Source organism: Chroicocephalus ridibundus, chromosome 18, assembly GCF_963924245.1.
Source record: "Chroicocephalus ridibundus chromosome 18, bChrRid1.1, whole genome shotgun sequence".
Taxonomy (NCBI): domain Eukaryota; kingdom Metazoa; phylum Chordata; class Aves; order Charadriiformes; family Laridae; genus Chroicocephalus; species Chroicocephalus ridibundus.
In genome coordinates, this window is record NC_086301.1 from 8,855,069 (window position 1) to 8,996,233 (window position 141,165).

A 141,165-nucleotide genomic window follows, 5' to 3' on the forward strand; every position below is an offset into this window, starting at 1 on the left:
CGGCAGCTCCATCACCCACTTCCTCCTGCTGGCATTCGCAGACACGCGGGAGCTGCAGCTCTTGCACTTCTGGCTCTTCCTGGCCATCTACCTGGCTGCCCTCCTGGGCAATGGCCTCATCATCACTGCCGTAGCCTGTGACCACCGCCTCCACACCCCCATGTACTTCTTCCTCCTCAACCTCGCCCTCCTCGACCTGGGCTGCATCTCCACCACTCTGCCCAAAGCCATGGCCAATTCCCTCTGGGACACCAGGGCCATTTCTTTCTTGGGTTGTGTTTCCCAGGTCTTTTTCTTTGCCTCCTTCATCTCAGCAGAGTTTTACCTTCTCACCATCATGGCCTACGACCGCTACGTTGCCATCTGCAAACCCCTGCACTATGGGTCCCTCCTGGGCAGCAGAGCTTGTGTCCACATGGCAGCAGCTGCCTGGGGCAGTGGCTTTCTCAATGCTCTCCTGCACACTGCCAATACATTTTCAATACCCCTCTGCCAAGGCAATGCCCTAGACCAGTTCTTCTGTGAAATCCCCCAGATCCTCAAGCTCTCCTGCTCAGACTCAGACTACCTCAGGGAAATTGGGCTGGTTCTGGTTAGTGCCTTTTTTTCCTGTTTTTGTTTTGTTTTCATTGTGGTGTCCTATGTGCAGATCTTCAGGGCTGTGCTGAGGATCCCCTCGCAGCAAAGACGACACAAAGCCTTTTCCACGTGCCTCCCTCACCTGGCCGTGGTCTCCCTCTTTATCAGCACTGCAGTATTTGCCTACCTGAAGCCCCCCTCCATCTCCTCCCCATCCTTAGATCTGGTGCTGTCAGTTCTGTACTCGGTGGTGCCTCCGGCAGTGAACCCCCTCATCTACAGCATGAGGAACCAGGAGCTCAAGGATGCCCTGAGGAAACTGATTGGACGTTTTTTCATCAGCCATAGATTGTGTACCTTCCTCTGCAAATGATTCCCTGTATCTGTTGTGATGGGTCGAGTCTATCATTATTCATCCCCCCCTCCTTAACTATCCACCTGTCTTGTGTGACACAAAAGATTTGTGTAAATGAAGAGTCAGGCGCTCTGTGTGTTTAAATAAAATAAATGAACCATTGGCAACTACTTTTTCTGAGACCCATCAGCAGCAGCGCCGAATGGATGGGAAATGAGAAGACCTCTGTGGCTGCAGCAGCCTGGGGCAGGCTGTCCCAGTGCCACTCTGTCACTGGGGCGGCAGGAGCTGCCTGAGGGTCCCCAGGGCCAGGGCTCTTGTACCGGGCTGGGGAGAGGGGATGGCACAGAGGGGCTGCAGACCCCTCAGAATATCCTGGGGAGGAGGACACGGGGGCCCACTGACTGCCTTTTCCTTGTGCCCAAATGCCCCCCGTCTCTGGGGCTGACCCTCCTCTGCCCCCCAGCAGCTGCGGTGCCCTTCAGAGGGGCTGTGGCTGTGGAGTGAGTGCCCAGAGCTCTGCAGCACCCTGGGGCGGGCTCTGCTGTTGGGCCAGCGCAGACTGGGCTGGGATGGAGAGAGGGCAGGGGAGGTGGGAGAGCTTGGAGGGAGCTGGGCTGGGCTGGAAAGCGCCCAGGAGGAAAAATCCTAGGAGTGCAGCTTGTACCGTGTGACCATGCGGGGTGAGGACTCTCACCAGAGTGTTTGTGGTGCAGAGCCAGGGCTTGTGGAAAGGGTTAAAGCCAGGCAGGTGCAGGAGAGAGGAGGCTGCTCTGTGGGGGTACCTGTTAGGGTAGGTAGGCTGTTAGGGGGTATCTGTGGGGCAGCCCTGCATGTGAGCAACACTGCCTGCAGCAGGAGAAGGAAGCGGCCGTTGATCTGACTGTACTGGCTTCTCATTCACTTCCATGGTCACAGGGAACCCAAGCGCTTCCCCCACCATCATCAAGGGGAGAGAGAGGGGAAGAAATCAGCATTAGTCAGCATTTAGGCACCTCAGGAGGTCTCTGCTTGTAGCTGCTGCTCCCAACAGGATGAGCTATGGGATCAGACCAAGTTGCTAAGGAATTTATCCAGTAAGGAATTAACAATACTAAAGGATGAAGACAGTGCAGCCCCTCTGGGCAACCTGCTCCCATGTTTGTCTCTCCTGATGAGGAAGAAGGTTTTCCTTATCTCTAGCTGTCCTGGTTCTGGTGGGGATAGGGTTAATTCTCCCTGCTCTTCCATGCCATGTGAGCCATGCCCACCCTGAGCTGCCGGGGGAGGGGGCAGGACTTCTCCGCTTGGAGGGGGCTGGGGTGTCCAGGGTCCAGGGAGTGGCGGGGAGCGGCGGTTCCCTAATCATCTTTGTATGTTCCTCTGTCCATGTGATTGTTGTTCTTTGTTTTCTTGTTCCCTTTGCTGTTCTGTTAAACTGCCTTTGTCTCAACCCAAGAGTTTGGCCTTTTTCTTATGATTCTTCCCGTACTGGGAAGGCCCGAGCGAGCGGCACGGGGTTCTTTGTTGCCATCTGAGGCCAAACCACGACAGTCCTTTTTGGCACCCAACGTGGGGCTCGAAGGGTTGAGATAACAACAGAATTCAACTAGAGCTGGGAAAAACGATTTTGTCGTATGCGTTTATTTTATTAGGTAAATTGTTGCTTGGTTTGTTCTCGTGGCTGTGTTATGTAAATTCCTATATGGCTCATGTACTCCCTGCGATGATGGTTGCTACTTCTGGGAGAGGGATCAGGATTATTATTTTACTGTCCTGTGCGATATCAGCTTATGATATGATAACATCACTGTTCAGACAGTTACTTTGGGGTGTCTATGTGGTATTGCTGTCCCTCCCGTACATTGGGCACCGTCTCTCACAATTTATTAATAATTACACCCCGTCTGGGGGGGAAACGGAGGGGGAACACTTTCCCCAGCTCTTTTGCCTCCCTTTTCTCCCTCAGGTCAGGTATGACAGCTTTTGAGAATGTTGAATATCCTTGGGATGCTCAAACCAGCCTGGTCCTATCGTTATGTCTCCCGAACGTGTTCCAGGTCTTGGTTAGGGTTAAACGACTATTTAAGACTACCACGCAGAGATCTGCTCCGAGGCTGGACAGTCAGGGGTGGCATGGCATGTGGGACAACGTGGGCAGGTATCTAGAGAACTTCTCGCCTCCAGTGGTCTGGGACTTCACCCCTGAACAATTACAGGACCCTGACAGAGTGGTAGAATATCTGAAGGGAAAATGCTGTGGCTATTCTGGAGAGGCACAACTCACCGCACTGTGCTGGGCCCTGGCCAGTATCTACCAGGCACTGCTCAGTGGTACGCAGCACCCTCGGGGGAAAGAGATGGAGACCAGGCCGACAGACAGTGTGGCTACTGCAACCTCTGCGACAGACACTGCGGCTACTGCAACCCCTGTGACAGACACTACGGCTACTCCAACCCCCTCTGTGGAAGCCGCTGCCGCTGAACCAGGGAACCAAGGAAGTGGACTACCATGGAAAGAGGTATCCAGTGCCTGAGAGAATTAGCCGTGCGGGACATGGTTTATTATGACTCGGATGATGCAGACTTACCCACAGACCCTGATGAGGTGCGATGCACAAGGCCCACGTGGCAGAAGTTTGTACGGAGCGCACCATCGTCATATGCCGACTCACTGGCAGTAGTGGAATGGAAAGGTGAAGAGGAACCAAGGGTGGATGAGGTGGCTGGCCGGCTCTGGCCATATGAAGAAAGTCTCTCTTCCCCCCTTGTCTCAGCTGTGGAGAAACTGTCGCGGAAGGTCCAGCAACTTGAAGAGAATATGTCCTACTCCCCACCTGTACGGGCCAGCATCTCAGCTATTAGGAGCACGCGTTTCCCCACTCAAGAGAGAGAGTACAGAGGGTACACACCACGAGGCACCCTGTGGTTCTACCTGCGTGACCACGGGGAGGACATGAGGAAGTGGGATGGACAACCTACTTCGATGCTGCGGACATGGGTACAGGAGTTGCAAGGAAGGACAACCACAAAGGGTGATCCCTCCAGGAAAAGTGCCGCCCCGGTCTCCAGGGGGCAGTTGCCCAGACAGAGCAGAAGGCCTGATCTTGCTTCTGATCCTCTTGAGGGAACTTCCAAGTCATTTCTGCTAGAAGTGAGTACCAGATAGTATGACCAGGATTAGAGGGGCCCTGCCTCCGGCCAGGTGGAGGAAAGGGACAACCGGGTTTATTGGACAGCGTGGATCCGATGGCCTGGCACATCAGACCCACAGGAGTATAAGGCTCTAGTGGACACGGGTGCACAGTGCACCCTAATACCATCAAGCTACAGAGGGGCAGAACCCATCTGTATTTCTGGGGTGACAGGGGGGTCCCAAGAGCTGACTGTACTGGATGGAGGCTGAAGTGAGCCTAACTGGGAATGAGTGGCAAATGCATCCCATTGTGCCTGGCCCAGAGGCTCCATGCATCCTTGGTATAGATTACCTCCCGAGAGGGTATTTTTATGTGGGTATTTAACGGTTGTGATCAACAACATAGCAGCTATGTCTCCACCAACTAGTAAAAAGGAAACACAAGCTCTCTTAGGCATTGTGGGGTTTTGGAGAATGCATATCCCACATCACAATCTAATTGTAAGCCCTCTGTATCAAGTAACCCGGAAGAAGAACGATTTCAAATGGGGTCCTGAGCAACGACAAGCTTTTGAACAAATCAACCAGGAAATAGTCCATGCAGTGGCCCTGGGGACAGTCCGGGCAGGACAAGACATTGAAAACGTGCTCTACAGCGCAGCCGGGGAGAACGGCCCTACCTGGAGTCTCTGGCAGAAAGCACCAGGGGAGACCTGAGGTCGACCCCTGGGGCTTTGGAGTTGGGGATCCAGAGGATCCGAAGCCCGCTACACTCCAACAGAAAAAGAGATCTTGGCAGCATATGAAGGGGTTCGAGCTGCTTCGGAAGTGGTTGGTACAGAAGCACAGCTCCTCTCAGCACCTCGACTGCCGGTGCTGGGCTGGATGGTCAAAGAAAGGGTCCCCACCACACATCATGCATCTGGTGCCACAGGGAGTAAGTGTATTGCATTGATCACACAGCAAACTCGAATGGGAAAACCCAGTCACCCAGGAATTCTGGGAGTGATCATGGACTGGCCAGAAGGCAAGGATTTTGGAATGTCACCAGGGGAGGAGGTGGCGCGTGTGGAAGAGGCCCCATATAATAAACTGCCAAAAAATGGGAAGAAATATGCCCTGTTCACTGCTGGGTCCTGCCGGATTGTGGGAAAGCATGGAAAGTGGAAGGCTGCTGTGTGGAGTCCTACACGACAAGTTGCAGAAGCCAGTGAAGGACAGGGTGAATCGAGCCAGTTTGCAGAGGTGAAAGCCATTCAGCTGGCTTTGGACATTGCCGAGCGAGAAAAATGTCCAGTACTTGATCTCGACACTGACTCATGGATGGTGGCAAATACTCTGTGGGGGTGGCTACAGCAGCGGAAGCAGGGCAAGTGGCAGCGCAGAGGCAAACCCATCTGGGCTGCTGAACTATGGCAAGATATTGCTGCCTGGATAGAGAATCTGGTTGTGAAAGTACGCCACGTAGATGCCCATGTACCGAAGAATCGGGCCACGGAGGAACATCAGAACAAGCAGCAGGTGGATCGGGCTGCTAGGATTGAAGTGGCTCAGCTGGATCTGGACTGGCAACATAGGGGTGAACTCTTCATAGCTCGGTGGGCCCATGACACCTCAGGCCATGAAGTAAGAGATGCGACATATAGATGGGCTCGTGACCGAGGGGTGGCCTTGACCATGGACACTATTGCACAGGTCATCCATGAATGTGAGACATGCGCTGCAATCAAACAAGCCAAGCGTTTGAAGCCTCTTTGGTGTGGAGGACAATGGCTGAAATATAAATCTGGGGAGGCCTGGCAGATTGATTATATCACACTGCCACAAACCCGTCAAAGCAAGCGCTGTGTGCTCACAATGGTGGAAGCAACCACTGGATGGCTGGAAACATACCCTGTGCCCCATGCCACTGCCCGGAACACTCTCCTGGGCCTTGAAAAGCAAGTCCTGTGGAAACATGGTACCCCAGAGAGAATTGAGTCGGACAACGGGACTCATTTCCAAAACAGCCTCATAGACACCTGAGCATGGCATTGAGTGGGTGTATCACATCCCCCGTCACGCACCAGCCTCTGGGAAGATAGAACGATACAATGGACTGTCAAAAACTACACTGAGAGCAATGGGTGGTGGGACTTTAAAACATTGGGATGCACATTTAGCAAAGGCTACCTGGCTAGTTAACCCCATGGGATCTACCAATCGGGCTGGCCCTGCCAGGCCCTGCCAGAACATAAGTTCTATGTTCATTAACCCCAACAGCTCAGAAGGCATTACAGCACGTTGCAGGTAAGATATAGTCTACTACTGCTGCAAGACACGTTGAACACCTTCCTACAAGAATTTCAACCTTACGCCCTGATAGGACAGTGGGATGGTGCACTCGCAAAGAGCCCGACTGCATTAGAGTGGGTAGTTTTGCCACGTACCTTTTCCAAAACAGTAACTATGATGACTGAAATGTTACCACGATTGTTTTCCCAGGGTCGTTTGTGCTGTCAGCAGCTTTCTGGAATGGATCCAAGCCACATACATGTCCCTGTCAAAAAGGACGACCTTGACCCTTGGTTATCACAAAGTCTTAACCTACAGATTGCCTCAGTAGATTCTACTGGGCAAATAAATTATTCTCTCCCCTGCCTTTAGAGCCACAGGAGGTTGGTATTCTAGGCTAAATTCAGATGGATGCTCGTAAGTGTTTTAACTTTGCCAAATGCTCTCGAAACGCAACATATCTCCAAAAGGTCACCCCTCTTGATTACCGGGTACACTTTTGGCAGCCACCTGTGGTTGCCATTTCTTCTTTCTCTGCTCCCGGTGTGGCTTCTGCAAAAGCGCTAACGCTCTTAAAAAAAGCTAGGTTGTTGGCTTGTGGAACAAAGTAAGGCTTCTTCAGTAGCTCTTCCTGGCCTTTTATTAGATGTAGATTCAGTACGCCATGCAACTCTAAAATAGAGCAGCTGTCAATTTTCTGTTATTAGTGCATGGCCATGGATGTGAAGATTTTGATGGCACGTGCTGTATGAATTTATCAGACCACTCTGAATCAATCCATAAAAGTATACAACAGTTAGAGCAAAATGTGCAGAAATTACGAATGGGGGGAGTTGGGGATGGCTGGATAACCTTTTTAACAGTTGGGGCTTAACTGGATGGTTGCAATCAGCTCTCAAATTCTTGCTTTTTTGTATAAGCATATTCTTGTGCATTATGCTTTGTATTCCCTGTGTGCTACGGTGTGCGCAGCGTCTTACAGATAAAACCTTGGCCACTGTTTTTGTAGTAAATGAAGAAGGGGGAATTGTGGATGCCAAAGGATGTGCGGACGCAGCATCTGGAATGAGCCCTGGAGTTCTCATCGCTCTCCCTGGCGGCAAAGCGTGGGATAAGTAAACAATCCCTAGCTACACAGCACCTGGGCCATAGAATCATAGAGTCATTTAGGTTGGAAAAGACCCTTGGGATCATCGAGTCCGAGCATCAGCTCCACTCTACGAAGTTCTCCCTTACACCATATCTCCTAACACCACATCCCTTAACACCACATCTAAACGAGTCTTAAACACATTCAGGGATGGTGACTCCACCACCTCCCCGGGCAGCCTATTCCAGTGTCTGACCACTCTTTCTGGGAAGAATTTTTTCCTAATGTCCAGCCTAACCCTCCCCTGCTGCAGCTTGAACCCATTCCCTCTTGTTCTATCACTAATGACCTGTGAGAAGAGACCAGCACCAACCTCTCTACAATGGCCTTTCAAGTAGTTGTAGAGAGCGATGAGGTCTCCCCTCAGCCTCCTCTTCCTCAAACTAAACAGTCCCAGCTCCTTCACTCGCTCCTCATCAGATTTATTCTCCAGGCCCTTCACCAGCTTCGTTGCCCTCCTCTGCACTCGCTCCAGCACCTCAAGATCTCTCTCGTATTGAGGTGCCCAGAACTGGACACAATACTCAAGGGGTGGCCTCCCCAGTGCTGAGTACAGGGGCACAATCACCTCCCTCCTTCTGCTGGTCACACTATTTCTAATACAAGCCAGGATGGCATTGGCCCTCTTGCCCACCTGGGCACGCTGCTGGCTCACTTTCAGCCGCTTGTCAATTAGAACCGCCAGGTCGTTTTCTGCCAGGCAGCTCTCCAGCCACACTTCCCCAAGCCTGTAGCGATGCATGGGGTTGTTGTGGCCTAAGTGCAGGAGCCGGCACTTGGCCTTGTTGAAGCTCATTCCATTAGCATTGGCCCATCGGTCCAATCTATCCAAGTCTCTCCGTAGAGCCTCCCTATCCTCATGCAGATCAACACTCCCACTTAGCTTCATGTCATCTGCAAACTTGCTGATGATACACTCTATGTCCTTGTCAAAGTCATCAATAAAGATGTTAAACAGAAGTGGTCCCAACACTGAGCCCTGAGGGACACCACCTGTGACCACCCACCAGCTGGATTTAACTCCATTGACCACCACTCTTTGGGACCGCCCATCCAGCCAGTGTTTGATCCAGCAGATCGTATGCTCACCCAGGCCATGAGCCGCCAGTTTTTCCATGGAAGTTCTATGGGGGACAGTGTCAAATGATTTTCAACAGTCCAGGTAGACAATGTCCACAGCCTTTCCCTCATCCAATAATTGGGTCATCTTGTCATAGAAGGAGATCGGGTTTGTCAGGCAGGACGTGCCTTTCCTAAACCCATGCTGACTGGGCCTGATCCCCTGCTTGTCCATTATATGACTTGTAATGGCACTCAAGAAGTTCTGCTCCATCACCTTCCCTGCTACCGAGGTCAGACTGACAGGCCTATAGTTTCCTGCTTTCTGCCTTTTTTGTAGATGGGCGCTACATTTGCTACCCTCCAGTCCATTGGGACCTCCCCAGTTAGCCATGACTTCAGGTAGATCATGGAAAGTGGCTTGGCGAGCACGTCTGCCGACTCTTTCAGCACTCTTGGATGTAACCCATCCAGTCCCATAGACTCGTGCGCATTCATGATACGAAGGAGAAAAGGAGAGAGCACTGAAGGCCGGCCGGGTTGCTAAAGATGAATAGCTTGTCTTGGTTACAGCATGTATGGGCTGTGATATGTGTGGTATGTGCTGTGTAATCTCATGATAAGGAGGTAGCAGTGGGAAATTGCTAGCTCTGTAGCAGAGGGTATTTAAAGAGGCTGCTGCCTAAAATAAAGGGATTTCGTTTGTGCATGGAACGGAGTCCATGCCTAATTGCCACACCGTTCCATGACAGCGCTTGAAACCTGCATCGTGGCTCTCAATGGCAGAAAGCTGCGTCACCATCCCAGGGAAGCCCAGAGCAGAACTCCCGCGCAGAGGCGACAGGAGCCCACAAGCCCACTGCCTGCTGTATTTCCCACTGGGCTCTGAGGGGGGAGAGTGGAACTGGGGGCTGTGATTTCTTTAGGTGATGTCCCCTCTGTCCCTGTGACCGCCATTCATGGCCCAAAACAAAGGGGAAAAAAAACAACAAAAAATAAGGTGAAAGGCTTTTTATTAGTCAAATAAGAAGTCACTTTCTGGAGAGCAGCTGTCCCTGCCCAGCTGCCCGGCTCCTGGGTCTGTCCCGCGGGGGCCTTGGTGCGTGAGGGAGGTGGCAGTCGGACGAGTCGCTCTTGCTCTCCGCTGCCTTGTGCGGCCCGGGCTGGTGCTGTGCTGGCCCTGTCAGGCAGCAGGGGTGGCAGGAGAGAGCAGCGTGAGCTGGGGTGGGGGCAGTGGGGGGGACACGGGTGGGGAAAACCCAGCACCTCGTGGGTGCCCTGCCCTCCCCGCTGTCCCCTTCACACCCATGGGATCCTCTCCCCAAGCCAGCCCCGGCCGTACCCTCTTTGTCTGTGAGCACGGGACTGCCCAGCTGCTCCCTGGACATGCAGCCGTCCTTTGCCAACAGGTCCCCCACGTTGCACTGGGAATGAGAGAGCGGGCTGGCTGAGCCACGGGGCCGAACTCGGCATCCCTCGGCAACCCTCCCACGGCCAGCTCTCCCTGGGGAAAGTGAGGCACAGATGCCCCCCCCGCCCCCGCAGAGGCTCAGCCTCAGTCGCCCCCGCCATATCCCTACCTTTGTCATCCCTACCTTGTTGGGGAGCAGGAGCGGCCGGAGGCGCCGGGGGAGCTGGAGGTCCTGGCGGCGCTGCAGCGGGGTGGTGACAGTGTGCCGGCCCCCGCAGCTCCGCGGCACGGTGGGGTACTTGACCTCGGGGGGCGGCTGCCTGTGGGACAGGGTACGCGGATGCTCAGTGCCCGGCACCGTGGCAGCCCGTGCTTCAGCCTGCTACGCCAGGGAGGGGGCAGTGGCAGGTCCCTGCACCCCACGCCGAGGACAGCAGGAGGCAGGAGCTGGGCTGTCCCAGCTGCAGCGCTTGATTTCAGCAACTTGTTTCAGAGAAGGAACCTGACCTCCCTAAGCCCGAGGTCAGGCTGAGACCAGACACAACTCATCCCATGTGGCTTCAGCGCCCTTGAGACAGAGGCTTGGGCCAGACGGGCAGCGAGGGGGGGCTGTAAAGCCCCACAGAGGCGGGGTAAGCACAGCTGACCCTCTGCAGCACAGCTCTGCTCCCCTGCCCTGCCCAGGTCCGCCCGGACCCCTGCGCCCCCACCTGGGGAAGAGCTCTCCCTCGCCGGGGCCAGGCCACCCTGCACCCCAGTGGGACGGGGATGGGTCCCTGTGTCCCCTACCTGTGGTCGTGCTGCTGTTCCTGCTCTGTCTTGAGAATGGGACGGGGGTGCTCGGCGAGGCGGGGGGACAGCGGTGGCAGGGATGGGATGGTCACGATGTGCCTGGGGAGGGCAGGAGCCGTAGATGGGTGACGGGGCAGTGCCCTGAAACCCATGGGCTTGTAGCCCACGGCAACCCCTGCTCCCCGGGGAGGGCTCTGTGTCCCCCTGCTCCCAGGCAGGGCCGCGAGGGGGCTGGGCAGGGTCAGACCCCCCAGGCAGAGCCCCGAACCCCTGTGCCTGGCACGGCGGGGCACTGCCAGCACCCATCGCCCCCCCGTCCCGCCCACAGTGCCAGGTGCTACTCACGGGCCAGGCACCGACATGTCGAGGGGCCGGTCGCAGGAGAGGCAGTGGAAATGGGTCAGCAGCGGGCTGGAGTGGGGAGAAAAGGGCTGGGTGAGCTCCTGGGGGGGACACAGGCAGGCAGCTCGCAGGCAGCAGCGAGGTGTCCCTGAAGGCGCCGCTCTCCCCATTGCACTCACTTCTTAATCCCAGCTGCATCATCAGCCCCTGCCTGTGAGCCCTTCTGGAGCTGCTTCAGGTTGCTCTCCCAGTGCCCCTCCAGCTGCTTCTGCAGAGCCCCCAGCTCCTGGCGGTCCAGCTGTGGACAGGTGCCCCCCCTCAGCCAGCTGCCCCGGGATGGGACATGGTGGTCCCCGGCTGGGACAGCTGGCAGAGGGATCCTCGGAGGGATGCCAAGCCCTCAAGAAGCAAGTTTTGCGCGGCAGAGACGAGACACCCCTCACCTTGGAGGCCACCTCTTCACGAAGCTGTTGCTGGACCTTCTCCTGGCCCGTCTGCCGGCTCAGCATCTCCTCGAGCATCTCAGTCAGCCGCTCCATCCTTGCGTCGAACTCGCTGCGGTTGACTTTGCCAGCCAGGCTGGTTTTGTCTGCTTTCTAGCAAGAGGGAAGGGCAGGAGAGCGGTGGGGAAAGGACGAAGGTAGCCTAGGCAGGGCCAGCTCGTGCTGGGAGGAGAGGGAGAAGTGGCTACGTGGCCCTGCTTGCCCCATCACCCCCATGGGGCTGGTGCCAGCAGCCAAAGGGTCCCGTGGGGAGACAGAGGGACCTGGCGAGGGAGCCGCGGCCAGTCTGGAAATCTTCCCTCCCCCCGGCAGGTTCTGCCACCAAGCAGCCAAGGGACAAGGGGTGATTGTCACCCTGCCTGGGACCCCCTTGGCTGGTGCTGGGGACCCTCGAGGCCATACCACATCGAGTGCCAGCATCAGGTCATTCTTGTCCGCTTTGCCCTTCACCAGCTTCTCCAGGGACTGGAACAGAGCCTTCCAACACAGAAAGCACCCCATGATGCCACGGCAGCGTCGGAGCTGCCTCCCGGCCAGCTCAGCACCCCCCATCTCCCACCCCCCTTAAAAACCTGCGGGAAAGGGACAAATCCCTGGTGGTGCCCAGGCTCTGCCTGGAGGATGCTCTGACCCCGTGGGGCTTTCAGCCACCCACCTTGGTATCTTGCTGCTGCCGCTGACTGTCACGCAGGAGGTTCCCCACGACGGAGCTGAGCTTTTCGTAGCTCCCTTGCACCTGCACAAGGGTGGCCTGGACGCGCTTCGGCACCTCCTCATCCTGCTGCAGGGAGGAAGATGACAAGGCGGTGCTGTGCAAGGGGGGACTGGCTGCCCCGTGGGGACAGAGCCAGGTTACTTGGCCGCTGGCCAAAGGCTCTCGGTGCCAGCAGGACATTTGCACCAAGGCTTTCATTTCCTTCCGTGCTGCTGACGTGTACAAGCCAATGTGGGGAGCAGCGAGGGGCTCCCCCATGTTACAGCACAGCACGACCAGCCAGGGGAGTCCCGGCAGCCCCCTCCCAAGCCCCCCATGCCGCCACCTCCCTACCTGGCTCTGCCTCGGCAGCTGCCTCAGCACCTTGCCCACCGCCCGCCGGGACATTAGGGAGTCCACCACCTCCTGGAGCTTCTCGTAGCGCTGCAGGAGCTGCCCCACCTGCGCTCCGGTGTCCCCACAGCAGGCAGGGCATGCTGCCTGCGCCTCTGCCTGCTCCTGCCCTGCGCTCTGCGTCGCCTTCAGCTTGTCCTGCTGCAGGAAGGGGAGAAGGAACCGGCTCTCAGATGGAACGCATGTAGCCAACAAGCCAAGGTGCTGTGGAGGCTTGATGGCTGCAGCCGGCCAGGGGCCGTGGCCGGGAACCCTGCCAGGACCCCCCCACCCAGCCGGCGGGCAGTGGGAGCACTCCCCCTAGACCTCACCTGAGCCTGCATCTGCTCGGCCACCTGTGTCACCAGCTGCTTCAGCGTGGCCTCGGTCATGTCCTGCTGCTCTCCCAGCTCCTTCAGCTCACGCTTTATCTTCTCTAATTCCAGCTCCTTCAGCCCCAACACCTCTCGCTTTAACTCCTGCAGTCCCAGCTCCTTCAGCCCCAACACCTCTCGCTTTAACTCCTGCAGCATGGACCTGGCCAGCAAGATGGGCGCACCGGCAGGCTTAGCCTCATCAGGGCCACTCAGGGGGCTGTCCCTCGCCCCCCAAACTGGGCTGGTCCCAGCCACTGGGCTCCCTTGCAGCCCCATGGGGTAGCAAACCCTCTCCCGTCCTTTTACCCCAGTTGCAGGGCGATCCGGTCGCTGCCATCTGCTCTCCAGTCTGCTCCGGCCACCCACAATATTCCAAGGGCATCCTCCAGCTGCCTGATCTGGGAACGGCGGTGGTGGCAGAGTCAGGGCATGGCACCCCGTGCTGTCCCTTTGCGGGGGGGCCCTTTGGCTGCCCCTCCCTCTCCCAATCCCCCCTGGCATCCCTGCAGCCCCCTCGGGGACTGCCACCGGCTCACCTTCTCCTTCACTTCCTGCAGCTCGCTGGCGAGGCTCTGCAGGGAGGACACCTGACCCCGGAGGGCGATGCTGTTGTCATCTAGAGGGACATGGTCCAAGGGGACATGCTGTCAGTGAGGGGGTCTCGCCCTCGGGGCCAGGCTCTGAGCACGATGAGCCCCCAGCCCAGGGTGTTCCCACGCCAAACACCCCCCACCAGCCCCCTCAGGGTTCCTACCTCCCTCCGGGAAGAGCAGGTGCGTCTGCTCACGCACGGCGTGGTCTGACTTGGTGGCTTCCAGGTGGGCCACCTGCTTCTTCGGGTGGCCAAGCTGCCCAGACTGGCCGAGAGCCTCCACCATCTCCATGCCATGGCCAGAGGCACTGCTGAAGGCTGAGGACCCCCAGGGCATTGCTGGCTCTTGCAAATGGGAAATGCCGGGGGACTGTAGCTGCACCCCTGGGGTGGCTGTCCAGGTGCCAGGGAACCATGGCTGTTCCTCTGGGCTCGTGGTCTTGATGCCTGGGAATGCTGCCTGCATCCCTGGGGTGGTGATTTGGGTGCTGGAGGGTCCTGGCTGCATCCCTGGGGTGGTGCTCGGAGTGCCAGGGGACCCTGGCTGCTTTCCTGGGCTGGTGGTCTTGATGCCAGGCAATGCTGGCTGCATGCCCGGGGTGGTGATTTGGGTGCCGGGGTATCCTGGCTCCATCCCCTGTGTGGTGCTCTGGGCGCCAGGGGACCCTGGCTGCATGCTGGGGGTTGTGGCGCTGGCATCAGAAATGCTCTTCCCATCTGAAGGAGCGCCTGCCGCCTTCTCAGGGCTCACTGGTGCTCTGTGTGTCCCTGCTTGCGTCTCCTCGGAGCCAGGCTGTGTCCCGGGAGCCCCCTTGCTTGTGCTGGGCTCAGGTTGTGCCCCTGGTTCCTCCGTCCCCGGCACGGAGCTTGCCCCGTGCTGGGTGTCCACGTCCACCACGTCCGACTCGGTGGGGGAAGAAAGGCTCCCCCTGCCCTCCTGGGAAGAGGAGGCCAAGGGGAGCAGGGTTACGGGCAGCCATGCAGCGGCAAGGACAGAGCCCAGGGCCCCCCGCCATGTCCCCACTGCCTGTCTCCAAGGCACCGCCTCCCGGGGCCAAACTCAAGGACACCACGAGAGCCCCAAGGCAAAGGCTGCCCCCCCCGCACAGAGCCCCGTGTCCCACGGCTACAGCCTCCTGCAACCTCCCCAGCCCCCTTAGTGCTTTGCTGGCCTCTGGGCCGGCAGCGTCTGAGCAGTCGAGCCTGGGGAGCGGCAAACCCTCCCTGACTCCCCGGGCCACGGCAGCGAGGCCTTTTGCTCTCCAGCAAGGGCATTCGGTGCTCCAGGCCTGCTGCCCAGACCCGCTTCCCAGCCCAAGGGGCTGCGCTGGTGTTTCAGGAGCAGCAGCCCCCGGCGGGATTTGGAAACCATCTCACAGTGCCAAATGCTGGGATCTGCCCCCTCCTCCTCCCGCTTCTGCTTCGCTGCCCGCCAGGCGAGCCACCCCCCAGCACCTCCCAGCCCACCATGCTGCGCACCTCCTCCGGGACTGGGCTGAGTCTCCGCATTTCCTTCAGGCTTTTCTGGGGAAGGAAGGGATCAAGGGCTCAGCCCGGCCACGTAGCTGGCAGGGACGGCACCCTCGGGGACAGGACCCCCCAGCATCACTGCCCAGCACCCACCACCCATGGACCATGCCCCAGCACAGGAGGGACGGTCCCCCCAGGGGAGCTGGGGACACAGCTACCTCCTGTCTCAGTGCAGGATCCAGGACCCCCCGCGGCCATACTTCACCACGACACTTCTTGTGAGGGGGGCCTGGCAGCTGGCTGGCGGTGTCCTGGAGTTTCCCCTGGAGCAGGGAGAGGACAGGGACACCAGTCTGGCTGTGGGAGCGGATGTCAAAGGAGCATCCACACCTTGCCTTGGGCACAAGGGAGAGGGGCGCTGGGAAGGGCTGTGCCCGGGGGCTGTGGCTGTGTTGTCCGGGGCAGAGCTTTATCTCCCTCCTTCCCAGCTCCCACGTGTCGTGTCGTGCCTTTTTTGATGGCTCTTTGGTTGCAAAGTGCCTGAGCATCCCTTTGGGTGATGCCCACAGTTCCTTCTAGCCCCAGCCTGAGCTGCAGGCAGCGGTGCCCGTTTCTGCCCTCCCTGGGGCCGTGCTGGCGGGCAGAGGGTGGGGAGCTCTGGGTGGGGGTGGCTGAGCTGCCCTGCTGCCCTCCTTGGGACATCCTTCCCACTCTGCCCTCCTGGTGCCCTTCCTGCTGGGGGACAGGGAGGGCTGATGGCCGCGGGGCAGGGGCTGGGGTGGTGATGGGGAGAGGGGCAGGGAGGGGGCGAGGGCCCAGCTCCCTCTCGGGGCACTGGCGGCAGCTCACCAAGCCGAGTGCCTCCTGCATCGCCCGCAGCTCCTCTTCCAGGTGGGACTGCGCCTCCTTCATCGCGCCCATCTCCTGGAGGAGCTCCTCGGAGAGAGCTGTGGCCTGGCAGAAAGGGGTGGTGGGGGTGAGCCCCAGGAGAGGGTCCCTGGGGACCAGGACCATTGCCGCTGCTGTGGCCTGCCCAGAGCCGGGGGGCAGTGCCAGGCTGGCAGGGCAGCGCGGGCAGCACATCCCATCCATCACATCTTCAAGAGCTGAGATGGGGCAGCAGCTCCCCAGAGACCCCCACCCCAGCCCCGGGGGGGCAGCACAACGGCGGCATGGGCCCCGGAGGACGGGGTGTCGTGCAGGGGAGCACCCAGGGGATGGGCAAGAGCCTCTACCTTGGAGATGCCGCTCTCGTTGGCTTTGATCTTGTCCTTCATCCAGCCCACGTCGGTGGCCACGGAGGCCAGCTGGGGGCTGCTCGTGCTCTCCTGGAGCAAGTCCTTCCCAGGCAGCCGCTCCCCCGGTTCCTGGGGCTGCTGCCCCCTGTCCTGGGCCCTGTCCCCCTCCTTCTCCAGCACAGGGGGTGCCTCTGCAGGCTGGTCCCCCTCCCAGAGCAGGGTCAGGCTGTCCCCCTGCTTCTGGGCGGGCAGGTCCTGCAGGCCCAGGTGCCCGAGCATGGCGAGCAGCAGGCTGCGCAACGCCACGAAGTTGACTGCCCCGAGCTCGGGCGTCCCGATGGCCTCGTCCAGCAGCTGGTACAGGCTGAGCTGGGCCATGGCTGCTGCCCTGCCCAAAGCCATGGAGGCACCTGAGGGGGATGGGAACCTTTCTGCCTGAGGGGGGCCCGGGATGGCTGGAAGGGATGGGCAGTTGAGCCCTTCCTCTTCCTCTTCCTCTTCCTCCTCTTCTTCCTCCTCCTCCTCTGCTGGCTCCTCGCAGCAGAGTGGTCGCACCAGCGGGACGGGTGACAAGGGACAATGCAGCGTCCCCTGTTGCTAGGCGACGCCCCGCCCCCCGCAGCCACCTATCAACGGGGACGCTGCATTGTCCATTGTCACCCGTCCCACCGCGGAGTGGACGCCCTAATGGCGAAGGTGGAAGCAGACAAGAACAACCTGATGCTGGGACTCGATGTGGTGGGACCGGCCCCATGGGGGCGATGGGGCGAGCAGGGCCACGTAGCCACTTCTCCCTCTCCTCCCAACGCGAGAATGTTTCTTCATCTCTGTGCCACGCTGACAGCTGCTCTTTGGCACCTAGCCATTCTGCACACCAGGAATGCTCCCTTCTTCCTAATTTGTCCCTTTTTCCAGTAAGTTCATGAGGAAATAATTTCATGTGTCCTGGGGAGAATTAACCCTGTCCCCGCCAGAACCAGGACATTATCCACATAAATAAGGACATTCCATACCATCTATGCCATGCCCAGATCTTACAGATTCCAAAGAATTGCCACCACTTTCCCCTGTCATGTATATATCTACATATATATTCATGCAGACATAATGCCCTTAGTTTATGGCCCATCCCTCCAAAGTGTCCATTGAGTTCATTTCATCCATGGCTCTGGGCTCCGTTAGAACAGTCTCTTGGGCTGTTTGATTGCAGCGCATGTCTCACATTCATGGATGACCTGTGCAATAGTGTCCATGGTCAAGGCCACCCCTCGGTCACGAGCCCATCTACATGTCGCATCTCTTACTTGATGGCCTGAGGTGTCATGGGCCCACCGAGCTATAAAGAGTTCACCCCTATGTTGCCAGTCCAGATCCAGCTGAGCCACTTCAATCCTAGCAGCCCGATCCACCTGCTGCTTGTTCTGATGTTCCTCCGTGGCCCGATTCTTCGGTACATGGGCATCTACGTGGCGTACTTTCACAACCAGATTCTCTATCCAGGCAGCAATATCTTACCATAGTTCAGCAGCCCAGATGGGTTTGCCTCTGCGCTGCCACTTGCCCTGCTTCCGCTGCTGTAGCCACCCCCACAGAGTATTTGCCACCATCCATGAGTCAGTGTCGAGATCAAGTACTGGCCATTTTTCTCGCTCGGCAATGTCCAAAGCCAGCTGAATAGCTTTCACCTCTGCAAACTGGCTCGATTCACCCTGCCCTTCACTGGCCTCTGCAACTTGTCGTGTAGGACTCCACACAGCAGCCTTCCACTTTCCATGCTTTCCCACCATCCGGCAGGACCCGTCAGTGAACAGGGCATATTTCTTCTCATTTTCTGGCAGTTTATTATATGGTGGGGCCTCTTCTGCACGCGTCACCTCCTCCCCTGGTGACATTCCGAAATCCTTGCCTTCTGGCCAGTCCACGATCACTTCCAGAATTCCTGGGTGACTGGGGTTTCCCATTCGAGTTCGCTGTGTGATCCATGCAATCCACGTACTCCATAGAATCATAGAATCTTCATAGTTGGAAAGGACCTTTGAGACCATCGAGTCCAACCGTACACATGTGGCATCAGTTGCATTATGTGTGGTGGGGACCCTTTCTTTGACCATCCAGCCCAGCACCGGCAGTCGAGGTGCTGAGAGGAGCTGTGCTTCTGTACCAACCACTTCCGAAGCAGCTCGACCCCCTTCATATGCTGCCAAGATCTCTTTTTCTGTTGGAGTGTAGCGGGCTTCTGCCGCGATTGAGAGACGGGACGCTGCTTGATGCAAGCAAGATGTCAGTTTATTAGACACGTTGGAAAGCTTTTTATACAGCTACTTAACAGTTACATAAATTACACAAATTCTATCATTTCTAATTGGCTTAGCTTTAAGTGTTTCATTACAATAATCCCTCCTACCTGCGGTTTCGCTACATGCTAGAAGCTACAGTTTTGGAATGTGCTAAAAGCTACAGTGATAACTTGTTGTCTACTCCCTACTTCTTCAAGGTTATTTATCTCAGACCTGCAAGGCCAGTTGTTCCCTGGCTCCTCAGATTTATTTGTCTCAGGTCTGCAAGGTCGGCATACCCTCGAATTTCTTGCATACTTGTGCTTTTCTGCTAGCCGCCCCCAACATCTCCCCCTTTTTTGTTTCTTTAAAGGCAGAACTGAGGCGCGGGTTTAAAGGTCATCATACTCAGTGAGCTGGACAGAACTAACACTAGCGTAAATCTTCGGAATATCGCCGTTTTGAATAAACCATGTATGTCGAACAATTTTAGTCACCATAGACCTAACACAGGAAAGAGCACAGCTTAGAATCAAAAGGCCTACCAATATAATAACTAATATGAGTACAGCAGATTGTACCAGGCTCCTAAGCCAGCCCTTTAGCCCAAACCAATCACCCAAAGTACCCAATCCGAAGAAGTCCGTATCAGATTGCACCTTTTGTGAATGTGCGAGGAGTTGTGTAATTTGCTTATGTATCGAAGAAGAGTGGTCCTCTAAGTCCATGCAGCACATTCCGTCAAAATCCTCACAGCCATGTCCATGGGCCAGTAGCAAGAAGTCGATAGCGGCTCTGTTTTGCAGGACTGCATGTTGTACCGTAGAGAAGTCTTCAGCCATCTCAGATAGTATGCGGCTGGTAGCATTTGCTTGCTTAACAACCCAACAGGCAATTGCATCTAAGTTTCTGTGGGCTCTCACTGCTGCCACCCCAGGGGTAAATAGCGAGGTGAAAAAAACCTCCCAGCGATTCCATAGCTTAACATTATCGTCACAGGTATTATCTAATGCTTGTATTGTGTCACGAGTAAAACGTAACCGCTGTTTTGGGCTTGGATGATAGTGAGGAGTGCCAAGACTAAGCTGTCCAATAGTACACGGGCCTCCTCTAGGGTTAGAAGGGATCCCAGACCAAGCTCTATTTCCGCAAATAAAAAAGAACCCCAAGGGGAGCCGCCTAGGGAGCATGGTACCGGGGGCTGAGTGAGTGGCGTCTCGAGCAATGCTCAAACACCATTGTTGTTGCCAGAGGGTAGCATTACCAATAGGTGAGATGACGGTCGGTGGAGAATCCTTTACTAAGCGCCCCTCTTTTCGGGCCCCCGACCATGACCTAAGGCCAATAAACAAACAGTGAGAAGCATTAAGAGAATCTACTAAGTCAATTTCCTGCGGCTCGGGCCCTATTGGTAATTTATCATCCCAATTATCGTAATTTTCAAAAAGGTCCTTAAGATTTTTCCATGAAAAAGGAAGCCTTCCAGAAATATTGTACTGCCTCCGTAAGGTTGTCATAGAGTTATTAAACAGTAAAAAGGTCGAGTTATTCAGTGGTATCCCTACTAAGCAGGTGGTGAAGGGCGAGCTGGGCGTAGCAAGACTGGCACAAAAGCTAGTTGTATTGAGCGACCTGGACAGAGTAACCCAGACATTTTGACGGGGGTCAAAAAGGTGAGGATGGTACCCTGGCAAAGGATTGGCATGTGTCCAGGCTGCACATATACAAAAAAGTGTTAACAGGATCATAATGTTTGACGGACTCTTCCCCCACCCCTTTTTTTTTTTTTTTTTTTTTTTTTTTTTGCAATGCTAAATTCTTACAATGCTAACTTCATATATTAGGCAACTGTCACACCATCTATTGGCCAATGTTAACCATCACTACCATCTCTTACCACAGCGATAGCAGTCACATAAAACCCAAGGGTCACAATTACCACAGGCGACGCAATGAATATGTTCTACTGGAGTCTCTGCTCTATTGTCCATAAAAGCACTGCATCAGTCCTCCGAATGTTCTTCGGTATGCCGTTCAGGGGAATGATCTAGCTGTGGATTGGTGTTGTGGCCGTCCGACTGTGGTAGGGGTTCACGGAAAGGTCGCACGCTCTTCACTGGGATCCACCTGGGGCCTCGTTCTGTGGAAACACAAGCATAGCCTCTGCCCCATGTGACAAGGGGGTATGGCCCCAAGACCTTACCTGTCTCAGGGTCGCGGATCAGGACTGGAGCTTTTACGCTGGCTTCGAAAGAAGTGTTTGTGTTAAAGTGGCGAACGATCGGAGGGTTGTTATCTATTAAAGAACAATTTAAAAAGTTAAAAACATACAGGGCTTTCTGTAGAGGTTCTTCAGGGGTGGCTGTCCCTACTCCCCCTTTCTGTTGTTGTAACAAGCGCTTTAAAGACTGATGAGAGCGTTCAATCAGGGACTGGCCCGTAGGGGAATGCGGGATCCCAGTGATGTGAGTGATCCCCCAAGAGATAAAAAAGGTTTTAAGTGCAGCCGAGATATAAGCAGGGCCATTGTCTGTTTTGATTTGTGCAGGGATGCCTAAGGTAGCAAAAGCACGCAGCAGATGCCTGCGAACATCTTTCGCCGCCTCCCCCACATGGCAGGAGGCAAATAGAGCGCCTGAAAAGGTGTCAATAGAGGAATGGACGTATTTTAATCTCCCAAATTCTGGATAGTGTGTGACATCCGTCTGCCATAATTGCAGGCTTTGTAAGCCTCTGGGATTAACCCCACCTGGTGCCGTAGGAAAAGAATGTTTTTGACAATCAGGGCAGACAGTGATAATGTTCGCCGCTTGCTGAGAAGTGAGGCCAAACTGACGTTTGAGGCCCCCTGCATTCTGATGGAAAAAGGAATGACTAAGCTTAGCTTGTGCAATACGGTCAGGTAAAACTTGTACCGGCAGAGTGAGCATATCGGCCTGTCGATTGCCTTCTGCAATAAACCCAGGTAAAGAGGTGTGCGATCTAACATGTAAAATAAAATAGGGATGTGTTCGAGAGGTTAAAAGGAAAACAAGTTCCTGCAACAAAGCAAACAAATCAGCATGCGAAGTATGACGCAGCACCGAGGCCTCTGCCCGTTCGACAACGCCTGCAACATAAGCAGAATCAGTAATAAGATTCAGTGGTTTAGACCACTTACGAAAAGCTCGAACAACAGCGGCAAGCTCTACGATTTGAGGGGACCCGGAGACTGTCTCAACGTCCGACTCCCATTGTTGAGAGCGGTCATCCCACCAGACAATCACCGACTTGTGTGTTTTTCCAGACCCATCGGTGAACACAGTAAGGCCTCGGAGGGGCTGGTGACATCTCTTTGGTATGGGTATTAAGTTAAAATGAGCATGTAGAAGCTTGTGGGACGGAGGATGTGAGGTTAGTTGACCCGAATAATCTGTTAAGGCAAACACGAAAGCATCAGACTGTTGGAATAACCATTGTAGGTACATATTAGTTACAGGTAAACAGATAGAAGCAAAGTCCATCCCTGACAGGGCAAGCAAGCGCTGCCGTGCTTTAATTATCAAGGAAGCAAACATTTCATGTTGTGTCCAAATTGTTTTAGTGGGCTGGTTGGGTAAAAAGACCCACTCAATGATTAATAAGGGATCAGGATTGTTAGGGTCCCATTGAAAAATCAAAGCATATGGCTGACGTGCAGGGTTCAAAATAATTAAATTGAAGGGCAATTCAGGCGCACAGCGGTGTGCTTGCCGTAAGGCGATGGCTTCCACTACTTTTTGTAATGAGGCAGTGGCTTCAGGACCAAGTCGACGAGGGGAGCGTAAATCGGAATCTCCCTTGAGGAGTTCAAACAAAGGGCTTAAGTCTGAATTGGAGATTCCTAGCAAGGGTCGGACCCAAGTAATGGTCCCTAATAATTTTTGAACATCGTGCAAATTTTTAATGTCCGCCTGTATATGCACACGTTGGGGAACTATCGTCTGGGTCCTGATGCGCCAACCCAAGTAGGTCCAAGGGGGCATTTTCTGGACTTTTTCAGGCGCAATACAGAGGCCTGCCGAATTGACAGCGGCCGTGACAAGGGCTACGGCCTGTTCCATGAGCTCAAGGTGAGGCGCAGCCATCAAGATATCATCCATATAATGATATAACAGAACTTGAGGCAACGCAACCCTGACAGGGCTAAGTACCTTAGCGACATACCATTGACAAATTGTCGGGCTATTTTTCATTCCCTGTGGCAGTACAACCCACTGATATCGTTGCACAGGGGCTTGCATATTGACACTTGGGACTGAAAAAGCAAATTTGGCAGCATCATCAGGGTGTAGTGGAATGTTAAAAAAGCAATCCTTAAGGTCAATAACGGTGAGATGCCAATTGCGGGGGATCATAGTTGGAGAAGGGAGCCCTGGCTGCAGAGCTCCCATATCTACCATAGCATCATTGATTTTTCTGAGATCATGGAGCAGGCACCACTTGCCAGATTGCTTCTTAATAACAAAGACAGGTGAATTCCAAGGACTAGTAGTAGGTACTATATGTCCTTTTGCTAATTGTTCCGTAACCAGTTCTTGGAGAACGCGAAGCTTTTCGAGTGGTAGGGGCCATTGATCTACCCAAATGGGTGTCTGAGTTTTCCAAGTCAGTTTCAGGGTGTCGCGCACCTCAATGGCCCCCCCTAAAAATGCGACTGAATGGAAGTTCCCCATTGTGATAGCACATCACGTCCCCATAAGACCATAGGAACAGGCAGCACAAAAGGCTTGACGGAAGCCACTCGTCCTTCTGGGCCTTTGATTTGGATCAATTCCGAGGATTGGTGGCTTCTACCAACTCCTCCGATTCTGGCTAGTGCCTGAGGCACAGCTGCCAAAGGCCATTGTGGAGGCCACTTCGCCTGTGAAATTACGGTAACATCGGCCCCTGTGTCAATAATCCCATTCAGGATTACTTGCTGAGTGCCGTGAATAAGAGTACATTGACAAAGTGGTCGCTTCTGGGAAATGGACTGTACCCAGAGAATCTGTGGATCCCCAGTAGATCCAAAACCTCCTTGTCTTTGCTGCGGAGGTGGGTGAAGCGAAAGAGAGCTTGCGTTCTGCGGGATCAGTAGTAATTGTGCAATGCGGCTTCCTTTGGGTACTGTGCAAGGGGGAAATGGGGTCCAGGCCATGATTTTAATTTCCCCAACGGTATCCGCATCAATTACTCCAGGCAATACAAAAAGTCCGGCTAAGGTAACTGATGATCTCCCTAATAGTAGCCCTTGTGTTTTCGGGGGTAAAGGACCTGAAACATTAGTTGCTAATAAATGAACAGAGGAATCAAGCAACGTTACTGCGTGTGAGGTTGCCAGGTCCAATCCGGCGCTACCGGCTGTTGCTGGGCGAAGACTTGTGGCGAGGTCACACCCATCTGCATGGCTCGATCCACCGGTGACGATACTTGTGTCTGTGCGCGTCGCTGCCCCGCGCTCCGCAAGCGGTTTCCCTGTATCGGCTGCCCTTGAAAATTATACTTAGAACGACATTGATTAGCATAATGATGCCCCTTCCTGCATCGGGGACAGATCCCAGGGGCTTGGGCTTTAGCCCCCCCATTAGAAGCGAGACAATTTTGTTTGATATGGCCTGGTTTACCACAACCGTAGCAATTTCCTCCCCCAGACATGCCTCTCATAGCTGCGAAAGCAGCTGCCATCGCTTCAAATTTATGGTCCACAGTACCGATACGATTACAAGCCTCTACCATTTCAACCAAAGTCAGAGCTGGGTTAGGGAGAGATTTAAGTAATTTTTTACAGTCGGCGTTAGCATTTTCAACTGCTAATTTTAATAGCAAAATTTCTCGAGCTTCGGTATTATCTATTTGGCGTTCTAAAGCTTGCTTAAGTCTATCAATGAATTGCATGTACGGCTCCCGAGGTTCCTGCGTAATAGAGGTGAATGCCTTTTGAGGTTTACTGGAATCGGGTATTTTAAGTAAAGCCTTTTTCGCTTCTTCGCGGATCGCTTCCAGGGCCTCTCGTGGACAATCTCGAGCCTGTGCCGCTGGATTAGAGTGCTGACCCGTACCCATAAGGTGCTCCATGGTCAGTGCGGCAAGAGCAGCATTATTATGACCCACGTAGCTGGTGAGGAGAGTTTGAAGGCCCCCCCTCCAATGCGACTCCCACAGGGAATACTGGGAAGGGGTTAATAACAATTGCGCTAGCGATTTTAAATCATGGGGAGTCATAACATACGTATCAAAGACAGAAGACAGCAGGCTCGCAAAATATGGGGAAGAGAGCCCGTGTTCTGTGACGGTACGGCGCAGCTCTTTAATCACCGGGAAGGACAAAGCCTCCCACTGCACTCCCCGGCCTTGATAAATAACAGGGGCGACTATCGTTCGCGCTATTTCCAAGTCACCTTCTTTTAAAGCTTGACGTCTAATATTCGCCCACGTATCATGAGGGTCAGGGGGGTACAAGTCAGGCTCTTTATCAGGATCAACGGGCCCTGGGTCAAGCGGATCTTCCTCAGGAGGGTAGCCTGCGGCACAGACCTTTAAGGGTCCGGGCGACTTAGCACGTCGCGGAGGTAGCGGAGGGGGAAGCAAAGGCTGAGCTGATGAAGGTTCCCCCTTAGTGTCTGGAGAGTCTTTATGGCCCTTTTTCTGTGCCTTAATAGCCTCAAAGATATTTCTCCACCACGGAAGCAAACGCTGAGCCTCGGCGTTCCCTGACGTCGCTAAGTCCCACAACTTTACCCCCACATCGTCCCAAAGTTCCCGGGTAAAAATACTGGAGGCCGTAACAGTGGGGATCTTCATTTGTACCCACTTAAGCATAATCTTTAAGTCCTGCCCGGAAATATCTTTTTTATGTTTCCGGAGGAGCGTTTTCATAACTTCATATACGTCTCTCTCTGCGGGGGACATCTGATTCCCCATGGTTCCCACAGCTCACCTCTTAAATCCAGAGGGATTCCTGGCCAGTTCCTGCTTCCTTTCAGCAGCTCATTCAAAGTTCCGTGGGACTCGCAGCAAGCCGCTCAGCTAGGCGGTTCACCACCCCATCACATCGGGGTCACCAATTTGCCGCGATTGAGAGACGGGACGCTGCTTGATGCAAGCAAGATGTCAGTTTATTAGACACGTTGGAAAGCTTTTTATACAGCTACTTAACAGTTACATAAATTACACAAATTCTATCATTTCTAATTGGCTTAGCTCTAAATGTTTCATTACAATAATCCCTCCTACCTGCGGTTTCGCTACATGCTAGAAGCTACAGTTTTGGAATGTGCTAAAAGCTACAGTGATAACTTGTTGTCTACTCCCTACTTCTTCAAGGTTATTTATCTCAGACCTGCAAGGCCAGTTGTTCCCTGGCTCCTCAGATTTATTTGTCTCAGGTCTGCAAGGTCGGCATACCCTCGAATTTCTTGCATACTTGTGCTTTTCTGCTAGCCGCCCCCAACAGGCTTCGGATCCTCTGGATCCCCGACACCAAAACCCCAGGGGTCGACCTCGGGTCTCCCCTGGTGCTTTCTGCCAGAGGCTCCAGGTAGGGCCGTTCTCCCCGGCTGCGCTGTAGAGCACCTTTTCAATGTCTTGTCCTGCCCGGACTGTCCCCAGGGCCACTGCATGGACTATTTCCTGGTTGATTTGTTCAAAAGCTTGTCGTTGCTCAGGACCCCATTTGAAATCGTTCTTCTTCCGGGTTACTTGATACAGAGGGCTTACAATTAGATTGTGATGTGGGATATGCATTCTCCAAAACCCCACAATGCCTAAGAGAGCTTGTGTTTCCTTTTTACTAGTTGGTGGAGACATAGCTGCTATGTTGTTGATCACATCCGTTAAATAACCACGTAAAAATACCCTCTCGGGAGGTAATCTATACCAAGGATGCATGGAGCCTCTGGGCCAGTCACAATGGGATGCATTTGCCACTCATTCCCAGTTAGGCTCACTTCAGCCTCCATCCAGTACAGTCAGCTCTTGGGACCCCCCTGTCACCCCAGAAATACAGATGGGTTCTGCCCCTCTGTAGCTTGATGGTATTAGGGTGCACTGTGCACCCGTGTCCACTAGAGCCTTATACTCCTGTGGGTCTGATGTGCCAGGCCATCGGATCCACGCTGTCCAATAAACCCGGTTGTCCCTTTCCTCCACCTGGCCGGAGGCAGGGCCCCTCTAATCCTGGTCATACTATCTGGTACTCACTTCTTGCAGAAATGACTTGGAAGTTCCCTCAAGAGGATCAGAAGCAAGATCAGGCCTTCTGCTCTGTCTGGGCAACTGCCCCCTGGAGACCGGGGCGGCACTTTTCCTGGAGGGATCCCCTTTTGTGGTTGTCCTTCCTTGTGACTCCTGTACCCATGTCCGCAGCATCGAAGTAGGTTGTCCATCCCACTTCCTCATGTCCTCCCCGTGGTCACGCAGGTAGAACCACAGGGTGCCTCGTGGTGTGTACCCTCTGTACTCTCTCTCTTGAGTGGGGAAACGCCTGCTCCTAAGAGCTGAGACGCTGGCCCGTACAGGTGGGGAGTAGGAGATATTCTCTTCAAGTTGCTGGACCTTCCGCGACAGTTTCTCCACAGCTGAGACAAGGGGGGAAGAGAGACTTTCTTCATATGGCCGGAGCCGGCCAGCCACCTCATCCACCCTTGGTCCCTCTTCGCCTTTCCATTCCATTACTGCCAGTGAGTCGGCATATGACGATGGTGCGCTCCGTACAAACTTCTGCCACGTGGGCCTTGTGCATTGCACCTCATCAGGGTCTGTGGGTAAGTCTGCATCATCCGAGTCATAATAAACCATCTCCCGCACGGCTAATTCTCTCAGGCACTGGATACCTCTTTCCATGGTAGTCCACTTCCTTGGTTCCCTGGTTCAGCGGCAGTGGCTTCCACAGAGGGGGTTGGAGTAGCCGTAGCGTCTGTCACAGGGGTTGCAGTAGCCGCAGTGTCTGTCGCAGGGGTTGCAGTAGCCACACTGTCTGTCGGCCTGGTCTCCATCTCTTTCCCCCGAGGGTGCTGCGTACCACTGAGCAGTGCCTGGCAGATACTGGCCAGGGCCCAGCACAGTGCGGTGAGTTGTGCCTCTCCAGAATAGCCACAGCATTTTCCCTTCAGATATTCTACCACTCTGTCAGGGTCCTGTAATTGTTCAGGGGTGAAGTCCCAGACCACTGGAGGTGAGAAGTTCTCTAGATACCTGCCCACGTTGTCCCACATGCCATGCCACCCCTGACTGTCCAGCCTCGGAGCAGATCTCTGCGTGGTAGTCTTAAATAGTCGTTTAACCCTAACCAAGACCTGGAACACGTTCGGGAGACATAACGATAGGACCAGGCTGGTTTGAGCATCCCAAGGATATTCAACATTCTCAAAAGCTGTCATACCTGACCCAAAGGAGAAAGGGAGGCAAAAGAGTTGGGGAAAGTGTCCCCCCGTTTCCCCCCCAGACGGGGTGTAAGTATTAATAAATTGTGAGAGACGGTGCCCAATGTACGGGAGGGACAGCAATACCACATAGACACCCCAAAGTAACTGTCTGAACAGTGACGTTATCATATCATAAGCTGATATCGCACAGGACAGTAAAATAATAATCCTGATCCCTCTCCCAGAAGTAGCAACCATCATCGCAGGGAGTACATGAGCCATATGGGAATTTACATAACACAGCCACGAGAACAAACCAAGCAACAATTTACCTAATAAAATAAACGCATACGACAAAATTGTTTTTCCCAGCTCTAGTTGAATTCTGTTGTTATCTCAAGCCTTCGAGCCCCACGTTAGGTGCCAAAAAGGACTGTCGTGGTTTGGCCTCAGACGGCAACAAAGAACCCCGTGCCGCTCGCTCGGGCCTTCCCAGTACGGGAAGAATCATAAGAAAAAGGCAAAACTCTTGGGTTGAGACAAAGGCAGTTTAACAGAACAGCAAAGGGAACAAGAAAACAAACAACAATCACACGGACAGAGGAACATACAAAGATGATTATGGAACCGCTGCTCCCCGCTGCTTACGGACAGGACCCTGGACGCCCCAGCCGCCTCCAAGCAAGATGTCCTGCCCCCTCCCCATGCAGCTCAGGGTGGGCATGGCTCACATGGCATGGAAGAGCAGGGAGAATTAACCCTATCCCCACCAGAACCAGGACAGCTAGAGATAAGGAAAACCTTCTTCCTCATCAGGAGAGACAAACATGGGAGCAGGTTGCCCAGAGGGGCTGCACTGTCTTCATCCTTTAGTATTTTCAGTTCCTTACTGGATAAATTCCTTAGCAACCTGGTCTGATCCCATAGCTCATCCTGTTGGGAGCAGCAGCTACAAGCAGAGACCTCCTGAGGTGCCTAAATGCTGAGTAATGCTGATTTCTTCCCCTCTCTCTCTCCCCTTGATGATGGTGGGGGAAGTGCTTGGGTTCCCTGTGACCATGGAAGTGAATGAGATGCCAGTACAGTCAGATCAACTGCCACTTCCTTCTCCTGCTGCAGGCAGTGTTGCTCACATGCAGGGCTGCCCCACAGGTACCCCCTAACAGCCCTCATCGTATCCATTGCTTCACCTTTCATTCCCTTTTCCACTCTTTTCCCCCTCTCAAGTTCTTCACTTGGACCATCCTCATCCCCTCCAATACAAACAGGCAAGTCCTTTTCACTGCTTCCTTTCTTTGTCCTTCCCTTGGTGTTTCTGAGATGGCGACAGTGGCACTTTCCACCTTTGACATGACTTGATTACACTAGGAACCCCTTTTCTTACCTCTGCTGTCCTAAAGCTACTCAAGTTGGGAGAGGAACCAGGACTCAGGATGAGCCATAAATAATGAACCTTAAATACTGACGTGCTGGAGCTTCAGTACACAGGGACCTTGAGACACCTGGGGACGTGGCCAACAGAAACCTCCTCAAGTTTTTCAAGGAGAAGGGGCAAAGTGGGAGAGGACCAGGTGAGGAGTGAGTCTGAGGAGAGGGACCTGGGCATTTTGAGGGATGCCATATGAGGCTCTGGTAAAGGCTCAGCACCATTAAGGCCAGCTGCATATGGGGTGATGTTAGAAGGACCGTGGACACCCAGACAAGGGGAGGTATTGTCCCCCTCAACTCAGCACTGGTGTGGCCACATCTGCTCTCCTAGTGTCCCAGAATGGTTTGGGTTTGAAGGGACATTTAAAGATCATCTAGTCCAACCCCTTCTTTTCAGGGAAATCTTTAGTGAGATCAGGTTGTTCAAAGCTCCATCCAACCTGTCCTTTGTCACTTCCAGTGATGGGTCATCCACAGCTTCATGGAGCAACCCTTTCCAGTGCCTCACCTCCCTCACTGTGAAACATTTGTTCCTTATATCCAATACAAATCTTCCCTCATTCAGTTTAAAACCATTGTCCCTTGTCCTGGCATTACTGTCTCTGGTAAAATGTCTCTCTCTCTTCCTTTTAAGCCTTCTTTAGGTATTGAAAGGCCACAGGAAGCTTTCCTCTGAGCTTTTTGTTTCCAGGCTGAATAACCCCAACCAGCCTTTCTTCCTAAGTGATTTTTGGTGATCCTTCTCTTGACCCTCTTTTACAGGTCCATGTCTTTCTTGTGCTGCGGAAGAACTGGACGTCGTCTTCCAGGTGAACTAGCATGGGATCACCGTAGAGAGGGAGAATCCCCTTCCTCTACGCTTCTATTGATGCAGCCCAGGGTATGATTGGCTTTTCAAGCACATATTGACAGCTCATGTCCATTTTCTCACCCACCAGTATCCCCAAATCCTTCTTCACAGGGCTGCTCTCATTCCATTCATCCCTCAGTTCATCTTGATACTGGGGATTGCCCCGACCCAGGTGCAGATCTTTGCACTTGGCCTTGATGAAATTCCAGAGGTTCACATGTGTCCCGTTTACCAGTTACTAAAAATCCTGAAGGTTTCCTCCCCAAGCTTTCGATTTTTGACTCTACTTTTCACCTGGCATATATCCTTTCAGGTCATGAATTCCACCAGGCCATGAACACTGCAGCCCAGGCTGCCACCAGTCTTGGTCTTGCCATAAGTTGCTTTGAGTTGGTGAGCAACAGGTCTCATAATGCTTCTTTCTCTGGTCTTTCTTTTCTTTCACATGACCTGTGTGGAGAGGCCGAGGGACATGGACTTCTCTAGTCTGGTGATGGCAGTTCACGACAGTAAAAGAGTAGCCAGAAAGTAGCAGTTTCATGTGGTTTCCAGGTGGTTTCAGAGATGACAGAGCTTTCCTTGGTATTGGGAAACCACCTGAGAAAGGAAAGCCATCACAAAGTGCAGCTTGGGAAGTCGAGATTGACCATAAGGAGAAGGAAATGTCCCTTGAAGGGCAGTGCTGTGGTAGAACAGGTCACCCTGAGGAGCCAGGATCAGCACAATGCCGGGTGTTTCAAGGCAACAGCAGGGAAAAAGAAGAGCTACCAGTAAAGGCAGAGAGATGTCATGGTGGGAGCAAGGTGGAGAAGTAGGTCGTGTGTCCCCAGCCTGCAGGGAAAAGGTGGCAGGTGTAGGACAGCGTAGGGCAGCCTGCGATGGACACAGGCAAGGGCAGTGGCAGGGCAGGAAGGCCCCAGCAGAAGTGAGGTCTTTGTCCCCTTAGCCGTACCAGTTGTCACTGCCACCAAAGGCTGAAAGGAGGCACGTTAATCTCATGGAACTGGGGCATTGGTGCTTCCTTGCACCCCCGCAGGGCGGCTGGGAGGTGTGGTACTACACTCTGCATCGCACACCCCACGTGACACTGCCCCAGGAAGAGCCCCAGGTCATTTGCCTCTGAGAGAGAAGATCCTTGGGAAGGATTCAACTCTCCCAGCTCTACCGTTACTCTGTCTGGCAGGGATGGAGTTCGTTTTCTTCATATCGGCCTGGACGCTGCTGTGTTTTGGATGTGTGAGTGAAACATGGCTGATAACTCACTGAAGTTTTAGCTGCTTCTCAACCGGGCTTTGCACAGCATCAAGGCCACCTTCCTGTTTCTCAGTTTGCCTTGGACTGCCGTGCGCCATTAGGGAGCAAGCAGACCAAAGGGAGAAGTCATGCCCTATAATGTCATGCCCAGTAATGAAGTTGGGAGGTAGTCTTTGCAAGGTTGCTGTTGCTCCAAGATTGGCTGGGCATTGGGCTGCTTGTGGCAGGTGGTGACTGATTGCCTTTGCATCGTTTGTGTTAGGTTTTTCCTTTCTTTTTCCCTCTTCTTCCTTCATTTATTGAACTCTTTATCTCAACCCATGAGTTTGTCTTGCTTTGACTCTCAGGATTCTCTCCTCTGTCCTTCTGTGCTGGGGCTGGAGTGAGCGAGTGGCTGGTGTGTGCTTAGTTTCTAGCCAGGGTCACCCACCACAACCCTCTTGAACAATAAAGTCTGTGGCTGAAGCTCTTGTCACTCAGACAAGATCAGTCTGCTGATCACCTTACACCTGTAGTGATGGTAACAGGAGCAGCCAGGGGGTGGGGTTGTGAGGGGCAATGGGATTATCAGTACACCACCTCCTGCACCCATCAGGTGGAAAGGTTCTTCAGCATCTTCCCACCATGCTTTCTCCTGGGCTAGAGAAGAGGAGCTCAGTGATACAGGGTGAGTCCCCTGCAGGGGCAGAAACTGGCACTGGCCCTTCCTGGCTTTCCTGAGGTTCTTGCCGACACACGCTCTCCTCCTCCTTGAACCCCTTCCCTGATCACAAAGGACTGGAGACCTTCTCAGTGAAGACTCAGGCAAAGAAGCCTTTGAGTCCCTCAGCCGCACCTGTGTCTGCTCTTATGAAATCCCCCTCCCCATTCTGCAGCCGCCCTGCATTTTCCATGTTCAGCCTTGGTCTCTCATGAACGACCAAAGCTCCTCTTCTTGCTCTTCACTTTTCTTACAGCCACCAACTCCAGGCGAGCTTTGCTGTTCCCTAAAGCATACCTCCACAACAAAGGCAATTTGTAAATTCCTTCTGTGTAACCTGTCCTTGCTGTCACCTCTGGGCAGCTGCTTCATGGTCCCTCTCAATGACCTGTCCCTGCACCGGGAGCCACACACATGGCCCCAACAGCCCTGCTGTGAAGGCACACCACACAGTAGTGTGCATTCAGGGGTGGGTAAAAGCCCCCCAGCACCATCACCTGGGCAGTCATCTTTGTCCCAGCTCCTCATGAGCATCATATTTTGGAAGCTCCCCCAGCAACCGATCCCTCCCCAGTACCAGCCGTGTCCCACATGGGGATGTGCAGACAGCCCTGCTCCAGGTCTGGGCCAGGAGAGAGCCCGGGCAGGGCTGGATGTTCCCCTGATCCAGGTCCTGAGCCCAGCAGGAGGATGGAGATGGCCTCGCAGTCGCACTCACCCATAAGCCTGGGGTGAGCAACCAGTGCTGGAAACGGTCGGTGAGACAGACCGGTGGGTAAGAAAGGCTGTCCATGCCACCAAGGGCACAGACCAGCCTCCTCTCTCCTGCACCTGCCTGGCTTTAATCCTTTCCACAAGCCCTGGCTCTGCACCACAAACACTCTGGTGAGAGTCCTCACCCCGCATGGTCACACGGTACAAGCTGCACTCCGAGGATTTTTACTCGTGGGCGCTTTCCAGCCCAGCCCAGCTCCCTCCAAGCTCTCCCACCTCCCCTGCCCTCTCTCCATCCCAGCCCAGTCTGCGCTGGCCCAACAGCAGAGCCCGCCCCAGGGTGCTGCAGAGCTCTGGGCACTCACTCCACAGCCACAGCCCCTCTGAAGGGCACCGCAGTTGCTGGGGGGCAGAGGAGGGTCAGCCCCAGAGACAGGGGGCATTTGGGCACAAGGAAAAGGCAGTCAGTGGGCCCCCGTGTCCTCCTCCCCAGGATATTCTGAGGGGTCTGCAGCCCCTCTGTGCCATCCCCTCTCCCCAGCCCGGTACAAGAGCCCTGGCCCTGGGGACCCTCAGGCAGCTCCTGCCGCCCCAGTGACAGAGTGGCACTGGGACAGCCTGCCCCAGGCTGCTGCAGCCACAAAGGTCTTCTCATTTCCCATCCATTCGGCGCTGCTGCTGATGGGTCTCAGAAAAAGTAGTTGCCGCTGGTTCATTTATTTTATTTAAACACACAGAGCACCTGACTCTTCATTTACACAAATCTTTTGTGTCACACAAGACAGGTGGATATTTAAGGAGGGGGGGATGAATAATGATAGGCTCGACCCATCACAACAGATACAGGGAATCATTTGCAGAGGAAGGTACACAATCTATGGCTGATGAAAAAACGTCCAATCAGTTTCCTCAGGGCATCCTTGAGCTCCTGGTTCCTCATGCTGTAGATGAGGGGGTTCACTGCCGGAGGCACCACCGAATACAGAACTGACAGCACCAGATCTAAGGATGGGGAGGAGATGGAGGGGGGCTTCAGGTAGGCAAATACTGCAGTGCTGATAAAGAGGGAGACCACGGCCAGGTGAGGGAGGCACGTTGAAAAGGCTTTGTGTCGTCTTTGCTGCGAGGGGATCCCCAGCACAGCCCTGAAGATCTGCACATAGGACACCACAATGAAAACAAAACACGCAAAGAATAAACAGGCACCAAACCCAAGAAGCCCGCCTTCCCTGAGGTAGTCTGAGTCTGAGCAGGAGAGCTTGAGGATCTGGGGGATTTCACAGAAGAACTGGTCGAGGGCATTGCCTTGGCAGAGGGGTATTGAAAATGTATTGGCAGTGTGCAGGAGAGCATTGAGAAAGCCACTGCCCCAGGCAGCTGCTGCCATGTGGACACAAGCTCTGCTGCCCAGCAGGGACCCATAGTGCAGGGGTTTGCAGATGGCAACGTAGCGGTCGTAGGCCATGATGGTGAGAAGGTAAAACTCTGCTGAGATGAAGGAGGCAAAGAAAAAGACCTGTGCAACACATCCCAAGAAAGAGATGGCCCTGGTGTCCCAGAAGGAGTTGGCCATGGCGTTGGGGAGAGTGTTGGAGATGCAGCCCAGGTCGAGGAGGGCGAGGTTGAGGAGGAAGAAGTACATGGGGGTGTGGAGGCGGTGGTCACAGGCTACGGCAGTGATGATGAGGCCATTGCCCAGGAGGGCAGCCAGGTAGATGGCCAAGAAGGGCCAGAAGTGCAAGAGCTGCAGCTCCCGTGTGTCTGCGAATGCCAGCAGGAGGAAGTGGGTGATGGAGCTGCCATTGGACATTTGTTCCCTCTGCACATGGTGGCCTGTCCAAGGAGGAAAAGACAGTGAAGAGTTAGGACAGATGCGTCCGAGTAGAACCTGTTGCATTGGTCACAGCAGGGCCCCCCAAATGACCTCCGTCCCTCCAGGAAGGCGTTTGTGCGGATCCTGGTGTGATGCTTGGTTTGTGCTGGCTGAGGGTGCAATGGGGAGCAGGGGACTCTGCTGTGGGCTCCAGAGGACTCAGTCATGCTGTGCAGCAAGAGGCAGAGAGGAGCCAGGAGTGATCGCAGGTTAACTCTACCCCCGATATAAAAGAGCTTTTGACCACCGTCACTCCCAGTTCCCCTGGCTGCAGAACAGAGCTGGGGGGGGTGGTTTTGTTTATTTTGCTCCTGTTACCCCTGTCCCACCTGAGGAGTCATGTTTGAAGGTAGAAATCCCTGGCATTTTTGCTACCCTATGAGTGCTATTGTGAGAGTCCTGGGAGGGAGTAGGACAGACCCTTAGTGCAGAAGGAGGAGAGCTGGTCTCTCCATCTGTCCTGCTCTCAGCTGCTTTTTGCCAGCACCGCTTTTGTCTGGAGGATGATCCCATGGAGAGCAGAGGAGTCCAGCTCCAAAGTGCAGATATCCATACTCCCCTCCCCAGGGAAGAGCTGTCAGCTTTTGGATGCCCAGAAGATGGGGTGCCCTTTGTGGAGAGTTAACGTTATCCCCACCCCATGGACTGCATTGCCTAGAGACCCAGAGGTTAGAAGAGGCCTTGGGCACCAGGGACACATCTGCATGGCAGGACCTGCAGGGTCAGTTGCTGAGCGGCTGCTGAAGCCCCCACCCCAGAGAGACTGAAAACAAGAGCAACAGCAGCAGCAGGGATGGGTGGAGAAGCAAGGAGAAATGCCCCGATGCTTCTGCCAAAGGGAGACAAGGCCTGGGAGGGACAGAGGGTGCTCAGGAGAGTCCCTTCTGCTGCAGCTCTGGCCACGGATGAGGCAGCTGCTGCCCTGGATCCCACCTCCTTGAGGGCAGAAGCTCACTGGGCAGGGTTAGAGTTGGCACTGGCAGGAGGCAGAGTTCCTCTGAAGCACAGGGACCCTGCTCTGAAGGACAGCCCTGGGCACCCCTGGCTGCACACCCGCCTTCATGCCCCTGCAACCATCCCCAGGAGAAGGCAGCCATCGTGTCCTGTCCCTCTGACGGTGCTGCAGGGAAGCCCTGCTCTGCAGCACACCCTTCTCCTCCTCTACACCAGAGAAAGATCCCACAGGCTGTGGGCTACGACAGCTTTATGAGAACCCTTCAGGATCGGCACTGGCATTGCCCTGCAGCCTCACACTTACCGTGCAGAGGGCTGGGAATCCTTCTCCCACAGTGAGCTCTCAGCTCTCCTCCCAGTCACAACTGCCTTCACGCTCCCTCTGCATTGATGGTCTCATCCTTGGTGCCTGCAGGCAGTGCCCCCAGCCCTGCTGCCCGCTTCACATCACCCACCTTTGTCCCAAGAGCCTGGCCCAGCTCAGCAGCAGAGGAGCAGCCCAAGGACTTTTAACGACCCCTCGGGTGGGTCTGGGGTGGAGTCCATGAACCTCAGACACTGAGAAGAAGTTGAAGAAGCCTCTCAAGATGACAAACTCAGATGTAAACTCCAAAGTTTCTTGGAGTGTTAATGGGTCCCACTGAGGACCATTACCAACAAAGCCTCCCTAGGGGCTCGTTAGAGCAGAAAACTGGAGGCAATAATGACAGGTAGGGAAAGGGAAATTAAAGGTGACTCTGATGCTGAGCAAACCTGTAGGTGTTAATCCTTCAGTGTCCCATACCTGCACCTCTTTCTTTGAAGGCACCCAATTGTCTTTTAATTTTCACCCCAATAGCTCACTACCCTTACTGATATCTCTCCATCCTCCCTGGCTGTTCTGGGAAAGACAAAGCCATGGGCTGGTCCAGCCTCCCCCTGGGTGTCCTCTTGTACCCAAGCACTGCCCTCAGGGTGACATTTCCCTCTCTCCATTTCCGGTCCCAACATCCCAAGCCACACTTTGGGGCATTCTTCCTTTCTCCTGCTTTTTTTCCACCATGTCTGCCCCACAAAAACCTCCCCATGGCAGGGCGCTGTGCACGTGCCTCTCCATGGTTTTGGTGCTAATCCCCAATGATCCGACAAAGGTGGCATTGGTGCTGTTTGTAGACGGAGCGGTGGCTGAAGGGACTTTATGAGGTTCCTCACAGACCTACGGAATTCTTGATGTAACACTCTAGGGAAGTCAGGCTCCTGTCCAAGTGGGACATCTGCCTTAACATTTCTCTCCCTGCCAACAGCGGGAAACTGAAAACAAAAACGGAAGTAAGATCTTTCTCTTTAAGGAAAATCCCTGCCTGTGTTTGCAGGGACTGTGAACACCAGGCTGCTGCTGTCTGTCTGTTGAGGGCGTGATCCACGTGGTCTTCCCGGTCAGGTCAGACACCCACTGTAACATCACCTTTACCTGTCCTCTCTTGAATCCTCTCCCAAAAGCTCTCATTTGGCTCCCCACCCATCCCCAGGCAGAGCTCCACACACTCCAGCTGCTCTCTCACGTACAGGGAAGCTCCCCATCCTCCTCTTCCCAGGCTGTCCTTCCTAAAGAGCCTGTGTGCCTCCATCGCAGCAGTCCAGTCATGGGAGCCATTCCAGCATGTCTCCATGGTCCCAGCAAGTTTGTAGCCCTCAGCTACACACAGATCTCTAACTCATCGTGTTTCTTCCTCCTGCTGCATCCGTCAATGTCCATGCACTTGAGAGAGCCTCCCCTTCCTGGAGCCTCCCCTTCCTGTAGCGTCCTTGGATGTAGCCAGGATGGACCTTGCCTCTGTGCCCTGCTATGGGTGTTCAGATGCTGCTACACAGGCACCAGACCCCTTTGGAAGGCCCTGGGCTCTCTGCCCTGCACCCACGGGAGGAGGGCATGGCTTTCCTGATGGCCCTGTGCTGCATTTGCCAGCTCCATGTGAGGACGCTCTGCACCCTAGAGCCTGGCATCAGGTAACTGGGGTGTCGAGCAACTGAGGTGTGCCTGAGAAGCTGAGGAATTGTTTTCCACGTTTAAAAAAATACGAGCACGTTTTCACCAGCAGAGATGATTGAACACTTTTCATGAAATGAAGATGTTTTCCCATGATGCCAAAAAGGGCATTTTCAGGAAGTGTATTAACCTCGGGACAAGAAATTAGCATTCTCTGGAACACTGTGTTATATGTTCTATCAGGCTGCATCGCTTTGTACTTTTGTTTGTGCATAATTAAGAAAAACCCTTCTGTGCCTGTCTGCGGCCAGTTCTCTAAGAAAAGCAGGTGGGAACTGGAGCCCAGGAGCTGTAACGTTCAACTACAGACTTCAGTGGGAAAAGGTTAGATTTTAACATTGAGATGTTAAAATCATGGCCAGGTGGCCACGGAGAGAAATGGCGGGGTTGGGGCGGTGAGGAGGAACTGTCTATACGGTGTTTGCCATCAAGGAGACTGCTTTTCCTACATATCCAGAGCTCCTTAGGAGGCACCCTGGATGAATATCAGCTGAAGATTGTTGGGAACACTTATTCTGTCAGCTGGGAAAAAAAACTGACAAAAGAAACCAAAAATCTCAAAAAGGCCTTTCCCTTTAGGTGCTCATTGAAATCTCCCTCTTTAAAGTCCTGAAACCTCTCCAACCGGCTGTACAAGACTTGAAGACTTGAAGAATCTTATGGGGAAAGGCATGGCTCATCAGAGCTTTTTGCATTTTAACAACCCTGTGATGTATTTGGTGCTGACTCCCATGGACCTCAGTTACCGTGAGGAGAGTGATCAAACCACTTGAGAAGTTAAAGTCAGAAGTTAAAGTCAGATGGCTCTGATGCTGAGTCAACCTCTGATGTGTTCTGTCAAGAAAAGGTCCATTTTAATGACATCAGAAGCACCCACACAAACCATACACCGGCTCCTTGCCTAAAAGTTATACAGGCAGTGGGGAAATCACAGGCCATGTTCCTGCTCCTGCCCTACCAGGTACGCGGGCAGCAGTGACTTCACCAGCACCTACACAACCCATGGGCCTCTTGCTGGCCTGTCAGCGGAACGGTCACAGGTGACCTTGCAAACACCTACACAAGATGGGTGCCCAGTCCTGGCCTCCCAGATTCTCAGGCACCTGGGACCTCAAAATACCCAACACAAGACATGTTTCTCCTGGGCTCCTCAGGCACCAGTGCCATCGCAAAGACATCCACAAGCCAGGTGACAGCTCCTGGCCTGTCATCTGCGCAGGGACCAGTGACCTCACAAGCACCTACATGAGCTGTGCACCTGGTCCTGCCTTATCAGCTACTCAGCCAAGAGTGACATCACAAGTACAAACCTGAGCCACGTGTCTCCTATCAGCTACAGCAGCACCAGTGACCTCCCCAGCCCCTACAGGAGCCCTGGCCTTGCTCCTGGTCTATCCGCTACTCAGGCACCAGAGACCTGACCACCCCGTCTCCCCGTGCTTGCTGTCTGCTCACCTCTGAGATACGACTCCTCACAAGCTCCTACACACACCAGAAGCCTCCTCTTGGCCTGTTGGCTACTCAGGCAGCAGCTCCTCACAAGCACATACCAACCTATTTGCTGCGTGCTCGTCTTTTGGGGGGACCCAAGCCAGTACTGACCCCCCTCTCCGTCACTTGCTCGCCCCTCCTAGAAGGGGGCCGTAGCCCCTGGGCACGTTCCAGCGTGTCCGTGCCCCACCACCTTTCGGGCACCCCTCCGCCCTCTTGAATTCCCCCCAGCCCACCCTGTCAGGGCTTGTTCTGCAGCCTGGTAAAGTGGGGGACCCCCACCCGGCCTTTTCCTTCTGCTTCCGTTCACATTTAAACTGTAATTCTTCACTACACTAAATCTCATTGAAGGGGGATTTACTCAATTCAAAACTATAGCTCCAATTCAAATTTATAGTTATTTAAACTTTGGAAACAAAAATTATTAATTTAATTTCTATATGTTTATTAATGTTTACCATTGTAGAAATCTATACACATACACATAAGTATATATATAAAAATAGTGTGTGTAGTATTAAAAAAAATAAATTCATTAGTAGAATGATACACTTCCTTTCATAGATATATACAATATATGATTATATTGTCTAGAAATATTCTATTTTTATATCCAAACGAGGCAGGCAGCCCATCCCAGGGGCTGCCTGAGAACACGCGGGTGTGACGGTGTCAAGAACTGGCCGTTAGCCAATCACGGAGCTGTGTGATCTTTAACCAAACGGCAGCTCCCTGCCAGGGAATGGCGGCATCTCGGCAGAAAATGGTGGACAAACCAAACTGGCGCCCCCGTGCATGGAGGGGAAGGGCCTTCCGGGTCCCATGCACCTCCGGGTCTATCCAGGCAGGGTGGCCGGTGCTGGCAGCCAATCAGAAGAGAGCAGAGGCCCGGTAGAGGAGCGGGGGCGGGACTTCCGCCGGAAGCTGGTGGGCGGGGCAGCTGTCAGGCCGAGTGGCCATCAAGAAGAAGGTGCAGGGCCCCAAACCTGAGGGCAAAGGCTCAGGGAGGCAGCGATGGGAGCCAAAGGTGGTCAGTCACGCTGAGGGATGGAGGCGTGTGAGAGGGGGAGTGTTTATTCCAGCAAGGTCATCTGAGCGGGGACCTTGTTCATGGGGAAACGGGGAGAAAAAAGGGAGAAAAACCAGAAGCAGAATGCACTGAGCCACAAACTTGAGCAAAGAACCATGGAGTCCATGACAAGAAAGAACTTTTGCCAGTCCCAGGAATTGGTGGGCCATCAAGAAAGTCCAGGTGGCAGCTCCAGGAAGATCAAGTGGCCGTTTGAAATGAGAACGTTGTGACTCAGAGGGAGCCTGGTCTGGGAGGGATGCGGGAATGACTAGAGCTGTGCAAACCCCTGAGGGACATGCAGCGGAAGGGGGAGCAGGGAGGAACCAAGAGGGAGGAGGCAGAAGACGGTATAAAAGAGGCCAGTTGCATGTCCGACTGGATTGACCGGGGGAAGGGGACGGAGTTTTAGGAAGAGAGAAGGGCCAGGGGCTGCTGGTATATTCAGAACCAACCCTGATCTAGTGGGAGATGTCCCTGCCCATGGCAGGGGGGTTGGAACTAGATGATCTTTAAGGTCCCTTCCAACCCTAACAATTCTATGATTCTGTGATTTTGGGTGTGTTCCTCTAAAGAAGTTGTCCTGGTCAATGGCCCAGCTGAAGTGCCTCTGTACCAATGCACGCAGCCTGGGGAACAAAGAGGAGGAGCTGAGCACCCTTGTGCAGCTGGAATCCTCATGGCTGGGGTTTGCTCCAGGCCACCCAACCAAGAGGAGCCTTTTGACGAAGCGTTCTTACTTCACCTACAGGAAGCACCACAGACACTCCGATCCTCCTGGGGGACTCCAGACACCCTGACAGCTGCTGGAAGAGCATCCCAGCAAGCTGTAAGCAGTGCAGGAGACACATGGAGTGTGTTGATGAAGGGCTTGAGAGCAGCCCTGCAGAGAAGGGCTTGAGGATACTGGGGTTTGAGTAACTGAACATGAGCTGGCAATCATAGAGTCATAGAATCATTTAGGTTGGAAAAGACCCTTGGGATCATCGAGTCCGAGCATCAACTCCACTCTACGAAGTTCTCCCTTACACCATATCCCTTAACACCATATCTAAACGAGTCTTAAACACATTCAGGGATGGTGACTCCACCACCTCCCCGGGCAGGCCATTCCAGTGTCTGACCACTCTTTCTGGGGAGAATTTTTTCCTAATGTCCAGCCTAACCCTCCCCTGCTGCAGTTGAACCCATTCCCTCTTGTTCTATCACTAATGACCTGTGAGAAGAGACCAGCACCAACCTCTCTACAATGGCCTTTCAAGTAGTTGTAGAGAGTGATGAGGTCTCCCCTCAGCCTCCTCTTCCTCAAACTAAACAGTCACAGCTCCTTCAATCGCTCCTCATCCGATTTATTCTCCAGGCCCTTCACCAGCTTCGTTGCCCTCCTCTGCCCTCGCTCCAGCACCTCGAGATCTCTCTCGTATTGAGGTGCCCAGAACTGGACACAATACTCAAGGGGTGGCCTCCCCAGTGCTGAGTACAGGGGCACAATCACCTCCCTCCTTCTGCTGGTCACACTATTTCTAATACAAGCCAGGATGCCGTTGGCCCTCTTGGCCACCTGGGCACACTGCTGGCTCACTTTCAGCCGCTTGTCAATTAGAACCCCCAGGTCCTTTTCTGCCAGGCAGCTCTCCAGCCACACTGCCCCAAGCCTGTAGCGATGCGTGGGGTTGTTGTGGTCCAAGTGCAGGACAAGAAAGCCAAGCGCATCCTGGGCTGCATGAAAAGAAGCGTGGCCAGAAGGTGGAGGGAGGGGATTGTCCTCCTCTACGCTGCTGTGGTGAGACCCCAGCTGGAGAACAGTGTCCAGCTCCGGGGTGCCAAGCACAAGACCAATATAGACCTGTTAGCGTGCGTGTAGAGTAGGGCCACAAAAATGCTCTGAAAGCTGGAACACCTCTCATGGAGAAAAGCTGAGAGAGTTGGGGTTGTTTAGCACAGAGAAGAGAAGGCTCCAGGGAGACCTTATTGCAGGAATCCAATATAAAAAGGAGGCTTGTAGGACAGTGGAGGAGAGACTTTGTACCAAGGCCTGCAGTGACAGGACGAGGGCCAAGGGTTTTAAAGGGAGAGAGGGCGGGTTTAGATTGGAGATAAGGGAGAAATATATTGCGATAATGGTGGTGAGAGAAGGGAACAGGTTGCCCAGAAAAGCTGACGATGGCCCATCATTGGAAGTGTTTAAAGTCGGGTTGGACAATGCTTTGAGAAACCTGATGTAGTGAAAGATGTCCCTGTGTGTGGAGAGGGGATTGGACTAGATGAGCTTTAAAGGTTCTTTGCAACCCGAACCATGCTGTGATTCTGTGATTCGATGTCTCTATGACCCACATACAAGGAAGCACATGGCAGTGGTGGTTACCCAGGGGGTGTTACTCAAAACCTGAAGTGATCTCAAGAGACTGAGTTTCCCACAACAGGACACTCCTAGCAGTAGCTGCTGGCACTTGTGCTCCCTCAAATTCATCTCATCACCCACATGACATGTGCATTCAAGAGTCTGGAAAGCAAGAACAAACTTCTGATGCAGTCATTTTGTGTCCCTCCATGGAGGGACAGAGCAGCTCTCTGAGCGGAGGTGAGTGGCTGTTGCTGCAGCTGTGAGGGGCTGGTTGGTGACGATTACCCTGGGGCAGGTTCCCCGGGGTGTCCGTGGACCATGGCACAGAGCAGGTCCTGCTCTGCTGGTCCTTCCTGTCTCTCCAGAAGGCCTGGCTGTGTGAGAACACTGCTGTGTGCACCCAGCCTTCACACTCACACAGCTGAGCTCTGCACTGGTGTTTTCCTCTCCCGAGCGCTTCCCAGCTCAGCCCAGCTAAAGCAAAAGCTGCGTGTGTAAGCAAAGCAAAATAAAGCATTCATTCGCTGCTTGATTTTCTGCTGCTGCCTTTATTTTGTTTCAAGTATAGAGGGAGTCTGGCTTCCCGTGTACATCAGGTCATTGGGAAGAAAGAACACTGAAATGCTCAAAAAGTGAGATTAGGAATAATATTACAACAAGCCTAAAGTAAGAGGAGAGAGAAAAAAAAGAAACAGTAAAAGAGAGAAAGAGAGGAATAGATAAAGAAAGCAAGGAATATAGGAAGGAAAAAAAAGGAACAAAAAGAAAGATAGAAAAGAAAGAAAAAGAAAGAAAGAAAGAAAGAAAGAAAGAAAGAAAGAAAGAAAGAAAGAAAGAAAGAAAGAAAGAAAGAAAGAAAGAAAGAAAGAAAGAAAGAAAGAAAGAAAGAAAGAAAGAAAGAAAGAAAGAAAGAAAGAAAGAAAGAAAGAAAGAAAGAAAGAAAGAAAGGGAAGGAAGGAAGGAAGGAAGGAAGGAAGGAAGGAAGAAAGAAAGAAAGAAAGAAAGAAAGAAAGAAAGAAAGAAAGAAAGAAAGAAAGAAAGAAAGAAAGAAAAGAAAGAAAGAAAGAAAGAAAGAAAGAAAGAAAGAAAGAAAGAAAGGGAAGGAAGGAAGGAAGGAAGGAAGGAAGGAAGGAAGAAAGAAAGAAAGAAAGAAAGAAAGAAAGAAAGAAAGAAAGAAAGAAAGAAAGAAAGAAAGAAAGAAAGAAAGAAAGAAAGAAAGAAAGAAAGAAAGAAAGAAAGAAAGAAAGAAAGAAAGAAAGAGAAGGACTGTAAAAAGGTTATGAACAGAAGGTTGTCCTGCTGTTTTCTGTGAATATTGCAGTATATTGCAATAGTTTTCTCAGGGCATCCCTGAGCTCCTGGTTCCTCATGCTGTAGATGAGGGGGTTCACTGCCGGAGGCACCACCAAGTACAGAATGGACATCACTAGGTCTAGTACTGGGGAGGAGATGGAGGAGGGCTTCAGGTAGGCAAATGTGGCAGTGCTGAGAAACAGAGAGACCACGGCCAGGTGAGGGAGGCACGTGGAAAAGGCTTTGTGCCGTCCCTGCTCTGAGGGGATCCTCAGCACAGCCCTGAAGATCTGCACATAGGACACCACAATGAAAACAAAACAGGCAAAAGAAAAAAAGACAGCAACTACAATAAGCCCGCTCTCCCTGAGGTAGTCTGCGTCTGAGCAGGAGAGCTTGAGGATCTGGGGGATTTCACAGAAGAACTGGTCCACAGTATTTCCGTGGCAGAGAGGTATTGAAAACATATTGGCCGTGTGCAGGAGAGCATGGAGAAAGCCACTGCCCCAGGCAGCTGCTGCCATGTGGACACAAGCTCTGCTGCCCAGGAGGGACCCATAGTGCAGGGGTTTGCAGATGGCAACGTAGCGGTCATAGGCCATGATGGTGAGAAGGTAAAACTCTGCTGAGATGAAGGAGGCAAAGAAAAAGACCTGGGAAACACAACCCAAGAAAGAAATGGCCCTGGTGTCCCAGAGGGATTTGGCCATGGCTTTGGGGAGAGTGGTGGAGATGCAGCCCAGGTCGAGGAGGGCGAGGTTGAGGAGGAAGAAGTACATGGGGGTGTGGAGGCGGTGGTCACAGGCTACGGCAGTGATGATGAGGCCATTGCCCAGGAGGGCAGCCAGGTAGATGGCCAGGAAGAGCCAGAAGTGCAAGAGCTGCAGCTCCCGCGTGTCTGTGAATGCCAGCAGGAGGAAGTGGGTGATGGAGCTGCCGTTGGACATCGGATCCCTTTGTTCCCGAGGTACTGCCAAAGGAGGAAAGCACACTCACAGGTCAGGACAGCTCTGAGCAAATCTCTTCCCATTGCCTGCCCTTCCAAACCCAAGACCCGAAAACACTCTTTGCCTGTGTCCTTCCTTCCGGGAGCTTTCTGCATTGCCCTTGTTGGAGCTCTCATTGTTGCTGGCCAAGTGTGCCGTGAGGAGCAGAGCTCTGCTTGTGGGCTCCCAAGGAGTCATCCCTGCTCCACAGCAGCGGGGATTTGGGAAAGGGGTTACAGCGTCTGACATTCACTAGTTACCTCATCTGTAATCCACTTGTAACGCAGAGGAGCTGCTCAGCATATTCCTGCAGGAAAACCTCAAGGAAGCTCCTGGTTGTCCTAAAGCCGCAATGACATGAGCAGAGCCAGCTCACTCCTCAGCCTTGTCGGGGGGGAATGACCACACACTCGCTCTTCCTGAAACACCTGCAGTGGGATAGGGAGAAGAGGGAGAAAAAAGAATAAAAATCTCATGGGTTGAGATACAGACAGTTTGATAGACCAGTAACGGGAAAGAAAATGACAATCATTGTAAAAGAATATAGGAAACCAGGAGTGATGCAGTACAATTGCTTACCACCCGATGCCCATCCCGAGCAGCGAACACGGATTCCTGCCGCCCGGCCAACCCCCATTTCTATACTGAGCATGACGTCTGTGGTATGGAATATTCCTAGGCCCAGCTTGTCCTGCCTGTGCTCCCTCTCACTTTCTACGGGAAACTGAACAAGTCCTTGACTTAACATACACACTACTTAGCAACAACTCAACCAAAATGTCTCATCATCGTTAGTCTCATACTAAATCCAAACCACAGCAGCTTCTAGGAAGAAAATGAACTCTCTCCCAGCTGAAACCAGGACAACACCCAGGCAGCGCTTGTCTTGAGGTGCTTCTGGAAAAGTCCCTGTGAAATGTCCACTGCCTCTGATGGTGCAGCAGAGAATCTCTGATCTTGGGTATGTCCTCCTGCTCTACCCAGGAGAGAGATCCCATAGGTTTTGGGCTATGAGAGCTTTAGGAGATCCCTGCAGGAACTGCAGCGGCATTGCCCTGCACCCAGAGACTTACCGTGTCAAGGGCAGTAAAGGTTTCTCTCTCTGTGAGCTCTCAGAGTCCTCCCACTCCCAGCTGCCTTTAACCTCTCTCTGCCTGCTCGTCTCCTCTCACGCTTTGCAGAGGAGACTGCAAAAGAGACTTGCCATGACTTTCCTCCATCCCGGAAGCCTGGACCAGTTTAGTGGCAGAGGACCAGCTCAAGGCATTTTATTGACCTCTCTGGTGGTTTTGGTGCTGAGCCCATGAAGCTCAGACACAGGGGAAGCTGATGAAACCTCTCCAGAAGTCAATGTCAGATGTAATTATGAAAGTTTCTTGGAGTGTTAATGGGTCCCACTGAGGGCCATTACTGCCAAAGGCTCCTGGGGGCTCGTTTGAGGGAAAACTGGAGGCAGTGAGGGCAGGTAGGCAAAGGCAATGGAGAGGTGTCTCTGATGCTGGCTAATCCTGAATGTGTGAGAGGAAGGCAAAGGGCCAAGCCCTGGCCTCCAGCCCCTGGGAAGGGAGATCCTGCCCCACAACCACAGCTCAGGGCTCTTCCTGGGGCATTGTGATGGGAGGACGTGCAACGCCAAGGGCAGAAACACAGAATGACGGCTCCCGGGTGGGGAAGAGGAGGCGCTAAGGCCCTAGTGCTGTAAGGATAAGGTGTCTTCTGGTAGCCTTGGTGGCACAGACAACAGCCACAGCCAAGAGGAGAAAGACATAAGCACTGTTGGGGCCTTTCGGCCTTGCCATCTCCCTTGATCGCTTCCACCACTGACTGTGCTATGGTGTCCCACATCTGCTCCTCTTCCCCTGCAGGCTGCAGACATCCCCCCTGCTTCCCCGTCTTGCTCTCCTCTCGGCATCTCACTGCTTTTACTGACCTCTCTCCGTCGTCCTTGGCTGTTCTTGAAACACAACGCCTTGGGCTGATCCCGACTCCCTCTGGGTGATCTGTTGCAGCACAGCACTGCCCTTGCAGTGGCATTTCTTTCTCCTGGTGTCCAGTCTCAACCTCCCAAGCTGACCTTTGTTGCATTATTTCTTTCTCCTGCTGTTTCCTTCCAAAGAGAAGATCCATCGTCTCTGAAATAACCCTGCAACCAGTTTCAGGCTATTCCAATACTGCCCAGAGCCTCCCTGCCACTGGGCCACAGAAGCCCAGGTCCCTCAGCTCCTCCAGAAAGCACACGTGCACTGGGCCCTCAAGCCCATCGTGGCAGACCTCCTCTGGACACTCTCCTGGTCCTCTCCACTTCTCCAAAATGGGGAGCCGCACACTGGGACACAGCTGTGTGTGTTGGGCCACAGCAGTGCTGAGTGAAAGGGGAAGGTGACTCAAGTTGCCTGGGGGGCACACGCTCCTCCTCCTGCAGCCCCATAGACAGCCGGCCTTGTCCACAGTGAGCGTGCACCACTGGCTCATGAGGCGTCCCTCAGGGTGCCCAGCCCCGTCTCCGCAGGGTCCCTGCTCAGCACATCAGGTCCCAGCCTGTCCTGCTGCCTTGGGGTTATTCTTCGCCGGGATGCAGGACTGGACACTTCTCCTTGCAAAACTTCAAGACATTTCTGTTGGCCAAATCCCAGCATTTCTCTAGCTGTCCCTGGACTCAAGCTCCATTTGGTCATCCATTGGATTGAGTGCACCCTGAGTAAGTTTGCAGATGACACCAAGTCGATTGGGAGTGTCAACCTGCTTGAGCGTAGGAATGCATTGCAGAGGGATCTGGAGAGTCTGGATCGATGGACCAAGGCCAGTGGTCTGAGGTTCAACAAGGCCAAGTGCCGGGTCCTGCACTTGGGTCACACCAACCCCATGCAGCGTTACAAGCCTGGGGAGGAGTGGCTGGAGAGCTGCCCTGCAGCAAAGGACCTGGGGGTGTTGGTCGACTGCCGGCTGAATACGAGCCAGCAGTGTGCCCAGGTGGCCAAGAAGGCCAACAGCATCCTGGCCTGTATCGGGAACAGTGTGGTGAGCAGGAGTAGGGAAGTGATCCTCCCCCTGCACTCGGCACTGGTGAGGCCCCACCTCGAGTACTGCGTCCTGTTTTGGGCCCCTCACCACAAAAAAGGTAATGAGGCGAGGTATTGAGGCGCTGGAGTGGGTCCAGGGAAGGGCAACGGAGCTGGTGAGGGATCTGGAGAATAAACTTTATGTGGAGTGGCTGAGAGAGCTGGGATTGTTAAGCCTGGAGAAAAGTAGGCTGAGGGGAGACCTTCTCACTCTCTAAAACTCCCGGAAAGGAGGTTGTAAGGATGTGGGGTCGGTCTCTTCTCCCAAGTGAGAGGCAATAGGACAAAAGAAAATGGCCTCAAGTTGTGCCGGGGAGGTTTAGGCAGGATATTAGGAAAAATTTTTACACTGAAGGGGTTACCTAGCATTGGAACAGACTGCCCAGGAAGTGGTTGAGGCACCATCCGTGGAGGTATTTAAAAGACAAGCAGACATAGTGCTTAGAGCTATGGTGTAGTGATGGCTTTTGTCAGAGGTACGTTGATGGTTGGAGTAGGTGATCTGAAAGGTCCCTTCCAACCAAGACAATGCTATGATTCTATTCAACTTTCATTCCCTTTTCCAGTCTTTTTCCACTCTCAAGTTCTTCTCTTGGATCACCCTCATCTCCTCCCATACAGTGACCATTCAATGCACAGGGACCTTGAGACACCTGGGGACGTGGCCAACAGAAACCTCCTCAAGTTTTTCAAGGAGAAGGGGCAAAGTGGGAGAGGACCAGGTGAGGAGTGAGTCTGAGGAGAGGGGCCTGGGCATTTTGAGGGATGCCATATGAGCCTCTGGTAAAGGCTCAGCACCATTACGGCCAGCTGCATATGATGCGGTGTTAGAAGGACCGTGGCCACCCAGACATGGGGATTTATTGTCCCCCTCGACTCAGCACTGGTGTTGCCACATCTGCTCTCCTAGTATCCCAGAATGGTTTGGGTTTGAAGGGACCTTTAAAGATCATCTAGTTCTATGCCTGTTTTTTAGGGACATCTGTGACTCGATCAGGATGCTCAAAGCCCTGCCCTACCTGACCCTGAACACCGCCACAAACCACAATCCACAGCTTCTCTGGGCAACCTTTTCCAGTGTCTCACCAACCTCACTGTGAAAAATTTCTTCCCTATGTCCAATCTAAATCTACCCTCTTTCAGTGTAAAGCCATTGCCCCTTGTCCTGTCATTACTGGCCCTGGTAAAATCTCTCTCTCTCTCTCTTATAAACCTCCCTCATAGATTAAGAGGCCACAAGAAGGTCTCCTTGCAGCTTTTTTGTTTCCAGGCTCAACAACGTCAACTCTCTCAACTGTTCTTCCTAGGAGACGTCTTCCAGCCCTCCAATGACTTTTGGTGATCCATGTCTTGACCCGCTCTAACAGCTTTAGGCATGAGGCATGTGGTGAGGGTTTCAGCTTTGGCGTTCGTGTCCATGGAAGGGCTACAGATGAGAGCTGCAGGTGAGGGATTAGGGTTAGGGTCCAGGCAAAGGCTTAGCGGGAGCTGCGTCCTGCCGAGTCTGAGGGGCAAGAGTGTGGAAGGCACTCAGCGTGTCTGGGCCCTCGTGGTGAGCAGAGGGAAAGCTCATGTGGTGATGACCAAAAGCATCCCCATTTCAATGAGCTGGGGGTTAGCACTGCGCCCCTTGGCTTGACCGGGCACATCCAGGGGGCTACAGCACACAGGATGTCTCTGCCTCCTTTCTTTGTCACCCTGCAATCACTGCCTCTGGCTTTCGGCTCTAATCAGCCCCCAGGAGGCACACTTCCATTGCCTGAAGCAGCTTCATCACCCACAGCCCTCAGCAGACCCTGCTGAACCTCCAAGGCTCTTTATTCCTGCGAGAGCCCTCCACACTCCGAGACCTTCCCCTGGGAGCTCGTTGACGTGAAGGAACTGTAATGAGTTTATTCTTGCATCTCAATTGGCCACAGGGTCGCAAGGGGACTTTGAGGGGAGACTGTCTCCAAGGAGGAGTTTTGCTAGAGTTTGCTGGAGAAGAAAAGTTTTGTTTAACAAGCACATAATGTAACATGGGCAGGGACATCGCTAGAGACATGAGTTGGTGACAAGGTTCTGGGCTGGAAATTTGGCCAAGAATAAGGCAAAGTTTTCTTAATCTGCCACACTGTCTCTTTAGCCAACTCACTAATTGTACGTATATTTATAATTTCCTATCAGTCTCTCCAACATATATCTTTTATGGTGATGGTTTGAGGAAGGTGGACCTTATTGGAGGCTTGGACTTGGCATATAGTGGAGGAATGCATTGGGTTTCTTTAATTAATTGGTATCATTTTTTTCCTTCTGGTTGCTCAAATTTAATAAGAATCCCTTGTCTATTTACAGCCAAGTCTGCGGGGGAATCAGGCAGGAATTGGTGCAAAGGAGCTGTTAACATTCAGCTGCAGACTCAGCGCACAAGTCTGATGTAGGAAAAGAATGCAAGTCCCAGGCAGCCCCAAGAGAAACGGTGGGGAGGAGGAGGTGGTGGGGAAAGTTGTCCATATAGTGGGGGACTTCGAGGAGACGGCAGTTGGTTCCTTTCCGGTCTTCCTTAGGAGACCCTCTGGTTCAGTATCAGTTGGAGAAAGCTGCAAGCATTTCTTCTGGAAGAATAAAAAGACTAATAAAAAGCCCTTTCAAAATGAAAAATTACCTTTTTATTAAGTTCTTCTTGAAACCTTCCACTTTAAGTAGACTCCTGAGACCTCTCCAATGAGCTGTACCAGGCTAGAAGCCCTGAAGGAAATCATGGAAGAGCTGTGGCTCATTAGGGCTTTCTGCACTTTAACGAGCCCCATGGGGCATTTGCTGCTGAGCCCAGGAATGCCAGATACTGAGAGGAGCTGGAACAACCTGTGCAGGAATTCAAGTCAGAAGCAAACGCCAAAGTGTCTTGGAGCATTAGTTGTCCCCACTGAGGGCCATTACAGACCAAGCCTCCCCATGGATTTGTTGGAGCAGGCAAGTGGAGGCTGTGATTACAGGGAGGCAAAGGCACTGTGCAGGTGGAGCTGGTGCTGAGTAAAGCCTTGATGTATTTTATCCCGCCAAGCGGCCAGCCCTGGGAAGGGGGATGCTGTCCCTCACACTGGCTCAGGGCTCCTCCTGGGGCAGTGAGGTGTGGGGTGTGCAATGCCGAGTGAAGGACAACGGCACCACACCTCCCGGCCTCCCTGGGGGGTGCGAGGAAGCAGTGAGGCCCCGCTTCCATGAGATTAAGGTGTCTCCTTTCAGGCCTTGGTAGCAAAGACAACCGCCACAGCCAAGGGGACAAAGACCTGCAGGCTGTGGACACCCAACCTGTTTCCTCCCCTTGCTCCCACTGGGGCATCTCCTCGCCTTTACCGACAGCTCTTCTTCCTCCCTGCCTGTTCCTTGGAACACCCAGCGTTGCGCTGATCCAGGCTCCCTCTGGGTGACCTCAGCACTCACAGCACTGTCCTTCATGGGACATTTCTTTCTCCTCATGTCCACTCTTCTTGGGAATGTTGATTTGGGATCCTGCCCAACTTTGATGTGGCAGCAATTTAAGATTTATTAACACAGGGTTTACTTGTATGATGTTAACAATATTAATCACCTGGCAATTATCAAAATGATTTAACAAAATTTGCTATAATCAACACAGCGTCTTATTGACAGATTCAAACATGGCAAGGTTCGCCTGAGACATACGAGAGTTTATATAGTTTAAAGGGGAGTTATACGTAAGAAAGGGACTCTTGACCAAGGCCTGTAGTGACAGGACAAGAGACAACAGTTCTAAACTGGAAAAGAGTAGATTTAGCATAGGCCTGAGGAAGAATTTTTTTATGAAAAGGGTTGTGAGACGATGGAACAGGTTTTCCAGAGATGTTGTGGGTGCCCCAGCACATCGAGGATATCAGGCTATCAAAGCGTGCAGGAGGATATGAGGATATGAAGATATCAAAGTGTAGATTTTCCAAGGATATCAAAGTATAGGTTTTGCGAGGATTTGAAAAGTAGATTTCATGAGGCTTTCGAGGATTGGATTTCAGAGTAGATTTCGCGAGGATTTCAGAGCTCATCTGCTGACAAATGCAGACGAAGGAAAAGAGTGAGTCATTCACTACTATTGGATTTCTCGAGGTGACCAAGATCGTTTGGTACCAGGAATTTACTACTTTTTGCAAAAAGAGAAACATCTTAATTCTATAGGTTAACCTCTGTATCTCTTTGTGTGTGCGCGATTCGATTTAAAAAGCTCTCTTGTAAGCCTTGTGTTTGTGTGTGTCTGTGTGTGTGATTTGATTTTGGAAGCGCATTAGAATGATGATGCTTTTGGTCATCGGCAGCTGAGTTTTCCCCTGGTCATCACGAGGGCAGAAACACGCGAAGTGGCTACGCACCCTTCCCCTCTGACCCAGCACTGCCCAGCTCACACTGAGACTTTGCTGGACCCTAACCCTAATCCCTCACCTGCAGCTCTCATCTGTAGCCCTTCCCTGAACACCAATGCCAAAGCTGAAACCCTCACCACATGCCTCACGCCTAAACCCAAAGCCAACTCCCTAATCCTGTCCCTCAACCTCCTTTCGTCTTCAACCCCTCCCCTAAGTCTTACTCATGTTTCCCAGGATGTAGGAGGAGGGCAGGGATTGTGAAGTTCTGGAGGGAAAGGCCAGGGAGATGATGAGATGTTAGGGGCAGGCAAGAGGAGGATGAAGGCAAAGGTGCCCTTGCTGGCGAGTAGATTGTGGTGTCGTTAATGCTGGAGGAAGCTGCGTGTGAGGAGCAGCTTGGTGAAGTGCTCGAGACGCCTGAGAGTTTCATCAAAGAGAGAAGGGAGCATGGGATAGGTGAAGGGAGAAGCGTGTGGGAGGGACAGCACTTGGCGAGGTTCCTGCTCTTGAAATGCCTTAACTCTGGCCTAACCCTAAGCCTCTAGCCCTAACCCAACCCCCTAACCCACAAAGCTGAGCAGGACTCAGATCAATTACAAGAAGCCCTAAGAAGAATCATCCTGAGCCTCACCATGACCCCTAGCCCTAAAAGGGGAGCTCTTACCAGATTTGACCAGAGTTTTTGGTTCGCATGGAAGAGAACTGGTAACAGAAACCCCTAACCCAAAAGCCCTAGCGGCCTCCCTCGGAAGCCCTAACCTTCCCTTGTCCTCCAAACCTCACTCTAAGCTGTTTTTCCCCCAGAGGCAGAGTGAATGCACAGGTTGTGAGGTCCTGGAACGGTCGCATGACTTTGGAAGACGAAATGTGAGATGACATGTATCAGATCAGCTTGTGGGTGACAAGGTGGGTGATTGTGGGGAAGCTACTCTTATGTCAGCTGTGCCTCAGAACCTCACAGGTGAGTAAGAGGCAGGTGTCTGTGAAGGTGCCTGAAGTCAATTCTGCCTCAGAACCTCACAGGCCAGAAATAGTAAAATGGCTTGGCCGCTGATCGTGAAGTCACAACCTGTCTCTGCCAGTGAAAGGGAAGAAAGGTCCCGTGGCTGGGTCAAGCACTGGGATAAGCCTGGTCTCAGCCACGGTCACCAGGCAGGCCAGCCAGGACAGCAGGGCATGGACACAAAAGGACTTTCTTTGGGTATTTTGGCACTCTAACAATGCTGGAAATGTGCATGGAGACCCCTCCAGTGGTAGTGGTGGGAAGGGATTCCCCTGTCATGGGGAATCTTTGGCCAGATTATCTCCAGCACCTCCAGTTTCTCTTCATGGAGTCAGAGCTTGGGCTTTCTCCTCCTCTTGTTCTCTTGGACTTTGCTGGGAAACCCTCTCAGTATTGCTGCAGTCTCCACAGAGTGCCCTTCTTGGAGAGTGAACAGCCAAGCCTGAACTGGGGGCCGTCTAGAGCCCTAATGCCCACCTGGGAGAAGGAGTTAACATTAAGGGGGACAAATGATTCACCACGAACCACAATAAGGTCACCTGCCCAGTGGATGAAGGGAAGGTGGTGGATGTAGTTTTGCTGGATTGTAGTAAAGCTTTTGATAGTGTCCCTCAAAGTCTCCTTCTGGACAAGTTGCCCAAGTTGGAGATGAGCAGGTAGAGGATTGCAGTGGGTGAAGAACTGCCTGAACGGTAGGGCTCGACCCGTGCGTAGAGTTGCAGAGTAAGAAATCAAGGGCTGCGTGTCACGTTAAACTGTGCAAACGTAGACATCTGCAGTGCAGTGACAGGACACAGGCCTTCTAACCTTCCCATGAACCTGCAGCCTGAGCTTTCTCCCTGCACCCCCTTTGGAGGTGAACCTGAGCACAGAGCATGAGCCATTGGAGTTTGACCACTCAAGACCGTCTCCACCTTGGAGCTAATACGGGGCACAGCCAAGGTGGAGGCCCAGGGAGGAGGTGTTGCGGAGCAGCCTTTTCTGCTGCTGCAAACTAAAGCTAATCACAGACTGAATTTACTTATTTCCTGCTCCCTCCTTGATTTTTTTCTTTTTTTTTTTTTTTTCCCTCTCACAAGCTTAGCAGTTTTCTTTTGAGCTGCCCAGTCTCATTTCTCAATTTCTCTATTTTTGAAAGTCATGTTCTGGAAGTTGCTCAGAGCCTGCTGATGACGCAAACGTCCATTATTCTGATAGTCTTTCTAACGTTGTTAATGATGTGGTGGGTGTCTGGGGAGGAGCACAGGTAGCACTAGCATTGCTGTCGTCTCTCCTGGGCTTGTTCACTAACTGACTTATACCCAGGTAGGAACATGAGTCGGGGAGAAGTGTCCAGAGAACCCCACGCAGGTGGTTTCCAGGGAAATGAGAGAGAGGAAAAGAGGTCACCGCCGTCTCCTGCGGCACCGTGGAGTGAGGAGCGTGTTCCTGCATTGTGGCTTCTGCCAATGGTAAATCCCTTTCGGCATGCTCTGAAGTGCTGAGGCACCGTGGCGGCACAGCCACTGCCAAAAGCGGCTGCAGGCATCGGGGTGGCTTGGCTGGGCTCAGAGGAGCAGGTTTTGTTCGGCTTGGAGAAATGCCGCTGGTGAGACAGTCACTGTGCGAAGAGTCCTCCAGCAGTTTCCCATGCCCAAAGTCAGTCCAGCCCATGCACTAGGTGTGATCTCATGAAGCACCGAGTTATCTGGGCGTTAGAAAGAATATGCTGTAGGTTTGGGGCTGGGGGCTGGCGGAGTGTGTTTATACAAGGAGCACATGCTGCTTATGGGCAACCTGCCTATAAATGGTTTCTTTCACTTAAAAATTTGTGTATGATAAATGCAAGTATCTGACGGTATTTCAGGAAATAAAAATCTTTCATTTTTCTACACGTGTTTTTTTTTCACTTGGCTAATGTGAATGCTTTTATGACATGTTCTAAACCGCTCTTCTCGTTATTCATATGTCAGAGTTTAAGATGACAAACAGAGCTGCTTGTTAATGGCTCACGTTCTTCACGTGTGAGCCGTGACAAGTCCGTGTGCTCTGGGAAATGCAAAAGGGAAGGCTCAGTCTCCCAGCCGACGCGAGCATCGCTCTGCTCTGCAAGGGCTTACAGGGACTGGGGAACGTTTCTGCGCTGGGAACGGAGCCATGGAGCCCTCAGTAAGCTGCCATGAATCCATGCGACAGAGCAGCAGGGTCAGGAACAGGAACCGGAACCAGGCAGAGCTTGTCCAGAAGTTATAAAAGCCTGACCTTTTCAGGAAAACTAGATATCTCGGGAGATCACCCACTGATCTCCACTCCTCTACCTTTCATCACCTTCCTTTTTTGAATGCTTAGAAAGCTCTTTGAGGTAGTGTTGTGATTGCTTGCATAACGCCTCCTTTTAGCACCCTGAACGCTCGTGATATATGCACAAATAGCACCTTTTCTGCCTTGTTGAAATGCCCCATGGGTGCATCAATGTACCTGATTCATTGACAGGTAGCAGTTTGTTTTCTTTCTTATAGACTTCACCTGTCAGCCATGTAAAAATGAATAATTTGGATCTCAGGCATGTCCCCCTGGTCTCTGTGTGTGTCGACAGAGCTTCGGGAGGTGGGGTCTTATCTCTGAGAAGAGCTGAGGGAACCCTCTCTCACTAAAATCTAAGAGCGAAAGCTGGTGTTGCCCTTCCCTTCCCTTCCCTTCCCTTCCCTTCCCTTCCCTTCCCTTCCCTTCCCTTCCCTTCCCTTCCCTTCCCTTCCCTTCCCTTCCCTTCCCTTCCCTTCCATCATCCTAGCAGAAAAAATATTTTTTTCTGGTCCATACATCATTTGGACTGAAGAGATCTGTTCTGTTTTCTCCTGAGAAGCCTTTGCTCAACGAGCAACTGGTGTTCCGCTCCCATACAGCCATGCAGATCTCGTTTGGGCTTTCCTAATTACTGCAGTCACACCTGTGCTGGTCTCTGTAGTCTTTCACTGTGCTTGAGGGGTGCGTGATGGTGCGTGGGCTGCTGCCGTTGTCCAGTGAGCGTGTTGTTTGGGTTGCTCTGTGGACAGAAAATGTCCCAAAGAAAAGGCTTGGAGAACCACACAGCAGGACCTGGCTTTCTTCTTCTGGGATTCTCTGACCACGCCAACCTGCAAGGCCTGCACTTCACAGTCTTCCTGATCATCTACCTCATGGTCCTCACAGGGAATGGCCTCATGCCAAAAATGCTGCGGGCTTTCCTGACGGGAGACAGCAGCATCTCCTTCCTTGGCTGTGCTGCCCAGCTGTATTTCCTGCTTTTGCTGGGCAGCACCGAAAGCCTTCTCCTGGCCTCCATGGCCTACGACCGCTATGTAGCTACCTGTGACCCGCTGCACTATGGCCTCATCCTGAATGGGAGGCTCTGTGTCAGACTGGTGGTGGGCTCATGGGTGGCTGTCATCCCAGTACAAGTAGGGCAGACTTACCAGCTGTTCACTTTGCCCGGCTGTGCATCCCATAGCCTTCATCACTTCTTCTGTGATGTCCCCCCTCTGTTGGAACTGGCCTGTGCAGACACTTTCTGGAACCAAGTGATGCTGCACACCATCATCCTGCTCTTTGCAGTCCTTGCCTTTTCCTTGATGGTCGTTTCTTACACTCAAATTGTCAGGGCAATGCTGAAAATGCCTTCAGTTCTGGGCAGACGCAAAGCCTTTTCCACCTGCTCCTCACACCTGGGGGTGGTGACTCTCTTCTATGGCTCCCTCATGGTTGTGTACTTTAAACGACGGTCAAGAGACTCTGCAGACACTGACAAATACCTTGCCCTGTTTTACACAATTGTGACCCCCATGCGCAACCCCGTCATCTATAGTCTGAGGAATAAGGAAGTGAGAATTGCCCTGAAGAGGCTCCTATGGAGAAAGTGATAGAGCAGAGTATGTGAAAGGAGCCCAAATAGTACCAAAAGTCCCAACAAGGTATTTGGTTGTGTGAACACAGGTGTCCCATAGTAGCTTAGACAAAACCCGTCTCCTGCTTGGCTATAATCCTCCTCAGGAAGGGGACAGGTCTCCCGGGGCATTCCTGGTATCTCTGATAGCTCCACCTAGGTATCTTCATACTCCAGAGCAGCTTCAGCTCCCCTGGAGAGCTGACTGCAAACAGCTTGTTCAGGCTGTGTCTGCCCAAGCTGCCAGTACCTTTAAAGGAAAACAGTCGAATCAGTCAAGAGGGATTAGAGGGTGACTCATCCAGTGAGAAGAAGACGACTAACCTCAGGCTGGGAAATCATTTGCTGGACCCCATTGACTATCCAGAGCGTCCATGGATGGCATCAGCTTAGGAGAATTGAAGGACCTGAAAGTCATCTTCCCCTCCTATCATATTTTGCATTGAGCTGTACAATGCTTGACAAACTCAACATGAATAGATCAAAAGCAAAAGCAAACCCGAAATCACTAGGAGATTTTCATGACACAAATAGGCAAAGCTGTGAGTAACAGAGCCTGAAATAGACGTGCAGCCTGCTTTGAGCAAGAGGTTATGCTGGAGACTTCCCGTGATCCGTTGCCATCTGAATGGTTTTATGAGTCTACACAGCATTTGTTCGAAACTGACTTTGCTGATAAGATGGAGAAACAAGACTGAGACTGATTGACTGAGCTTTTGCAATGTCTGCCTTAGAATGAGATGGGTTCTCCCTGTGTCTCTCCAGTGGTGGCAAAGTGGGCTGAGATCATCACGTGCACATGGAAACCAGTGACGAGTGGCGTTCCTCAGGGGTCAGTACTGGGACCAGTGCTGTTTAACATCTTTGTTGGTGACATGGACAATGGGATTGAGTGCACCCTCAGCAAGTTTGCCGACGACACCAAGCTGTGTGGCACAGTCAACACGCTGGAGGGAAGGGATGCCATCCAGAGGGACCTGGAGAGGCTTGAGAGGTGGGCCTGTGTGAACCTCATAGAGTTCAGCCAGGCCACGTGCAAGGTCCTGCACCTGGGTCATGGCAATCCCAGGCACAAATCCAGGTTGAGCGGAGAATGGCTTGAGAGCTGCCCTGAGGAGAAGGTCGTGCTGGTGGGCGAGAAGCTCAACACGAGCAGGCAAAGTGCACTTGCAGCCCAGAAAGCCAGCTGCATCCTGGGCTGCATCAAAAGAAGCGTGGCCAGCAGATGGAGGGAGGTGATTCTGCCCCTCTACTCCGTACTGGTGAGACCCCACCTGCAGTACTGTGTCGAGCTCTGGAGTCCTCACCACAAGAAGGACATGGACCTGTTGGAACAGGTCCAACGGAGGGCCACAAAGATGATCAGAGAGCTGGAGCCCCTCTGCTCTGAGGACAGGCTGAGAGAGTTGGGGTTGTTCAGCCTGGAGAAGGGAAGGCTCCGCGGAGACCTTACAGCGGCCTTCCAGTCCCTAAAGGGTGCCTACCGCAAGGATGGGGAGGGACTTTTTGTCAGGGAGTGTGATGACAGGGCACGGGGTAATGGCCTCAAATTGAAAGAGGGTAGATTTAGAATGGATATCAGGAAACAATTCTTTACTGTGAGGGTGGTGAGGCACTGGAACAGGTTGCCCAGAGAAATTGTCAATGCCCCATCCCTGGAGGTGTTCAAGGCCAGGTTGGGTGAGGCTTTGAGCAACGTGGTCTAGTGCGAGGTGTCCCTGCCCAGGGCTGGGGGGTTGGAACTGGGTGATCTTTAAGGTCCCTCCCAACTCGAACCATCCTGTGATTCTGTGTGATTCTGTAAAGATATTAAAGTGATCTGTCCCCAGATACCAAGCACTGAGGAACAAGCATCAGGGTGACCATCTGCACACAAACATTAACAGCTGACCAAATGGAGCTTGAGGCCAGGGGCAGCTAGAGAAATGCTGGGATTTGGCCAACAGAAATGTCTTGAAGTTTTGCAAGGAGAAGTGTCCAGTCCTGCATCCCGGCGAAGAATAACCCCAAGGCAGCAGGACAGGCTGGGACCTGATGTGCTGAGCAGGGACCCTGCGGAGACGGGGCTGGGCACCCTGAGGGACGCCTCATGAGCCAGTGGTGCACGCTCACTGTGGACAAGGCCGGCTGTCTATGGGGCTGCAGGAGGAGGAGCGTGTGCCCCCCAGGCAACTTGAGTCACCTTCCCCTTTCACTCAGCACTGCTGTGGCCCAACACACACAGCTGTGTCCCAGTGTGCGGCTCCCCATTTTGGAGAAGTGGAGAGGACCAGGAGAGTGTCCAGAGGAGGTCTGCCACGATGGGCTTGAGGGCCCAGTGCACGTGTGCTTTCTGGAGGAGCTGAGGGACCTGGGCTTCTGTGGCCCAGTGGCAGGGAGGCTCTGGGCAGTATTGGAATGGCCTGAAACTGGTTGCAGGGTTGGTTGTGAGATGATGGATCTTCTCTCTGGAAGGAAACAGCAGGAGAAAGAAATAATGCAACAAAGGTCAGCTTGGGAGGTTGAGACTGGACACCAGGAGAAAGAAATGCCACTGCAAGGGCAGTGCTGTGCTGCAACAGATCACCCAGAGGGAGTCGGGATCAGCCCAAGGCGTTGTGTTTCAGGAACAGCCAAGGACGACAGAGAGAGCTCAGTAAAAGCAGTGAGATGCCGAGAGAAGAGCAAGACGGGGAAGCAGGGGGGATGTCTGCAGCCTGCAGGGGAAGAGGAGCAGATGTGGGACACCATAGCACAGTCAGTGGTGGAGACGGTGAAGGGAGATGGCAAGGCTGAAAGCCCCCAACAGTGCTTATGTCTTTCTCCTCTTGGCTGTGGCTGTTGTCTGTGCCACCAAGGCTACCAGAAGACACCTTATCCTTACAGCACTAGGGCCTTAGCGCCTCCTCTTCCCCACCCGGGAGCCGTCATTCTGTGTTTCTGCCCTTGGCGTTGCACGTCCTCCCATCACAATGCCTCAGGAAGACCCTGAGCTGTGGTTGTGGGGCAGGATCTCCCTTCCCAGGGGCTGGAGGCCAGGGCTTGGCCCTTTGCCTTCCTCTCACACATTCAGGATTAGCCAGCATCAGACACCTCTCCATTGCCTTTGCCTACCTGCCCTCACTGCCTCCAGTTTTCCCTCAAACGAGCCCCCAGGAGCCTTTGGCAGTAATGGCCCTCAGTGGGACCCATTAACACTCCAAGAAACTTTCATAATTACATCTGACTTTGACTTCTGGAGAGGTTTCATCAGCTTCCCCTGTGTCTGAGCTTCATGGGCTCAGCACCAAAACCACCAGAGAGGTCAATAAAATGCCTTGAGCTGGTCCTCTGCCACTAAACTGGTCCAGGCTTCCGGGATGGAGGAAAGTCATGGCAAGTCTCTTTTGCAGTCTCTTCTGCAAAGCGTGAGAGGAGATAAGCAGGCAGAGAGAGGTTAAAGGCAGCTGGGAGTGGGAGGACTCTGAGAGCTCACAGAGAGAGAAACCTTCACAGCCCTTGACACGGTAAGTCTCCGGGTGCAGGGCAATGCCGCTGCAGTTCCTGCAGGGATCTCCTAAAGCTCTCATAGCCCAAAACCTATGGGATCTCTCTCCTGGGTAGAGCAGGAGGACATACCCAAGATCAGAGATTCTCTGCTGCTCCATCAGAGGCAGTGGACATTTCACAGGGACTTTTCCAGAAGCGCCTCAAGACAAGCGCTACCTGGGAGTTGTCCTGGTTTCAGCTGGGAGAGAGTTCATTTTCTTCCTAGAAGATGCTGTGGTTTGGATTTAGTATGAGACTAACGATGATGAGACATTTTGGTTGAGTTGTTGCTAAGTAGTGTGTATGTTAAGTCAAGGACTTGTTCGGTTTCCCGTAGAAAGTGAGAGGGAGCACAGGCAGGACAAGCTGGGCCTAGGAATATTCCATACCACAGACGTCATGCTCAGTATAGAAATGGGGGTTGGCCGGGCGGCAGGAATCCGTGTTCGCTGCTCGGGATGGGCATTGGGTGGTAAGCAATTGTACTGCATCACTCCTGGTTTCCTATATTCTTTTACAATGATTGTCATTTTCTTTCCCGTTACTGGTCTATCAAACTGTCTGTATCTCAACCCATGAGATTTTTATTCCTTTTTCTCCCTCTTCTCCCTGTTCCTCTGCAGGGGGCCAGGGGGGAGCGAGTCAAAAGCTGTGTGGTCGTTCCCCCCCGACAAGGCTGAGGAGTGAGCTGGCTCTGCTCATGTCACTGCAGCTTTAGGACAACCAGGAGCTTCCTTGAGGTTTTCCTGCAGGAATATGCTGAGCAGCTCCTCTGCGTTACAAGTGGATTACAGATGAGGTAACTAGTGAATGTCAGACGCTGTAACCCCTTTCCCAAATCCCCGCTGCTGTGGAGCAGGGATGACTCTTTGGGAGCCCACAAGCAGAGCTCTGCTCCTCACGGCTCACTTGGCCAGCAACAATGAGAGCTCCAACAAGGGCAATGCAGAAAGCTCCCGGAAGGAAGGACACAGGCAAAGAGTGTTTTCGGGGCTTGGGTTTGGAAGGGCAGGCAATGGGAAGAGATTTGCTCAGAGCTGTCCTGACTCGTGAGTGTGCTTTCCTCCTTTGGCAGTACCTCGGGAACAAAGGGATCCGATGTCCAACGGCAGCTCCATCACCCACTTCCTCCTGCTGGCATTCGCAGACACGCGGGAGCTGCAGCTCTTGCACTTCTGGCTCTTCCTGGCCATCTACCTGGCTGCCCTCCTGGGCAATGGCCTCATCATCACTGCCGTAGCCTGTGACCACCGCCTCCACACCCCCATGTACTTCTTCCTCCTCAACCTCGCCCTCCTCGACCTGGGCTGCATCTCCACCACTCTCCCCAAAGCCATGGCCAATTCCCTCTGGAACACAAGGGCCATCTCCTACTTGGGATGTGTTGCACAGGTCTTCCTGTTTGTAACCTTCATCTCAGCAGAGTTTTATCTTCTGACAGTCATGGCCTACGACCGCTACGTTGCCATCTGCAAACCCCTGCACTATGGGTCCCTCCTGGGCAGCAGAGCTTGTGTCCACATGGCAGCAGCTGCCTGGGGCAGTGGCTTTCTCAATGCTCTCCTGCACACGGCCAATACATTTTCAATACCCCTCTGCCAAGGCAATGCCCTAGACCAGTTCTTCTGTGAAATCCCCCAGATCCTCAAGCTCTCCTGCTCAGACTCAGACTACCTCAGGGAAGTTGGGCTTCTTGCTTTTAGTAACTTTTTTTCTTTTGCCTGTTTTGTTTTCATTGTGGTGTCCTATGTGCAGATCTTCAGGGCTGTGCTGAGGATCCCCTCTGAGCAGGGACGGCACAAAACCTTTTCCACGTGCCTCCCTCATCTGATCGTTATCTCCCTGTTTATCAGCACTGGTGTGTTTTCCTACCTGAAGCCCTCCTCCATCTCCTCCCCACATCTAGACCTAGTGGTGTCATTTCTGTACTCCGTGGTGCCTCCAGCAGTGAACGCCCTCATCTACAGCATGAGGAACCAGGAGCTCAGGGATGCCCTGAGGAAACTTCTGCAATATACTGTATTTCAGCATCAATGAGGTAACTGTCTTTCTCCCATGACTCCCAGCATATTCTCAGATAACAGCAGGATGACCTTTTGTTCATAACCTATTTATGTGCTTCTTTTGTTGGTTTTCTTTCTCTCTTTCTTTCTCTCTTTCTTTTCAATGTTTTCATTCTTTTTTTTCTTCTTTCTTAATTTCCTGCCTTCTTTGCTTTCCTCTCTTCCTCTGTCTATTGTTTCTTTATTTTTTTTCTCTCTTTCTTTTACCTCACTTTTTGAGCATTTCAGTGTTCTTTCTTCCCAATGACCTGATGTACATGAGAAGCCAGACTCCCTCTATACTTGAAACAAAATAAAGGCAGCAGCAGAAAATCAAGCAGCGAATGAATGCTTTATTTTGCTTTGCTTACACACGCAGCTTTTGCTTTACCTGGGCTGAGCTGGGAAGCGCTCGGGAGAGGAAAACACCAGTGCAGAGCTCAGCTGTGTGAGTGTGAAGGCTGGGTGCACACAGCAGTGTTCTCACACAGCCAGGCCTTCTGGAGAGACGGGAAGGACCAGCAGAGCAGGACCTGCTCTGTGCCATGGTCCACGGACACCCCGGGGAACCTGCCCCAGGGTAATCGTCACCAACCAGCCCCTCACAGCTGCAGCAACAGCCACTCACCTCCGCTCAGAGAGCTGCTCTGTCCCTCCATGGAGGGACACAAAATGACTGCATCAGAAGTTTGTTCTTGCTTTCCAGACTCTTGAATGCACATGTCATGTGGGTGATGAGATGAATTTGAGGGAGCACAAGTGCCAGCAGCTACTGCTAGGAGTGTCCTGTTGTGGGAAACTCAGTCTCTTGAGATCACTTCAGGTTTTGAGTAACACCCCCTGGGTAACCACCACTGCCATGTGCTTCCTTGTATGTGGGTCATAGAGACATCGAATCACAGAATCACAGCATGGTTCGGGTTGCAAAGAACCTTTAAAGGTCATCTAGTCCAATCCCCTCTCCACACACAGGGACATCTTTCACTACATCAGGTTTCTCAAAGCATTGTCCAACCAGACTTTAAACACTTCCAATGATGGGCCATCGTCAGCTTTTCTGGGCAACCTGTTCCCTTCTCTCACCACCATTATCGCAATATATTTCTCCCTTATCTCCAATCTAAACCCGCCCTCTCTCCCTTTAAAACCCTTGGCCCTCGTCCTGTCACTGCAGGCCTTGGTACAAAGTCTCTCCTCGACTGTCCTACAAGCCTCCTTTTTATATTGGATTCCTGCAATAAGGTCTCCCTGGAGCCTTCTCTTCTCTGTGCTAAACAACCCCAACTCTCTCAGCTTTTCTCCATGAGAGGTGTTCCAGCTTTCAGAGCATTTTTGTGGCCCTACTCTACACGCACGCTAACAGGTCTATATTGGTCTTGTGCTTGGCACCCCGGAGCTGGACACTGTTCTCCAGCTGGGGTCTCACCACAGCAGCGTAGAGGAGGACAATCCCCTACCTACACCTGCTGGCCACGCTTCTTTTCATGCAGCCCAGGATGCGCTTGGCTTTCTGGTCCTGCACTTGGACCACAACAACCCCACGCATCGCTACAGGCTTGGGGCAGTGTGGCTGGAGAGCTGCCTGGCAGAAAAGGACCTGGGGGTTCTAATTGACAAGCGGCTGAAAGTGAGCCAGCAGTGTGCCCAGGTGGCCAAGAGGGCCAATGGCATCCTGGCTTGTATTAGAAATAGTGTGACCAGCAGAAGGAGGGAGGTGATTGTGCCCCTGTACTCAGCACTGGGGAGGCCACCCCTTGAGTATTGTGTCCAGTTCTGGGCACCTCAATACGAGAGAGATCTCGAGGTGCTGGAGCGAGTGCAGAGGAGGGCAACGAAGCTGGTGAAGGGCCTGGAGAATAAATCTGATGAGGAGCGAGTGAAGGAGCTGGGACTGTTTAGTTTGAGGAAGAGGAGGCTGAGGGGAGACCTCATCACTCTCTACAACTACTTGAAAGGCCATTGTAGAGAGGTTGGTGCTGGTCTCTTCTCACAGGTCGTTAGTGATAGAACAAGAGGGAATGGGTTCAAGCTGCAGCAGGGGAGGGTTAGGCTGGACATTAGGAAAAAATTCTCCCCAGAAAGAGTGGTCAGACACTGGAATAGGCTGCCCAGGGAGGTGGTGGAGTCACCATCCCTGGATGTGTTTAAGACTCCTTTAGATGTGGTGTTAAGGGATATGGTGTAAGGGAGGATTTCGTAGAGTGGAGTTGATCCCAAGGGTCTTTTCCAACCTAAATGATTCTACGGTTCTATGATTGCCAGCTCATGTTCAGTTACTCAAACCCCAGTATCCTCAAGCCCTTCTCTGCAGGGCTGCTCTCAAGCCCTTCATCAACACACTCCATGTGTCTCCTGCACTGCTTACAGCTTGCTGGGATGCTCTTCCAGCAGCTGTCAGGGTGACTGGAGTCCCCCAGGAGGATCAGAGTGTCTGTGGTGCTTCCTGTAGGTGAAGTAAGAACGCTTCGTCAAAAGGCTCCTCTTGGTTGGGTGGCCTGGAGCAAACCCCAGCCATGAGGATTCCAGCTGCACAAGGGTGCTCAGCTCCTCCTCTTTGTTCCCCAGGCTGCGTGCATTGGTACAGAGGCACTTCAGCTGGGCCATTGACCAGGACAACTTCTTTAGAGGAACACACCCGAAATCACAGAATCATAGAATTGTTAGGGTTGGAAGGGACCTTAAAGATCATCGAGTTCCAACCCCCCTGCCATGGGCAGGGACATCTCCCACTAGATCAGGGTTGGTTCTGAATATACCAGCAGCCCCTGGCCCTTCTCTCTTCCTAAAACTCCGTCCCCTTCCCCCGGTCAATCCAGTCGGACATGCAACTGGCCTCTTTTATACCGTCTTCTGCCTCCTCCCTCTTGGTTCCTCCCTGCTCCCCCTTTCAGCTCCGTGATTGGCTAACGGCCAGTTCTTGACACCGTCACACTCGCGTGTTCTCAGGCAGCCTATGGGATGGGCTGCCTGCCTCGCTTGGATATAAAAATAGAATATTTCTAGACAATATAATCATATATTGTATATATCTATGAAAGGAAGTGTATCATTCTACTAATGAATTTATTTTTTTTAATAGTACACACACTATTTTTATATATATACTTATGTGTATGTGTATAGATTTCTACAATGGTAAACATTAATAAACATATAGAAATTAAATTAATAATTTTTGTTTCCAAAGTTTAAATAACTATAAATTTGAATTGGAGCTATAGTTTTGAATTGAGGAAATCCCCCTTCAATAAGATTTAGTGTAGTGAAGAATTACAGTTTAAATGTGAACGGAAGCAGAAGGAAAAGGCCGGGTGGGGGTCCCCCACTTTACCAGGCTGCAGAACAAGCCCTGACAGGGTGGGCTGGGGGGAATTCAAGAGGGCGGAGGGGTGCCCGAAAGGTGGTGGGGCACGGACACGCTGGAACGTGCCCAGGGGCTACGGCCCCCTTCTAGGAGGGGCGAGCAAGTGACGGAGAGGGGGGTCAGTACTGGCTTGGGTCCCCCCAAAAGACGAGCACCCAGTGAATAGGTTGGTATGTGCTTGTGAGGAGCTGCTGCCTGAGTAGCCAACAGGCCAAGAGGAGGCTTCTGGTGTGTGTAGGAGCTTGTGAGGAGTCGTATCTCAGAGGTGAGCAGACAGCAAGCACGGGGAGACGGGGTGGTCAGGTCTCTGGTGCCTGAGTAGCGGATAGACCAGGAGCAAGGCCAGGGCTCCTGTAGGGGCTGGTGAGGTCACTGGTGCTGCTGTAGCTGATAGGAGACACGTGGCTCAGGTTTGTACTTGTGATGTCACTCTTGGCTGAGTAGCTGATAAGGCAGGACCAGGTGCACAGCTCATGTAGGTGCTTGTGAGGTCACTGGTCCCTGCGCAGATGACAGGCCAGGAGCTGTCACCTGGCTTGTGGATGTCTTTGCGATGGCACTGGTGCCTGAGGAGCCCAGGAGAAACATGTCTTGTGTTGGGTGTTTTGAGGTCCCAGGTGCCTGAGAATCTGGGAGGCCAGGACTGGGCACCCATCTTGTGTAGGTGTTTGCAAGGTCACCTGTGACCGTTCAGCTGACAGGCCAGCAAGAGGCCCATGGGTTGTGTAGGTGCTGGTGAAGTCACTGCTGCCCGCGTACCTGGTAGGGCAGGAACAGGAACATGGCCTGTGATTTCCCCACTGCCTGTGTAACTTTTAGGCAAGGAGCCGGTGTATGGTTTGTGTGGGTGCTTCTGATGTCATTAAAATGGACCTCTCCTTGACAGAACACATCAGAGGTTGACTCAGCATCAGAGCCATCTGACTTTAACTTCTGACTTTAACTTCTCAAGTGGTTTGATCACTCTCCTCACGGTAACTGAGGTCCATGGGAGTCAGCACCAAATACATCACAGGGTCGTTAAAATGCAAAAAGCTCTGATGAGCCATGCCTTTCCCCATAAGATTCTTCAAGTCTTCAAGTCTTGTACAGCCGGTTGGAGAGGTTTCAGGACTTTAAAGAGGGAGATTTCAATGAATATCAAAGGGAAAGGACTTTTTGAGATTTTTGGTTTCTTTTGTCAGTTTTTTTCCCAGCTGACAGAATAAGTGTTCCCAACAATCTTCAGCTGATATTCATCCAGGGTGCCTCCTAAGGAGCTCTGGACATGTAGGAAAAGCAGTCTCCTCGATGGCAAACACCGTATAGACAGTTCCTCCTCACCACCCCAACCCCGCCATTTCTCTCCGTGGCCACCTGGCCATGATTTTAACATCTCAATGTTAAAATCTAACCTTTTCCCACTGAAGTCTGTAGTTGAACGTTACAGCTCCTGGGCTCCAGTTCCCACCTGCTTTTCTTAGAGAACTGGCCGCAGACAGGCACAGAAGGGTTTTTCTTAATTATGCACAAACAAAAGTACAAAGTGATGCAGCCTGATAGAACATATAACACAGTGCTCCAGAGAATGATAATTTCTTGTCCCGAGGTTAATACGCTTCCTGAAAATGCCATTTTTGGCATCAGGGGAAAGCATCTTCATTTTATGAAATGTATTCATTCATCTCTGCTGGTGAAAACGTGCTCATATTTTTTTAAATGTGGAAAACAATTCCTCAGCTTCTCAGGCAGACCTCAGTTGCTCGACACCCCAGTTACCTGATGCCTTTGCCTGGGACTGGCAGCCAGCACATGAGAGCTGAGGGACACCAGAGCCCCCAGCAGCTGCACAGGGAGGCTGGGCAGAGGGTCTCAGGGCATCTGCACTGGCAAGAGGCACCTGGGTCCCTGCAGCTGAGGACATTTGTGTCCTGTTAAATGCATCGCATCTGAAAATCTGAAAATCACTTTCCCTTCCAAATGGAGACAGCACACCAAATGGCCCCTCTAAGTCTGCAACATTAAAACACAACTAAACCAAACAAGGCGGATGAGAACCGCATGAAGGGCTGAGTCACCATCCCTGAATGTGTTTAAGACTCGTTTAGATGTGGTGTTAAGGGAGTAAGGGAGAACTTCGTAGAGTGGAGCTGATGCTCGGACTCAATGATCCCAAGGGTCTTTTCCAACCTAAATGATTCTATGATTCTATGGCCCAGGTGCTGTGTAGCTAGGGATTGTTTACTTATCCCACGCTTTGCCGCCAGGGAGAGCGATGAGAACTCCAGGGCTCCTTCCAGGTGCTGCGTCCGCACGTCCTTCGGCATCCACAATTCCCCCTTCTTCATTTACTACAAAAACAGTGGCCAAGGTTTTATCTGTAAGACGCTGCGCACACCGTAGCACACAGGGAATACAAAGCATAATGCACAAGAATATGCTTATACAAAAAAGCAAGAATTTGAGAGCTGATTGCAACCATCCAGTTAAGCCCCAACTGTTAAAAAGGTTATCCAGCCATCCCCAACTTCCCCCCATTCGTAATTTCTGCACATTTTGCTCTAACTGTTGTATACTTTTATGGATTGATTCAGAGTGGTCTGATAAATTCATACAGCACGTGCCATCAAAATCTTCACATCCATGGCCATGCGCTAATAACAGAAAATTGACGGCTGCTCTACTTTACAGAGTTGCATGGCGTACTGAATCTACATCTAATAAAAGGCCAGGAAGAGCTACTGAAGTAGCCTTACTTTGTTCCACAAGCCAACAACCTAGCTTTTTTTAAGAGCGTTAGGGCTTTTGCAGAAGCCACACCGGGAGCAGAGAAAGAAGAAATGGCAACCACAGGTGGCTGCCAAAAGTGTACCCGGTAATCAAGAGGGGTGACCTTTTGGAGATACGTTGCGTTTCGAGAGCATTTGGCAAAGTTAAAACACTTACGAGCATCCATCTGAATTTAGCCTAGAATACCAACCTCCTGTGGCTCTAAAGGCAGGGGAGAGAATAATTTATTTGCCCAGTAGAATCTACTGAGGCAATCTGTAGGTTAAGACTTTGTGATAACCAAGGGTCAAGGTCGTCCTTTTTGACAGGGACATGTATGTGGCTTGGATCCATTCCAGAAAGCTGCTGACAGCACAAACGACCCTGGGAAAACAATCGTGGTAACATTTCAGTCATCATAGTTACTGTTTTGGAAAAGGTACGTGGCAAAACTACCCACTCTAATGCAGTCGGGCTCTTTGCGAGTGCATCATCCCACTGTCCTATCAGGGCGTAAGGTTGAAACTCTTGTAGGAAGGTGTTCAACGCGTCTTGCAGCAGTAGTAGACTATATCTTACCTGCAACGTGCTGTAATGCCTTCTGAGCTGTTGGGGTTAATGAACATAGAACTTATGTTCTGGCAGGGCCTGGCAGGGCCAGCCCGACTGGTAGATCCCATGGGGTTAACTAACCAGGTAGCCTTTGCTAAATGTGCATCCCAATGTTTTAAAGTCCCACCACCCATTGCTCTCAGTGTAGTTTTTGACAGTCCATTGTATCGTTCTATCTTCCCAGAGGCTGGTGCGTGACGGGGGATGTGATACACCCACTCAATGCCATGCTCAGGTGTCTATGAGGCTGTTTTGGAAATGAGTCCCGTTGTCCGACTCAATTCTCTCTGGGGTACCATGTTTCCACAGGACTTGCTTTTCAAGGCCCAGGAGAGTGTTCAGGGCAGTGGCATGGGGCACAGGGTATGTTTCCAGCCATCCAGTGGTTGCTTCCACCATTGTGAGCACACAGCGCTTGCTTTGACGGGTTTGTGGTGGTGTGATATAATCAATCTGCCAGGCCTCCCCAGATTTATATTTCAGCCACCGTCCTCCACACCAAAGAGGCTTCAAACGCTTGGTTTGCTTGATTGCAGTGCATGTCTCACATTCATGGATGACCTGTGCAATAGTGTCCATGGTCAAGGCCACCCCTCGGTCACGAGCCCATCTATATGTCGCATCTCTTACTTGATGGCCTGAGGTGTCATGGGCCCACCGAGCTATGAAGAGTTCACCCCTACGTTGCCAGTCCAGATCCAGCTGAACCACTTCAATCCTAGCAGCCCGATCCACCTGCTGCTTGTTCTGATGTTCCTCCGTGGCCCGATTCTTCGGTACATGGGCATCTACGTGGCGTACTTTCACAACCAGATTCTCTATCCAGGCAGCAATATCTTGCCATAGTTCAGCAGCCCAGATGGGTTTGCCTCTGCGCTGCCACTTGCCCTGCTTCCGCTGCTGTAGCCACCCCCACAGAGCATTTGCCACCATCCATGAGTCAGTGTCGAGATCAAGTACTGGCCATTTTTCTCGCTTGGCAATGTCCAAAGCCAGCTGAATGGCTTTCACCTCTGCAAACTGGCTCGATTCACCCTGTCCTTCACTGGCCTCTGCAACTTGTCGTGTAGGACTCCACACAGCAGCCTTCCACTTTCCATGCTTTCCCACAATCCGGCAGGACCCAGCAGTGAACAGGGCATCTTTCTTCCCATTTTTTGGCAGTTTATTATATGGGGCCTCTTCCACACGCGCCACCTCCTCCCCTGGTGACATTCCAAAATCCTTGCCTTCTGGCCAGTCCACGATCACTCCCAGAATTCCTCGGTGACTGGGTTTTCCCATTCGAGTTTGCTGTGTGATCCGTGCAATCCACTTACTCCCTGTGGCACCAGTTGCATGATGTGTGGTGGGGACCCTTTCTTTGAACATCCAGCCCAGCCCCGGCAGTCGAGGTGCTGAGAGGAGCTGTGCTTCTCTACCAACCACTTCCGAAGCAGCTCGACCCCCTTCATATGCTGCCAAGATCTCTTTTTCTGTTGGAGTCTAGCGGGCTTCGGATCCTCTGGATCCCCGACACCAAAACCCCAGGGGTCGACCTCGGGTCTCCCCTGGTGCTTTCTGCCAGAGACTCCAGGTAGGGCCGTTCTCCCCGGCTGCGCTGTAGAGCACCTTTTCAATGGCTTGTCCTGCCCGGACTGTCCCCAGGGCCACTGCATGGACTATTTCCTGTCTGATTTGTTCAAAAGCTTGTCGTTGCTCAGGACCCCATTTGAAATCGTTCTTCTTCCGGGTTACTTGATACAGAGGGCTTACAATTAGATTGTGATGTGGGATATGCATTCTCCAAAAACCCACAATGCATAAGAGAGCTTGTGTTTCCTTTTTACTAGTTGGTGGAGACATAGCTGCTATGTTGTTGATCACATCCGTTAAATACCCACATAAAAATACCCTCTCGGGAGGTAATCTATACCAAGGATGCATGGAGCCTCTGGGCCAGTCACAATGGGATGCATTTGCCACTCATTCCCAGTTAGGCTAACTTCAGCCTCCATCCAGTACAGTCAGCTCTTGGGACCCCCCTGTCACCCCAGAAATACAGATGGGTTCTGCCCCTCTGTAGCTTGATGGTATTAGGGTGCACTGTGCACCCGTGTCCACTAGAGCCTTATACTCCTGTGGGTCTGATGTGCCAGGCCATCGGATCCACGCTGTCCAATAAACCCGGTTGTCCCTTTCCTCCACCTGGCCGGAGGCAGGGCCCCTCTAATCCTGGTCATACTATCTGGTACTCACTTCTTGCAGAAATGACTTGGAAGTTCCCTCAAGAGGATCAGAAGCAAGATCAGGCCTTCTGCTCTGTCTGGGCAACTGCCCCCTGGAGACCGGGGCGGCACTTTTCCTGGAGGGATCACCCTTTGTGGTTGTCCTTCCTTGCAACTCCTGTACCCATGTCCGCAGCATCGAAGTAGGTTGTCCATCCCACTTCCTCATGTCCTCCCCGTGGTCACGCAGGTAGAACCAAAGGGTGCCTCGTGGTGTGTACCCTCTGTACTCTCTGTACCCTCTGTACTCTCTTGTGTATCCTCTCTTGAGTGGGGAAACGCCTGCTCCTAAGAGCTGAGACGCTGGCCCGTACAGGTGGGGAGTAGGACATATTCTCTTCAAGTTGCTGGACCTTCCACGACAGTTTCTCCACAGCTGAGACAACGGGGGAAGAGAGACTTTCTTCATATGGCCAGAGCCGGCCAGCCACCTCATCCACCCTTGGTCCCTCTTCGCCTTTCCATTCCATTACTGCCAGTGAGTCGGCATATGACGATGGTGCGCTCCGTACAAACTTCTGCCACATGGGCCTTGTGCATTGCACCTCATCAGGGTCTGTGCGTAAGTCTGCATCATCCGAGTCATAATAAACCATGTCCCGCACGGCTAATTCTCTCAGGCACTGGATACCTCTTTCCAGGGTAGTCCACTTGCTTGGGTGACATACAACATCTTCACTGAAGGGGGACCTCTCCCTCACGCCTGACAGGAGTCGTTTCCAGAGGCTGAGGGCTTGGGTCTTCTTCCCAATTGCCTTGTCAATGCCACCGTCCCTCGACAGGGATCCCAGCTGCCTGGCTTCCCTACCCTCTAATTCCAGGCTACTGGCCCCGTTATCCCAGCACCGGAGCAGCCAGGTGACAATGTGCTCCCCTGAAAGTCGGCTGAAATCTTTTCGCATATCCTGCAGCTCGCTCAAGGATAGGGATCGGGTGATTATCTCTGGTTCTGCCTCTTCCTTCTGTTCTCTTGATGGCCCTGGTTCATCATCATCCCTTACTAAGTGAACTGATTTCTTCGTGTACTTCTTCTTCTGTATGGGGGCAACTGATACTGTCACGGGTTTCTTCCCTGGTTCAGTGGCAGTGGCTGCCACAGAGGGGGTTGCAGTAGCCGTAGCGTCTGTCGCAGGGGTTGCAGTAGCCACACTGTCTGTCGGCCTGGTCTCCATCTCTTCCCCCTGAGGGTGCTACATAGCACTGAGCAGTGCCTGGCAGATACTGGCCAGGGCCCAGCACAGTGCGGTGAGTTGTGCCTCTCCAGAATAGCCACAGCATTTTCCCTTCAGATATTCTACCACTCCATCAGGGTCCTGCAATTGTTCAGGGGTGAAGTCCCAGACCACTGGAGGCGAGAAGTTCTCTAGGCACCTGCCCACGTTCTCCCACATGCCGTGCCACCCCTGACTGTCCAGCATCGGAGCAGATCTCCAGGTGGTAGTCTTAAATAGTTGTTTAACACTAAACAGGACCTGGAACACATTCAGGAGACATAACAATAGGACCAGGCTGGTTTGAGCATCCCAAGGATATTCAACATTCTCAAAAGCTGACATACCTGCCCCGAGGGAGAAAAGGGAGGCAAAAGAGTTGGGGAAAGTGTCCCCCCCTGTTTCCCCCACAGACCGGATGTAATTATTAATAAATTGGGAGAGATGTTGCCCAATGTACGGGCAGGATAGCAATAGCACATAAACACCCCAAAATATTTGTTGGAACAGTGATGTAATATCATATCATAAGCCGATATTGCAAAGGACAGCAGAATGATAATCCTCATCCCTCTCCCAGAGGTGATAAACATCATCGCAGGGAGTACATGAGCCATATAGCAATTTACATAACACAGGAATGAGAACAAACCAAGCAACATGGTGACCAGCGACTATTTACCTGATACAATAAATGCATACAACAAATTTGTTTTTACAAGCTCTAGTTGGATTCTGTTGTTATTTCAACCCTTCGAGCCCCACGTTGGGCGCCAGAAAAGGACTGTTGTGATTTAGCCTCACACGGCAACAAAGAACCACGTGCCGTTCTCTCTCGGGCTTCCTCCATATGGGAAGAATTGGAAGAAAAAAGGCAGAACTTGTGGGTTGAGACAAAGGCAGTTTAACAGAACAGCAAAGGGAACAAGAAAACAACAACAGCAACACGGACAGAGGAATGTACAAACACGATTACAGTACCGCCGCTCACCAACCAGACCCAGGATGCCCAAGCCCACTCCCCAGCAGCGACTCCCTGGCCCCTCCTCTGGCAGCTCCGACTGGCCATGGCTCACATGGGATGGAATCCCTGTGTCCCTGCTGGAGCCCGGGGAGAATTAAGCTTGTCCCCGCTGGAACCAGGACAAAGACTTGCTTCTTTCTCCAGGAGTCCTGGCTCTGCCCCACATGCCCACTGGAGCACATCCTCACATGGTCACACAGCGCCGCTAACGTTGGGGTTTTCCTCTCCTCGGCACTTCCCACACCACTCCAGACCCTCTCTGGCTCTCTCCCACCAACCCTGCCCTCTCCCCAGCCCAGCCCAAAAGAGCCCCCCGGTCTGGGCTGGCCCCACAGCAGTGCTCCCCACAGGGTACTGCAGAGCTCTGGGCACTCCCCCCACAGCCCCAGCCCCTCTGACGGGCACCGCAGCTGCTGGGGGCAGAGAGGGCTCTCAGCCTCCCCATCACCCCAGGGCTGGAGCTGGCCCCAAGGGCCAGCAGAGGCCACTCACTCTCTGGCTCTCCTTCCTTCAGCTGCAGCTGATCCCCAGCCCAAACTGCCTTTGCCGCGCTCTGCCTCCCCGCCTGCCCTGCTCCCCAGGACAGCAGGAGAGTCCTGGCCCTGGGGCTCCTCAGGCAGCTCCTGCATCTCTCCAGTCTCCCTTCCCTCTGCCCGCTGCATCTTCACTGCCTCCCACGGCCCTGCAGAGTCCTGGCTTGTGGGTACCTGGCTGGAGTTATTTGTTCTGGAGAGACCTGATCTCTGAGAGTGTTTTACCATCTGAGTCGCCGTTCACTTCCCACCCGAGAGTACATGGAGTGTCCCCGTCCTTTCCTGACCACTCCAGGAGCCTTTCCACAGACAGAAATCTGCCATCAGCCCCATCATACCTGTGACAGCCTGAGGAATGTTACTGGCAGGTCATGTACCATATCTACTGCCCCTCTACACCAAGAAGAGAGACTTCAACCAAGTGCTTGGTGTCTAAAATATGCCAGTGCTACTGTGACATTATTCCCCAAAACAAGGTGGAAAGACACTTGGAAAGTCCAGTTCCTTGACCTAGTTCTTAGCCACAAGTCTATCAAGGAGAGCCCCGCCTTCAGGCACTGCACTCAGGAGATCTCCTTCGATTACAGAGATGCTATTAGGGAGGAAAAAGGTGACACGTGGTTCTTCAAGGATCAGACACAAAAAGACAGAGCCTCAAGAGGAGTTCTATGAACCCAAACGATTACTCCAAGTATGATTAACAGAGAAAATAAAAACAACACACGCCTGGCCTCAACTAAACTCTTGGATCTATGCAGAGAAGAGGAGGCAAATTACTGTTGATGGTGCAAGATCCGTTGATGAGTTTCCTCAGGGAATCCTTGAGCTCCTGGTTCCTCACGCTGTAGATGAGGGGGTTCACTGCCGGAGGCACCACTGAGTAGAGAACGGACACAACAAGATGCAGGGATGGGGAAAAGAGGGAGGGGGGCTTCAGGTAGGCAAATGTGGCAGTGCTGATGAACAGGGAGACAACGACCAGATGAGGAAGGCACGTGGAAAAGGCTTTGTGCCGTCCCTGCTGCGAGGGAATCCTCAGAACGACTCTGAAGATCTGCACATAGGACACTACAATGAAAACAAAACAACCAAGTATTAAACATGCACCAACCACAAGAAGCCAAAATTCCCTGAGGTAGGATTGTGAGCAGGAGACCTTGAGGATCTGGGGGATTTCACAGAAGAACTGGTCGAGGCTATTGCCTTGGCAGAGTGGCAGTGAAAATGTATTGGCAGTGTGAAGAAGACCACTGAGAAAACCAGTTCCCCAGGCAGCTGCTGCCATGTGGACACAAGCTCTGCTGCCCAGGAGGGACCCATAGTGCAGGGGTTTGCAGATGGCAACATAGCGGTCGTAGGCCATGACTGTCAGAAGATAAAACTCTGCTGACATCAAGAAGGAAAAAAGAAAGAGCTGAGCAACACATCCCAAGTAGGAGATGGTCCTGGTGTTCCAGAGGGAACTGGCCATGGCATTGGGCAGAGTGGTGGAGATGCAGCCCAGGTCGAGGAGGGCGAGGTTGAGGAGGAAGAAGTACATGGGGGTGTGGAGGCGGTGGTCACAGGCTACGGCAGTGATGATGAGGCCATTGCCCAGGAGGGCAGCCAGGCAGATGGACAGGAAGAGCCAGAAGTGCAAGAGCTGCAGCTCCCGCGTGTCTGCGAATGCCAGCAGGAGGAAGTGGGTGATGGAGCTGCCGTTGGACATCGGATCCCTTTGTTCCCGAGGTACTGCCAAAGGAGGAAAGCACACTCACAAGTCAGGACAGCTCTGAGCAAATCTCTTCCCATTGCCTGCCCTTCCAAACCCAAGACCCGAAAACACTCTTTGCCTGTGTCCTTCCTTCCGGGAGCTTTCTGCATTGCCCTTGTTGGAGCTCTCATTGTTGCTGGCCAAGTGTGCCGTGAGGAGCAGAGCTCTGCTTGTGGGCTCCCAAGGAGTCATCCCTGCTCCACAGCAGCGGGGATTTGGGAAAGGGGTTACAGCGTCTGACATTCACTAGTTACCTCATCTGTAATCCACTTGTAACGCAGAGGAGCTGCTCAGCATATTCCTGCAGGAAAACCTCAAGGAAGCTCCCGGTTGTCCTAAAGCTGCAGTGACATGAGCAGAGCCAGCTCACTCCTCAGCCTTGTCGGGGGGGAACGACCACGCAGCTTTTGACTCGCTCCCCCCTGGCCCCCTGCAGAGGAACAGGGAGAAGAGGGAGAAAAAGGAATAAAAATCTCATGGGTTGAGATACAGACAGTTTGATAGACCAGTAACGGGAAAGAAAATGACAATCATTGTAAAAGAATATAGGAAACCAGGAGTGATGCAGTACAATTGCTTACCACCCGATGCCCATCCCGAGCAGCGAACACGGATTCCTGCCGCCCGGCCAACCCCCATTTCTATACTGAGCATGACGTCTGTGGTATGGAATATTCCTAGGCCCAGCTTGTCCTGCCTGTGCTCCCTCTCACTTTCTACGGGAAACTGAACAAGTCCTTGACTTAACATACACACTACTTAGAACAACTCAACCAAAATGTCTCATCATCGTTAGTCTCATACTAAATCCAAACCACAGCAGCTTCTAGGAAGAAAATGAACTCTCTCCCAGCTGAAACCAGGACAACTCCCAGGTAGCGCTTGTCTTGAGGTGCTTCTGGCAAAGTCCCTGTGAAATGTCCACTGCCTCTGATGGAGCAGCAGAGAATCTCTGATCTTGAGCATGTCCTCCTGCTCTACCCAGGAGAGAGATCCCATAGGTTTTGGGCTATGAGAGCTTTAGGAGATCCCTGCAGGAACTGCAGTGGCATTGCCCTGCACCCGGAGACTTACCGTGTCAAGGGCTGTGAAGATTTCTCTCTCTGTGAGCTCTCAGTGTCCTCCCACTCCCAGCTGCCTTTAACCTCTCTCTGCCTGCTCGTCTCCTCTCACGCTTTGCAGAGGAGACTGCAAAAGAGACTTGCCATGACTTTCCTCCATCCCAGGAGCCTGGACCAGTTTAGTGGCAGAGGACCAGCTCAAGGCATTTTATTGACCTCTCTGGTGGTTTTGGTGCTGAGCCCATGAAGCTCAGACACAGGGGAAGCTGACGAAACCTCTCCAGAAGTCAACGTCAGATGTAATTTTGAAAGTTTCTTGGAGCGTTAATGGGTCCCACTAGGGCCATTACTGCCAAAGGCTCCTGGGGGCTCGTTTGAGGGAAAACTGGAGGCGGTGAGGGCAGGTAGGCAAAGGCAATGGAAAGGTGTCTGATGCTGGCTAATCCTGAATGTGTGAGAGGAAGGCAAAGGGCCGAGCCCTGGCCTCCAGCCCCTGGGAAGGGAGATCCTGCCCCACAACCACAGCTCAGGGTCTTCCTGAGGCATTGTGATGGGAGGACGTGCAACGCCAAGGGCAGAAACACAGAATGACGGCTCCCGGGTGGGGAAGAGGAGGCGCCAAGGCCCTAGTGCTGTAAGGATAATGTGTCTTCTGGTAGCCTTGGTGACACAGACAACAGCCACAGCCAAGAGGAGAAAGACATAAGCACTGTTGGGGGCTTTCAGCCTTGCCATCTCCCTTCACCGTCTCCACCACTGACTGTGCTATGGTGTCCCACATCTGCTCCTCTTCCCCTGCAGGCTGCAGACATCCCCCCTGCTTCCCCGTCTTGCTCTCCCCTCAGCATCTCACTGCCTTTACTGACCTCTCTCCATCGTCCTTGGCTGTTCCTGAAACACAACACCTTGGGCTGATCCCGACTCCCTCTGGGTGATCTGTTGCAGCACAGCACTGCCCTTGCAGTGGCATTTCTTTCTCCTGGTGTCCAGTCTCAACCTCCCAAGCTGACCTTTGTTGCATTATTTCTTTCTCCTGCTGTTTGCCACCAAAGAGAAGATCTATCATCTCACAACCAACCCTGCAACCAGTTTCAGGCTATTCCAATACTGCCCAGAGCCTCCCTGCCACTGGGCCACAGAAGCCCAGGTCCCTCAGCCTCTCCACAAATCACATGTGCACTGGGCCCTCAAGCCCATCGTGGCAGACCTCCTCTGGACTCTCCAGGTCCTCTCCACTTCTCCAAAATGGGGAGCCGCACACTGGGACACAGCTGTGTGTGTTGGGCCACAGCAGTGCTGAGTCAAAAGGGAAGGTGACTCAAGTTGCCTGGGGGGCACACGCTCCTCCTCCTGCAGCCCCATAGACAGCCGGCCTTGTCCACAGTGAGCGTGCACCACTGGCTCATGAGGTGTCCCTCAGGGTGCCCAGCCCCGTCTCCGCAGGGTCCCTGCTCAGCACATCAGGTCCCAGCCTGTCCTGCTGCCTTGGGGTTATTCTTCGCTGGGGTGCAGGACTGGACACTTCTCCTTGGAAAACCTCAAGACATTTCTGTTGGCCAATTCCCAGCGTCTCTCCAGCTGCCCCTGGATTCAAGCTCCATTTGGTCATCTATTGGATCGAGTGCACCCTAAGTAAGTTTGCAGATGACACCAAGTCGATTGGGAGTGTCAACCTACTTGAGGGTAGGAATGCATTGCAGAGGGATCTGGAGAGTCTGGATCGATGGACCAAGGCCAGTGGTCTGAGGTTCAACAAGGCCAAGTGCCGCGTCCTGCACTTGGGTCACACCAACCCCATGCAGCATTACAAGCCTGGGGAGGAGTGGCTGGAGAGCTGCCCTGCAGCAAAGGACCTGGGGGTGTTGGTCGACTGCCAGCTGAATATGAGCCAGCAGTGTGCCCAGGTGGCCAAGGCAGCCAACAGCATCCTGGCCTGTATCAGGAACAGTGTGGTGAGCAGGAGTAGGGAAGTGATCGTCCCCCTGTCCTCGGCACTGGTGAGGCCCCACCTTGAGTACTGCGTCCTGTTTTGGGCCCCTCACCACAAAAAAGGTAATGAGGCGAGTTATTGAGGCGCTGGAGAGGGTCCAGGGAAGGGCGACGGAGCTGGTGAGGGATCTGGAGAATAAACTTTATGTGGAGTGGCTGAGAGAGCTGGGATTGTTAAGCCTGGAGAAAAGTAGGCTGAGGGGAGACCTTCTCACTCTCTAAAACTCCCGGAAAGGAGGTTGTAAGGATGTGGGGTTGGTCTCTTCTCCCAAGTAAAAGGCAATAGGACAAAAGGGAACGGCCTCAAGTTGTGCCGGGGAGGTTTAGGCAGGATATTAGGAAAATTTTTTACACTGAAGAGGTTACCTAGCATTGGAACAGACTGCCCAGGAAGTGGTTGAGGCACCATCCATGGAGGTATTTAAAAGACAAGCAGACATAGTGCTTTGAGCTATGGTGTAGTGATGGCTTTTGTCAGAGGTACCTTGGTGGTTGGACTAGGTGATCTGAAAGGTCCCTTCCAACCAAGACAATGCTATGATTCTATTCAACTTTCATTCCCTTTTCCAGTCTTTTTCCATTCCCAAGTTCTTCTCTTGGATCACCCTCATCTCCTCCCATAGAAACAGCCAACTCTTTTTCACTGTTTCCTTGTTGGCCCTTCCCTTGGTGTTTCTGAGATGGTTACAGTGGCACTTTCCACCTTCCTCATGACGTCCATGACACTAGTAACCCCTTTTTCTTACCTCTGCTGTCCTACAGCTACTCAAGTTGTCTTGTTAGAGAAGCCACAACTCAGCATGAGCCATCTGCACATGCAATTTAAATGCTGGCGTGCTGGAGCTTCAGTGCACAGGGACCTTGAGACACCTGGGGACGTGGCCAACAGAAACCTCCTCAAGTTTTTCAAGGAGAAGGGGCAAAGTGGGAGAGGACCAGGTGAGGAGTGAGTCTGAGGAGAGGGGCCTGGGCATTTTGAGGGATGCCATATGAGCCTCTGGTAAAGGCTCAGCACCATTAAGGCCAGCTGCACATGGGGTGGTGTTAGAAGGACCGTGGCCACCCAGACATGGGGATTTATCGTCCCCCTTGACTCGGCACTGGTGTGGCCACATCTGCTCTCCTAGTATCCCAGAATGGTTTGGGTTTGAAGGGACTATTAAAGATCATCTAGTCCTATGCCTGTTTTTAGGGACATCTGTGACTTGATCAGGATGCTCAAAGCCCTGCCCTACCTGACCCTGAACACCGCCAAGGATGGGGAATCCACAACTTCTCTGGGCAACCTTTTCCAGTGTCTCACCAACCTCACTGTGAAATATTTCTTCCCTATGTCCAATCTAAATCTACCCTCTTTCAGCGTAAAGCCATTGCCCCTTGTCCTGTCATTACTGGCCCTGGTAAAACCTCTCTCTCTCTCTCTTATAAACCTCCCTCATAGATTAAGAGGCCACAAGGAGGTCTCCTTGCAGCTTTTTTGTTTCCAGGCTCAACAACGTCAGCTCTCTCAGCTGTTCTTCCTAGGAGACGTCTTTCAGCCCTCCAATGCTTTTTGGTGATCCATGTCTTGACCCGCTCTAACAGCTTTAGCCATGAGGCATGTGGTGAGGGTTTCAGCTTTGGCGTTCGTGTCCATGGAAGGATTACAGATGAGAGCTGCAGGTGAGGGATTAGGGTTAGGGTCCAGGCAAAGGCTTAGGGGGAGCTGCGTCCTGCCGAGTCTGAGGGGCAAGAGTGTGGAAGGCACTCAGCGTGTCTGGGCCCTCGTGGTGAGCAGAGGGAAAGCTCATGTGGTGATGACCAAAAGCATCCCCATTTCAATGAGCTGGGGGTTAGCACTGCGCCCCTTGGCTTGACCGGGCACATCCAGGGGGCTACAGCACACAGGATGTCTCTGCCTCCTTTCTTTGTCACCCTGCAATCACTGCCTCTGGCTTTCGGCTCTAATCAGCCCCCAGGGAGGCACGCTTCAATGGCCTGAAGCAGCTTCATCACCCACAGCCCTCAGCAGACCCTGCTGAACCTCCAAGGCTCTTTATTCCTGCCAGGGCCCTCCACACTCCGTGACCTTCCCCTGGGAGGTTGTTAACGTGAAGGAACTGTAATGAGTTTATTCTTGCATCTCAATTGGCCACAGGGTTGCAAGGGGACTTTGAGGGGAGACTGTCTCCAAGGAGGAGTTTTGCTAGAGTTTGCTGGAGAAGAAAAGTTTTGTTTAACAAGCACATAATGTAACATGGGCAGGGACATCGCTAGAGTCATGAGTTGGTGACAAGGTTCTGGGCTGGAAATTTGGCCAAGAATAAGGCAAAGTTTTCTTAATCTGCCACACTGTCTCTTTAGCCAACTCACTAATTGTACGTATATTTATAATTTCCTATCAGTCTCTCCAACATACATCTTTTATGGTGATGGTTTGAGGAAGGTGGACCTTATTGGAGGCTTGGACTTGGCATATAGTGGAGGAATGCATTGGGTTTCTTTAATTAATTTGTATCATTTTTTTCCTTCTGGTTGCTCAAATTGAATAAGAATCCCTTGTCTATTTACAGCCAAGTCTGCGGGGGAATCAGGCAGGAATTGGTGCAAAGGAGCTGTTAACATTCAGCTGCAGACTCAGCGCACAAGTCTGATGTAGGAAAAGAATGCAAGTCCCAGGCAGCCCCAAGAGAAACGGTGGGGAGGAGGAGGTGTGGGGGAAAGTTGTCCATATAGTGGGGGACTCGAGGAGACGGCAGTTGGTTCCTTTCCGGTCTTCCTTAGGAGACCCTCTGGTTCAGTATCAGTTGGAGAAAGCTGCAAGCATTTCCTCTGGAAAAATAAAAAGACTAATAAAAAGCCCTTTCAAAATGAAAAATTTCCTTTTTATTAAGTTCTTCTTGAAACCTTCCACTTTAAGTAGACTCCTGAGACCTCTCCAATGAGCTGTACCAGGCTAGAAGCCCTGAAGGAAATCATGGAAGAGCTGTGGCTCATTAGGGCTTTCTGCACTTTAACGAGCCCCATGGGGCATTTGCTGCTGAGCCCAGGAATGCCAGATACTGAGAGGAGCTGGAACAACCTGTGCAGGAATTCAAGTCAGAAGCAAACGCCAAAGTGTCTTGGAGCATTAATTGTCCCCACTGAGGGCCATTACAGACCAAGCCTCCCCATGGATTTGTTGGAGCAGGCAAGTGGAGGCTGTGATTACAGGGAGGCAAAGGCACTGTGCAGGTGGAGCTGGTGCTGAGTAAAGCCTTGATGTATTTTATCCCGCCAAGCGGCCAGCCCTGGGAAGGGGGATGCTGTCCCTCACACTGGCTCAGGGCTCCTCCTGGGGCAGTGAGGTGTGGGGTGTGCAATGCCGAGTGAAGGACAACGGCACCACACCTCCCGGCCTCCCTGGGGGGTGCGAGGAAGCAGTGAGGCCCCGCTTCCATGAGATTAAGGTGTCTCCTTTCAGGCCTTGGTAGCAAAGACAACCGCCACAGCCAAGGGGACAAAGACCTGCAGGCTGTGGACACCCAACCTGTTTCCTCCCCTTGCTCCCACTGGGGCATCTCCTCGCCTTTACTGACAGCTCTTCTTCCTCCCTGCCTGTTCCTTGGAACACCCAGCGTTGCGCTGATCCAGGCTCCCTCTGGGTGACCTCAGCACTCACAGCACTGTCCTTCATGGGACATTTCTTTCTCCTCATGTCCACTCTTCTTGGGAATGTTGATTTGGGATCCTGCCCAACTTTGATGTGGCAGCAATTTAAGATTGATTATCACAGGGTTTACTTGTATGATGTTAACAATATTAATCACCTGGCAATTATCAAAATGATTTAACAAAATTTGCTATAATCAGCACAGCGTCTTATTGACAGATTCAAACATGGCAAGGTTCGCCTGAGACATACGAGAGTTTATATAGTTTAAAGGGGAGTTATACGTAAGAAAGGGACTCTTGACCAAGGCCTGTAGTGACAGGACAAGAGACAACAGTTCTAAACTGGAAAAGAGTAGATTTAGCATAGGCCTGAGGAAGAATTTTTTTATGAAAAGGGTTGTGAGACGATGGAACAGGTTTTCCAGAGATGTTGTGGGTGCCCCAGCACATCGAGGATATCAGGCTATCAAAGCGTGCAGGAGGATATGAAGATATGAAGATATCAAAGTGTAGATTTTCCAAGGATATCAAAGTATAGGTTTTGAGAGGATTTCAAAAGTAGATTTCATGAGGCTTTCGAAGATTGGATTTCAGAGTAGATTTTGCAAGGATTTCAGAGCTCATCTGCTGACAAATGCAGACGAAGGAAAAGAGTGAGTCATTCACTACTATTGGATTTCTCGAGGTGACCAAGATCGTTTGGTACCAGGAATTTACTACTTTTTGCAAAAAGAGAAACATCTTAATTCTATAGGTTAACCTCTGTATCTCTTTGTGTGTGCGCGATTCGATTTAAAAAGCTCTCTTGTAAGCCTTGTGTTTGTGTGTGTCTGTGTGTGTGATTTGATTTTGGAAGCGCATTAGAATGATGATGCTTTTGGTCATCGGCAGCTGAGTTTTCCCCTGGTCATCACGAGGGCAGAAACACGCGAAGTGGCTACGCACCCTTCCCCTCTGACCCAGCACTGCCCAGCTCACACTGAGACTTTGCTGGACCCTAACCCTAATCCCTCACCTGCAGCTCTCATCTGTAGCCCTTCCCTGAACACCAATGCCAAAGCTGAAACCCTCACCACATGCCTCACGCCTAAACCCAAAGCCAACTCCCTAATCCTGTCCCTCAACCTCCTTTCGTCTTCAACCCCTCCCCTAAGTCTTACTCATGTTTCCCAGGATGTAGGAGGAGGGCAGGGATTGTGAAGTTCTGGAGGGAAAGGCCAGGGAGATGATGAGATGTTAGGGGCAGGCAAGAGGAGGATGAAGGCAAAGGTGCCCTTGCTGGCGAGTAGATTGTGGTGTCATTAATGCTGGAGGAAGCTGCGTGTGAGGAGCAGCGTGGTGAAGTGCTCGAGATGCCTGAGAGTTTCATCAAAGAGAGAAGGGAGCATGGGATAGGTGAAGGGAGAAGCGTGTGGGAGGGACAGCACTTGGCGAGGTTCCTGCTCTTGAAATGCCTTAACTCTGGCCTAACCCTAAGCCTCTAGCCCTAACCCAACCCCCTAACCCACAAAGCTGAGCAGGACTCAGATCAATTACAAGAAGCCCTAAGAAGAATCATCCTGAGCCTCACCATGACCCCTAGCCCTAAAAGGGGAGCTCTTACCAGATTTGACCAGAGTTTTTGGTTCGCATGGAAGAGAACTGGTAACAGAAACCCCTAACCCAAAAGCCCTAGCGGCCTCCCTCGGAAGCCCTAACCTTCCCTTGTCCTCCAAACCTCACTCTAAGCTGTTTTTCCCCCAGAGGCAGAGTGAATGCACAGGTTGTGAGGTCCTGGAACGGTCGCCTGACTTCGGAAGACGAAATGTCAGATGACATGTATCAGATCAGCTTGTGGGTGACAAGGTGGGTGATGGTGGGGAAGCTACTCTTATGTCAGCTGTGCCTCGGAACCTCACAGGTGAGTAAGAGGCAGGTGTCTGTGAAGGTGCCTGAAGTCAATTCTGTCTGAGAACCTCACAGGCCAGAAATAGGAAAATGGCTTGGCTGCTGATCGTGAAGTCACAACCTGTCTCTGCCAGTGAAAGGGAAGAAAGGTCCCGTGGCTGGGTCAAGCACTGGGATAAGCCTGGTCTCAGGCACGGTCACCAGGCAGGCCAGCCAGGACAGCAGGGCATGGACACAAAAGGACTTTCTTTGGGTATTTTGGCACTCTAACAATGCTGGAAATGTGCATGGAGATCCCTCCAGTGGTAGTGGTGGGAAGGGATTCCCCTGTCATGGGGAATCTTTGGCCAGATTATCTCCAGCACCTCCAGTTTCTCTTCATGGAGTCAGAGCTTGGGCTTTCTCCTCCTCTTGTTCTCTTGGACTTTGCTGGGAAACCCTCTCAGTATTGCTGCAGTCTCCACAGAGTGCCCTTCTTGGAGAGTGAACAGCCAAGCCTGAACTGGGGGCCATCTAGAGCCCTAATGCCCACCTGGGAGAAGGAGTTAACATTAAGGGGGACAAATGATTCACCACGAACCACAATAAGGTCACCTGCCCAGTGGATGAAGGGAAGGTGGTGGATGTAGTGTTGCTGGATTTTAGTAAAGCTTTTGATAGTGTCCCTCAAAGTCTCCTTCTGGACAAGTTGCCCAACTTGGAGATGAGCAGGTAGAGGATTGCGGTGGGTGAAGAACTGCCTGAACGATAGGGCTCGACCCGCGCGTAGAGTTGCAGAGTAAGAAATCAAGGGCTGCGTGAGCCTCACAGGAGGGCAGGAGATGCTCTCTTCTGGAAGGGCCATTTGTGCTGTTGGTGATAGAGCCACGCAAGGCTGCCTTGGTCAGACACACTCATCCATTGTTCGTGTCACGTTAAACTGTGCAAACGTAGACATCTGCAGTGCAGTGACAGGACACAGGCCTTCTAACCTTCCCATGAACCTCCAGCCTGAGCTTTCTCCCTGCACCCCCTTTGGAGGTGAACCTGAGCACAGAGCATGAGCCATTGGAGTTTGACCACTCAAGACCGTCTCCACCTTGGAGCTAATACGGGGCACAGCCAAGGTGGAGGCCCAGGGAGGAGGTGTTGCGGAGCAGCCTTTTCTGCTGCTGCAAACTAAAGCTAATCACAGACTGAATTTACTTATTTCCTGCTCCCTCCTTGATTTTTTTCTTTTTTTTTTTTTTTTCCCTCTCACAAGCTTAGCAGTTTTCTTTTGAGCTGCCCAGTCTCATTTCTCAATTTCTCTATTTTTGAAAGTCATGTTCTGGAAGTTGCTCAGGGCCTGCTGATGACGCAAACGTCCATTATTCTGATAGTCTTTCTAACGTTGTTAATGATGCGGTGGGTGTCTGGGGAGGAGCACAGGTAGCACTAGCATTGCTGTCGTCTCTCCTGGGCTTGTTCACTAACTGACTTATACCCAGGTAGGAACATGAGTTGGGGAGAAGTGTCCAGAGAACCCCACGCAGGTGGTTTCCAGGGAAATGACAGAGAGGAAAAGAGGTCACCGCAGTCTCCGGCGGCACCATGGAGTGAGGAGCGTGTTCCTGCATTGTGGCTTCTGCCAATGGTAAATCCCTTTCGGCATGCTCTGAAGTGCTGAGGCACCGTGGTGGCACAGCCACTGCCAAAAGCGGCTGCAGGCATCGGGGTGGCTTGGCTGGGCTCAGAGGAGCAGGTTTTGTTCGGCTTGGAGAAATGCCGCTGGTGAGACAGTCACTGTGCGAAGAGTCCTCCAGCAGTTTCCCATGCCCAAAGTCAGTCCAGCCCATGCACTAGGTGTGATCTCATGAAGCACCGAGTTATCTGGGCGTTAGAAAGAATATGCTGTAGGTTTGGGGCCGGGGGGTGGTGGAGTGTGTTTATACAAGCAGAAAATGCTGATTATGGGCAACCTGCCTATAAATGGTTTCTTTCACTTAAAAATTTGTGTATGATAAATGCAAGTATCTGACGGTATTTCAGGAAATAAAAATATTTCATTTTTCTACACGTTTGCATGCAGAAATGGGGAGATTAGGAAAGAAATCATGGTCACTTTTCCCTCACATAAACCCTAATTTTATCTTGGAGATTTTGAATGGCAGCTCTAGGAGAACTCACTAGGCAGGAGCAGTAAGAAAAAAAGAAAAAGTAATAGTGATCACGCTCTTAAGACTGCATGTCTCTGGGAATTCAAGCGTCCTCTTGAACAAGACATTTGTGTTGGTTTTTTTTCACTTGGCTAATGTGAATGCTTTTATGACATGTGTTCTAAACCGCTATTCTCGTTATTCATATGCAGTTTAAGATGACAAACAGAGCTGCTTGTTAATGGCTCACGTTCTTCACGTGTGAGCCGTGACAAGTCCGTGTGCTCTGGGAAATGCAAAAGGGAAGGCTCAGTCTCCCAGCCGACGCGAGCATCGCTCTGCTCTGCAAGGGCTTACAGGGACTGGGGAACGTTTCTGCGCTGGGAACGGAGCCATGGAGCCCTCAGTAAGCTGCCATGAATCCATGCGACAGAGCAGCAGGGTCAGGAACAGGAACCGGAACCAGGCAGAGCTTGTCCAGAAGTTATAAAAGCCCAACCTTTTCAGGAAAACTAGATATCTCGGGAGATCACCCACTGATCTCCACTCCTCTACCTTTCATCACCTTCCTTTTTTGAATGCTTAGAAAGCTCTTTGAGGTAGTGTTGTGATTGCTTGCATAACGCCTCCTTTTAGCACCCTGAACGCTCGTGATATATGCACAAATAGCACCTTTTCTGCCTTGTTGAAATGCCCCATGGGTGCATCAATGTACCTGATTCATTGACAGGTAGCAGTTTGTTTTCTTTCTTATAGACTTCACCTGTCAGCCATGTAAAAATGAATAATTTGGATCTAAGGCATGTCCCCCTGGTCTCTGTGTGTGTCGACAGAGCTTCGGGAGGTGGGGTCTTATCTCTGAGAAGAGCTGAGGGAACCCTCTCTCACTAAAATCTAAGAGTGACAGCTGGTGTTGCCCTTCCCTTCCCTTCCCTTCCCTTCCCTTCCCTTCCCTTCCCTTCCCTTCCCTTCCCTTCCCTTCCCTTCCCTTCCCTTCCCTTCCCTTCCATCATCCTAGCAGAAAAAATATTTTTTTCTGGTCCATACATCATTTGGACTGAAGAGATCTGTTCTGTTTTCTCCTGAGAAGCCTTTGCTCAACGAGCAACTGGTGTTCCCCTCCCATACAGCCATGCACATCTCGTTTGGGCTTTCCTAATTACTGCAGTCACACTTGTGCTGGTGTCTGTAGTCTTTCACTGTGCTTGAGGGGTGCGTGATGGTGCGTGGGCCGCTGACATTGTCCAGTGAGCGTGTTGTTTGGGTTGCTCTGTGGACAGAAAATGTCCCAAAGAAAAGCCTTGGAGAATCACACAGCAGGACCTGGCTTTCTTCTTCTGGGATTCTCTGACCACGCCAACCTGCAAGGCCTGCACTTCACAGTCTTCCTGATCGTCTACCTCATGGTCCTCACAGGGAATGGCCTCATGCCAAAAATGCTGCGGGCTTTCCTGACGGGAGACGGCAGCATCTCCTTCCTTGGCTGTGCTGCCCAGCTGTATTTCCTGGTTTTGCTGGGCAGCACCGAAAGCCTTCTCCTGGCCTCCATGGCCTACGACCGCTGTGTAGCTACCTGTGACCCCCTGCACTATGGCCTCATCCTGAATGGGAGGCTCTGTGTCAGACTGCTGGTGGGCTCATGGGTGGCTGTCATCCCAGTACAAGTAGGGCAGACTTACCGGCTGTTCACTTTGCCCGGCTGTGCATCCCATAGCCTTCATCACTTCTTCTGTGATGTCCCCCCTCTGTTGGAACTGGCCTGTGCAGACACTTTCTGGAACCAAGCGATGCTGCACACCATCATCCTGCTCTTTGCAGTCCTTGCCTTTTCCTTGATGGTCGTTTCTTACACTCAAATTGTCAGGGCAATGCTGAAAATGCCTTCAGTTCTGGGCAGACGCAAAGCCTTTTCCACCTGCTCCTCACACCTGGGGGTGGTGACTCTCTTCTATGGCTCCGTCATGGTTGTGTACTTTAAACGACGGTCAAGAGACTCTGCAGACACTGACAAATACCTTGCCCTGTTTTACACAATTGGGACCCCCATGCGCAACCCCGTCATCTATAGCCTGAGAATAAGGAAGTGAGAATTGCTCTGAAGAGGCTCCTATGGAGAAAGTGATAGAGCAGAGTATGTGAAAGGAGCCCAAATAGTACCAAAAGTCCCAACAAGGTATTTCGTTGTGTGAACACAGGTGTCCCATAGTAGCTTAGACAAAACCTGTCTCCTGCCTGGCTATAATCCTCCTCAGGAGGGGGACAGGTCTCCCGGGGCATTCCTGGTATCTCTGATAGCTCCACCTAGGTATCTTCATACTCCAGAGCAGCTTCAGCTCCCCTGGAGAGCTGACTGCAAACAGCTTGTTCAGGCTGTGTCTGCCCAAGCTGCCAGTACCTTTAAAGGAAAACAGTCGAATCAGTCAAGAGGGATTAGAGGGTGACGCATCCAGTGAGAAGAAGACGGCTAACCTCAGGCTGGGAAATCATTTGCTGGACCCCATTGACTATCCAGAGTGTCCATGGATGGCATCAGCTTAGGAGAATTGAAGGACCTGAAAGTCATCTTCCCCTCCTGTCATACTTTGCATTGAGCTGTACAATGCTTGACAAACTCAACATGAATAGATCAAAAGCAAAACCAAACCCGAAATCACTAGGAGATTTTCATGACACAAATAGGCAAAGCTGTGAGTAACAGAGCCTGAAATCGACGTGCAGCCTGCTTTGAGCAAGAGGTTATGCTGGAGACTTCCCGTGATCCGTTGCCATCTGAATGGTTTTATGAGTCTACACAGCATTTGTTCGAAACTGACTTTGCTGATAAGATGGAGAAACAAGACTGAGACTGATTGACTGGGCTTTTGCAATGTCTGCCTTAGAATGAGATGGGTTCTCCCTGTGTCTCTCCAGTGGTGGCAAAGTGGGCTGAGATCATCACGTGCACATGGAAACCAGTGACGAGTGGCGTTCCTCAGGGGTCAGTACTGGGACCAGTGCTGTTTAACATCTTTGTTGGTGACATGGACAGTGGGATTGAGTGTACCCTCAGCAAGTTTGCCGACGACACCAAGCTGTGTGGCACAGTCAACACGCTGGAGGGAAGGGATGCCATCCAGAGGGACCTGGAGAGGCTTGAGAGGTGGGCCTGTGTGAACCTCATAGAGTTCAGCCAGGCCACGTGCAAGGTCCTGCACCTGGGTCACGGCAATCCCAGGCACAAATCCAGGTTGAGCGGAGAATGGCTTGAGAGCTGCCCTGAGGAGAAAGTGGTGCTGGTGGGCGAGAAGCTCAACACGAGCAGGCAAAGTGCACTTGCAGCCCAGAAAGCCAACCGCATCCTGGGCTGCATCAAAAGAAGCGTGGCCAGCAGATGGAGGGAGGTGATTCTGCCCCTCTACTCCGCACTGGTGAGACCCCACCTGCAGTACTGTGTCGAGCTCTGGAGTCCTCACCACAAGAAGAACATGGACCTGTTGGAACGGGTCCAACGGAGGGCCACAAAGATGATCAGAGAGCTGGAGCCCCTCTGCTCTGAGGACAGGCTGAGAGAGTTGGGGTTGTTCAGCCTGGAGAAGGGAAGGCTCCGCGGAGACCTTACAGCGGCCTTCCAGTCCCTAAAGGGTGCCTACCGCAAGGATGGGGAGGGACTTTTTGTCAGGGAGTGTGATGACAGGGCACGGGGTAATGGCCTCAAATTGAAAGAGGGTAGATTTAGAATGGATATCAGGAAACAATTCTTTACTGTGAGGGTGCTGAGGCACTGGAACAGGTTGCCCAGAGAAATTGTCAATGCCCCATCCCTGGAGGTGTTCAAGGCCAGGCTGGGTGAGGCTTTGAGCAACGTGGTCTAGTGCGAGGTGTCCCTGCCCAGGGCAGGGGGGTTGGAACTGGGTGATCTTTAAGGTCCCTCCCAACTCGAACCATCCTGTGATTCTGTGTGATTCTGTAAAGATATTAAAGTGATCTGTCCCCAGATACCAAGCACTGAGGATCAAGCATCAGGGTGACCATCTGCACACAAACATTAACAGCTGACCAAATGGAGCTTGAGTCCAGGGGCAGCTGGAGAAATGCTGGGATTTGGCCAACAGAAATGTCTTGAAGTTTTGCAAGGAGAAGTGTCCAGTCCTGCACCCCAGCGAAGAATAACCCCAAGGCAGCAGGACAGGCTGGGACCTGATGTGCTGAGCAGGGACCCTGCGGAGACGGGGCTGGGCACCCTGAGGGACGCCTCATGAGCCAGTGGTGCACGCTCACTGTGGACGAGGCCGGCTGTCTATGGGGCTGCAGGAGGAGGAGCGTGTGCCCCCCAGGCAACTTGAGTCACCTTCCCCTTTCACTCAGCACTGCTGTGGCCCAACACACACAGCTGTGTCCCAGTGTGCAGCTCCCCATTTTGGAGAAGTGGAGAGGACCAGGAGAGTGTCCAGAGGAGGTCTGCCACATTGGGCTTGAGGGCCCAGTGCACGTGTGCTTTGTGGAGAGGCTGAGGGACCTGGGCTTCTGTGGCCCAGTGGCAGGGAGGCTCTGGGCAGTATTGGAATAGCCTGAAACTGGTTGCAGGGTTATTTCAGAGACGATGGAGCTTTTCTTTGGAAGGAAACAGCAGGAGAAAGAAATAATGCAACAAAGGTCAGCTTGGGAGGTTGAGACTGGACACCAGGAGAAAGAAATGCCACTGCAAGGGCAGTGCTGTGCTGCAACAGATCACCCAGAGGGAGTCGGGATCAGCCCAAGGTGTTGTGTTTCAAGAAGAGCCAAGGACGATGGAGAGAGGTCAGTAAAAGCAGTGAGATGCTGAGGGGAGAGCAAGACGGGGAAGCAGGGGGGATGTCTGCAGCCTGCAGGGGAAGAGGAGCAGATGTGGGACACCATAGCACAGTCAGTGGTGGAGACGATCAAGGGAGAGGGCAAGGCTGAAAGGCCCCAACAGTGCTTATGTCTTTCTCCTCTTGGCTGTGGCTGTTGTCTGTGCCACCAAGGCTACCAGAAGACACCTTATCCTTACAGCACTAGGGCCTTGGCGCCTCCTCTTCCCCACCCGGGAGCCGTCATTCTGTGTTTCTGCCCTTGGCGTTGCACGTCCTCCCATCACAATGCCCCAGGAAGACCCTGAGCTGTGGTTGTGGGGCAGGATCTCCCTTCCCAGGGGCTGGAGGCCAGGGCTTGGCCCTTTGCCTTCCTCTCACACATTCAGGATTAGCCAGCATCAGAGACACCTCTCCATTGCCTTTGCCTACCTGCCCTCACTGCCTCCAGTTTTCCCTCAAACGAGCCCCCAGGAGCCTTTGGCAGTAATGGCCCTCAGTGGGACCCATTAACGCTCCAAGAAACTTTCAAAATTACATCTGACATTGACTTCTGGAGAGGTTTCATCAGCTTCCCCTGTGTCTGAGCTTCATGGGCTCAGCACCAAAACCACCAGAGAGGTCAATAAAATGCCTTGAGCTGGTCCTCTGCCACTAAACTGGTCCAGGCTCCTGGGATGGAGGAAAGTCATGGCAAGGAGCTCCTCTGCAAAGCGTGAGAGGAGACGAGCAGGCAGAGAGAGGTTAAAGGCAGCTGGGAGTGGGAGGACACTGAGAGCTCACAGAGAGAGAAACCTTCACAGCCCTTGACACGGTAAGTCTCTGGGTGCAGGGCAATGCCGCTGCAGTTCCTGCAGGGATCTCCTAAAGCTCTCATAGCCCAAAACCTACGGGATCTCTCTCCTGTGTAGAGCAGGAGGACATGCCCAAGATCAGAGATTCTCTGCTGCTCCATCAGAGGCAGTGGACATTTCAGAGGGACTTTTCCAGAAGACTTTTCCTGCTGTGGAGCAGGGATGACTCCTTGGGAGCCCACAAGGAGAGCTCTGCTTCTCATGGCACACTTGGCCAGCAACAATGAGAGCTCCAACAAGGGCAATGCAGAAAGCTCCCGGAAGGAAGGACACAGGCAAAGAGTGTTTTCGGGGCTTGGGTTTGGAAGGGCAGGCAATGGGAAGAGATTTGCTCAGAGCTGTCCTGACTTGTGAGTGTGCTTTCCTCCTTTGGCAGTACCTCGGGAACAAAGGGATCCGATGTCCAACGGCAGCTCCATCACCCACTTCCTCCTGCTGGCATTCGCAGACACGCGGGAGCTGCAGCTCTTGCACTTCTGGCTCTTCCTGGCCATCTACCTGGCTGCCCTCCTGGGCAATGGCCTCATCATCACTGCCGTAGCCTGTGACCACCGCCTCCACACCCCCATGTACTTCTTCCTCCTCAACCTCGCCCTCCTCGACCTGGGCTGCATCTCCACCACTCTGTCCAACGCCATGGCCGATTCCCTCTGGGATACCAGGGACATCTCCTACTCGGGATGTGCTACCCAGGTCTTTTTCTTTGCCTCCTTCATCTCAGCAGAGTTTTCCCTTCTCACCATCATGGCCTACGACCGCTACGTTGCCATCTGCAAACCCCTGCACTATGGGTCCCTCCTGGGCAGCAGAGCTTGTGTCCACATGGCAGCAGCTGCCTGGGGCAGTGGCTTTCTCAATGCTCTCCTGCACACGGCCAATACATTTTCAATACCCCTCTGCCAAGGCAATGCCCTAGACCAGTTCTTCTGTGAAATCCCCCAGATCCTCAAGCTCTCCTGCTCAGACTCAGACTACCTCAGGGAAATTGGGCTGGTTCTGGTTAGTGGCTTTTTTTCCTGTTTTTGTTTTGTTTTCATTGTGGTGTCCTATGTGCAGATCTTCAGGGCTGTGCTGAGGATCCCCTTGCAGCAAAGACGACACAAAGCCTTTTCCACGTGCCTCCCTCACCTGGCCGTGGTCTCCCTCTTTATCAGCACTGCAGTATTTGCCTACCTGAAGCCCCCCTCCATCTCCTCCCCATCCTTAGATCTGGTGCTGTCAGTTCTGTACTCGGTGGTGTCTCCGGGAGTGAACCCCCTCATCTACAGCATGAGGAATCAGGAGCTCAAGGATGCCCTGAGGAAACTGATTGGACATTTTTTCATCAGCCATAGATTGTGTACCTTCCTCTGCAAATGATTCCCTGTATCTGTTGTGATGGGTCGAGCCTATCATTATTCATCCCCCCCCTCCTTAAATATCCACCTGTCTTGTGTGACACAAAAGATTTGTGTAAATGAAGAGTCAGGCGCTCTGTGTGTTTAAATAAAATAAAAGAACCAGCGGCAACTACTTTTTCTGAGACCCATCAGCAGCAGCGCCGAATGGATGGGAAATGAGAAGACCTTTGTGGCTGCAGCAGCCTGGGGCAGGCTGTCCCAGTGCCACTCTGTCACTGGGGCGGCAGGAGCTGCCTGAGGGTCCCCAGGGCCAGGGCTCTTGTACCGGGCTGGGGAGAGGGGATGGCACAGAGGGGCTGCAGACCCCTCAGAATATCCTGGGGAGGAGGACACGGGGGCCCACTGACTGCCTTTTCCTTGTGCCCAAATGCCCCCCGTCTCTGGGGCTGACCCTCCTCTGCCCCCCAGCAGCTGCGGTGCCCTTCAGAGGGGCTGTGGCTGTGGAGTGAGTGCCCAGAGCTCTGCAGCACCCTGGGGCGGGCTCTGCTGTTGGGCCAGCGCAGACTGGGCTGGGATGGAGAGAGGGCAGGGGAGGTGGGAGAGCTTGGAGGGAGCTGGGCTGGGCTGGAAAGCGCCCAGGAGGAAAAATCCTCGGAGTGCAGCTTGTACCGTGTGACCATGCGGGGTGAGGACTCTCACCAGAGTGTTTGTGGTGCAGAGCCAGGGCTTGTGGAAAGGGTTAAAGCCAGGCAGGTGCAGGAGAGAGGAGGCTGCTCTGTGGGGGTACCTGTTAGGGTAGGTAGGCTGTTAGGGGGTACCTGTGGGGCAGCCCTGCATGTGAGCAACACTGCCTGCAGCAGGAGAAGGAAGCGGCCGTTGATCTGACTGTACTGGCATCTCATTCACTTCCATGGTCACAGGGAACCCAAGCGCTTCCCCCACCATCATCAAGGGGAGAGAGAGAGGGGAAGAAATCAGCATTACTCAGCATTTAGGCACCTCAGGAGGTCTCTGCTCGTAGCTGCTGCTCCCAACAGGATGAGCTATGGGATCAGACCAGGTTGCTAAGGAATTTATCCAGTAAGGAATTAACAATACTAAAGGATGTAGACAGTGCAGCCCCTCTGGGCAACCTGCTCCCATGTTTGTCTCTCCTGATGAGGAAGAAGGTTTTCCTTATCTCTAGCTGTCATAGTTCTGGTGGGGATAGGGTTAATTCTCCCTGCTCTTCCATGCCATGTGAGCCATGCCCACCCTGAGCTGCCGAGGGAGGGGGCAGGACTTCTCCGCTTGGAGGGGGCTGGGGTGTTCAGGGTCCAGGGAGTGGCGGGGAGCGGTGGTTCCCTAATCATCTTTGTATGTTCCTCTGTCCGTGTGATTGTTGTTGTTTGTTTTCTTGTTCCCTTTGCTGTTCTGTTAAACTGCCTTTGTCTCAACCCAAGAGTTTGGCCTTTTTCTTATGATTCTTCCCATACTGGGAAGGCCCGAGCGAGTGGCACGGGGTTCTTTGTTGCCGACTGAGGCCAAACCACGACAGTCCTTTTTGGCACCCAACGTGGGGCTCGAAGGGTTGAGATAACAACAGAATTCAACTAGAGCTGGGAAAAATGATTTTGTCGTATGCGTTTATTTTATTAGGTAAATTGTTGCTTGGTTTGTTCTCGTGGCTGTGTTATGTAAATTCCCATATGGCTCATGTACTCCCTGCGATGATGGTTGCTACTTCTGGGAGAGGGATCAGGATTATTATTTTACTGTCCTGTGCGATATCAGCTTATGATATGATAACATCACTGTTCAGACAGTTACTTTGGGGTGTCTATGTGGTATTGCTGTCCCTCCCGTACATTGGGCACCGTCTCTCACAATTTATTAATAATTACACCCCGTCTGGGGGGGAAACGGGGGGGACACTTTCCCCAACTCTTCTGCCTCCCTTTCTCCTTTGGGTCAGGTATGACAGCTTTTGAGAATGTTGAATATCCTTGGGATGCTCAAACCAGCCTGGTCCTATCGTTATGTCTCCCGAACGTGTTCCAGGTCTTGGTTAGGGTTAAACGACTATTTAAGACTACCACGCAGAGATCTGCTCCGAGGCTGGACAGTCAGGGGTGGCATGGCATGTGGGACAACGTGGGCAGGTATCTAGAGAACTTCTCGCCTCCAGTGGTCTGGGACTTCACCCCTGAACAATTACAGGACCCTGACAGAGTGGTAGAATATCTGAAGGGAAAATGCTGTGGCTATTCTGGAGAGGCACAACTCACCGCACTGTGCTGGGCCCTGGCCAGTATCTACCAGGCACTGCTCAGTGGTACGCAGCACCCTCGGGGGAAAGAGATGGAGACCAGGCCGACAGACAGTGTGGCTACTGCAACCCCTGCGACAGACACTGCGGCTACTGCAACCCCTGTGACAGACACTACGGCTACTCCAACCCCCTCTGTGGAAGCCGCTGCCGCTGAACCAGGGAACCAAGGAAGTGGACTACCATGGAAAGAGGTATCCAGTGCCTGAGAGAATTAGCCGTGCGGGAGATGGTTTATTATGACTCGGATGATGCAGACTTACCCACAGACCCTGATGAGGTGCAATGCACAAGGCCCACGTGGCAGAAGTTTGTACGGAGCGCACCATCGTCATATGCCAACTCACTGGCAGTAATGGAATGGAAAGGTGAAGAGGAACCAAGGGTGGATGAGGTGGCTGGCCGGCTCTGGCCATATGAAGAAAGTCTCTCTTCCCCCCTTGTCTCAGCTGTGGAGAAACTGTCGCGGAAGGTCCAGCAACTTGAAGAGAATATCTCCTACTCCCCACCTGTACGGGCCAGCATCTCAGCTCTTAGGAGCAGACGTTTCCCCACTCAAGAGAGAGAGTACAGAGGGTACACACCACGAGGCACCCTGTGGTTCTACCTGCGTGACCACGGGGAGGACATGAGGAAGTGGGATGGACAACCTACTTCGATGCTGCGGACACGGGTACAGGAGTTGCAAGGAAGGACAACCACAAAAGGGGATCCCTCCAGGAAAAGTGCCGCCCCGGTCTCCAGGGGGCAGTTGCCCAGACAGAGCAGAAGGCCTGATCTTGCTTCTGATCCTCTTGAGGGAACTTCCAAGTCATTTCTGCAAGAAGTGAGTACCAGATAGTATGACCAGGATTAGAGGGGCCCTGCCTCCGGCCAGGTGGAGGAAAGGGACAACCGGGTTTATTGGACAGCGTGGATCCGATGGCCTGGCACATCAGACCCACAGGAGTATAAGGCTCTAGTGGACACGGGTGCACAGTGCACCCTAATACCATCAAGCTACAGAGGGGCAGAACCCATCTGTATTTCTGGGGTGACAGGGGGGTCCCAAGAGCTGACTGTACTGGATGGAGGCTGAAGTGAGCCTAACTGGGAATGAGTGGCAAATGCATCCCATTGTGCCTGGCCCAGAGGCTCCATGCGTCCTTGGTATAGATTACCTCCCGAGAGGGTATTTTTATGTGGGTATTTAACGGATGTGATCAACAACATAGCAGCTATGTCTCCACCAACTAGTAAAAAGGAAACACAAGCTCTCTTATGCATTGTGGGTTTTTGGAGAATGCATATCCCACATCACAATCTAATTGTAAGCCCTCTGTATCAAGTAACCTGGAAGAAGAACGATTTCAAATGGGGTCCTGAGCAACGACAAGCTTTTGAACAAATCAGACAGGAAATAGTCCATGCAGTGGCCCTGGGGACAGTCCGGGCAGGACAAGACATTGAAAAGGTGCTCTACAGCGCAGCCGGGGAGAACGGCCCTACCTGGAGCCTCTGGCAGAAAGCACCAGGGGAGACCCGAGGTCGACCCCTGGGGTTTTGGTGTCGGGGATCCAGAGGATCCGAAGCCCGCTACACTCCAACAGAAAAAGAGATCTTGGCAGCATATGAAGGGGGTCGAGCTGCTTCGGAAGTGGTTGGTAGAGAAGCACAGCTCCTCTCAGCACCTCGACTGCCGGTGCTGGGCTGGATGGTCAAAGAAAGGGTCCCCACCACACATAATGCAACTGATGCCACATGTGTACGGTTGGACTCGATGGTCTCAAAGGTCCTTTCCAATTATGAAGATTCTATGATTCTATGATTCTATGGAGTACGTGGATTGCACGGATCAAACAGTGAACTTGAATGGGAAACCCCAGTCGCCCAGGAATTCTGGAAGTGATCGTGGACTGGCCAGAAGGCAAGGATTTCGGAATGTCACCAGGGGAGGAGGTGACGCGTGCAGAAGAGGCCCCACCATATAATAACCTGCCAGAAAATGAGAAGAAATATGCCCTGTTCACTGACGGGTCCTGCCGGATGGTGGGAAAGCATGGAAAGTGGAAGGCTGCTGTGTGGAGTCCTACACGACAAGTTGCAGAGGCCAGTGAAGGACAGGGTGAATCGAGCCAGTTTGCAGAGGTGAAAGCCATTCAGCTGGCTTTGGACATTGCCGAGCGAGAAAAATGGCCAGTACTTGATCTCGACACTGACTCATGGACGGTGGCAAATGCTCTGTGGGGGTGGCTACAGCAGCGGAAGCAGGGCAAGTGGCAGCGCAGAGGCAAACCCATCTGGGCTGCTGAACTATGGTAAGATATTGCTGCCTGGATAGAGAATCTGGTTGTGAAAGTACGCCACGTAGATGCCCATGTACCGAAGAATCGGGCCACGGAGGAACATCAGAACAAGCAGCAGGTGGATCGGGCTGCTAGGATTGAAGTGGCTCAGCTGGATCTGGACTGGCAACATAGGGGTGAACTCTTTATAGCTCGGTGGGCCCATGATACCTCAGGCCATCAAGGAAGAGATGCGACATGTAGATGGGCTCGTGACCGAGGGGTGGCCTTGACCATGGACACTATTGCACAGGTCATCCATGAATGTGAGACATGCGCTGCAATCAAACAGCCCAAGAGACTGTTCTAACGGAGCCCAGAGCCATGGATGAAATGAACTCAATGGACACTTTGGAGGGATGGCCCATAAACTAAGGGCATTATGTCTGCATGAAAATATATGTAGATATATACATGACAGGGGAAAGTGGTGGCAATTCTTTGGAATCTGTAAGATCTGGGCATGGCATAGATGGTATGGAATGTCCTTATTTATGTGGATAATGTCCTGGTTCTGGCGGGGACAGGGTTAATTCTCCCCAGGACACATGAAATTATTTCCTCATGAACTTACTGGAAAAAGGGACAAATTAGGAAGAAGGGAGCATTCCTGGTGTGCAGAATGGCTAGGTGCCAAAGAGCAGCTGTCAGCGTGGCACAGAGATGAAGAAACATTCTCGCGTTGGGAGGAGAGGGAGAAGTGGCTACGTGGCCCTGCTCGCCCCATCGCCCCCATGGGGCCGGTCCCACCACATCGAGTCCCAGCATCAGGTTGTTCTTGTCTGCTTCCACCTTCGCCATTAGGGCGTCCACTCCGCGGTGGGACGGGTGACAATGGACAATGCAGTGTCCCCGTTGATAGGTGGCTGCGGGGGGCGGGGCGTCGCCTAGCAACAGGGGACGCTGCATTGTCCCTTGTCACCCGTCCCGCTGGTGCGACCACTCTGCTGCGAGGAGCCAGCAGAGGAGGAGGAGGAAGAAGAGGAGGAAGAGGAAGAGGAAGAGGAAGGGCTCAACTGCCCATCCCTTCCAGCCATCCCGGGCCCCCCTCAGGCAGAAAGGTTCCCATCCCCCTCAGGTGCCTCCATGGCTTTGGGCAGGGCAGCAGCCATGGCCCAGCTCAGCCTGTACCAGCTGCTGGACGAGGCCATCGGGACGCCCGAGCTCGGGGCAGTCAACTTCGTGGCGTTGCGCAGCCTGCTGCTCGCCATGCTCGGGCACCTGGGCCTGCAGGACCTGCCCGCCCAGAAGCAGGGGGACAGCCTGACCCTGCTCTGGGAGGGGGACCAGCCTGCAGAGGCACCCCCTGTGCTGGAGAAGGAGGGGGACAGGGCCCAGGACAGGGGGCAGCAGCCCCAGGAACCGGGGGAGCGGCTGCCTGGGAAGGACTTGCTCCAGGAGAGCACGAGCAGCCCCCAGCTGGCCTCCGTGGCCACCGATGTGGGCTGGATGAAGGACAAGATCAAAGCCAACGAGAGCGGCATCTCCAAGGTAGAGGCTCTTGCCCATCCCCTGGGTGCTCCCCTGCACGACACCCCGTCCTCCGGGGCCCATGCCGCCGTTGTGCTGCCCCCCCGGGGCTGGGGTGGGGGTCTCTGGGGAGCTGCTGCCCCATCTCAGCTCTTGAAGATGTGATGGATGGGATGTGCTGCCCGCGCTGCCCTGCCAGCCTGGCACTGCCCCCCGGCTCTGGGCAGGCCACAGCGGCGGCAATGGTCCTGGTCCCCAGGGACCCTCTCCTGGGGCTCACCCCCACCACCCCTTTCTGCCAGGCCACAGCTCTCTCCGAGGAGCTCCTCCAGGAGATGGGCGCGATGAAGGAGGCGCAGTCCCACCTGGAAGAGGAGCTGCGGGCGATGCAGGAGGCACTCGGCTTGGTGAGCTGCCGCCAGTGCCCCGAGAGGGAGCTGGGCCCTCGCCCCCTCCCTGCCCCTCTCCCCATCACCACCCCAGCCCCTGCCCCGCGGCCATCAGCCCTCCCTGTCCCCCAGCAGGAAGGGCACCAGGAGGGCAGAGTGGGAAGGATGTCCCAAGGAGGGCAGCAGGGCAGCTCAGCCACCCCCACCCAGAGCTCCCCACCCTCTGCCCGCCAGCACGGCCCCAGGGAGGGCAGAAACGGGCACCGCTGCCTGCAGCTCAGGCTGGGGCTAGAAGGAACTGTGGGCATCACCCAAAGGGATGCTCAGGCACTTTGCAACCAAAGAGCCATCAAAAAAGGCACGACACGACACGTGGGAGCTGGGAAGGAGGGAGATAAAGCTCTGCCCCGGGCAACACAGCCACAGCCCCCGGGCACAGCCCTTCCCAGCGCCCCTCTCCCTTGTGCCCAAGGCAAGGTGTGGATGCTCCTTTGACATCCGCTCCCACAGCCAGACTGGTGTCCCTGTCCTCTCCCTGCTCCAGGGGAAACTCCAGGACACCGCCAGCCAGCTGCCAGGCCCCCCTCACAAGAAGTGTCGTGGTGAAGTATGGCCGCGGGGGGTCCTGGATCCTGCACTGAGACAGGAGGTAGCTGTGTCCCCAGCTCCCCTGGGGGGACCGTCCCTCCTGTGCTGGGGCATGGTCCATGGGTGGTGGGTGCTGGGCAGTGATGCTGGGGGGTCCTGTCCCCGAGGGTGCCGTCCCTGCCAGCTACGTGGCCGGGCTGAGCCCTTGATCCCTTCCTTCCCCAGAAAAGCCTGAAGGAAATGCGGAGACTCAGCCCAGTCCCGGAGGAGGTGCGCAGCATGGTGGGCTGGGAGGTGCTGGGGGGTGGCTCGCCTGGCGGGCAGCGAAGCAGAAGCGGGAGGAGGAGGGGGCAGATCCCAGCATTTGGCACTGTGAGATGGTTTCCAAATCCCGCCGGGGGCTGCTGCTCCTGAAACACCAGCGCAGCCCCTTGGGCTGGGAAGCGGGTCTGGGCAGCAGGCCTGGAGCACCGAATGCCCTTGCTGGAGAGCAAAAGGCCTCGCTGCCGTGGCCCGGGGAGTCAGGGAGGGTTTGCCGCTCCCCAGGCTCGACTGCTCAGACGCTGCCGGCCCAGAGGCCAGCAAAGCACTAAGGGGGCTGGGGAGGTTGCAGGAGGCTGTAGCCGTGGGACGCGGGGCTCTGTGCGGGGGGGGCAGCCTTTGCCTTGGGGCTCTCGTGGTGTCCTTGAGTTTGGCCCCGGGAGGCGGTGCCTTGGAGACAGGCAGTGGGGACATGGCGGGGGGGCCTGGGCTCTGTCCTTGCCGCTGCATGGCTGCCTGTAACCCTGCTCCCCTTGGCCTCCTCTTCCCAGGAGGGCAGTGGGAGCCTTTCTTCCCCCACCGAGTCCCCCCAGGCGGACGTGGACACCCAGCACGGGGCAAGCTCCGTGCCGGGGACGGAGGAACCAGGGGCACAACCTGAGCCCAGCACAAGCAAGGGGGCTCCAGGGACACAGCCTGGCTCCGAGGAGACGCAAGCAGGGACACACAGAGCACCAGTGAGCCCTGAGAAGGCGGCAGGCGCTCCTTCAGATGGGAAGAGCATTTCTGATGCCAGCGCCACAACCCCCAGCATGCAGCCAGGGTCCCCTGGCACTCCGAGCACCACACAGGGGATGGAGCCAGGGTACCCCGGCACCCAAATCACCACCCCGGGCACGCAGCCAGCATTCCCTGGCATCAAGACCACCAGCCCAGGAGAGAAGACTCGGTCCCCTGGCACCTGGACCGCCACCCCAGGGGTGCAGCCAGGATCTCCCGGCATGTCTCATTTGCAAGAGCCAGCAATGCCCTGGGGGTCCTCAGCCTTCAGCAGTGCCTCTGGCCATGGCATGGAGATGGTGGAGGCTCTCGCCCAGTCTGGGCAGCTTGGCCACCCGAAGAAGCAGGTGGCCCACCTGGAAGCCACCAAGTCAGACCACGCCGTGCGTGAGCAGACGCACCTGCTCTTCCCGGAGGGAGGTAGGAACCCTGAGGGGGCTGGTGGGGGGTGTTTGGCGTGGGAACACCCTGGGCTGGGGGCTCATCGTGCTCAGAGGCTGGCCCCAAGGGCGAGACCCCCTCACTGACAGCATGTCCCCTTGGACCATGTCCCTCTAGATGACAACAGCATCGCCCTCCGGGGTCAGGTGTCCTCCCTGCAGAGCCTCGCCAGCGAGCTGCAGGAAGTGAAGGAGAAGGTGAGCCGGTGGCAGTCCCCGAGGGGGCTGCAGGGATGCCAGGGGGGATTGGGAGAGGGAGGGGCAGCCAAAGGGCCCCCCTGCAAAGGGACAGCACGGGGTGCCATGCCCTGACTCTGCCACCACCGCCGTTCTCAGATCAGGCAGCTGGAGGATGCCCTTGGAATGTTGTGGGTGGCCGGAGCGGACTGGAGAGCAGATGGCAGCGACCGGATCGCCCTGCAACTGGGGTAAAAGGACGGGAGAGGGTTTGCTACCCCATGGGGCTGCAAGGGAGCCCAGTGGCTGCGACCAGCCCAGTTTGGGGGGCGAGGGACAGCCCCCTGAGTGGCCCTGATGAGGCTAAGCCTGCCGGTGCGCCCATCTTGCTGGCCAGGTCCATGCTGCAGGAGTTAAAGCGAGAGGTGTTGGAGCTGAAGGACCTGGGACTGCAGGAGTTAAAGCAAGAGGTGTTGGGGCTGAAGGAGCTGGAATTAGAGAAGATAAAGCGTGAGCTGAAGGAGCTGGGAGAGCAGCAGGACATGACCGAGGCCACGCTGAAGCAGCTGGTGACACAGGTGGCCAAGCAGATGCAGGCTCAGGTGAGGTCTAGGGGGAGTGCTCCCACTGCCCGCCGGCTGGGTGGGGGGGTCCTGGCAGGGTTCCCGGCCACGGCCCCTGGCCGGCTGCAGCCATCGAGCCTCCACAGCACCTTGGCTTGTTGGCTGCATCCGTTCCATCTGAGAGCCCATTCCTTCTCCCCTTCCTGCAGCAGGACAAGCTGAAGGCGACGGAGAGCGCAGGGCAGGAGCAGGCAGAGGCGCAGGCAGCATGCCCTGCCTGCTGTGGGGACACCGGAGCGCAGGTGGGGCAGCTCCTGCAGCGCTACGAGAAGCTCCAGGAGGTGGTGGACTCCCTAATGTCCCGGCGGGCGGTGGGCAAGGTGCTGAGGCAGCTGCCGAGGCAGAGCCAGGTAGGGAGGTGCCGGCATGGGGGGCTTGGGAGGGGGCTGCCGGGACTCCCCTGGCTGGTCGTGCTGTGCTGTAACACGGGGGAGCCCCTCGCTGCTCCCCACATTGGCTTGTACACGTCAGCAGCACGGAAGGAAATGAAAGCCTTGGTGCAAATGTCCTGCTGGCACCGAGAGCCTTTGGCCAGCGGCCAAGTAACCTGGCTCTGTCCCCACGGGGCAGCCAGTCCCCCCTTGCACAGCACCGCCTTGTCATCTTCCTCCCTGCAGCAGGATGAGGAGGTGCCGAAGCGCGTCCAGGCCACCCTTGTGCAGGTGCAAGGGAGCTACGAAAAGCTCAGCTCCGTCGTGGGGAACCTCCTGCGTGACAGTCAGCGGCAGCAGCAAGATACCAAGGTGGGTGGCTGAAAGCCCCACGGGGTCAGAGCATCCTCCAGGCAGAGCCTGGGCACCACCAGGGATTTGTCCCTTTCCCGCAGGTTTTTAAGGGGGGTGGGAGATGGGGGGTGCTGAGCTGGCCGGGAGGCAGCTCCGACGCTGCCGTGGCATCATGGGGTGCTTTCTGTGTTGGAAGGCTCTGTTCCAGTCCCTGGAGAAGCTGGTGAAGGGCAAAGCGGACAAGAATGACCTGATGCTGGCACTCGATGTGGTATGGCCTCGAGGGTCCCCAGCACCAGCCAAGGGGGTCCCAGGCAGGGTGACAATCACCCCTTGTCCCTTGGCTGCTTGGTGGCAGAACCTGCCGGGGGGAGGGAAGATTTCCAGACTGGCCGCGGCTCCCTCGCCAGGTCCCTCTGTCTCCCCACGGGACCCTTTGGCTGCTGGCACCAGCCCCATGGGGGTGATGGGGCAAGCAGGGCCACGTAGCCACTTCTCCCTCTCCTCCCAGCACGAGCTGGCCCTGCCTAGGCTACCTTCGTCCTTTCCCCACCGCTCTCCTGCCCTTCCCTCTTGCTAGAAAGCAGACAAAACCAGCCTGGCTGGCAAAGTCAACCGCAGCGAGTTCGACGCAAGGATGGAGCGGCTGACTGAGATGCTCGAGGAGATGCTGAGCCGGCAGACGGGCCAGGAGAAGGTCCAGCAACAGCTTCGTGAAGAGGTGGCCTCCAAGGTGAGGGGTGTCTCGTCTCTGCCGCGCAAAACTTGCTTCTTGAGGGCTTGGCATCCCTCCGAGGATCCCTCTGCCAGCTGTCCCAGCCGGGGACCACCATGTCCCATCCCGGGGCAGCTGGCTGAGGGGGGGCACCTGTCCACAGCTGGACCGCCAGGAGCTGGGGGCTCTGCAGAAGCAGCTGGAGGGGCACTGGGAGAGCAACCTGAAGCAGCTCCAGAAGGGCTCACAGGCAGGGGCTGATGATGCAGCTGGGATTAAGAAGTGAGTGCAATGGGGAGAGCGGCGCCTTCAGGGACACCTCGCTGCTGCCTGCGAGCTGCCTGCCTGTGTCCCCCCCAGGAGCTCACCCAGCCCTTTTCTCCCCACTCCAGCCCGCTGCTGACCCATTTCCACTGCCTCTCCTGCGACCGGCCCCTCGACATGTCGGTGCCTGGCCCGTGAGTAGCACCTGGCACTGTGGGCGGGCCGGGGGGGCGATGGGTGCTGGCAGTGCCCCGCCGTGCCAGGCACAGGGGTTCGGGGCTCTGCCTGGGGGGTCTGACCCTGCCCAGCCCCCTCGCGGCCCTGCCTGGGAGCAGGGGGACACAGAGCCCTCCCCGGGGAGCAGGGGTTGCCGTGGGCTACAAGCCCATGGGTTTCAGGGCACTGCCCCGTCACCCATCTACGGCTCCTGCCCTCCCCAGGCACATCGTGACCATCCCATCCCTGCCGCCGCTGTCCCCCCGCCTCGCCGAGCAGCCCCGTCCCATTCTCAAGCCAGAGCAGGAACAGCAGCACGACCACAGGTAGGGGACACGGGGACCCATCCCCGTCCCACTGGGGTGCAGGGTGGCCTGGCCCCGGCGAGGGAGAGCTCTTCCCCAGGTGGGGGCGCAGGGGTCCGGGCGGACCTGGGCAGGGCAGGGGAGCAGAGCTGTGCTGCAGAGGGTCAGCTGTGCTTACCCCGCCTCTGTGGGGCTTTACAGCCCCCCCTCGCTGCCCGTCTGGCCCAAGCCTCTGTCTCAAGGGCGCTGAAGCCACATGGGATGAGTTGTGTCTGGTCTCAGCGTGACCTGGGGCTTAGGGAGGTCAGGTTCCTTCTCTGAAACAAGTTGCTGAAATCAAGCACTGCAGCTGGGACAGCCCAGCTCCTGCCTCCTGCTGTCCTTGGCGTGGGGTGCAGGGACCTGCCACTGCCACGGCCAGCTCCCGGGGGCTGCGGGGAAAGAGCAGACCCAGCAGGACGGCTGGGGGGTCTCCTGCAGCAGGCGGAGGGGAGCCGGGAGGGACAGACCCCAGCGGGGAGCAGCCCCTGGCCCCCTCCCTGGCGTAGCAGGCTGAAGCACGGGCTGCCACGGTGCCGGGCACTGAGCATCCGCGTACTCCATCCCGCAGGCAGCCGCCCCCCGAGGTCAAGTACCCCACCGTGCCGCGGAGCTGCGGGGGCCGGCACACTGTCACCACCCCGCTGCAGCGCTGCCAGGACCTCCAGCTCCCCCGGCGCCTCCGGCCGCTCCTGCTCCCCAACAAGGTAGGGATGACAAAGGTAGGGATATGGCGGGGGCGACTGAGGCTGAGCCTCTGCGGGGGCGGGGGGGGCATCTGTGCCTCACTTTCCCCAGGGAGAGCTGGCCGTGGGAGGGTTGCCAAGGGATGCCGAGTTCGGCCCCGTGGCTCAGCCAGCCCGCTCTCTCATTCCCAGTGCAACGTGGGGGACCTGTTGGCAAAGGACGGCTGCATGTCCAGGGAGCAGCTGGGCAGTCCCGTGCTCACAGACAAAGAGGGTACGGCCGGGGCTGGCTTGGGGAGAGGATCCCATGGGTGTGAAGGGGACAGCGGGGAGGGCAGGGCACCCACGAGGTGCTGGGTTTTCCCCACCCGTGTCCCCCCCACTGCCCCCACCCCAGCTCACGCTGCTCTCTCCTGCCACCCCTGCTGCCTGACAGGGCCAGCACAGCACCAGCCCGGGCTGCACAAGGCAGCGGAGAGCAAGAGCGACTCGTCCGACTGCCACCTCCCTCACGCACCAAGGCCCCCGCGGGACAGACCCAGGAGCCGGGCAGCTGGGCAGGGACAGCTGCTCTCCAGAAAGTGATTTCTTATTTGACTAATAAAAAGCCTTTGACCCTATTTTTTGTTGGGTTTTTTCTATATTCTGCCAGTCCTAACACCAGATCCTGCAGAAACAGGGTATCTGTTCCAAAATATAGATCCAACATCTAGCACCTCGCTTATTGCAAAATCTCTGGTATTCACCTTTCCACTTTTGTAATAGACACGGGAAGGGGGGCGGGGAGGAATTGGGGGGCTCTGGGCCAGGGCCTTGGGAGTGGGGACTCCCCTAGAAATGCACTGCAGCCATTTTCTATGTTTTATTCCTATTTTTAGGGGGGACACACACGCTGCTGTGGGGGGGCATCAGCCCACGAGAGCTTCTAGCCAGCCTTTTCTCCCCCCTTTTTATTTTTTTTTTAATATGTAGCTATCATATATAAATGCATCCAACGTACATAAACGCGCAGAGAAGGAAGGAGCAGCACGGAGGCACTGCCGGGCGACGGGCCCCCCCAGCATCCCTGCAGCCGGGCAGGGGAGGGACCGGCGGGAGAAATATCGACAAACAAACGGATGGCGGCGGCTGCGGGCACCCCGGATCGGGGCCGCGGGGGCACGGAGCCGCTGCGGAGCCCCCTGGCTCTGGGTTTCTTCCCGCACAGCCCGCCAGGGCCGCCCCTCACCCCGCTCTCTCCCTCCGCGCCCCGGCGGCAGGACTCGCCTCAGGGCGGCGCGCGGCCCGCACCCTCCCGCGCAGGCGCGCGCCGCCGCCGCTCCCGCGCTTGTCCCTCGCGCGCCGCCGTAGGAGGAAGCCGAGCGCGCGGGGGGGCCGCGGCGTGAGGGGCCCGTAGGCCGTGGCTGGTGGGAGAAGGTGAGTGCCGGAGGGGCCGGGCCGGCTGCGGGGCGGGGCGGGGCGCCCTGGGGTGCGGGAGAGCCGCTGCCGCCGTGCCACCGGCTGTCGCGTCGCCCTCCTGCCTGCCCGGGCTCCTTCGCCTCGGGGCGGGGAGGCCGGCGCAGAGCGGGCGGGCGAGGAGCGGAGCTCCGTCCCTGCGTGGCTGGCGGCGGTCGGGGCCGGGTGCTCCGTGGCCGCTCCGTGCGCGCTGAGAGCGGCGGGGGGAGGCGGCGGTGGCCTTCGTGGGAATGAGCAGCTGGTACTTGGCTCTGCTTTTCCTCCCGCTCTGCTCTGCTGTAGCTGAACACTGAACTGCTGTCCCCGAACACCCTGGAAGCACTCTGGGCTAAATGCGCGTCCGTAAGATGCCCGCGGTGCGTGTGTCGGCTTCTACCAGAGTGGGGGTGGCTCTCTGAATGTTGCCCACGGTTAATGCACAGCTGGTGGCTGCTGCCTCTTGTTAGGGCTGAGGCGTCCCTTCCTGGTGCATCTGGAAGAAGAACGGGGCCAGCACGATGAACTGCCTGGGCACCTCTAGGTTTGCACGTGCAAACTGTGCTGCAGTGCTCAGGAGCAGCAATTTGTTGCGCTTTGATCATAAATCATCGTGCCACGTAAAAGGGAGTGTGTTGTGTCGCTCCTGGTGTTCCTGTGCGTGGGAGGCGCTCACTTGCAGGCGCAGCACTGCAGCCAGCCCCGTTCTGTGGATGCCGAAGGAGCTGCGGACGCAGCACCCGGAAGGAGCCCTGGAGTTCTCCTCGCTCTCCCTGGCGGCAAACCCTGGGATAAGTAAACAAGCCCTAGCTACACAGCACCTGGGCCACGAGACGAAGGAGAAAAGGAGAGAGCGCTGAAGGCCGGCCGGGTTGCTAAAGATGAATAGCTTGTCTTGGTTTACAGCATGTATGGGCTGTGATATGTGTGGTATGTGCTGTGTAATCTCATGATAAGGAGGTAGCAGTGGGAAATTGCTAGCTCTGTAGCAGAGGGTATTTAAAGAGACTGCTGCCTAAAATAAAGCGTTTTCGTTTGTGCACCAAACGGAGTCCGTGCCTAATTGCCACCAATGGTGCCCCGTGTGAGACGGAGCGATTAACGAGGTTTGACGGGTGTCAAGCCCCACAGAACTTAAGTGCTGCTGAAAGGAAGCAGGAGCCGGCTTCAGGCATCTCTTCAAGAGAGGTGAGCTGTGGGGAGCTATGGGGAGTAACATATCTTGGGAAGAAAAGTCAGTACTAGGGCTAATGGAGGGACTCTTGCGGAAACATCATGTATATACGAGCCTCCAGACCTTAAAAAAGATACTGAAATGGGTGTCCGTTAATTGCGATGGTGTCAATGCAATCACTATTTTTAGTATAAAAACGTGGGACGCCGGAGGGGTTAAACTTTGGGCCAGAGCCACTAAGGCGGACAAGGTTGCTGCTGAATTATTAACCCCTTGGCAGCAAATTCTAGAGATGTTACGGAAACGGGAGGATATCAGATAAGCTGCAAGCAATAACGATGCTGCTCCGTTTCGGGCAACCGCCGCAACTCCTAATTTTCAAGCGGACGATTGTCGCCCGGTCTTGCCGAGATCAGAACAAGGCGAAGGGAAAGGAGGCACTCAAGTTCACTCTACCCTATTCTGTAATAGCCCTGAGGATGATCCTGGGGACCCCTTTGATCCTGGTCCAATAAATCCAGAGACTGAACCTGATTTCTATCCACCTTTAACCCCAATTAAAGCTATTCCTGCATCTGCTCCAATTGCGGAGGACATTTTACAGCAACAGCGACGAAAGTCGCTATCGCGCTCCTCCGTTCTTAGCCCTTCTCCATTTGCGCCAGGTACCGCATCTGTTCCCCCTTATCAACCGCTTATACGTGCGCAGCCGGAATCGGGGTATTGCGGTGTATTGTCAGAATGTCAGCAGAGAAGGACGGAGCCGGAGCCGTTTCGCTCCTGCCACCGCCCGCCTGGCCCCCTCCCCTCCCCAGTCGTCTCCCTGAGATAGAAGTGGTGTTTTTGTTTGTCTGCTGTGTGAGTGTGTGTGGGCGCCAGCTTCTACCTGCTGATCATCATCTGTGCTACTGTTTGGTTTTTGTTGTGTGCAGTGTCGTTAGGTGACTCCCCTGGAGCAGGTGTTCTGCCCGGTGTGGTCCTGTTCTCGTACGCGACTGGGGCTGACACTCCGTCAAGTGAAGAAGTTTGTATATACACAATGTGTAGACGTAAGGCGAGTGCGCCCCAGGTAGATAGACCTGGAGGGGCCATAGAACCGATGGAAGTCCTGAAATATTGGGGGAGTTTTCATCAGCCGACATGCTTACGCTCGTGGGAACGGCTCGCCCGTTCAGGGCGTATGGCTGGTTGTTGTTTGCCTATAAGCTCATGGTCGATCGGGAAAAGGAGTTGAGCCAAAATCTCTAGGATGCTCTGTAGGAAAATGAGGAATTTAAGGGTGAGCCCTAGTTGCAAAGGCAGACTGTTACGTCAGTTGTAAGTGATGAAGAAAAAAAAAAAAAAGAGAAAAACAGAATAAAAAGAAAAAAGAAAAAAGAAAAGGAAAAAAAGAAAAAAGATAAAAAAGAAAAAGAAAAGAGGAAAAAGGAAAGGAAAAACATAAAAAGAAAAAGAAAAGAGAAAGGAAAAGAGAAAAGAAAAACCAAACAGGAACAATTAGACAGGAAATGTGCCACGTTACCACAAAAGTATGCCATGCGCGCTACAAGAAAACAGCAGAGAAAGAGAAATAGGACACCAGATTCAAAGCAGTACCATAGAGAGATGTTTTGGGGTTTTTCCTATATGTGTATATGGTATTGCATGCCTTGGTGAATTGCTCTCTGTTATATCCTGCGAGACTAAATGGACCCCAGCACCCCCCTGCACACTACCTTGCGGCTCCCGGATAGCCCAATTGGTGTATTTTGATGCCTGTCCCCCGAAAGCTGTTCAAACACAAAGGGGGAACGGAGGCTTTGGCTCAGCCGGGAGCCCACAGATACTAGGGGCGCAATCCGTCAGTGCTGGCCGACCATTGATGCAGTGCACATTGACGATGCGAGGAAAAGGTCCTGTTTGCGTGAGCGGTATTCTGGACACTGGAGCGGATGTCAGAGTCATCTCTGAAGACAGATGGCCTGTGAACTGGCCGTTAGTACAAGTGGGGGAGGCATTAATGGGCATTGGCGGGAATGCTTTGCCTTTACAGAGCAAACACCTAATTCAGACCCAGGGGCCTGAGAATCATGCTGCCTCATTCACGGAATCACGGAATCACAGAATCTTCAGAGTTGGAAGGGACCTCTAGAGATCATCTAGTCCAACTCCCCTGCTAGAGCAGGATTGCCTACAGCACATCCCTCAGGGCTGCATCCAGGCGGGTCTTGAAAATCTCCAGAGAAGGGGACTCCACAACCTCCCTGGGCAGCCTGTTCCAGTGCTCTGTCACCCTCACTGTAAAGAAGTTTTTCCGTGTATTTGAACGGAACTTCCTATGTTCTAGCTTGTGCCCTTGCCCCTTGTCCTGTCGCTGGGAACCATTGAAAAGAGCCTGGCTCCGTCCTCCTTAAACCCACCCTTTAGGTACTTGTAAACGTTAATCAGGTCCCCCCTCAACCTTCTCTTCCCCAGGCTAAAGAGTCCCAGCTCTTTCAGCCTTTCCTCATAAGGGAGGTGCTCCAGTCCCACAATCATCTTGGTTGCCCTACGCTGGACTCGCTCCAGTAGTGCCCTGTCCCTCTTGAACTGGGGAGCCCAAAACTGGATGCAGTACTCCAGTTGTGGCCTCACCAGTGCAGAGTAGAGGGGGAGAATGACCTCCCTCGACCTACTGGCAACAGTCTTCCCTATGCAGCCCAGGATGCCATTGGCCTTCTTGGCGACAAGGGCACACTGCTGGCTCATGGATAATTTGCTGTCTACCAGGACCCCCAGGTCCTTCTCCTCAGAGCTGCTTCCCAGCATGTCCGCCCCTAACATATACTGGTGTTTGGCATTCTTCCTTCCCAGGTGCAGGACCCTACACTTCTCCATTCCGTCCTTTTGTGTTAACTACGCCAATTACTTTATGGGGCGGCGACTGTATGAGCCACTGGGGAATACAGATTGGGTCAAATTTGTCTTAGGGGCCACTGTGGCGCAAGCCACCTTAAAGTTAACCTGGAAATCTAATAACCCCGTTTGGGTGGAACAGTGGCCCTTGTCACGCGAAAAGTTGCGCCGCCTTCATCAGCCAGTTGAAGAACAGCTCCGAGAAGACCATATAGTCCCAACGACCAGTCCGTGGAATTCGCCTGTGTTTGTAATCCAGAAAAAAAGGGGCAAATGGCGACTTTTACATGATCTAAGAAAAATTAATGCTGCAGTGGAAGATATGGGTACTCTACAACCCGGTATGCCTTCACCCACTATGGTCCCCCGAAATTGGTGCCTCACTATCATTGATTTGGAAGATTGTTTTTTCACAATCCCGTTGCATCCTGAGGATGCCCCCAAATTTGCATTTTCTGTGCCATCTATCAAGGTAAGTGAACCTTGTGAACGCTGTCATTGGACAGTTCTCCCACAGGGGATGGAAAATATCCCCACAACGTGCCAGTGGTTTGCAGCAAAGGCCCTATCTCCCGTTCGGCAAAGGTTTGCTGATGCTATAAGATACCGTTATATGGACGATATCCTTGTGTCAGCAGAGTCACGAGAGACTGTGCAAGCAGCTCTGCAGTTTACATAGCGTCAAGTAAAACTTGCCAGGTTACAAATTGCGCCTGAAAAAGTACACCAGAAGGAGCCGTGGCAGTACTTGGGATGGAGGAGCACAGAACAAAAAATTATCCCACAACAAGTGAAAATTCAAGCAGATATTAAAACCCTTAATGATGTACAGAAGCTCTTAGGGGCCATTAATTGGGTTCGTCCACTATTGGGGGTACCAAGTCACGAGTTAAGTCCATTATTTTCTTTGTTAACAGGGACCTCAGATCTTTTGTCACCTAGGAGTCTAACCCCAGAAGCGCAGTCGGCCTTGGCAAAGGTTTCTAAAGCATTAGCCTCACGTCAAGCGGATCGCGTGTGTCTGAGCCTACCTTTCCAAATGGTGATATTAAATCCCGCTGTGCAACCGTATGCCTTAACGTATCAGTGGGATGAGACTCGTTCTGACCCTTTGATCATTATTGAATGGGTCTTCCTTTCTCAGCAGCTGTATAAGACAGTGGTAACTCGCCCAGAATGCTTTGCTATGTTGATCACAAAAGGAAGACAACGGCTTATGCTATTAGCTGGGCAGGAGTTTTCCCGTATTATCTTACCAATAGCCACGCAAGTGCTTCAATGGCTTCTACAAACCTCAGTGATGTTTCAAACAGCGACTGTTGACCACCCGGGACAAACAGATATTCATAGCCCTAGCCATAGACTCTTACAAAAAGATTTTATTTTGTATGTAGCCCCGAAAGTGAGTCATGTGCCTTTACAAGCTTTGACTGTCTTTACTGATGGTTCTGGACGAACCGGCCGCTCAGTCGTAGGAAGGCAAGACCCGCAGAGTAAATTGTGGGATTCCGATGTACGCCGAACTAGCGGGTCCCCACAAATCGTAGAGCTCACCGCTGCTGTACGAGTGTTCCAGAAATGGGACGCTCCGTTCACTATAATAACTGATTCTGCCTCTGTTGCGGGACTTGTACCCCGCATAGAAAATGCTTGTTTAAGGGAAGTCTCCAACCCCTTACTTTTTACTCTACTGTCAACGCTTTTGCATTTGCTGAACAATAGACAGCATCCTTATTTGATCCTGCACATCAGAGCTCACACCGCCCTTCCAGGGCCCCTAGTGGAAGGCAATGGACGAGCTGATGCATTAACTGTCACAGCTCAAGTAGTGCCCCAGGTAATAGAGCAAGCCCGAATCTCTCATGCATTTTTCCATCAGAATGCAAAAGCGTTGCAAAAAACCTTTTCCTTGATGCCCTGGCAGGCAAGAAATGTCGTTGCTGCCTGTCCAGATTGCCAGCGGTTATATACAAGTTCATCACCCTTTGGCGTTAACCCGCAAGGCCTTACTGCTCTTGAGCTGTGGCAAACTGATGTAACTCACTTTTCCGAATTTGGACGCCTTAAATACATCCATGTTTCTATAGATACCTTCTCCGGAGCCATACATGCCACTTGTCCTACTGGTGAAAAAGCTCACGATGTTATCAAACGTTTTACTCTAGCTTTTGCTCTAGGTGTCACCCCTACGGTTAAGACGGCTAATGGCCCAGCTTACATCTCCCTCCGCCTTCAAAAATTCTTTCAAGATTTTTGGGGTCAAGCACCTTACAGGCATTCCGCACTCCCCTACCGGCCGAGGCATTGTAGAACGATCGCATAGTTCATTAAAAGGCATGTTGTTGCGCCAAAAAGGGGGAGTTGAGTCTCTCTCACCACAGGAAGGCTTGGCTAAGGCATTGTATGTACTCAATTTTTTGAATTTATCTGACAGTGCGGAGTCAACCATTAGCCGACATTATTCATCTTTGCGAGTGGACAAACACAATAGTGAGGGTAAAGCTCAAGTGCTAGTACATAATTTAGAATGAGGAATTATGGAGGGTCCATAGCAGTTGATAACGTGGGGGAGAGGCTATGCTTGTGTCTCCACAGGAACGGGACCTCGGTGGGTTCCAGCCCGGTGTGTGCGCCCTTACAGGCAACAGCAAAGCCAAAAGGATTGAATGCGTCTGCTATCCTGGTTCGGTCTACGGAGTCCTAACGAGCAGGCATGGATGCAGTTGCGGAAGATCAAAGCACAGTGAGAAAACTGTACCAGGAAGAACAGGGAGTCCGCATGTGCTCTTGAGAACAAGGACTCTCTTGCTGCCAAGGATAAGTTTAGCAATGCTACTGGTACGGCTATTTCTGAGTTATTGCTGATGGAGATAGTAGTCGACATGCGACGCTGCAAAACAGAGCTGCTATTGACTTTTTGCTTTCAGCTCACAGACATGGTTGTCAAGATTTTAAAGGACTGTGTTGTATGAATCTAAGTGACCACTCCAAATCCATCCATGCCCAGTTGCAAGAACGGCACCGACCCAACCAGCAACTTGTGGAGACCACTGGGTGAAATGTCTTTGCTGGATGGACTTGGGGGTGGGGTTGGTTGAAGCAAATTATACTCGTTTGCCTGTGTGGAAGGAATTTGTCTGTTATGTTTAGTACGCTGTTTGCCGTGTTTAATAAGCATTATACGATCAGTTGTAGATGCCGCTTTGCATCGTACCCTGGTACGAGTTGTAGAATATGTTGCTGTAAAAACTGCGTGTGTATCCATGAGAACCTGACCTTCACAGAAGAAGATAACAAGAAGGGATTACAACAATGTGGTCACGTATCAGACAGCCGCCGTTAGCAAAGCCGGATCACGAGTCTGGTGGGACTCGCTGCATGCGCTGGCCACACGTGCAGCGACTCTAGCCTGTACTTCTCCACTCAATCCGGTGCAGGATATAAGGGGTCTGTCTCGGGCCGGAGAGAGGGAGAGAGAAATGAGCGCACTTTGAAGATACAGGGGACGCCCTGGAGCGCTGTCTCTCTCGTCCCCCCCCTCCCATAAGTTCTATGTTCATTAACCCCAACAGCTCAGAAGGCATTACAGCACGTTGCAGGTAAGATATAGTCTACTACTGCTGCAAGACACGTTGAACACCTTCCTACAAGAATTTCAACCTTACGCCCTGATAGGACAGTGGGATGGTGCACTCGCAAAGAGCCCGACTGCATTAGAGTGGGTAGTTTTGCCACGTACCTTTTCCAAAACAGTAACTATGATGACTGAAATGTTACCACGATTGTTTTCCCAGGGTCGTTTGTGCTGTCAGCAGCTTTCTGGAATGGATCCAAGCCACATACATGTCCCTGTCAAAAAGGACGACCTTGACCCTTGGTTATCACAAAGTCTTAACCTACAGATTGCCTCAGTAGATTCTACTGGGCAAATAAATTATTCTCTCCCCTGCCTTTAGAGCCACAGGAGGTTGGTATTCTAGGCTAAATTCAGATGGATGCTCGTAAGTGTTTTAACTTTGCCAAATGCTCTCGAAACGCAACATATCTCCAAAAGGTCACCCCTCTTGATTACCGGGTACACTTTTGGCAGCCACCTGTGGTTGCCATTTCTTCTTTCTCTGCTCCCGGTGTGGCTTCTGCAAAAGCGCTAACGCTCTTAAAAAAAGCTAGGTTGTTGGCTTGTGGAACAAAGTAAGGCTACTTCAGTAGCTCTTCCTGGCCTTTTATTAGATGTAGATTCAGTACGCCATGCAACTCTGTAAAATAGAGCAGCCGTCAATTTTCTGTTATTAGCGCATGGCCATGGATGTGAAGATTTTGATGGCACGTGCTGTATGAATTTATCAGACCACTCTGAATCAATCCATAAAAGTATACAACAGTTAGAGCAAAATGTGCAGAAATTACGAATGGGGGGAAGTTGTGGATGGCTGGATAACCTTTTTAACAGTTGGGGCTTAACTGGATGGTTGCAATCAGCTCTAAAATTCTTGCTTTTTTGTATAAGCATATTCTTGTGCATTATGCTTTGTATTCCCTGTGTGCTACGGTGTGCGCAGCGTCTTACAGATAAAACCTTGGCCACTGTTTTTGTAGTAAATGAAGAAGGGGGAATTGTGGATGCCGAAGGACGTGCGGACGCAGCACCTGGAAGGAGCCCTGGAGTTCTCATCGCTCTCCCTGGCGGCAAAGCGTGGGATAAGTAAACAATCCCTAGCTACACAGCACCTGGGCCATAGAATCATAGAATCATTTAGGTTGGAAAAGACCCTTGGGATGATTGAGTCCGAGCATCAGCTCCACTCTACGAAGTTCTCCCTTACTCCCTTAACACCACATCTAAACGAGTCTTAAACACATTCAGGGATGGTGACTCAGCCCTTCATGCGGTTCTCATCCTCCTTGTTTGGTTTAGTTGTGTTTTAATGTTGCAGACTTAGAGGGGCGATTTGGTGTGCTGTCTCCATTTGGAAGGGAAAGTGATTTTCAGATTTTCAGATGCGATGCATTTAACAGGACACAAATGCCCTCAGCTGTAGGGACCCAGGTTCCTCTTGCCAGTGCAGATGCCCTGAGACCCTCTGCCCAGCCTCCCTGTGCAGCTGCTGGGGGCTCTGGTGTCCCTCAGCTCTCATGAGCTGGCTGCCAGTCCCAGGCAAAGGCATCAGGTAACTGGGGTGTCGAGCAACTGAGGTGTGCCTGAGAAGCTGAGGAATTGTTTTCCACATTTAAAAAAATATGAGCACGTTTTCACCAGCAGAGATGAATGAATACATTTCATAAAATGAAGATGCTTTCCCCTGATGCCAAAAATGGCATTTTCAGGAAGCGTATTAACCTCGGGACAAGAAATTATCATTCTCTGGAGCACTGTGTTATATTTTCTATCAGGCTGCATCACTTTGTACTTTTGTTTGTGCATAATTAAGAAAAACCCTTCTGTGCCTGTCTGCAGCCAGTTCTCTAAGAAAAGCAGGTGGCAACTGGAGCCCCAGAGCTGTAACGTTCAACTACAGACTTCAGTGGGAAAAGGTTAGATTTTAACATTGAGATGTTAAAATCATGGCCAGGTGGCCACGGAGAGAAATGGCGGGGTTGGGGTGGTGAGGAGGAACTGTCTATACGGTGTTTGCCATCGAGGAGACTGCTTTTCCTACATGTCCAGAGCCCCTTAGGAGGCACCCTGGATGAATATCAGCTGAAGATTGTTGGGAACACTTATTCTGTCAGCTGGGAAAAAAACTGACAAAAGAAACCAAAAATCTCAAAAAGTCCTTTCCCTTTGATATTCATTGAAATCTCCCTCTTTAAAGTCCTGAAACCTCTCCAACCGGCTGTACAAGACTTGAAGACTTGAAGAATCTTATGGGGAAAGGCATGGCTCATCAGAGCTTTTTGCATTTTAACGACCCTGTGATGTATTTGGTGCTGACTCCCATGGACCTCAGTTACCGTGAGGAGAGTGATCAAACCACTTGAGAAGTTAAAGTCAGAAGTTAAAGTCAGATGGCTCTGATGCTGAGTCAACCTCTGATGTCTTCTGTCAAGGAAAGGTCCATTTTAATGTCACCAGAAGCACCCACACAAACCATACACCGGCTCCTTGCCTAAAAGTTACACAGGCAGTGGGGAAATCACAGGCCATGTTCCTGCTCCTGCCCTACCAGGTACGCGGGCAGCAGTGACTTCACTAGCACCTACACAACCCATGGGCCTCTTGCTGGCCTGTCAGCTGAACGGTCACAGGTGACCTTGCAAACACCTACACAAGATGGGTGCCCAGTCCTGGCCTCCCAGATTCTCAGGCACCTGGGACCTCAAAACACCCAACACAAGACATGTTTCTCCTGGGCTCCTCAGGCACCAGTGCCATCGCAAAGACATCCACAAGCCAGGCGACAGCTCCTGGCCTGTCATCTGCGCAGGGACCAGTGACCTCACAAGCACCTACATGAGCTGTGCACCTGGTCCTGCCTTATCAGCTACTCAGCCAAGAGTGACATCACAAGTACAAACCTGAGCCACGTGTCTCCTATCAGCTACAGCAGCACCAGTGACCTCACCAGCCCCTACAGGAGCCCTGGCCTTGCTCCTGGTCTATCCGCTACTCAGGCACCAGAGACCTGACCACCCCGTCTCCCCGTGCTTGCTGTCTGCTCACCTCTGAGATACGACTCCTCACAAGCTCCTACACACACCAGAAGCCTCCTCTTGGCCTGTTGGCTACTCAGGCAGCAGCTCCTCACAAGCACATACCAACCTATTCGCTGGGTGCTCGTCTTTTGGGGGGACCCAAGCCAGTACTGACCCCCCTCTCCGTCACTTGCTCGCCCCTCCTAGAAGGCGGCCGTAGTCCCTGGGCACGTTCCAGCGTGTCCGTGCCCCACCACCTTTCGGGCACCCCTCCGCCCTCTTGAATTCCCCCCAGCCCACCCTGTCAGGGCTTGTTCTGCAGCCTGGTAAAGTGGGGGACCCCCACCCGGCCTTTTCCTTCTGCTTCCGTTCACATTTCAACTGTAATTCTTCACTACACTAAATCTTATTGAAGGGGGATTTACTCAATTCAAAACTATAGCTCCAATTCAAATTTATAGTTATTTAAACTTTGGAAACAAAAATTATTAATTTAATTTCTATATGTTTATTAATGTTTACCATTGTAGAAATGTATACACATACACATAAGTATATATATAAAAATAGTGTGTGTACTATTAAAAAAAATAAATTCATTAGTAGAATGATACACTTCCTTTCATAGATATATACAATATATGATTATATTGTCTAGAAATATTCTATTTTTATATCCAAACGAGGCAGGCAGCCCATCCCAGGGGCTGCCTGAGAACACGCGGGTGTGACGGTGTCAAGAACTGGCCGTTAGCCAATCACGGAGCTGTGTGATCTTTAACCAAACGGCAGCTCCCTGCCAGGGAATGGCGGCATCTCGGCAGAAAATGGTGGACAAACCAAAATGGCGCCCCCGTGCATGGAGGGGAAGGGCCTTCCGGGTCCCATGCACTTCCGGGTCTATCCAGGCAGGGTGGCCGGTGCTGTCAGCCAATCAGAAGAGAGCAGAGGCCCGGTAGAGGAGAGGGGGCGGGACTTCCGCCGGAAGCTGGTGGGCGGGGCAGCTGTCAGGCCGAGTGGCCATCAAGAAGAAGGTGCAGGGCCCCAAACCTGAGGGCAAAGGCTCAGGGAGGCAGCGATGGGAGCCAAAGGTGGTCAGTCACGCTGAGGGATGGAGGCGTGTGAGAGGTGGAGTGTTTATTCCAGCAAGGTCATCTGAGCGGGGACCTTGTTCATGGGGAAACGGGGAGAAAAAAGGGAGAAAAACCAGAAGCAGAATGCACTGAGCCACAAACTTGAGCAAAGAACCATGGAGTCCATGACAAGAAAGAACTTTTGCCAGTCCCAGGAATTGGTGGGCCATCAAGAAAGTCCAGGTGGCAGCTCCAGGAAGATCAAGTGGCCGTTTGAAATGAGAACGTTGTGACTCAGAGGGAGCCTGGTCTGGGAGGGATGCGGGAATGACTAGAGCTGTGCAAACCCCTGAGGGACATGCAGCGGAAGGGGGAGCAGGGAGGAACCAAGAGGGAGGAGGCAGAAGACGGTATAAAAGAGGCCAGTTGCATGTCCGACTGGATTGACCGGGGGAAGGGGACGGAGTTTTAGGAAGAGAGAAGGGCCAGGGGCTGCTGGTATATTCAGAACCAACCCTGATCTAGTGGGAGATGTCCCTGCCCATGGCAGGGGGCTTGGAACTAGATGATCTTTAAGGTCCCTTCCAACCCTAACAATTCTATGATTCTGTGATTTCGGGTGTGTTCCTCTAAAGAAGTTGTCCTGGTCAATGGCCCAGCTGAAGTGCCTCTGTACCAATGCACGCAGCCTGGGGAACAAAGAGGAGGAGCTGAGCACCCTTGTGCAGCTGGAATCCTCATGGCTGGGGTTTGCTCCAGGCCACCCAACCAAGAGGAGCCTTTTGACGAAGCGTTCTTACTTCACCTACAGGAAGCACCACAGACACTCCGATCCTCCTGGGGGACTCCAGTCACCCTGACAGCTGCTGGAAGAGCATCCCAGCAAGCTGTAAGCAGTGCGGGAGACTCATGGAGTGTGTTGATGAAGGGCTTGAGAGCAGCCCTGCAGAGAAGGGCTTGAGGATACTGGGGTTTTAGTAACTGAACATGAGCTGGCAATCATAGAACCATAGAATCATTTAGGTTGGAAAAGACCCTTGGGATCAACTCCACTCTACGAAATCCTCCCTTACACCATATCCCTTAACACCACATCTAAATGAGTCTTAAACACATTCAGGGATGGTGACTCCACCACCTCCCTGGGCAGCCTATTCCAGTGTCTGACCACTCTTTCTGGGGAGAATTTTTTCCTAATGTCCAGCCTAACCCTCCCCTGCTGCAGCTTGAACCCATTCCCTCTTGTTCTATCACTAACGACCTGTGAGAAGAGACCAGCACCAACCTCTCTACAATGGCCTTTCAAGTAGTTGTAGAGAGTGATGAGGTCTCCCCTCAGCCTCCTCTTCCTCAAACTAAACAGTCCCAGCTCCTTCACTCGCTCCTCATCAGATTTATTCTCCAGGCCCTTCACCAGCTTCGTTGCCCTCCTCTGCCCTCGCTCCAGCACCTCGAGATCTCTCTCGTATTGAGGTGCCCAGAACTGGACACAATACTCAAGGGGTGGCCTCCGCAGTGCTGAGTACAGGGGCACAATCACCTCCCTCCTTCTGCTGGTCACACTATTTCTAATACAAGCCAGGATGCCATTGGCCCTCTTGGCCACCTGGGCACGCTGCTGGCTCCTGTTCAGCCGCTTGTCAATTACAACCCCCAGGTCCTTTTCTGCCAGGCAGCTCTCCAGCCACACTTCCCCAAGCCTGTAGCGATGCATGGGGTTGTTGTGGTCCAAGTGCAGGACCAGAAAGCCAAGCGCATCCTGGGCTGCATGAAAAGAAGCGTGGCCAGCAGGTGGAGGGAGGGGATTGTCCTCCTCTACGCTGCTGTGGTGAGACCCCAGCTGGAGAACAGTGTCCAGCTCCGGGGTGCCAAGCACAAGACCAATATAGACCTGTTAGCGTGCGTGTAGAGTAGGGCCACAAAAATGCTCTGAAAGCTGGAACACCTCTCATGGAGAAAAGCTGAGAGAGTTGGGGTTGTTTAGCACAGAGAAGAGAAGGCTCCAGGGAGACCTTATTGCAGGAATCCAATATAAAAAGGAGGCTTGTAGGACAGTCGAGGAGAGACTTTGTACCAAGGCCTGCAGTGACAGGACGAGGGCCAAGGGTTTTAAAGGGAGAGAGGAAGGTTTTAGATTGGAGATAAGGGAGAAATATATTGCGATAATGGTGGTGAGAGAAGGGAACAGGTTGCCCAGAAAAGCTGACGATGGCCCATCATTGGAAGTGTTTAAAGTCTGGTTGGACAATGCTTTGAGAAACCTGATGTAGTGAAAGATGTCCCTGTGTGTGGAGAGGGGATTGGACTAGATGACCTTTAAAGGTTCTTTGCAACCCGAACCATGCTGTGATTCTGTGATTCGATGTCTCTATGACCCACATACAAGGAAGCACATGGCAGTGGTGGTTACCCAGGGGGTGTTACTCAAAACCTGAAGTGATCTCAAGAGACTGAGTTTCCCACAACAGGACACTCCTAGCAGTAGCTGCTGGCACTTGTGCTCCCTCAAATTCATCTCATCACCCACATGACATGTGCATTCAAGAGTCTGTAAAGCAAGAACAAACTTCTGATGCAGTCATTTTGTGTCCCTCCATGGAGGGACAGAGCAGCTCTCTGAGCGGAGGTGAGTGGCTGTTGCTGCAGCTGTGAGGGGCTGGTTGGTGACGATTACCCTGGGGCAGGTTCCCCGGGGTGTCCGTGGTCCATGGCACAGAGCAGGTCCTGCTCTGCTGGTCCTTCCTGTCTCTCCAGAAGGCCTGGCTGTGTGAGAACACTGCTGTGTGCACCCAGCCTTCACACTCACACAGCTGAGCTCTGCACTGGTGTTTTCCTCTCCCGAGCGCTTCCCAGCTCAGCCCAGGTAAAGCAAAAGCTGCGTGTGTAAGCAAAGCAAAATAAAGCATTCATTCGCTGCTTGATTTTCTGCTGCTGCCTTTATTTTGTTTCAAGTATAGAGGGGGTCTGGCTTCTTGTGAACATCAGGTCATTGGGAAGAAAGAACACTGAAATGCTCAAAAAGTGGGGTAAAACAAAGAGAGAAAAAAAATAAAGAAAGAAAAGACAGAGGAAAAGAGGAAAGCAAAGAAGGCAGGAAATTAAGAAAGAAGAAAAAACAAGAATGAAAAGATTGAAAAGAAAGAGAGAAAGAAAGACAGAGAGAGAGAGAAGAGAGAGAGAGAAAGAAAGAAAGAAAGAAAGAAAGAAAGAAAGAAAGAAAGAAAGAAAGAAAGAAAGAAAGAAAGAAAGAAAGAAAGAAAGAAAGAAAGAAAGAAAGAAAGAAAGAAGGAAAGAAAGAAGGAAAGAAAGAAAGAAGGAAAGAAGAAAAGAAAAAAGGAAGAAACCAACAAAAGAAGCACATAAATAGGTTATGAACAAAAGGTCATCCTGCTGTTATCTGAGAATATGCTGGGAGTCATGGGAGAAAGACAGTTACCTCATTGATGCTGAAATACAGTATATTGCAGAAGTTTCCTCAGGGCATCCCTGAGCTCCTGGTTCCTCATGCTCTGTAGATGAGGGCGTTCACTGCTGGAGGCACCACGGAGTACAGAAATGACACCACTAGGTCTAGATGTGGGGAGGAGATGGAGGAGGGCTTCAGGTAGGAAAACACACCAGTGCTGATAAACAGGGAGATAACGATCAGATGAGGGAGGCACGTGGAAAAGGTTTTGTGCCGTCCCTGCTCAGAGGGGATCCTCAGCACAGCCCTGAAGATCTGCACATAGGACACCACAATGAAAACAAAACACGCAAAGAATAAACAGGCACCAAACACAAGAAGCCCAACTTCCCTGAGGTAGTCTGAGTCTGAGCAGGAGAGCTTGAGGATCTGGGGGATTTCACAGAAGAACTGGTCTAGGGCATTGCCTTGGCAGAGGGGTATTGAAAATGTATTGGCAGTGTGGAGCAGAGCATTGAGAAAGCCACTGCCCCAGGCAGCTGCTGCCATGTGGACACAAGCTCTGCTGCCCAGGAGGGACCCATAGTGCAGGGGTTTGCAGATGGCAACGTAGCGGTCGTAGGCCATGACTGTCAGAAGAAAATATTCTGATGATATCAAAAGCAGAAAGAGAAAGAGCTGGGCAGCACATCCCGAGTAGGAGATGGCCCTGGTGTTCCAGAGGGAATTGGCCATGGCTTTGGGGAGAGTGGTGGAGATGCAGCCCAGGTCGAGGAGGGCGAGGTTGAGGAGGAAGAAGTACATGGGGGTGTGGAGGCGGTGGTCACAGGCTACGGCAGTGATGATGAGGCCATTGCCCAGGAGGGCAGCCAGGTAGATGGCCAGGAAGAGCCAGAAGTGCAAGAGCTGCAGCTCCCGCGTGTCTGCGAATGCCAGCAGGAGGAAGTGGGTGATGGAGCTGCCGTTGGACATCCGATCCCTTTATTCCTGAGGTACTGCCAAAGGAGGAAAGCACACTCACAAGTCAGGACAGCTCTGAGCAAATCTCTTCCCATTGCCTGCCCTTCCAAACCCAAGCCCCGAAAACACTCTTTGCCTGTGTCCTTCCTTCCGGGAGCTTTCTGCATTGCCCTTGTTGGAGCTCTCATTGTTGCTGGCCAAGTGTGCCGTGAGGAGCAGAGCTCTGCTTGTGGGCTCCCAAGGAGTCATCCCTGCTCCACAGCAGCGGGGATTTGGGAAAGGGGTTACAGCGTCTGACATTCACTAGTTACCTCATCTGTAATCCACTTGTAACGCAGAGGAGCTGCTCAGCATATTCCTGCAGGAAAACCTCAAGGAAGCTCCCGGTTGTCCTAAAGCTGCAGTGACATGAGCAGAGCCAGCTCACTCCTCAGCCTTGTCGGGGGGGAACGACCACGCAGCTTTTGACTCGCTCCCCCCTGGCCCCCTGCAGAGGAACAGGGAGAAGAGGGAGAAAAAGGAATAAAAATCTCATGGGTTGAGGTACAGACAGTTTGATAGACCAGTAACGGGAAAGAAAATGACAATCATTGTAAAAGAATATAGGAAACCAGGAGTGATGCAGTACAATTGCTTACCACCCGATGCCCATCCCGAGCAGCGAACACGGATTCCTGCCGCCCGGCCAACCCCCATTTCTATACTGAGCATGACGTCTGTGGTATGGAATATTCCTAGGCCCAGCTTGTCCTGCCTGTGCTCCCTCTCACTTTCTACGGGAAACTGAACAAGTCCTTGACTTAACATACACACTACTTAGAACAACTCAACCAAAATGTCTCATCATCGTTAGTCTCATACTAAATCCAAACCTCAGCAGCTTCTAGGAAGAAAATGAACTCTCTCCCAGCTGAAACCAGGACAACTCCCAGGTAGCGCTTGTCTTGAGGCGCTTCTGGAAAAGTCCCTGTGAAATGTCCACTGCCTCTGATGGAGCAGCAGAGAATCTCTGATCTTGAGCATGTCCTCCTGCTCTACCCAGGAGAGAGATCCCATAGGTTTTGGGCTATGAGAGCTTTAGGAGATCCCTGCAGGAACTGCAGCAGCATTGCCCTGCACCCAGAGACTTACCGTGTCAAGGGCTGTGAAGGTTTCTCTCTCTGTGAGCTCTCAGAGTCCTCCCACTCCCAGCTGCCTTTAACCTCTCTCTGCCTGCTCGTCTCCTCTCACGCTTTGCAGAGGAGACTGCAAAAGAGACTTGCCATGACTTTCCTCCATCCCAGGAGCCTGGACCAGTTTAGTGGCAGAGGACCAGCTCAAGGCATTTTATTGACCTCTCTGGTGGTTTTGGTGCTGAGCCCATGAAGCTCAGACACAGGGGAAGCTGACGAAACCTCTCCAGAAGTCAATGTCAGATGTAATTATGAAAGTTTCTTGGAGCGTTAAGTGGTCCCACTGAGGGCCGTTACTGCCAAAGGCTCCTGGGGGCTCGTTTGAGGGAAAACTGGAGGCAGTGAGGGCAGGTAGGCAAAGGCAATGGAAAGGTCTCTCTGATGCTGGCTACTCCTGAATGTGTGAGAGGAAGGCAAAGGGCCAAGCCCTGGCCTCCAGCCCCTGGGAAGGGAGATCCTGCCCCACAGCCACAGCTCAGGGCTCTTCCTGGGGCATTGTGATGGGAGGACGTGCAACGCCAAGGGCAGAAACACAGAATGACGGCTCCCGGGTGGGGAAGAGGAGGCGCTAAGGCCCTAGTGCTGTAAGGATAAGGTGTCTTCTGGTAGCCTTGGTGGCACAGACAACAGCCACAGCCAAGACGAGAAAGACATAAGCACTGTTGGGGGCTTTCAGCCTTGCCATCTCCCTTGATCGCTTCCACCACAGGCTGTGCTATGGTGTCCCACATCTGCTCCTCTTCCCCTGCAGGCTGCAGACATCCCCCCTGCTTCCCCGTCTTGCTCTCCTCTCGGCATCTCACTGCTTTTACTGACCTCTCTCCGTCGTCCTTGGCTGTTCCTGAAACACAACGCCTTGGGCTGACCCCGACTCCCTCTGGGTGATCTGTTGCAGCACAGCACTGCCCTTGCAGTGGCATTTCTTTCTCCTGGTGTCCAGTCTCAACCTCCCAAGCTGACCTTTGTTGCATTATTTCTTTCTCCTGCTGTTTCCTTCCAAAGAAAAGCTCCATCGTCTCTGAAATAACCCTGCAACCAGTTTCAGGCTATTCCAATACTGCCCAGAGCCTCCCTGCCACTGGGCCAGAGAAGCCCAGGTCCCTCAGCCTCTCCAGAAAGCACACGTGCACTGGGCCCTCAAGCCCATCATGGCAGACCTCCTCTGGACACTCTCCTGGTCCTCTCCACTTCTCCAAAATGGGGAGCTGCACACTGGGACACAGCTGTGTGTGTTGGGCCACAGCAGTGCTGAGTGAAAGGAGAAGGTGACTCAAGTTGCCTGGGGGGCACACGCTCCTCCTCCTGCAGCCCCATAGACAGCCGGCCTTGTCCACAGTGAGCGTGCACCACTGGCTCATGAGGCGTCCCTCAGGGTGCCCAGCCCCGTCTCCGCAGGGTCCCTGCTCAGCACATCAGGTCCCAGCCTGTCCTGCTGCCTTGGGGTTATTCTTCGCCGGGGTGCAGGACTGGACACTTCTCCTTGAAAAGTTTCAAGACATTTCTGTTGGCCAAATCCCAGCGTCTCTCCAGCTGCCCCTGGACTCAACCTCCATTTGGTCATCCATTGGATTGAGTGCACCCTGAGTAAGTTTGCAGATGACACCAAGTCGATTGGGAGTGTCAACCTGCTTGGGGGTAGGAATGCATTGCAGAGGGATCTGGAGAGTCTGGATCAAAGGACCAAGGCCAGTGGTCTGAGGTTCAACAAGGCCAAGTGCCGGGTCCTGCACTTGGGTCACACCAACCCCATGCAGCGTTACAAGCCTGGGGAGGAGTGGCTGGAGAGCTGCCCTGCAGGAAAGGACCTGGGGGTGTTGGTCGACTGCCGGCTGAATATGAGCCAGCAGTGTGCCCAGGTGGCCAAGAAGGCCAACAGCATCCTGGCCTGTATCAGGAACAGTGTGGTGAGCAGGAGTAGGGAAGTGATCGTCCCCCTGTACTCGGCACTGGTGAGGCCCCACCTTGAGTACTGCGTCCTGTTTTGGGCCCCTCACCACAAAAAAGGTAATGAGGCGAGGTATTGAGGCACTGGAGTGGGTCCAGGGAAGGGCAACGGAGCTGGTGAGGGATCTGGAGAATAAACTTTATGTGGAGTGGCTGAGAGAGCTGGGATTGTTAAGCCTGGAGAAAAGTAGGCTGAGGGGAGACCTTCTCACTCTCTAAAACTCCTGGAAAAGAGGTTGTAAGGATGTGGGGTCGGTCTCTTCTCCCAAGTAAGAGGCAATAGGACAAAAGGAAACGGCCTCAAGTTGTGCCGGGGAGGTTTAGGCAGGATATTAGGAAATTTTTTACACTGAAGGGGTTACCTAGCATTGGAACAGACTGCCCAGGAAGTGGTTGAGGCACCATCCATGGAGGTATTTAAAAGACAGGCAGACATAGTGCTTAGAGCTATGGTGTAGTGATGGCTTTTGTCAGAGGTACGTTGATGGTTGGACTAGGTGATCTGAAAGGTCCCTTCCAACCAAGACAATTCTATGATTCTATTCAACTTTCATTCCCTTTTCCAGTCTTTTTCCACTCTCAAGTTCTTCTCTTGGATCATCCTCATCTCCTCCCATACAGTGACCATTCAGTGCACAGGGACCTTGAGACACCTGGGGACGTGGCCAACTTGAGGAAACCTCCTCAAGTTTTTCAAGGAGAAGGGGCAAAGTGGGAGAGGACCAGGTGAGGAGTGAGTCTGAGGAGAGGGGCCTGGGCATTTTGAGGGATGCCATATGAGCCTCTGGTAAAGGCTCAGCACCATTAAGGCCAGCTGCATATGGGGTGATGTTAGAAGGACCGTGGCCACCCAGACATGGGGATTTATCGTCCCCCTCGACCTGGCACTGGTGTTGCCACATCTGCTCTCCTAGTATCCATTTACATAGGCACTTCCATTGCCTGAAGCAGCTTCATCACCCACAGCCCTCAGCAGACCCTGCTGAACCTCCAAGGCTCTTTATTCCTGCCAGGGCCCTCCACACTCCGTGACCTTCCCTTAGGAGCTTGTTAACGTGAAGGAACTGTAATGAGTTTATTCTTGCATCTCAATTGGCCACAGGGTTGCAAGGGGACTTTGAGGGGAGACTGTCTCCAAGGAGGAGTTTTGCTAGAGTTTGCTGGAGAAGAAAAGTTTTGTTTAACAAGCACATAATGTAACATGGGCAGGGACATCGCTAGAGACATGAGTTGATGACAAGGCTCTGGGCTGGAAATTTGGCCAAGAATAAGGCAAAGTTTTCTTAATCTGCCACACCGTCTCTTTAGCCAACTCACTAATTGTATGTATATTTATAATTTCCTATCAGTCTCTCCAACATATATCTTTTATGGTGATGGTTTGAGGAAGGTGGACCTTATTGGAGGCTTGGACTTGGCATATAGTGGAGGAATGCATTGGGTTTCTTTAATTAATTTGTATCATTTTTTTCCTTCTGGTTGTTCAGATTTAATAAGAATCTCTTGTCTATTTACAGCCAAGTCTGCGGGGGAATCAGGCAGGAATTGGTGCAAAGGAGCTGTTAACATTCAGCTGCAGACTCAGCGCACAAGTCTGATGTAGGAAAAGAATGCAAGTCCCAGGCAGCCCCAAGAGAAACGGTGGGGAGGAGGAGGTGTGGGGGAAAGTTGTCCATATAGTGGGGGACCTCGAGGAGACGGCAGTTGGTTCTTCTCCGGTCTTCCTTAGGAGACCCTCTGGTTCAGTATCAGTTGGAGAAAGCTGCAAGCATTTCCTCTGGAAGAATAAAAAGACTAATAAAAAGCCCTTTCAAAATGAAAAATTTCCTTTTTATTAAGTTCTTCTTGAAACCTTCCACTTTAAGTAGACTCCTGAGACCTCTCCAATGAGCTGTACCAGGCTAGAAGCCCTGAAGGAAATCATGGAAGAGCTGTGGCTCATTAGGGCTTTCTGCACTTTAACGAGCCCCATGGGGCATTTGCTGCTGAGCCCAGGAATGCCAGATACTGAGAGGAGCTGGAACAACCTGTGCAGGAATTCAAGTCAGAAGCAAACGCCAAAGTGTCTTGGAGCATTAGTTGTCCCCACTGAGGGCCATTACAGACCAAGCCTCCCCATGGATTTGTTGGAGCAGGCAAGTGGAGGCTGTGATTACAGGGAGGCAAAGGCACTGTGCAGGTGGAGCTGGTGCTGAGCAAAGCCTTGATGTATTTTATCCCGCCAAGCGGCCAGCCCTGTCCTTCACACTGGCTCAGGGCACCTCCTGGGGCAGTGAGGTGTGGGGTGTGCAATGCCGAGTGAAGGACAACGGCACCACACCTCCCGGCCCCCCTGGGGGGTGCAAGGAAGCCGTGAGGCCCCGCTTCCATGAGATTAAGGTGTCTCTTTTCAGGCCTTGGTAGCAAAGACAACCGCCACAGCCAAGGGGACAAAGACCTGCAGGCTGTGGACACCCAACCTGTTTCCTCCCCTTGCTCCCACTGGGGCATCTCCTCGCCTTTACTGACAGCTCTTCTTCCTCCCTGCCTGTTCCTTGGAACACCCAGCGTTGCGCTGATCCAGGCTCCCTCTGGGTGACCTCAGCACTCACAGCACTGTCCTTCATGGGACATTTCTTTCTCCTCATGTCCACTCTTCTTGGGAATGTTGATTTGGGATCCTGCCCAACTTTGATGTGGCAGCAATTTAAGATTGATTAACACAGGGTTTACTTGTATGATGTTAACAATATTAATCACCTGGCAATTATCAAAATGATTTAACAAAATTTGCTATAATCAACACAGCGTCTTATTGACAGATTCAAACATGGCAAGGTTCGCCTGAGACATACGAGAGTTTATATAGTTTAAAGGGGAGTTATACGTAAGAAAGGGACTCTTGACCAAGGCCTGTAGTGACAGGACAAGAGACAACAGTTCTAAACTGAAAAAGAGTAGATTTAGCATAGGCCTGAGGAAGAATTTTTTTATGAAAAGGGTTGTGAGACGATGGAACAGGTTTTCCAGAGATGTTGTGGGTGCCCCAGGACATCGAGGATATCAGGCTATCAAAGCGTGCAGGAGGACATGAGGATATGAAGATATCAAAGTGTAGATTTTCCAAGGATATCAAAGTATAGGTTTTGCGAGGATTTCAAAAGTAGATTTCATGAGGCTTTCGAGGATTGGATTTCAGAGTAGATTTCAGAGTAGAGACAAATGCAGACGAAGGAAAAGAGTGAGTCATTCACTACTATTGGATTTCTCGAGGTGACCAAGATCGTTTGGTACCAGGAATTTACTACTTTTTGCAAAAAGAGAAACATCTTAATTCTATAGGTTAACCTCTGTATCTCTTTGTGTGTGCGCAATTCGATTTAAAAAGCTCTTTTGTAAGCCTTGTGTTTGTGTGTGTCTGTGTGTGTGATTTGATTCTGGAAGCGCATTAGAATGATGATGCTTTTGGTCATCGGCAGCTGAGTTTTCCCCTGGTCATCACGAGGGCAGAAACACGCGAAGTGGCTACGCACCCTTCCCCTCTGACCCAGCACTGCCCAGCTCACACTGAGCCTTTGCTGGACCCTAACCCTAATCCCTCACCTGCAGCTCTCATCTGTAGCCCTTCCCTGAACACCAATGCCAAAGCTGAAACCCTCACCACATGCCTCACACCTAAACCCAAAGCCAACTCCCTAATCCTGTCCCTCAACCTCCTTTCGTCTTCAACCCCTCCCCTAAGTCTTACTCATGTTTCCCAGGATGTAGGAGGAGGGCAGGGATTGTGAAGTTCTGGAGGGAAAGGCCAGGGAGATGATGAGATGTTAGGGGCAGGCAAGAGGAGGATGAAGGCAAAGGTGCCCTTGCTGGCGAGTAGATTGTGGTGTCATTAATGTTGGGGGAAGCTGCGTGTGAGGAGCAGCTTGGTGAAGTGCTCGAGACGCCTGAGAGTTTCATCAAAGAGAGAAGGGAGCATGGGATAGGTGAAGGGAGAAGCGTGTGGGAGGGACAGCACTTGGCGAGGTTCCTGCTCTTGAAATGCCTTAACTCTGGCCTAACCCTAAGCCTCTAGCCCTAACCCAACCCCCTAACCCACAAAGCTGAGCAGGACTCAGATCAATTACAAGAAGCCCTAAGAAGAATCATCCTGAGCCTCACCATGACCCCTAGCCCTAAAAGGGGAGCTCTTACCCCGAGCCGTACCCCGATCATGAAGCAGAAACTCTGACCAGAGTTTTTGGTTCGCATGGAAGAGAACTGGTAACAGAAACCCCTAACCCAAAAGCCCTAGCGGCCTCCCTCGGAAACCCTAACCTTCCCTTGTCCTCCAAACCTCACTCTAAGCTGTTTTTCCCCCAGAGGCAGAGTGAATGCACAGGTTGTGAGGTCCTGGAACGGTCGCATGACTTCAGAAGACGAAATGTGAGATGACGTGTATCAGATCAGCTTGTGGGTGACAAGGTGGGTGATGGTGGGGAAGCTACTCTTCAGCAGGGCATGGACACAAAAGGACTTTCTTTGGGTATTTTGGCACTCTAACAATGCTGGAAATGTGCATGGAGACCCCTCCAGTGGTAGTGGTGGGAAGCGATTCCCCTGTCATGGGGAATCTTTGGCCAGATTATCTCCAGCACCTCCAGTTTCTCTTCATGGAGTCAGAGCTTGGGCTTTCTCCTCCTCTTGTTCTCTTGGACTTTGCTGGGAAACCCTCTCAGTATTGCTGCAGTCTCCACAGAGTGCCCTTCTTGGAGAGTGAACAGCCAAGCCTGAACTGGGGGCCATCTAGAGCCTAATGCCCACCTGGGAGAAGGAGTTAACATTAAGGGGGACAAATGATTCACCACGAACCACAATAAGGTCACCTGCCTAGTGGATGAAGGGAAGGTGGTGGATGTAGTTTTGCTGGATTGAAGTAAAGCTTTTGATAGCGTCCCTCAAAGTCTCCTTCTGGACAAGTTGCCCAACTTGGAGATGAGCAGGTAGAGGGTGCGGTGGGTGAAGAACTGCCTGAACGGTAGGGCTCAACCCGTGCGTAGAGTTGCAGAGTAAGAAATCAAGGGCTGCGTGAGCCTCACAGGAGGGCAGGAGATGCTCTCATCTGGAAGGGCCATTTGTGCTATTGGCGATAGAGCCACGCAAGGCTGCCTTGGTCAGACACACTCATCCATTGTTCGTGTCACGTTAAACTGTGCAAACGTAGACATCTGCAGTGCAGTGACAGGACACAGGCCTTCTAACCTTCCCATGAACCTCCAGCCTGAGCTTTCTCCCTGCACCCCCTTTGGAGGTGAACCTGAGCACAGAGCATGAGCCATTGGAGTTTGACCACTCAAGACCGTCTCCACCTTGGAGCTAATACGGGGCACAGCCAAGGTGGAGGCCCAGGGAGGAGGTGTTGCGGAGCAGCCTTTTCTGTTGCTGCAAACTAAAGCTAATCACAGACTGAATTTACTTATTTCCTGCTCCCTCCTTGATTTTTTTCTTTTTTTTTTTTTTTTCCCTCTCACAAGCTTAGCAGTTTTCTTTTGAGCTGCCCAGTCTCATTTCTCAATTTCTCTATTTTTGAAAGTCATGTTCTGGAAGTTGCTCAGAGCCTGCTGATGACGCAAACGTCCATTATTCTGATAGTCTTTCTAACGTTGTTAATGATGCGGTGGGTGTCTGGGGAGGAGCACAGGTAGCACTAGCATTGCTGTCGTCTCTCCTGGGCTTGTTCACTAACTGACTTATACCCAGGTAGGAACATGAGTCGGGGAGAAGTGTCCAGAGAACCCCACGCAGGTGGTTTCCAGGGAAATGAGAGAGAGGAAAAGAGGTCACCGTCGTCTCCTGCGGCACCATGGAGTGAGGAGCGTGTTCCTGCATTGTGGCTTCTGCCAATGGTAAATCCCTTTCGGCATGCTCTGAAGTGCTGAGGCACCGTGGCGGCACAGCCACTGCCAAAAGCGGCTGCAGGCATCGGGGTGGCTTGGCTGGGCTCAGAGGAGCAGGTTTTGTTCGGCTTGGAGAAATGCTGCTGGTGAGACAGTCACTGTGCGAAGAGTCCTCCAGCAGTTTCCCATGCCCAAAGTCAGTCCAGCCCATGCACTAGGTGTGATCTCATGAAGCACTGAGTTATCTGGGCGTTAGAAAGAATATGCTGTAGGCTTGGGGCCGGGGGGTGGTGGAGTGTGTTCATACAAGGAGAAAATGCTGCTTATGGGCAACCTGCCTATAAATGGTTTCTTTCACTTAAAAATTTGTGTACGATAAATGCAAGTATCTGACGGTATTTCAGGAAATAAAAATCTTTCATTTTTCTACATGTTTGCATGCAGAAATGGGGAGATTAGGAAAGAAATCATGGTCACTTTTCCCTCACATAAACCCTAATTTTATCTTGGAGATTTTGAATGGCAGCTCTAGGAGAACTCACTAGGCAGGAGCAGTAAGAAAAAAAGAAAAAGTAACAGTGATCACGCTCTTAAGACTGCATGTCTCTGGGAATTCAAGCGTCCTCTTGAACAAGACATTTGTGTTGGTTTTTTTTCACTTGGCTAATGTGAATGCTTTTATGACATGTGTTCTAAACCGCTATTCTCGTTATTCATATGTCAGAGTTTAAGATGACAAACAGAGCTGCTTGTTAATGGCTCACGTTCTTCACGTGTGAGCCGTGACAAGTCCGTGTGCTCTGGGAAATGCAAAAGGGAAGGCTCAGTCTCCCAGCTGACGCGAGCATCGCTCTGCTCTGCAAGGGCTTACAGGGACTGGGGAACGTTTCTGCGCTGGGAACGGAGCCATGGAGCCCTCAGTAAGCTGCCATGAATCCATGCGACAGAGCAGCAGGGTCAGGAACAGGAACCGGAACCAGGCAGAGCTTGTCCAGAAGTTATAAAAGCCCGACCTTTTCAGGAAAACTAGATATCTCGGGAGATCACCCACTGATCTCCACTCCTCTACCTTTCATCACCTTCCTTTTTTGAATGCTTTGAAAGCGCTTTGAGGTAGTGTTGTGATTGCTTGCATAACGCCTCCTTTTAGCACCCTGAACGCTCGTGATATATGCACAAATAGCACCTTTTCTGCCTTGTTGAAATGCCCCATGGGTGCATCAATGTACCTGATTCATTGACAGGTAGCAGTTTGTTTTCTTTCTTATAGACATCACCTGTCAGCCATGTAAAAATGAATAATTTGGATCTAAGGCATGTCCCCCTGGTCTCTGTGTGTGTCGACAGAGCTTCGGGAGGTGGGGTCTTATCTCTGAGAAGAGCTGAGGGAACCCTCTCTCACTAAAATCTAAGAGTGAAAGCTGGTGTTGCCCTTCCCTTCCCTTCCCTTCCCTTCCCTTCCCTTCCCTTCCCTTCCCTTCCCTTCCCTTCCCTTCCCTTCCCTTCCCTTCCCTTCCCTTCCATCATCCTAGAAGAAAAAATATTTTTTTCTGGTCCATACATCATTTGGACTGAAGAGATCTGTTCTGTTTTCTCCTGAGAAGCCTTTGCTCAACGAGCAACTGGTGTTCCGCTCCCATAGAGCCATGCAGATCTCGTTTGGGCTTTCCTAATTACTGCAGTCACACCTGTGCTGGTCTCTGTAGTCTTTCACTGTGCTTGAGGGGTGCGTGATGGTGCGTGGGCCGCTGCCGTTGTCCAGTGAGCGTGTTGTTTGGGTTGCTCTGTGGACAGAAAATGTCCCAAAGAAAAGCCTTGGAGAACCACACAGCAGGACCTGGCTTTCTTCTTCTGGGATTCTCTGACCACGCCAACCTGCAAGGCCTGCACTTCACAGTCTTACTGATCATCTACCTCATGGTCCTCACAGGGAATGGCCTCATGCCAAAAATGCTGCGGGCTTTCCTGACGGGAGACGGCAGCATCTCCTTCCTTGGCTGTGCTGCCCAGCTGTATTTCCTGGTTTTGCTGGGCAGCACCGAAAGCTTTCTCCTGGCCTCCATGGCCTACGACCGCTGTGTAGCTACCTGTGACCCCCTGCACTATGGCCTCATCCTGAATGGGAGGCTCTGTGTCAGACTGGTGGTGGGCTCATGGGTGGCTGTCATCCCAGTACAAGTAGGGCAGACTTACCAGCTGTTCACTTTGCCCGGCTGTGCATCCCATAGCCTTCATCACTTCTTCTGTGATGTCCCCCCTCTGTTGGAACTGGCCTGTGCAGACACTTTCTGGAACCAAGTGATGCTGCACACCATCATCCTGCTCTTTGCAGTCCTTGCCTTTTCCTTGATGGTCGTTTCTTACACTCAAATTGTCAGGGCAATGCTGAAAATGCCTTCAGTTCTGGGCAGACGCAAAGCCTTTTCCACCTGCTCCTCACACCTGGGGGTGGTGACTCTCTTCTATGGCTCCCTCATGGTTGTGTACTTTAAACGACGGTCAAGAGACTCTGCAGACACTGACAAATACCTTGCCCTGTTTTACACAATTGGGACCCCCATGCGCAACCCCGTCATCTATAGCCTGAGAATAAGGAAGTGAGAATTGCTCTGAAGAGGCTCCTATGGAGAAAGTGATAGAGCAGAGTATGTGAAAGGGGCCCAAATAGTACCAAAAGTCCCAACAAGGTACTTGGTTGTGTGAACACAGGTGTCCTATAGTAGCTTAGACAAAACCATCTCCTGCCTGGCTATAATCCTCCTCAGGAGGGGGACAGGTCTCCCGGGGCATTCCTGGTATCTCTGATAGCTCCACCTAGGTATCTTCATACTCCAGAGCAGCTTCAGCTCCCCTGGAGAGCTGACTGCAAACAGCTTGTTCAGGCTGTGTCTGCCCAAGCTGCCAGTACCTTTAAAGGAAAACAGTCGAATCAGTCAAGAGGGATTAGAGGGTGACTCATCCAGTGAGAAGAAGACGACTAACCTCAGGCTGGGAAATCATTTGCTGGACCCCATTGACTATCCAGAGCGTCCATGGATGGCATCAGCTTAGGAGAATTGAAGGACCTGAAAGTCATCTTCCCCTCCTATCATATTTTGCATTGAGCTGTACAATGCTTGACAAACTCAACATGAATAGATCAAAAGCAAAAGCAAACCCGAAATCACTAGGAGATTTTCATGACACAAATAGGCAAAGCTGTGAGTAACAGAGCCTGAAATAGACGTGCAGCCTGCTTTGAGCAAGAGGTTATGCTGGAGACTTCCCGTGATCCGTTGCCATCTGAATGGTTTTATGAGTCTACACAGCATTTGTTCGAAACTGACTTTGCTGATAAGATGGAGAAACAAGACTGAGACTGATTGACTGAGCTTTTGCAATGTCTGCCTTAGAATGAGATGGGTTCTCCCTGTGTCTCTCCAGTGGTGGCAAAGTGGGCTGAGATCATCACGTGCACATGGAAACCAGTGACGAGTGGCGTTCCTCAGGGGTCAGTACTGGGACCAGTGCTGTTTAACATCTTTGTTGGTGACATGGACAGTGGGATTGAGTGTACCCTCAGCAAGTTTGCCGACGACACCAAGCTGTGTGGCACAGTCAACACGCTGGAGGGAAGGGATGCCATCCAGAGGGACCTGGACAGGCTTGAGAGGTGGGCCTGTGTGAACCTCATAGAGTTCATCCAGGCCACGTGCAAGGTCCTACACCTGGGTCATGGCAATCCCAGGCACAAATCCAGGTTGAGCGGAGAATGGCTTGAGAGCTGCCCTGAGGAGAAAGTGGTGCTGGTGGGCGAGAAGCTCAACACGAGCAGGCAAAGTGCACTTGCAGCCCAGAAAGCCAACCGCATCCTGGGCTGCATCAAAAGAAGCGTGGCCAGCAGATTGAGGGAGGCGATTCTGCCCCTCTACTCCGCACTGGTGAGACCCCACCTGCAGTACCTCCAGAGCTCTGGAGTCCTCACCACAAGAAGGACATGGACCTGTTGGAACGGGTCCAACGGAGGGCCACAAAGATGATCAGAGAGCTGGAGCCCCTCTGCTCTGAGGACAGGCTGAGAGAGTTGGGGTTGTTCAGCCTGGAGGAGGGAAGGCTCCGCGGAGACCTTACAGCGGCCTTCCAGTCCCTAAAGGGTGCCTACCGCAAGGATGGGGAGGGACTTTTTATCAGGGAGTGTGATGACAGGGCACGGGGTAATGGCCTCAAATTGAAAGAGGGTAGATTTAGAATGGATATCAGGAAACAATTCTTTACTGTGAGGGTGGTGAGGCACTGGAACAGGTTGCCCAGAGAAATTGTCAATGCCCCATCCCTGGAGGTGTTCAAGGCCAGGCTGGGTGAGGCTTTGAGCAACGTGGTCTAGTGCGAGGTGTCCCTGCCCAGGGCCGGGGGGTTGGAACTGGGTGATCTTTAAGGTCCCTCCCAACTCGAACCATCCTGTGATTCTGTGTGATTCTGTAAAGATATTAAAGTGATCTGTCCCCAGATACCAAGCACTGAGGAACAAGCATCAGGGTGACCATCTGCACACAAACATTAACAGCTGACCAAATGGAGCTTGAGGCCAGGGGCAGCTGGAGAAATGCTGGGATTTGGCCAACAGAAATGTCTTGAAGTTTTGCAAGGAGAAGTGTCCAGTCCTGCATCCCGGGGAAGAATAACCCCAAGGCAGCAGGACAGGCTGGGACCTGATGTGCTGAGCAGGGACCCTGCGGAGACGGGGCTGGGCACCCTGAGGGACGCCTCATGAGCCAGTGGTGCACGCTCACTGTGGACAAGGCCGGCTGTCTATGGGGCTGCAGGAGGAGGAGCGTGTGCCCCCCAGGCAACTTGAGTCACCTTCCCCTTTGACTCAGCACTGCTGTGGCCCAACACACACAGCTGTGTCCCAGTGTGCGGCTCCCCATTTTGGAGAAGTGGAGAGGACCAGGAGAGTGTCCAGAGGAGGTCTGCCACATTGGGCTTGAGGGCCCAGTGCACGTGTGCCTTGTGGTGGGGCTGAGGGACCTGGGCTTCTCTGGCCCAGTGGCAGGGAGGCTCTGGGCAGTATTGGAATGGCCTGAAACTGGTTGCAGGGTTGCTTGTGAGATGATGGATCTTCTCTCTGGAAGGAAACAGCAGGAGAAAGAAATAATGCAACAAAGGTCAGCTTGGGAGGTTGAGACTGGACACCAGGAGAAAGAAATGCCACTGCAAGGGCAGTGCTGTGCTGCAACAGATCACCCAGAGGGAGTCGGGGTCAGCCCAAGGCGTTGTGTTTCAAGAAGAGACAAGGACGATGGAGAGAGGTCAGTAAAAGCAGTGAGATGCCGAGAGAAGAGCAAGACGGGGAAGCAGGGGGGATGTCTGCAGCCTGCAGGGGAAGAGGAGCAGATGTGGGACACCATAGCACAGTCAGTGGTGGAGACGGTGAAGGGAGATGGCAAGGCTGAAAGCCCCCAAGAGTGCTTATGTCTTTCTCCTCTTGGCTGTGGCTGTTGTCTGTGCCACCAAGGCTACCAGAAGACACCTTATCCTTACAGCACTAGGGCCTTAGCGCCTCCTCTTCCCCACCCGGGAGCCGTCATTCTGTGTTTCTGCCCTTGGCGTTGCACGTCCTCCCATCACAATGCCCCAGGAAGACCCTGAGCTGTGGTTGTGGGGCAGGATCTCCCTTCCCAGGGGCTGGAGGCCAGGGCTTGGCCCTTTGCCTTCCTCTCACACATTCAGGATTAGCCAGCATCAGACACCTCTCCATTGCCTTTGCCTACCTGCCCTCACTGCCTCCAGTTTTCCCTCAAACGAGCCCCCAGGAGCCTTTGGCAGTAATGGCCCTCAGTGGGACCCATTAACACTCCAAGAAACTTACAAAATTACATCTGACATTGACTTCTGTAGAGGTTTCATCAGCTTCCCCTGTGTCTGAGCTTCATGGGCTCAGCACCAAAACCACCAGAGAGGTCAATAAAATGCCTTGAGCTGGTCCTCTGCCACTAAACTGGTCCAGGCTTCCGGGATGGAGGAAAGTCATGGCAAGTCTCTTTTGCAGTCTCCTCTGCAAAGCGTGAGAGGAGACGAGCAGGCAGAGAGAGGTTAAAGGCAGCTGGGAGTGGGAGGACACTGAGAGCTCACAGAGAGAGAAACCTTCACAGCCCTTGACACGGTAAGTCTCTGGCTGCAGGGCAATGCCGCTGCAGTTCCTGCAGGGATCTCCTAAAGCTCTCATAGCCCAAAACCTATGGGATCTCTCTCCTGGGTAGAGCAGGAGGACATGCCCAAGATCAGAGATTCTCTGCTGCTCCATCAGAGGCAGTGGACATTTCACAGGGACTTTTCCAGAAGCACCTCAAGACAAGCGCTGCCTGGGTGTTGTCCTGGATTCCATACCACAGACGTCATGCTCAGTATAGAAATGGGGGTTGGCCGGGCGGCAGGAATCCGTGTTCGCTGCTCGGGATGGGCATCGGGTGGTAAGCAATTGTACTGCATCACTCCTGGTTTCCTATATTCTTTTACAATGATTGTCATTTTCTTTCCCGTTACTGGTCTATCAAACTGTCTGTATCTCAACCCATGAGATTTTTATTCCTTTTTCTCCCTCTTCTCCCTGTTCCTCTGCAGGGGGCCAGGGGGGAGTGAGTCAAAAGCTGCGTGGTCGTTCCCCCCCGACAAGGCTGAGGAGTGAGCTGTCTCTGCTCATGTCACTGCAGCTTTAGGACAACCAGGAGCTTCCTTGAGGTTTTCCTGCAGGAATATGCTGAGCAGCTCCTCTGCGTTACAAGTGGATTACAGATGAGGTAACTAGTGAATGTCAGACGCTGTAACCCCTTTCCCAAGTCCCCGCTGCTGTGGAGCAGGGATGACTCCTTGGGAGCCCACAAGCAGAGCTCTGCTCCTCACGGCACACTTGGCCAGCAACAATGAGAGCTCCAACAAGGGCAATGCAGAAAGCTCCCGGAAGGAAGGACACAGGCAAAGAGTGTTTTCGGGGCTTGGGTTTGGAAGGGCAGGCAATGGGAAGAGATTTGCTCAGAGCTGTCCTGACTTGTGAGTGTGCTTTCCTCCTTTGGCAGTACCTCGGGAACAAAGGGATCCGATGTCCAACGGCAGCTCCATCACCCACTTCCTCCTGCTGGCATTCGCAGACACGCGGGAGACCTATCATTAGACCCCTATCATTATTCATCCCCCCCCCTCCTTAAATATCCACCTGTCTTGTGTGACACAAAAGATTTGTGTAAATGAAGAGTCAGGCGCTCTGTGTGTTTAAATAAAATAAATGAACCATCGGCAACTACTTTTTCTGAGACCCATCAGCAGCAGCGCCGAATGGATGGGAAATGAGAAGACCTTTGTGGCTGCAGCAGCCTGGGGCAGGCTGTCCCAGTGTCACTCTGTCACTGGGGCGGCAGGAGCTGCCTGAGGGTCCCCAGGGCCAGGGCTCTTGTACCGGGCTGGGGAGAGGGGATGGCACAGAGGGGCTGCAGACCCCTCAGAATATCCTGGGGAGGAGGACACGGGGGCCCACTGACTGCCTTTTCCTTGTGCCCAAATGCCCCCCGTCTCTTGGGCTGACCCTCCTCTGCCCCCCAGCAGCTGCGGTGCCCTTCAGAGGGGCTGTGGCTGTGGAGTGAGTGCCCAGAGCTCTGCAGCACCCTGGGGCGGGCTCTGCTGTTGGGCCAGCGCAGACTGGGCTGGGATGGAGAGAGGGCAGGGGAGGTGGGAGAGCTTGGAGGGAGCTGGGCTGGGCTGGAAAGCGCCCAGGAGGAAAAATCCTCGGAGTGCAGCTTGTACCGTGTGACCATGCGGGGTGAGGACTCTCACCAGAGTGTTTGTGGTGCAGAGCCAGGGCTTGTGGAAAGGGTTAAAGCCAGGCAGGTGCAGGAGAGAGGAGGCTGCTCTGTGGGGGTACCTGTTAGGGTAGGTAGGCTGTTAGGGGGTACCTGTGGGGCAGCCCTGCATGTGAGCAACACTGCCTGCAGCAGGAGAAGGAAGCGGCCGTTGATCTGACTGTACTGGCATCTCATTCACTCCCATGGTCACAGGGAACCCAAGCACTTCCCCCACCATCATCAAGGGGAGAGAGAGAGGGGAATAAATCAGCATTACTCAGCATTTAGGCACCTCAGGAGGTCTCTGCTTGTAGCTGCTGCTCCCAACAGGATGAGCTATGGGATCAGACCAGGTTGCTAAGGAATTTATGCAGTAAGGAATTAAAAATACTAAAGGATGAAGACAGTGCAGCCCCTCTGGGCAACCTGCTCCCATGTTTGTCTCTCCTGATGAGGAAGAAGGTTTTCCTTATCTCTAGCTGTCCTGGTTCTGGTG

At 53.0% G+C, this 141,165-nt stretch overlaps 5 protein-coding genes across 5 annotated transcripts in view; 2 read left to right on the plus strand and 3 right to left on the minus strand.

The window, feature by feature from the left end:
* The window catches only part of LOC134525068 (olfactory receptor 14J1-like), a gene marked incomplete at its 3' end in the record, with an annotated part of 6,111 nt that extends 5,213 nt beyond the window's left edge, over nucleotides 1–898 (plus strand). The window contains exon 2 of the mRNA XM_063355520.1: nucleotides 26–898. Coding sequence (XP_063211590.1) covers nucleotides 26–898 — 873 coding nt within the window. The remainder of the gene's footprint in view (nucleotides 1–25) is intronic.
* A 32,937-nt stretch (nucleotides 899–33,835) lies between these two features.
* LOC134524889 (olfactory receptor 14J1-like) lies at nucleotides 33,836–34,738 on the minus strand (the record flags this gene model as incomplete). The annotated part of the gene is made up of 1 exon (XM_063355166.1): nucleotides 33,836–34,738. A coding segment is annotated over exon 1 (903 nt), but the record flags the coding sequence as incomplete, so codon positions are not given.
* Nucleotides 34,739–44,016: 9,278 nt separating this feature from the next.
* Nucleotides 44,017–44,925, minus strand: LOC134524882 (olfactory receptor 14J1-like; the record flags this gene model as incomplete). Its single annotated transcript, XM_063355155.1, has 1 exon — nucleotides 44,017–44,925. A coding segment is annotated over exon 1 (909 nt), but the record flags the coding sequence as incomplete, so codon positions are not given.
* An 11,755-nt stretch (nucleotides 44,926–56,680) lies between these two features.
* Nucleotides 56,681–72,745, plus strand: LOC134525069 (olfactory receptor 14J1-like). The gene is made up of 4 exons (XM_063355521.1): nucleotides 56,681–56,797; nucleotides 62,269–62,730; nucleotides 69,862–69,915; nucleotides 72,731–72,745. Exons 1-4 carry the CDS (start codon nucleotides 56,681–56,683, stop codon nucleotides 72,743–72,745), a joined length of 648 nt encoding a protein of 215 aa, XP_063211591.1.
* Nucleotides 72,746–75,323: 2,578 nt separating this feature from the next.
* Nucleotides 75,324–76,319, minus strand: LOC134525070 (olfactory receptor 14A16-like). Its single transcript, XM_063355522.1, has one exon. The coding sequence runs from the start codon at nucleotides 76,293–76,295 to the stop codon at nucleotides 75,324–75,326; it is 972 nt and encodes a 323-aa protein (XP_063211592.1). The 5' UTR covers nucleotides 76,296–76,319.
* Nucleotides 76,320–141,165: the final 64,846 nt, after the last annotated feature.

Bases quoted from the DNA above. Each gene is read 5' to 3' on its own strand.
- LOC134525069 (XM_063355521.1), top strand. From the start codon at position 56,681: ATGGCCTACGACCGCTATGTAGCTACCTGTGACCCGCTGCACTATGGC. The intron at 56,798-62,268 runs GTAGGGCAGACT...TGCAAACCCCTG, and splicing joins TGGCTGTCATCCCAGTACAA to CACTATGGGTCCCTCCTGGG. The intron at 62,731-69,861 runs GCAGTGAACGCC...ATGTTTCCACAG, and splicing joins TGTACTCCGTGGTGCCTCCA to GACTTGCTTTTCAAGGCCCA.
- LOC134525070 (XM_063355522.1), bottom strand. From the start codon at position 76,295: ATGTCCAACGGCAGCTCCATCACCCACTTCCTCCTGCTGGCATTCGCA.